Source organism: Triticum dicoccoides, chromosome 4A, assembly GCF_002162155.2.
Source record: "Triticum dicoccoides isolate Atlit2015 ecotype Zavitan chromosome 4A, WEW_v2.0, whole genome shotgun sequence".
In the NCBI taxonomy this organism is placed as follows: Eukaryota; Viridiplantae; Streptophyta; class Magnoliopsida; order Poales; family Poaceae; genus Triticum; species Triticum dicoccoides.
In genome coordinates, this window is record NC_041386.1 from 497796597 (window position 1) to 497940775 (window position 144179).

Genomic DNA, 144179 nt, shown 5'->3' on the forward strand with positions numbered 1-144179 from the left:
CTCCGTAGCCACCGAAAGCCAATCTAGACCCATTCTAGCACCCTGTCGGAGGGGGCAATCCCTCTCCGGTGGCCATCTTCATCATCCCGGTGCTCTCCATGACGAGGAGGGAGTAGTTCTCCCTCGGGGCTAAGGGTATGTACCAGTAGCTATGTGTTTGATCTCTCTCTCTCTCTCTCTCTCTCTCTCTCTCTCTCTCTCTCGTGTTCTTGAGGTGATACGATCTTGATGTATCGCGAGCTTTGCTATTATATTTGGATCCTATGATGTTTCTTCCCCCCTCTACTCTCTTGTAATGGATTGAGTTTCCCTTTGAAGTTATCTTATCAGATTGAGTCTTTAAAGATTTGAGAACACTTGATGTATGTCTTGCCATGCGTATCTGTGGTGACAATGGGATATCATGTGATTCACTTGATGTATGTTTTGGTGATCAACTTGCGGGTTCCGCCCATGAACCTATGCATAGGGATTGGCACACGTTTTCATCGTGATTCTCCGGTAGAAACTTTGGGGCACTCTTTGAGGTCCTATGTGTTGGTTGAATAGATGAATCTGAGATTGTGTGACGCATATCGCATAATCATACCCACGGATACTTGAGGTGACATTGGAGTATCTAGGTGACATTAGGGTTTTGTTTGATTTGTGTCTTAAGGTGTTATTCTAGTACGAACTCTAGAGCTGTTTGTGACACTTATAGGAATAGCCCAACGGATTGATTGGAAAGAATAACTTTGAGGTGGTTTCATACCCTACCATAATCTCTTCGTTCGTTCTCCGCTATTAGTGACTTTGGAGTGACTCTTTGTTGCATGTTGATGGATAGTTATATGATCCAATTATGTTATTATTGTTGAGGGAACTTGCACTAGTTAAAGTATGAACCCTAGGCCTTGTTTCAACGCATTACAATATCGTTTGTGCTCACTTTTATCATTAGTTACCTTGCTGTTTTTATATTTTCAGATTACAAAAACCTTTATCTACCATCCATATACCACTTGTATCACCATCTCTTCGCCGAACTAGTGCACCTATACAATTTACCATTGTATTGGGTGTGTTGGGGACACAAGAGACTCTTTGTTATTTGGTTGCAGGGTTGCTTGAGAGAGACCATCTTCATCCTACGCCTCCTACGGATTGATAAACCTTAGGTCATCCACTTGAGGAAATTTGCTACTGTCCTACAAACCTCTGCACACCCGTTCCAAATTTCATTCCAATCAAATGATCCGTAGCGGCCAATACATCTCGTGGTAACAAGATGAGGAGGGAATTGTTAGAGCAGACGTTCCTTTTAGAAGAGTCCTACCGAGACAGAATTTAGAACTTGCTATCCTCTTGCCTAATAGGCAAAGATTGACCTCCCAACCACGATTTTTTATTCCACTCTGTTCAGTTATTTCTATACGAAATAACAAATTCATTCTAATAATACTAAAAAAAATAGTGGGGGACAAATATTTGAAAGCTCGCTCGGATTAGCAAGAAAATTCCAAAATGGAGAACTAATTAAAAAGATTTTATTTTGATTTTCCCTCGTCTTCTAATTCCTTCCATTCGACCAAAGAATTCTCTATAATAATTCAGGCCCAACAACGTCTACAAGGAGAAGGTTGTGTAGTAGAAATCAAGCTCTTTTCTGGCGCCGTTGCCAGGGAGGTTAGCGCTTGAAGGTATATCTTTATATCTTGCAATCGAGTCTTTTAGTTTCTTGTTTTATCACTAGTTTAGTCTATAAAATAAAATTAAAAAAATAATGGAATTAAGTTTGCCTCATACGCTTCATATTTTTAATATCTTTCGTGAGTATGATGGAAAGGAAAATTGTGCCAAAGTGTTAGAAGAAGAAATCTATAAAATGTTTGGCACTAAATATTTGAATGATGACCATGATTGTAATGTTGTTAGTATGAATTCCTTGAATATCCAAATAGGGAATATAGATATTTCAAGAGGCATAAGTATTTAGAAACTAAATTGTTGCAAGAAAGGCTAGATGATTGTGCTGAAAAATTAAATTTTCTTGGCCATACTTGTGGACTTTGCAATGAATAGGGTCATTTAGCTATCCGATGCAAATTGTTTCATGATCTAATCGTGTCCAAAAATTGTGATGACTTGATTTCCCTTGCACATTATAATGAACTTAGTTTGCTTATGGGCTACGAACAAATGAAACGTATAACTAACTATCTTCCAGAATTTGCCCGTTATAAACTTCTTGGATTTGATCTAGAGGAAATTTTTATGTATTGTGCAGTGAATTGTATTGAACATCCTTATATTGCCAACTACATAAAGAAAAGAAAACAAATAGAATATGAAGAGAATACTAACGAAAGGGAAGAGACTTCCCAATATTCTCCTATTATTTCTTATGATGAATCAGGTAACGAGGAGGAGCCTTCTATTCAACCAATCTCATTAATAAGGAGCTCCAAAAAGAGGATTGAACCCACACATGAGGTGAAGAAGAAGAAAAGAAAAAGGAAGAGAGGTAAAAAGATATCTCTCCCAAATAATGTTGCTCCTATTATTGTTGTGCCTCATGAAAATATAATTGTGGAAGATGATGCACTTGATGATGATCTAGTTATGCATATTGCTTGTTGTGATGATTATGATTGGGAAGATAATGATACTTCTTATGATCTTGAAAATATTTTTGGCACTTGCTTGGAAGAATATTATAATTGTTATACTATTGGTGCTATCCATACTATTAATGATGAGAGTGATTATGCTTATGATATGAAAAGGCCCAAGCTTGGGGATGCTATGTTTGATGAAGATGATGTTTTTGAGAATATATTTGCTGCAATTAATGTTTGTCCCAAGCTTGGGGATGCTATGTTTAATGAATATGATATTTTTAGTCTCCCAAGTTTTGATATGCAAATTTATAATGATGATGGCATGCCTCCTACTTATGATGATTATTGTGATGATACTTATGCTGTAAAAAGTAGTGATTATATTTATAAAACTTGTCATGATTATGGTTACCCCTTTTCTGAACATTACTCTTTTAATGTGGAAACAATTTATAGTATTCGAGTTTCTTATGATACTCCCACTATTCTGAATGAGAAGAATTTTTGCTTATGTGGAGAGTAATAAAATTTCTATGCTTGTAGATCATGAAAAGAATGCTTTAGATGCTGGTTATATTGTTGAATTCATTCATGATGCTACTGAAAATTATTATGAGGGAGTAACATATGCTTGTAGGAATTGCAATAATATCAAGTTTCCCGTCTATGTGCTTAAAATTTTGAAGTTATGCTTGTTTTGCCTTCCTATGCTAGTTGATTCTTGTTCCCATAAGTTGTTTGCTCACAAAATCCCTATGCATATGAAGTGGGTTAGAATTAAATTTGCTAGTCATATTCTTCATGATGCTCTCTTTATGTTACAATTCTTATCTTTTATGTGAGCATCATTGAAATCATCATGCCTAGCTAGGGGCGTTAAACGATAGCGCTTGTTGGGAGGCAACCCAATTTTATTTTTGTTCCTTGCTTTTTGTTTCTGTTTAGCAATAAATAATTTATCTAGCCTCTGTTATGATTGAGTTTTTATGTTTTAGTTAGTGTTTGTACCAAGTAGAACCGTTGGGAAGACTTGGGGAAAGTCTTGTTGATTATGCTGTAAAAAACAGAAACTTTAGCGCTCACGATAATTGCTGACATTTTTATTTGGATAGTGATATTTAGTTAAATATTTTTGCAGATGATTAATAGATAAATTCCTCACGTCCCGAAATTTATTTTAGAATTTTTGGGGTTCCAGAAGTTTGCGTTAGCTACAGATTACTACAGACTGTTCTGTTTTTGACAGATTCTGTTTTTCGTGTGTTGTTTGCTTATTTTGATGAATCTATGGCTAGTAAAATAATTTATAAACCATATAGAAGTTGGAATACAGTAGGTTTAACACCAATATAAATAAATAATGAGTTCATTACAGTACCTTGAAGTGGTGTTTTTTTTTCTTTCGCTAACGGAGCTTACGAGTTTTCTGTTAAGTTTTGTGTTGTGAAGTTTTCAAGTTTTGGGTAAAGATTCGATGGACTATGGAATAAGGAGTGGCAAGAGCCTAAGCTTGGTGATGCCCAAGGCACCCCAAGGCAATATTCAAGGACAACCAAGAGCCTAAGCTTGGGGATGCCCCGGAAGGCATCCCCTCTTTCGTCTTCGTTCATCGGTAACTTTACTTGGAGCTATATTTTTATTCACCCCATGATATGTGTTTTGCTTGGAGCGTCATTTCATTTTATTTAGTTTTGCTTGCTGTTTGAATAAAATACCAAGATATGAAATTATTAAATTTTAGAGAGTCTTCATATAGTTGCATAATTGTTCGACTACTCATTTATCTTCACTTATATCTTTCGGAGTAGTTTGTTGTTGCTCTAGTGCTTCACTTATATATTTTTAGAGCATGGTGGTGGTTTTATTTTGAAGAAATAGATGAACTTTCATGCTTCACTTATATTAGTTTGAGAGTCCTAAACATCATGGTAATTTGCTTTGGTTATGAAACTAGTCCTAATATTATGGGCATCCAAGAGGGATATAATAAAAACTTTCATACAAGTGCATTGAATACTAAGAGAAGTTTTGATACTTGATAATTTTTTGAGATATGGAGATAGTGATATTAAAGTTGTGCTAGTTGAGTAGTTGTGAATTTGAGAAATACTTGTGTTGAAGTTTGCAAGTCCCGTAGCATGCACGTACGGTAAACGTTGTGTAACAAATTTGAAACATGAGGTGTTATTTGATTGTCTTCCTTATGAGTGGCGGTCGGGGACGAGCGATGGTCTTTTCCTACCAATATATCCCCCTAGGAGAATGCACGTAATTCTTGGTTTTTGATGACTTGTAGATTTTTGCAATAAGTATGTGGGTTCTTTATGACTAATGTTGAGTCCATGGATTATACGCACTCTTACCCTTCCATCATTGCTAGCCTCTTCAGTACCGTGCATTGCCCTTTCTCACATTGAGAGTTGGTGCAAACTTCGCCGGTGCATCCAAACCCCGTGATACGATACACTCTGTCACACATAAACCTCCTTATATCTTCCTCAAAACAGCCACCATACCTACCTATTATGGCATTTCCATAGCCATTCCGAGATATATTGCCATGCAATTTTCCAGCATTCCGTTTATCATGACACATTCATCATTGTCATATTGCTTAGCATGATCATGTAGTTGACATAGTATTTGTGGCAAAGCCACCGTTCATAATTATTTCATACATGTCACTCTTGCTTCATTGCATATCCTGGTACACCGCCGGAGGCATTCATATAGAGTCATCTTTTTTTCTAGCATTGAGTTGTAATCATCGAGTTGTAAATAAATAGAAGTGTGATGATCATCATTTTCTAGAGCATTGTCCCAAGTGAGGAAAAAAAAGAGAGGCCATATAAAAAAGAGAAAGGCCCAAATAAAAAAATGAAAGAAAAAGAGAGAGAAGGGACAATGTTACTATCCTTTGCCAAACTTGTGCTTCAAAGTAGCACCATAATCTTCATGATAGAGAGTCTTTTGTTTTGTCACTTTCATATACTAGTGGGAATTTTCATTGTAGAACTTGGCTTGTATATTCCAACAATGGGCCTCGTCAAGTGCCCTAGGTCTTCATGAGCAAGCAAGTTGGATGCACACCCACTTAGTTTCTTTTGTTGAGCTTTCATACAGTTATAGCTCTAGTGCATCCGTTGCATGGCAATCCCTACTCATTGTATTGACATCAATTGATGGGCATCTCCCTAGCCCATTGATTAGCCACGTCGATGTGAGGCTTTCTCCTTTTTGTCTTCTCCACATAACCCCCATCATCATATTCTATTCCACCCATAGTGCTATATCCATGGCTCGCGCTCATGTATTGCGTGAAGGTTTATAAAGTTTGAGATTACTAAAGTATGAAACAATTGCTTGGCTTGTCATCGGGGTTGTGCATGATGAGAGCATTCTTGTGTGACGAAAATGGAGCATGACCAAACTATATGATTTTGTAGGGATGAACTTTCTTTGGCCATGTTATTTTGAGAAGACATGATTGCTTAGTTAGTATGCTTGAAGTATTATTTTTTTATGTCGACATTAAACTTTTGTCTTGAATCTTATGGATCTGAACATTCATGCCAAAATAAAGAGAAATACATAATGAATATGTTAGGTAGCATTCCACATCAAAAATTCTGTTTTTATCATTTACCTACTCGAGGACGAGCAGGAATTAAGCTTGGGGATGCTGATACGTCTCCAACGTATCTATAATTTTTGATTTTTCCATGCTATTATATTATCAACCTTGGATGTTTTATATGCATTTATATGCTATTTTATATGATTTTTGGGACTAACCTATTAACCCAGAGCCGAGTGCCAGTTTCTGTTTTTTTCCTTGTTTTAGAGTATCGAAGAAAAGGAAAATCAAACGGAGTCCAATTGACCTGAAACTTCACGGAACTTATTTTTGGAAGGAAAGCAACCCAGGAGACTTGGAGTTCACGTCAAGAAAGCAACGAGCAAGCCACGAGGCAGGGGGGCGCGCCCACCCCCCTGGGCGCACCCTCCACCCTCGTGGGCCCCTCATGGCTCCCCGACATACTTCTTCCTCCTATATATCTCCATATACCCTAAAACGACCGGGGAGCACAATAGATCGGGAGTTCCGCCGCCAGAAGCCTCCGTAGCCACCGAAAGCCAATCTAGACCCGTTCCGGCACCCTGCCGGAGGGAGAATCCCTCTCCGGTGGCCATCTTCATCATCCCGGTGCTCTCCATGACGAGGAGGGAGTAGTTCTCCCTCGGGGCTGAGGGTATGTACCAGTAGCTATGTGTTTGATCTCTCTCTCTCTCTCTCATGTTCTTGATTTGGCACGATCTTGATGTATCGCGAGCTTTGCTATTATAGTTGGATCTTATATTTCTCCTCCCCCTCTACTCTCTTGTAATGGATTGAGTTTCCCCTTTGGAGTTATCTTATCGGATTGAGTCTTTAAAGATTTGAGAACACTTGATGTACGTCTTGCCATGCGTATCTGTGGTGACAATGGGATATCACCTGATTCACTTGATGTATGTTTTGGTGACCAACTTGCGGGTTCCACCCATGAACTTATGCATAGGGATGGGCACATGTTTTCATCGTGATTCTCCGGTAGAAACTTATGGGCACTCTTTGAGGTTCTATGTGTTGGTTGAATAGATGAATCTGAGATTGTGTGATGCATATCGTATAATCATACCCACGGATACTTGAGGTGACATTGGAGTATCTAGGTGACATTAGGGATTTGGTTGATTTGTGTCTTAAGGTGTTATTCTAGTACGAACTCTAGGGTTGTTTGTGACACTTATAGGAATATCCCAACGGATTGATTGGAAAGAATAACTTTGAGGTGGTTTCGTACCCTACCATAATCTCTTTGTTTGTTGCTATTAGTGACTTTGGAGTGACTCTTTGTTGCATGTTGATGGATAGTTATATGATCCAATTATGTTATTATTGTTGAAGGAACTTGCACTAGTTAAAGTATGAACCCTAGGCCTTGTTTCAACGCATTACAATATCGTTTGTGCTCACTTTTATCATTAGTTACCTTGCTGTTTTTATATTTTCAGATTACAAAAACCTTTATCTACCATCCATATACCACTTGTATCACCATCTCTTCGCCAAACTAGTGCACCTATACAATTTACCATTGTATTGGGTGTGTTGGGGACACAAGAGAATCTTTGTTATTTGGTTGCAGGGTTGCTTGAGAGAGACCATCTTCATCCTACGCCTCCTACGGATTGATAAACCTTAGGTCATCCACTTGAGGGAAATTTGCTACTGTCCTACAAACCGCTGCACTTGGAGGCCCAACAACGTCTACAAGAAGAAGGTTGTGTAGTAGACATCAGAAAGTGTCCCCACGTTACGCCGTCTGGGAATAGTGCTGCACTTAGAAATTATAGAACCGTTTGTAAATTTTGAGCCTACGTCATGTCACATTCCAAATTGCAAACCTATTCACACCGATCAAAACCTAAACGGTTTCCCACTTAGGAGCATATTAGTACTCGGTTATAAATACTACTACTCCAAGATGACTGCACATTCCTCCTCAACTCCGCATCCACAAAAACAAACAAGTCATTCATCATCATTCCCTTGCGTTTGCCATGGCAAGTTTGAGTTATGGGTCGAGAGATTGCCACCAGGGAGAGGCAAGCATGGAAGCGGAAGCACGAGAGATGTCCCGCCTCGCGGCCGTAGCAGCACAGAGGTCTCGCCGCGCTGCCGAAGCAGCACTGAGGTCCTGCCGTGCCATCGATGCAGCTGACTGGTGCGGCCGCGCCGCGGAAGTAGCAGAGATGTTCGGTCACGCCGTGGAAGCAGCAGAGATGTCCTCCCGCGCCGCGGCGGCCTGGGAAAATGTCTCGCGGGCAAGCGAGGACTCTTACAGGCGCATGCATACGATCATCCATAGCCAGATGGATTAGATCTCCGGCTGGGCGTGGCTGCAGGACGACATGAAAGCCTCGTTTGAACAGGCTACCGGCGTCATCCGACAACTAAGGGAGAGCAATGCAAAGCTCCAGGCCGAGCATGACCTGCTGAGGGTGAAGATCGTCGGAAGTGCGGAGCAGCAGGAGGAGACCACTGCCTTGTTGAAGAGGACCAGCGTCATCGTCAAGAAACTTATGGACGAGAATGTCGTGCTGCACATGAAGCGCAAAAGGTTGGTGGAGGAATCCGTGGATGCTCTCAAGCAGCATATTGAGGACAGGAAAGAGCTCATCGCTGCTCGCCGCGGAGACTAGTTCCCGCGGCCTACAACAACGCATCAAGAAAGTAGAGATCAGCGAGCCAGATTGTTGTCTTCCTTCTTCTTTTGCCCTTGTGTATTTCGGGCGTTGCCGCATGTGGATTTTTTAAATTATGTTCCTAAATATGTAAGACAATTATTATCCACTGTCACCGTCCCTATATTCATCATGCTTGCTATAAGTCGCAATCAGTGATATATAGGTCCATCGAATCTTACATCAAGATCCGTGCAAAACTTTCTTTTTAGATTTTCATTTTTTCTCTCTTAAATCTCAGTCCAGTGAAACATAGCCACACCATGAAACAGGGGCTCGGGCGCCATTAATACAGACGTTGGGAGGGAGGTGCGCAACGGATAGAGGTCAAAGGGCTCTCCTCCCAATGAGCACGCGCAGGGGTCTGATTGCATGCCTCCCGTACTCAAATAGTTACCCCACGCGACACCTCCTAGCCAATAAAAAAAGGGACCTGTGGCGGCACGTAATTGGTAAGTAGAACGCCCACGGTTTCAATAATAGTTGTGTTTCTGATTTGTAAGGTGACAACACTTGTTCCAAAATGACTTTGTTGATTGTTAATGTCTGCGCCTTCGCAAATCGGACAGAAAAATTATCACAACATGTTTTTTTTACCTTGAAGACTGAGGGCTTACACCCCACAACATTTTATTAAAACCTCATCAACAAAGAATACAAGAGGTTCCTCAAGAGGAGGAACAGAAAAAAGAAAGAAAAGAAAACTATACAGGGCAGGCTACAGTAAAACAGACCTGGAAAGAAAGAAAAAATACATCTACAAGTACATCAAGGAGGAACGAAATCAATCCACTTGAGCAGAGCCTCCTTATATCTCCTTTTAATCCTGTGAGAGAGGAGGGTAATACCATGTATGAATCCATTTCTCCATTGCCTAAAAGAAGGCTTAATGTGCCTAAAAGCCTTATCATTCCCGACTTTCCAAATGTTCCACCATGCAAGAAAGACCACCTCAGAAAAAAAGGTTTATTAAATTCCTTCCTAGCATGAAGGGCAATTTCCACCATGTCATCACTATTTAGCCAAGTGATTTGAAGGTAATTCCAAATACGTATACTAAAGTGGCATTGGAAAAGGAGGTGATATCTATCTTCCAACACTCTAGTCAAACATAGAACACACTCCGGCCCCTCATTAATTTTCCAATGTCTGTGCTGAATCATATGCTTGGTGTTAACTCTGTCCATTATGACTGGCCAGGCAAACATTTTAATGGACATGGTGCAACAAATCCTCCATACCCAATTGAGTATAGGGTTAGCCATGACTGGTTGGTGCACAAAGTCATAGAACCTCTTGGCTGAATATTCATATTTCTTCCCATGTCTCCAAGTCCAGGTATCCTTGCCATCATTATCCAAAGAGATCTCTCTTAGCATAGATGAAAGCTGGTTGAGATCATGAAAGGCCAATTCAGACAGGGGCAAGGAAAACATATGCTGCAAGTTATCTGCCTGAAACATTTCCATGACTGAAAGATTCTTCTGCAAGCAGTAAGAAAACAACCTTGGAAACCTATCTTGAAGAGGGGCACAAGAGTTGTTAATCATCCAGTGATCTGACCAGAAAAGTACCGTGTCTCCTCTTTTGACGGTGACAAAGGTAAGAGCCCTGAATTTGTCCATTAACTTACAAATGTCTCTCCACCAAAAAGAAACACAGACTATGGTGTCATGAGGGAGCCTCTCAAAGTAATAAGAGTCCCAAACCAAGTGTACCCATGGAACATCTGCTCTGCTATAGAATATGTTTAGATGCTTGAGAAGCAGAGCCTCATTTTGCAACCCCAGATTCAAAATTCCAAGTCCTCTCTTCAGTTTTGGCCTGCAAACTAGGGGCCAAGCAGCCAATGAATGGCCCTTCTCCTGACCATAATTCCTCCATAGGCACTGTCTCTGAATTCTTTCCAATTGCTTCAGAATGCCCTGTGGTATGGACAGGCTATAGAGGAAGAAAATTGGCAGGGATGATATCAGAGTTAACCAGCTGCAACCTACTGCCTTGAGGCAGAAACCAAGAACTAGCAGTAAGTCTTCTCTCCATGCAACCACTAAAGGTAGCAGATAAATGATTTTAGGCCTAGTGGTTCCAACAGGTAAACCCAGATATGTGAAAGGCATTGTGCCTATCTGACAACTAAAAAGAGCAGCAAGATCTGAAGCAACAGTGGCCTCCACATTTATTGGGCACATTGAGGACTTGTGGAAGTTAATCTGCAAACCAGTAGCCAATGAGAAGGAATGCAATACTGATTTAAGAACCTCCAACTGAGAACTGTTAGCATTCACAAAAAGCAATGTATCATCAACATATTGCACCACTGGATAATTAGGATCATGTGTTGGCAGAGGCAATGTAAGTAATCCCTGTCTCAGGAGATTATTAATCATGGTTTGCAAGAGATTAGCAGCAATCACAAATAGCAAGGGAGAAATAGGGTCTCCTTGCTTTACACCACACTTGCACTTAAAATGTTTACCAGGGACTCCATTTAGCAGAATAGAAGAAGTGCCAGAAGATAGCAGCTGCTGAATCCAGATGATCCATTTCCTATCAAAACCTTTTGCTCGAAGGATTTTTATGAATGCCTCATGCTGAATAGAATCAAAAGCTTTCTCAAAATAAAGCTTCCGCAACATGATTGGTTTCTTTGATTGATTGCACTGGTGAATGTATTCAAAAGTCCAAGCAAGGCAATCTTGATTTGTTCTTGACTTAATAAACCCATATTGATCCTTATGAACACATTTGGTGATTTCATCTTGAAACCTATTAGCTGCAAGTTTGGTGAGAAAATTAAGACCCACACTGGTGAGAGATATTGGCCTGAAATCTCCCACAGTTATAGGAGTTTGCTTTTTAGGAATCAATGTAATGAATGCATCATTGAGGTTCTCTAGCTGAGCTATCCCTGCATGAAATTCCTTCACCAGCTTAATGAAATCACTGGAAATGATGTGCCAACATCTCTTCATAAAAAGCCCATTAAAACCATCAAGCCCAGGTGCCTTATCAATGGGCAATTCTTTAATCACTTTCTCAATTTCTTTCTCCTCAAATTGCTTTGTGAGAACCTCCAGCCCCTGTATTTTAGGAATCAAAGAAATAATGTCCTCCCCCAACTAAATTGGTTTTATAGTTCCCATTCTACTCTTGAAAGCGCTCAAGAATTCCTGAGCCATTTTCTCATGATCTGAAGATATTGTACCATCAGACAGAACTAAACTAGCAATGGAATTCCTTCTGTACCTCTCTGTTGCCATTGCCTGGAAAAACTAGGAATTTTCGTCACCTACTTTGATATATATAATGGTACATCTCTTCTTCCAGTATAGAAACTAGAGATGCAAAAGATGTTCATGATGAAACTTCACTAGTTTCCTGAAGTTGAATTCAGTTTTGCACAAAGGCCTCATATCCTCCAAGTTATCTAACCACAGAATTACCCAATTACACTTTTCAATCAATCCTTTAATGTGAGAGAGCCCTTTCTACCATTTCTTGAGAGCAAACCTCAAAGCTTTGAATTTGTCCACAATAATAGCTGAAATGTGGGTTTTATGAGAAGGTTTAGCCCAAACCTCTTGCACATAGTCCATGAAACCAGGCTGATGCACCCAATAGTTTTCAAATCTGAAGATATGTGCTTTAGGAATAGAGGTACTGATAGAGATTAAACAAGGTACATGATCAGAAGCAGTTTTTGCAAGAGGTGTGACTTGGGTCATGGGATATTGATTGATCCAGCTAGCAGATGTAAAAACCCAATCGAGTTGTTCAAGGAGTGGCAAGTCTTGCATGTTCGACCAGGTGAATCTTCTGCCTTTTAGTGGAATTTCTAACAGTCCCAAATGACCAATGATCTCATTGAAAATGGAAATATCATTAATATCTCCACCAGGAAGATTTCTGTTTTCCATGGATCTAATGACCAATTATCACAACATGTTGGTGCCATGTCATGACACCATGCCAAGTTTCAAAATTTCAGGCGTGTTTTGGATTTACAGGAATTAAAAAACCAAGTTTCTCAATCTTTCCGGCCGAGCCACGATGCCCAGATGTTTGAATTTCATTCCCATTTCTTGCATGGGACCTATAAATTCACCCAAGGACACACATGTGATTTTTCAACCAACTTCGGTGCACTGGCGCATGTGCTTGTAGTTCAAATTTCAATTATGCACATTAAATGCCCACAAATTCAATTAGTGTATAAAAAAGGCTAAACGAACCCAGAATAATTACAAAATTTAGCGTGATACTTCTATTTGGTCTAATCTGCATGTGTAAAAAAATTAAGGCAGGAGAAGGCAGTGTACGTATGTCCTTTCGCACACGGAGGTGACACGTTCCCTCTCGGAACCACAAGCCGTCTTGAGAGAAGCTCTGGTTTGCAGGAAGCTTATACCAAAGCTTGTCCCAATTCGGCCAAAAACATTACCATAGCATGTTGGTGCCATGTCATGACACCATGCCAAGTTTCATGATTTTCAGGCGTATTTTGGATTTACATGAATTAAAAAACCAAGTTTCTCAATCTTTCTGGCCGAGCCACGGCGCCAAGATGTTTGAATTTCATTCCCATTTCTTGCATGGGACCTAGAAATTCACCCAAGGACACACATGTGATTTTTCAATCAACTTTGGTGCGCTGGAGCATGTGCTTGTAGTTCAAATTTAAATTATGCACATTAAATGCCCAGAAATTCAATTAATGTATAAAAAGGCCAAACAAACCTAGAATAATTCCAAATTTTAGCACAATACTTCTATTTGGTCTAATCTGCCTGTGACAAAAATTTACCACGACATGTGGATGCCGCTCCATGATAGGATGTCAAGTTTCATGAATTTCAGGCGAGTTTTGGATTTACTAGAATTTCAAAACAAGGTATCTCAACATTTTTCCGGCAACCAACAGTGCCCTGGTGTTTGAAATTCATTCTCATTTCTTGTGTGGGACCTAAGCATGCACCCAAGGACACATATTTGATTTTTCAACCAATTTGTATGCACTGCAGCATGTGCATGTATTTCAAATTTGAATTATGCACATAAAATGCCTAAAAACCCAGTTAATGTATAAAAATGTCCGAACGAACCCCGAAAAATTCCAAAAGTTAACACAACACTCCTGATGTTCTATGTTGACACTAGAAATTTTTTGAAATCAATAAGAGGCAATGGATATCATTTCGTCCCCAGAGGTAGCACGTTCCCTACCGAAACCATCAGGCTTGTTGTGAGAAGCTCTGGTTTGTGAGAAACTTATACCCAAACCTGCCACAAATGGGACAAAAAATTTACCACAGCATGTTGATGCCGCTCCATGATACCATGCCAAGTTTCATGAATTTTAGACGAGTTTTGGATTTACTAGAATTTAAAAACCAGGTATCTCAACGTTTTGCCAGCAATCAACAGTGCCCTGCTGTTTGAAATTCATTCCCATTTCTTGCATGGGACCTAAGCATGCACCCAAGGACACATATTTGATTTTTCAACCAATTTATATGCACTGTAGCATGTGCATGTATTTAAAATTTGAATTATGCACATAAAATGCCTAGAAAACCCAGTTAAGGTATAAAAATGTCCAAATGAACCCTGAAAAATTCCAAAACTTAACACAACACTCCTGTTGTTCTATGTTGACACTAGAATTTTTATGAAAGCAATAAGAGGCAACAGATATCATTTCATCCCCAAAGGTGGCACATTCTCTACCGAAACCATCAAGCTAGTTGTGAGAAGCTTATACCCAAACCTGCCCCAAATGGGACAAATTTTTTACCATAGCATGTTGATGCCGCTCCTTGATACCATGTCAAGTTTCATGATTTTTAGACGAGTTTTGTATTTATTAGAATTTAAAAACCAGGTATCTCAATGTTTGCGGCCAAGTGACAGTGGCAGGGTGTTTGACATTCATTCCCATTTCTTGAACGGGACCTAAGCATGCAACCAAGGTCACAGATTTGAATTTTCAAACAATTTATATGCATTAGAGCATGTGCATGTAGTTAAAATTTGAATTATGCACATACATGCATTGAAAACTCAATTAATGTATAAAAATGTCCAAACAAACCCCGAAAAATTCCAAAAATTAACACAACACTCCTGTTGTTCTATGTTGACACTAGGAAAATAATTGAAATCAAGAAGAGGCAACGGATATCGTTTCATCTAGAAAGGTGAAACGTTTCCTAGCGAAACCATCACACTTGTTGTGAGAAGCTCTGATTTGTGAGAAGCTTATACCCAAACTTGCCCTAGATGGGACAAAAAATTTACCACGGCATGTTGATGCCGCTCCATGATAGCATGCCAAGTTTCATGAATTTTGGAAGACTTTTGTATTTACAAGAATTACAAAAGCAAGTACGTCGACGTTTGCTGGAGAGCCATGATGCCGTGGTGTTCGAAATTCATCCCCATTTCTTGCATGGGACATAAGCATAAACCCATGGACACATATATGATTTTACAACCCATGTTGGTGCACCATAGGATGTGCATGTAGTTTAATTTTGAATTGTGCACCTGAAATGGCTAGAAAACCAATTTAATGTATAAAATGTCCAAACGAACCCTGAATAATTCCAATTCTTTTATGACACACATACGGTTGCACGTTCACTGCAGATAAAAGGTCTAGCAATTCAAACACTGTCCATTGCCGTTGTGACCCCATTATGTAATTCAAATCAAGATGAAAAATCAAGTAGATCCCACATAGTTTATTATCACCAACCATGTGAGATGCAGTACAAAATATCCTGGAGCACCGTCGGTGTATAGTACGCCTATGGCTTACGCGAGAAGGTGCGTCGGTTACAGTCCACAGCTGGCGTGTCAAGCACACTAGCTCGCTCCTGAAATACTCCCGCCTCTGCATCCCTCGCAATCTCAAAAATATTACTTCCTCATAATCTCGAAAATATCTACCGCCTGGAAGGTTTTAATGTTTGATAGCACACGATTAGTATGTGCGGACCGTGTGCGATGTTTGTTACTCATGCTCTGCTTTAGTCCCATGATTCAAATTTTCAGTAGCCCCGACATTTTACTCCTGCCTATGCATCCCTCGCAATCTCGAAAAATATATGCTCGCCCTTGATCCAAATTTTCAGTAGCCCCGCCTAGTCAAATTTTCAGTTGCCGCAGTATTTCCTCAAACACCACCTTGCTCCCCTCCACACACACCACACACTCCCCAAAACTTCCGCTCACACAGACACACACCACCCCCAAAACCATCGGTAGGTCGCCGCCATCGTCGCGGCCTCCATCCTCAACCTCTGCCTGTGTGACGGGGAGCTCGAGGAGCCAATGGCCAAAAAGAGGTTTATCGCGGCCTTTTCGCCCGACACCGGTGAGGTGTCTCCGTTGTCCTCCGCGGTCTCGATCTGCCGTCGTCGGTCTCCCAATCCGCCCGCGGCCGCACCCTAGGCCGGTTCGAGGACTTCCCCATCCTCCCTCGGACCCGGCAGCCGACGAGGTCCTACCTCGGGTTCCGGCAGCGGCGGTGGGGAACGTGGGTCACCGAGTTTACAGATCGGGAGATCCACACCCACCGGTGGCTCGGTAGCTTCCACACGGCCGGCCATGGAGTACGACCGCTGGCAGGTCTACTACCACGGTGCGGCGGCTAGGCTCAATTTCCCCTTTGGCACACGTCCGGTCGACCTCGTTCCACCGGAGCCAGGGGTGGTGAGCTTGGCTATGGCGCGGGAGGACCGTGAGGCGTGGGAGCGCCTCAAGGCCGAGGCCACTGCTGAAGCCTACATGCAAGAGCTGTGCCAGCAGCACCCGAAGCTCGTGGAGGCGGAGTGGGCGATCTTTGCCGGCGCGGAGGGCGGCAGGGTTATCGCGCTCTCCTCCGATGACGAGGTTGAAGGCGGCGAGGACGACGGTGCGGAGGGCTGTGAGGTTATCGCACACTCCTTCAATGACGAGGTCGAAGGCGGCGAGGACGACGGCACGAAGGGCATCAAGGTGGGCCCCGAGGACGAGGTGATCGACGTCGATGAGTGGAGCAGTGCCTTCCCCAACGACCCTGATGACGGCATTGGCCCGGACATGGCCCGCGACACACCGTACATGACAAGGAAGGATTGGCTCGACCTCTACTCCGACCGAAAGTAGTTTATCTTAGTTTAAATTTATGTTTTATGTTCGGTTATGCAAAACTATCTATGTTTATGTTTGAATGCATGCTACTTTCGGTTGTACCTACTTTGAACTTGATCAAATTGAAGTTTACAAAGTTAAGTTTAGGGGATCGACTAGAAAAGGCTAAAAATTACTGTATATATATATCCACTAAGGATTTTAGCCCTTTAACTTTTAAAGGATCAGCTAGAGATGGCCTTATGACTTGTTTATTTCAGTTCTTCACAATGTGATGATCTATATGTGCAACTATTTGTCGTGTAGTTCAATTTCATCAATAACAGTTTCAACAATACCACTATGAATTACGATATTTGGTTGTTGTTAAGGATATTGCAGTTAACATGCCTTTTCGTTTTTTAACAATAACTAGTGTACTTTAGACCTGCACAATACCAGTTTGAATGACTATTTGCTTGTTTTTAAATGCTATGCCTGATGTAGTTAACACACCTTTCCACTTCTTGTTTTGCTGAACTAGTGTGCTTAAGCCTGCACACTGAAGCTACATAGCAACATGAATTGTACCGAATGACTAAATATGCAATCCTAGGCTACATAGCAATAGGGAAGAGTGTTACCTTAATGTTCTGATGATGTCTAGATATACATGTAACAGAATCTTATATAATGGGATGGAGGGAGTGTTGTACTACATCATTTTGCAATTGTTGTTTAACTTCTAATATTAAATTGGCGCTTTTAGGTACATATGTCATTGCCAAAGATCCACACTTCGACTCTTTCTGCATATGGGGCAATGAGATATTCATGAACCAGCATCAAGTGAGGAAACAGATAAAGATTATTATTAAAATGGGTCAAAAGATGTCAATCGAACTATTTGTTTACACTTTATGCAAGACATCAGTGAACTGCAAGATGGTAAGTAAGAACCTTGTAGCCTTCTTTTTACTGCCCGTAATGAGTTGTGTTAGATGACAATGTCTGAATCTTTTTTCCTTTGCAGTGGATCCTGAAGCAGTTTACTCAAGATTACCTCTCAAAATACATGATTGGCGTCCCACCATCACAAGGGGTTGGACTAGAGTCGTGCGTGCCTTCTACATCCAGGAGAGCACAATAGGGCCATTCCGCTTCACCTTGTTCAACAACCAGAATGTGTGTTGCCTCTTTCTTTTTCATCTGTAATAGTATAAGTATAGAACCTTGGTTCATCATTCTTTATTTGGTGCTTATGTAATTCTTAAACAAATGTACCTTTGAACCGAATAATGCATTGCTTGTTTCAACCTGATGGATATGAATAAAGCTATAGCCTACTTTCAAGTTTAAATTAGGTACAATTTTAAATAGCAGCAATTACATTAGGGTGAAATTACGGTGTGAAGGTCATTACGGCGCACACAGTTAATAAAGCACAGCGTGTGTGATATACATCATAATCCGACATGGTTCACGGAGAGGAAACATGTGTAACAATGCACACAGTTGCCGTTTGCAAAGTGTGTGTGATGTCAGACACTATCACATACGGTGCGGGAAAACTAAATGTGTGTGATTGTCTACCTATCGTACACGGTTTATAATCATGAACTGTTTGTGATGTGCTAGGCATCGTAAACGTAGAGCTTGTTTGGTACGTGCCTGGAAAACTCCCGTGCCTGGAATCTACCGGGTTTTAGGTAAAACCACAAAACTCTGACTATGATGGCAATGCGAGCACAAACGAGCAGCAAGGATGAAGCGTTTAGGATATTCAAGATATCGAAAATGGCTATATAGGGACAACTGTATGCATCAAGGCACCCTATCCCTGGCGGTTTCTGGGTTGTGTGGGAAGGACCCCCGTATCTCCCACACTCACTTGGCGACGGTTCCAAATGTCATCGCAGAAAGGGGTTAAAAACCGTTTGTATAGCAACGACGCGTACCAATGCAAGTAAGGACAATACCCAAGCACTGGTCCACCCACATATCAAATTATCAAAGTAACGGATGTGAATCATGTGAGCATGATAAAAACTAGCTTGATAGTAATTCTCATGTGTCCTCGGGAGCACTTTGCTTTATATAAAAGTTCGTCCAGGCTTGTCCTTTGCTACAAAAAGGATTGGGCCACCTTGCTACACCTTTGTTACTTTTGTTACTTGCTACCTGTTACGAATTATCTTATCACAAAACTATCTGTTACCGATAATTTCAGTGCTTGCAGAGAATACCTTGCTGAAAACCGCTTGTCATTTCCTTCTGCTCCTCGTTGGGTTCGACACTCTTACTTATCGAAAGGACTACAATAGACCCCCTATACTTGTGGGTCATCAAGACTCTTTTCTGGCGCCGGTGCCGGGGAGTGAAGTGCCTTTGGTAAGGAAACATTTATATAGTGTGCTAAAATTTACCGTCACTTGTTGCTATGGAAAATAATCCTTTGAGGGGTTTGTTCGAGGTATCTTCACCCCGACCAGAAGAACAAAGAGTTTCCCCTCAACCTGCCGCACCTACTGAAAATATTTATTATAATATTCCTTCGGGTATGATAGAGAAACTGCTAGCTAATCCCTATGCAGGAGATGGAACATTACATCCTGATATGCATCTAATCTATGTGGATGAAGTTCAAATTTATATGCACAACTTGTGCATGTAGTTCAAATTTGAATTATGCACATAAAATGCCTAGAAAACCCAGTTAATGTATAAAAATGTCCAAACGAACCCCTAAAAATTTCAAAATTTAACACAACACTGCTGTTGTTCTATGTTGACACTAGAATTTTTTGAAAGCAATAAGAGGCAACTGATACGTCTCCGTCGTATCTACTTTTCCAAACACTTTTGCCCTTGTTTTGGACTCTAACTTGCATGGCTGTTTTCAACAGAATTGCCATGGTGTTATTTTTGTGCAAAAATAAAAGTTCTCGGAATGACCTGAAAATCAACGGAGAATTATTTTGGAATATATAAAAAATACTAGAAGAAAGATCCACATCAGGGGGGCCTCCACCTGTCCACGAGGGTGAGGGGCGCGCCCTACCCCCTGGGAACGCCCCCTGCCTCGTGGGCCCCCTGACGCTCCACCGACCTCAACCTTGACTCCATATATTCACTTTCAGGGAGAAAAAACCAGAGAGAATGATTCATCACGTTTTACGTTACGGAGCCGCCGCCAAGCCCTAAACTCTCTCGGGAGAGCTGATCTCAAGTCCGTTCGGGGCTCCGGAGAGGGGAATACGTCGTCATCGTCATCATCAACCTTCCTCCATCACCAATTTCATGATGCTCACCGCCGTGCGTGAGTAATTCCATCATAGGCTTGCTAGACGATGATGGGTTGGATGAGATTTATCATGTAATCGAGTTAGTTTTGTTAGGGTTTGATCCCTAGTATCCACTATGTTCTGAGATTGATGTTGCTATGACTTTGCTATGCTTAATGCTTGTCACTAGGGCCCGAGTGCCATGATTTCAGATCTGAACCTATTATGTTTTCACGAATATATGAGAGTTCTTGATCCTATCTTGCAAGTCTATAGTCACCTACTATGTGTTATGATCCGGCAACCCCGAAGTGACAATAATCGGGACCACTCTCGGTGATGACCGTAGTTTGAGGAGTTCATGTATTCACTATGTGTTAATGCTTTGGTCTGGTACTCTATTAAAAGGAGGCCTTAATATCCCTTAGTTTCCAATAGGACCCCACTGCCATGGGAGGGTAGGACAAAAGATGTCATGCAAGTTCTTTTCCATAAGCATGTATGACTATATTCGGAATACATGCCTACACTACATTGATGAACTGGAGCTAGTTCTATGTTACCCTAGGTTATGACCGTTACATGATCGATCGCATCCGGCATAATTCTCCATCACCGATCCAATGCCTACGAGCTTTTCCTATATTGTTCTTCGTTTATTTACTTTTCTGCTGCTACTGTTACAATAACTACAAACCCAAAAATATTACTTTTGCTACCGTTACCTTCTGCCACTGTTACCACTACTATGATATTACTTTGCTACTAAAAACTTTGCTATAGATATTAAGTTATCCAGGTGCGGTTGAATTGAAAACTCAGCTACTAATACTTGAGAATATTCTTTGGCTCGCCTTGTGTCGAATCCATAAATTTGGGTTGAATACTCTACCCTCGAAAACTGTTGCAATCCCCTATACTTGTGGGTTATCAAGAACATTTTCTGGCGCCGTTGCCGGGGAGCATAGCTCTATTCTTTGAGTCACTTGGGATTTATATCTGCTTATCATTATGAAGAATTTGAAAGATCCAAGAACCAAGATCTATCCCTCAACTAGGAGGGGAGGTAAGGAACTGCCATCTAGCTCTGCACTTGATTCACCTTCTGTTTTGAGTAAACTTGCGACACCTAAACCTGCTTCTGCTATTAATTCTGATATGTCGCATGTTATTGATGATGCCACTTCTGCTATGCATGATACTTATGATGAAACTACTTCTATGCTTGATACCACTGTGCCACTTGGTGAATTTCTGGATGAACAACTTGCTAGGGCTAGGGAGAATGAAATTATTGAAACTGATAATATTGATGAAAGTGATGATGAAGATTCTCCCCCTAGATATGAATTGCCTGTTGTTCCTGAGGGTTATGTTATGGATGAAGAAACTGCTAGAGACTTTCTTGCCTGCAATGATAGAAGTGATCTTAAGAAGTTATTAGCTAAGCTTAAAGGAAAAAACTCTGAATGCTAGAATGAAATATGATCCTGCTTATGCTACTTCACCTATCTTTATTACTGATAAGGATTATGATTTCTCTGTTGATCCTGATATAATTACTTTGGTTGAATCTGATCCTTTTTATGGCTATGAATCTGAAACTGTTGTGGCACATCTTACTAAATTACATGATATAGCCACCCTGTTCACTAATGATGAGAAAACTCGCTACTGCTATATCCTTAAAATATTTCCGTTCTCATTAAAGGGTGATGCTAAGATATGGTTTAATTCTCTTGATCCTGGTTGTGTGTGTAGTCCCAAGGATATGATTTACTACTTCTCTGCTAAATATTTACCTGCTCATAAGAAACAAGCTGCTTTAAGGGAAATATATAATTTTGTGCAAATTGAGGAAGAGAGTCTCCCACAAGATTGGGGGAGGCTTCTCCAATTACTTAATGCTTTGCCTGATCATCCTCTCAAGAAAAATGAAATACTTGATATCTTTTATAATGGACTAACCGGTGCTTCCAGAGATTACCTGGATAGTTGTGCTGGTTGTGTTTTCAGGGAAAGAACTGTTGATCAAGCTGAAATTCTATTGAATAATATGTTGACCAATGAAAATAATTGGACACTTCCTGAACCAACTCCTAAGCCAACTGTGAAGAAAAGGGGTATTCTATTTCTCAGTCCTGAAGATATGCAAGAGGCAAATAAGTCTATGAAATAAAAAGGTATTAAAGCTGAAGATGTTAAGAATTTACCCCCTATTGAAGAAATACATGGTCTTAATTTGCCGCCTGTTGAAGAAACACATGGTCTCGATAACCCGACACAGGTAGTGAAGGTAATTTCTCTCTATAGATATGATAAAGTTGAAATCCCTCCTGCTAAATTTGCTAGCCAATGTTTGGATGAATTTGACAACTTTATGGTTAAGCAAGAAGATTTTAATGCTTATGCTGGTAGACAATTGAAACATAATGCTTACATGATTGAACACTTGAGTGATTATATGGCTAATGTTAAAGGCGAACTTAAACTTATTAGTAAACATGCTTCTATGGTTACCACTCAAGTAGAACAAGTACTTAAATCTCAGAATGATTTGCTCAATGAATTAAATAATAAGAATGATAATGTTGTTAGAGTTATGACTAGAGGTGGTAAAATGACTCAAGAGCCTTTGTATCCCGAGGGCCACCCTAAGAGAATTGAGCAAGATTCTCAAAGAACTACTATAGATGCACCTAGTCCTTCTAAAAGGAAGAAAAAGAAAAATGACAGGACTTTGCATGCTTCTAGTAAACCTGTTATTGACACACCTGAGAATCCCAATGATATTTCTATCTCTGATGCTGAAGCACAATCTGGTAATGAACATGAACCTAGTGATAATGTTAATGATGATGTTCATGTTGATGCTCAACCTAGTAATGATAATGATGTAGAGATTGAACCTGCTGTTGATCTTGATAACCCACAATCAAAGAATCAACGCTATGATAAGAGAGACTTTGTTGCTAGGAAGTATGGTAAAGAAAGAGAACCATGGGTTCAAAAACCCATGCCCTTTCCTCCTAAACCATCCAAGAAAAAGGATGATGAGGATTTTGAGCGCTTTGCTGAAATGATTAGACCTATCTTTTTGCGTATGCGTTTGACTGATATGCTTAAAATGAATCCTTATGCTAAATATATGAAAGATATAGTTACTAATAAGAGAAAGATACCGAAAGCTGAAATCTCCACCATGCTTGCTAATTACACTTTTAAGGGTGGAATACCAAAGAAACTTGGAGATCCAGGAGTACCAACTATACCATGCTCCATTAAAAGAAACTATGTTAAAACTGCTTTATGTGATCTTGGAGCCGGTGTTAGTGTTATGCCTCTCTCTTTATATCGTAGACTCGATTTGAATAAGTTGACACCTACTAAAATATCTTTGCAAATGGCTGATAAATCAACTGCTATACCTGTCGGTATTTGTGAGGATGTGCCTATTGTGGTTGCAAACGTTACTATTTTAACGGACTTTGTTATTCTTGATATTCCCGAGGACGATAGTATGTCTATTATTCTTGGAAGACCCTTTTTGAATACTGCAGGGGCTGTTATTGATTGCACCAAAGGCAATTCCACTTTTCATGTTAATGGTAATGAGCATACGGTACACTTTCCGAGGAAACAACCTCAAGTCCACAGTATCAATTCTATTGGAAAAATTTCAACAATTACTATTGGAGGTTTTGAATTTCCTCTTCCTAGTGTCAAGAAGAAATATGATATTCTTATTATTGGGGACATGCATATCCCCATTGAGGTAACCTAGTGTTATTCGAAAATTCTCCGGTTTCATCTTATTCGAAATGAGTTTGTTAATAAGACCTGATCAACCTTGTTAGTGGATTATTTTTGATGAGCATGAGATGGATGAATTTAGAAAACACAACTCTGTGTACCCTCTTTTTAGTTTCTGCTATTTATATTAAATAAAGCAAGAATAGTATTTTTTCTGTCTGTTTTCTGAACTATCCATGCAATAAAAAATACCCCAAAAATAAAAGTTCTCCAAATGCCCTAAAATTTAAATATGAATTTTTGCGGAATATTTGAGAATATCTGGCACTGAGAACACAGCAGGGGGAGCAAGCACCTGGCCACGAGGGTGGAGGGCGCGCCCTACCCCGTGGGCGCCCCCTGCCTCGTGGGCCCATGGTGGCTCCCCTCCACTTATTCCAGCTACCACACACTCCTTCCTCCTCCCCAAAACATCACTAGCTAGCTCAAGCCCGAGTCCAAGCTCATCTTGCTGCCATTTTCGATCTCCTTGCTCAAAGCTCCATTCACAAAACTGCTTTGGGGGATTGTTCTTTGGTATGTGACTCCTCCAATGGTCCAATTAGTTTTTGTTCTAGTGCTTTATTCATTGCAAATTTTTGCTGCTTAGGTGACCCTGTTCTTGAGCTTGCATGTTAAATTTATGTGGTCAAAAGTAGTTTTGATGCATGATATTGCCTCTAGGCACTTGTAGGAGTAGTTGCTATCAATTTTGTTGAGTGTGGTTCACTTTTATTTTGAATTTGCTAAAAATTTCAAAAAATTTCAGAAAAAGATGAGGAGATTTTTGAGGGGCTCATCGAGCCGAAGCTCGAAGGATAAACAAAGTGAAGAGAACAAGAAGCCCAAGTATAATCTCCCTCACACCACGGAGGTCCGGCCGTGTGAATGGCCTTGTGATGATTTCTTGAGAGTAGCCGGGATTTATGATGATTTCTATGAGTTGGCTTAGAATGTAGTGTAACGCCCTCGATGCGGCTATATCTCCCACGTGTCGAAGCACGACTTAGAGGCATAACCGCATTGAAAGCAATGTCGCAAGTGAGGTAATCTTCACACAACCCATGTAATACATAAGGGAAAGAGATACATAGTTGGCTTACAATCGCCACTTCACACAATTACATGAATAAAGCATTACATCATCCAGATACAATCAAGGTCCGACTACGGAACCAAAATAAAAGAAGAACCCCAAATGCGACAAAGGTCCCCGATCGACCCCAACTGGGCTCCACTACTGATCAACTAGAATGAAACAACACAATGGGCAAGATCTTCATCGAGCTCCTCCTAGAGCTTGGTTGCGTCACCTGCACGGTAACATAGGCACCTGCAAACTAGTTTTGGAAGTATCTGGTGAGCCACGGGGACTCAGCAATCTCGCACCCGCGAGATCAAGACTATTTAAGCTTATAGGAAGGATGGAGTAATGAGGTGGAGCTGCAGCAAGCGACTAGCATATATGGTGGCTAACATACGCAAATGAGAGCGAGAAGAGAAGGCAAAGCACGGTCGATAAAAGTATGATCAAGAAGTGATCCTATAGCAACCTACGTCAAGCATAACTCCAACACCGTGTTCACTTCCCGGACTCCGCCGGAAAGAGACCATCACGGTTACACACACGGTTGATGTATTTTAATTAAGGTCAACTTCGGGTTTTCTACAACCGGACGTTAACAAATTCCCATCTGCCCATAACCGCGGGCATGGCTTTCGAAAGTTCAAATCCCTGCAGGGGTGTCCCAACTTAGCCCATGACAAGCTCTCACGGTCAACGAAGGAATAGACCTCCACCCGAGACGTTCCGATCAGACTCGGTATCCCGGTACAACAAGACATTTCGACAGGGTAAAACTAAACCAGCAACACCGCCCGAATGTGCCGACAAATCCCGATAGGAGCTGCACATATCTCTTTCTCAGGGCACACTCAGATGAGCAATTCGTACAACTAAAACCAAACCTCGAGTTTCCCCGAGGGGGCGCTGCACAGGGCTCTAGTTCGGACCAACACTTAGAGGAGCACTGGCCCGGGGGGGTTAAAAAAATGATGACCCTTGAGTCTGCAGAACCCAAGGGAAAGAAAAGGCTAGGTGGCAAATGGTAAAACCAATGTTGGGCATTGCTGGAGAAGCTTTACTTAAGGCGAACTGTCAAGGGGTTCCCATTATAGCCCAACCGTGTAAGGAACGCAAAATCCGGGAACATAACACCGATATGACGGAAACTAGGGCGGCAAGAGTGGAACAAAACACCAGGCATAAGGCCGAGCCTTCCACCCTTTACCAAGTATATAGATGCATTAATTAAATAAGATATATTGTGATATCCCAACAAGTAAACATGTTCCAACAAGGAACAACATCTCCATGTTCCAACAAGGAACAAACTTCAATCTTCACCTGCAACTAACAACGCTATAAGAGGGGCTGAGCAAAGCGGTAACATAGCCAATCAACGGTTTGCTAGGACATGGTGGGTTAGAGGTTGACATGGCAATTTGGGAGGCTGACAAGCAAATGGTAGGCATCGTAGCATTGGCATAGCAAAAGAGCGAGCAAACTAGCATAGCAAAGATAGTAGTGATTTCGAGGGTATGATCATCTTGCCTGAGATCCCGCAAGGAAGAAGAACGAGTCCAAGAAGAAGACAAACGGTCGTAGATGAACAAATCCTCACAACTCCGGAACGAAACCGAAGCTAACGAGAGAAGCAACCCGGAAAGAAACAAACAACATAGTAAACACACAAGCATAAACAAGTCATGATGCGCAAACAAGTATGATGCATGTCCGGTTTAATGAGGCATGGCATGGCAAAGTGCAACAAACAATACTACAAGTTAAGTGGAGCTCAATATGCAACGAGGTGCATGTTGACGGAACACCACATCAATTATTTAGTTATCTCTCGTTTAAGCTACCCAACAATATTAACTGTTGTTAAACATGGCAAGAGGTGAAGCATAATATAAACTATACCATCTAAACAATTTAAATGGGGCCGGATATAAAAACAACAAATCCGGTAAATCCCCATATGCATTTAGCAATTTAATGCAACAACAAGTTTAAACATTTTAAATGTTGTTATCATGATGCGGATGACATATACAAGTTTTATGCAATTTTATGAAAATGTTGACATGAGCATGTTATGAAGCATTTGTCACCATGGCGGAACGAAAAGGGTGCCACGGCGGCGAAACAAAAATGGTGCCACGGCAACATATCCGAAAATGATGCCACGGCAACATATCGGTTCCGGTAGCTCACGGAGATACCGGTGCAAAAGGAGGCGTGCGGATGTGCGGAACATGCTAGAGATGGTGGGGTGATCCCGGTTACCGGGTTCCCACGGTTCATCGGCATGGCGAACAAGGAGGAACGTGCATGAAGCAAACGGGCACGGTGCAAACATAGGGTGCATCTCATACAACACATGCATTCGGTCCACGGACGGCGGTTATACCTTCGAAGCGTGCGTTTTCGGAGCGGTTCGAGTCGTCGAGGGAAGTAGTTGTTCACGGCGACGGTAGAGGTACTCGCGATCTTGGCAACGGTAGTCGTACATGTCCGGAGAGGAACTTGTCGCATCCACGGTATTCGGGCGTAGTGGAAGTAGTTGTTCAATTGTTGTCGTGGGAAGTAGTCGTACACGGCGTCGGTAGTGGTACACGGGTCTTCGGGCGACGGTAGATGGTACATGTTTTCGTAGATGAACTTGGCGATCCGAAGGGGTACTTGACGAAATCCACCTCGGATGTAGTCGTACCCGTGTAGTCGGACTTGACAAAAAAAAGGCACACCGGTTGCAGTCACGGACTTGGTGAAAATCTAAAGATGGCCTTGGCGGATGCAAGCAGCAGCACAGGGCTGGCAGAGGCAACGCGGGACAAGGGCGAGGCGACGCCGCGGGGTTGCGGGAGGCGAAGCTACAGGGCGGCGCAGCTGCTGGGGCTCCGACGAACTCCGGCCAAACGGAGGGAACGAGCGGCGCGGGGCTCCTGCTGGGCACAGAGGACGACGGTCGCAGGCGCAGGTGCTCGAGGAGCTCCTCTCCTCGAGCGCTCGGGCGACGGGGACTGATGGCGCCGGTGGAGATGCAGGCAGGCAGGCAGCGCAGCTGCACAGGGCTCCGGCGACGCGGAGGCTGGGCACGGGACTCGGCGAGGGACTTGCAGAGGAGGTCGAGGCAGGGACCGAGGCGCGGCAGGGGAGGACCCTGGCGAGGCACAACCAGATCCGGCGGCGGCGGCTCCGGTGGCTGGCTGGTGGCGCGGAGGCGACGAGGAGGAGGCCGCAGGTGAGGGAGGAGGCGGCTCTGGTCGGTGGGTCGAGGGACTCCGGGACGACGCGGAGGTCGAGGAACTTGGCCGGTGGCGCGGTTTGGAGCAGATCGGGCGCGAGGAAGGTCGGAGGAGCCCGAGGCGAACGACAGAGGGGCGCGAAGGGGCGGCGCTCGGCGCGAGGGTGCAGCAGCTGCTGCTATCGGCGGCGAGGTCAAGGAGGGGCACGTGGCCGCCGGAGTTGAGGACGCGGGGCGGCGTCGGGCGCGCAGGGCGAGGAGGAAGACAGGGCGCGGGGGCGGCGTCTCCCTGGTTCGGCGCGACGAGGAATAAAAGAGGAGGGGGATCGAGGGAGAGAGATGAGTGCGGCGGCCAGAGGAAGAGATGGGGATCGATGGGAGGGAGAGTGGTTCGGGCTAGGGTTACGGGGAAAGGTGGGGGCGGCTGGGCCTTGGGCTGGCTTAGGTTGGCCGGGCCTAAGAGGCCGGCTGGGCTGCAAGGCTCTCTTCTCCCTCTCTCTAATGAAAAAAAAACAGAACAGAGAAAAGAAAGAAAGAAAGAGAGGGTTAGGGAAAAGGATTTGCGCATGGAGACAATTTTCCCGGACTCACAAAAATGAGCTCGATCCAGGAAAAATAGAAGTGGGCATGATCGAAAGATTTAAATTCAAACTCATTTGAAATTCAAATGGGTTTGAACTAGGACTTGATGAAAGGAAGGTCAAAAAATGTTTGGATCTTTGGTGGAGCTCCGGAAAATGATGAAATAATTTATGGGCAGAGTTGGAGACCAAGAAGTGAGATAACAAAGGCATGGAGAATTATTTGCAAGTGTGTTATGGTGATTTCCGAAACAATGGAATATTTTATAATATAGCTCCCTAAATATCGGGAGGGTATGTTATAAAGAGAAGTCACCATGTGAGTTCCCTCGGTTTAAATAGATCAAAAGATCTATGCAATTTATTTAGTTGAGGTTTTTAAAAAATTAATGATATGATGGCATGATGACATGATGCAATGCACATGATGCAAGGATGAATGCAACAAATAAAACAAATCACACGACGAAACTCGGAATAGCTGGAAGTCTTCTGGAGCGTCGGTCTCGGGGCGTTACAACACTCCACCACTACAAGAGGATCTCGTCCCGAGATCTAGGATGGCACCGGAGAGAAATGGAAGAGGAAGAGAAGAGGTAAAACTAAGTTGCTTCTTCGACCAATGAGTGAAACCAAAGAACCTTGAGAGGTTGAACAAATTGAAAGAAAGAATACAAAGGAGATGAACGAGATTGCAAACAATCCGTTAGAAAGAGGAACAAGGAACATTACAAACTTGAAGGTTGCAAAGACATGAATCAAGAGTTTAATGGACAAGATAGAATTCGAAACCACTCCGGTTAAAACAAGATGAGAGGGGAAGAATTCGGGCAGTACTCCGGTTGAACATGGAAGGAATAGAACATGAACTTGAGAAGATGGGATGTTACTTGATGAAATCAACAACACACCGCCTCCGGAACTATTGAAAGAATGGCACAATGGGTAAGAAGGATTTCAGACAGCTCTCCAGTTGAGGAAGGAGGGAAAACTTGATAAGATTAGAGAACTCGAATGAAAACACGACACTCCGGTTAAATGGATAAGCAAGAAAAGAACACGATCCTCACGAATCGAGATGGTGAGTGAAAAGAGCAACGTCACAATGCCTCCGAAAGAAATAATAGAAGATATATCATTGGAATAACAGAATGGAGAAGAAAATGCCAACTTCTGCCACAAATGAGTTTGGAAAGCATCCTTGCAAAGAAGAATTGAACAGAGTTGTTGGAAAATCAACAACGAAAAGCACAAGCTTGTAGTGGGCTTATGGAAAACATCTCAAAATTATGAGGTGACAATCGGCCACTAACGGAAACAATTGCTTGCTTGAGATCAACGAAGAGATGAAAACTTCTTCCACCAAGATGATAAAGAGATAACTTGGATCATTGGCAAGCACCACAAATAGCAACATTCCCAATGGAAGGCTTTTAGGTGAAATATGACACAAGATAACTCCAACAACGAGGTTGATGGATTTAAAAATAACTCATTCTTAACAACATGTGAATCATGGAACATGAACTCAAATTATCAAGAATGACATAATACCACCTCCAAAATATGGTAGAAAGAATTGCACTCCGGATTATCATATGAAGAAAGCTTGAGCTCCTTAGGAAAGAATCTCGATGAAAACTTCGAGAAAGAAATAAATCCTTGATGAACCATCATGTAGAACCTCCATGAAGAACTCCGGTAAACAAAAGGAATGAAAAGAAAGAGAAATTGAAAACACAAGGTGAATCCTTGCAATGATTTAGATGGATCTCCGTGATAATTAGAGCTTGGAACTCCGGGAAAAAGAGAAGATGGAACAAATGAAACCGAGAATTTTAAGGGCCTCCGGAATAAAGAATTAATCACTTGGATGAACAAGAATAAGAATTATGTTATGCTTATCCTTCACCAATTAAATTGACGACAATCAACGGATTTGGCATACTACTTATTCTCGTAGAAAGGATTAAAAGAGATATAGCGTAAACTTGAGAAGGTCTTCAACGAACCACCGGTAGGATTGGAACAACAAATGAATTGATATGATGAACAAGGAAGAGAGATCTTGAAAGAAGCACCGTAAGAATTGAAAATGATCGAAGTAGGGGTGCATCACCGGTAAGAATTAGCAAATGAACGAAGGTGCTTGAGACAAACTAGATACATGAGAACAAAGAGATCAAGAACTGATTAGAGGATATTCGATAGATGCACCGGCAAGATAGGAGAATGATAACTGACGGCTGAGAATGAATAAACCTGAATTGATGGACTCCGGATGACAAACTGAGAAGACTCTTGAATATCTCCTGATGGGTGAAAAAGATTCTCACAATCGAAAACAATTATGAGAGGATGGCAACAAGCTAGCACCATGAATCTTGAAGAGAATAGAGCAAGATTAAAGAGAAACTCTTCTTCGGTCTTCAAATGATGAGAATGACAACGAGAAACACCACCAATAATTATTGAGGCACACCGGAAGAATCAAAAGCGAAGAGGTTGAGCCAACTATGAAAAGAATTTGAAAGATCTTGGAGAAAAGCATTTGACTAATGATAACTCATTCTTACGTCAAACTTGGAGAAGAATTTAGGATAGCTCTGGGAAAATAGAAGAGTCAGGTAAGATCCTGGGAAAAGACCTGTGGTTAGGGCCCACTCAAAAGAACACCGTTGAAAAGATTTAAAAGAGATGTTGCATCGGTTGAATTAAATGACTTGAATGAGATAATAATCTCCAAATAGCTTGAACGGATTGAGAATGGAAACACGAATCTTCTGAGATATCTTGAGCACTCCGAATAAGAATAGAGAGAGATGAACAATTATGAGAGGCACCGGCATGGGATAGCATTTGAACGAGGATAAGGATATGATCAACACCGAAAGCTTGAGGTAAATCCACCGGAGAAGAAAACGAGAATGAAGAGCGATGAACTTGGAGCTCCGTTAGTATCTTCTTGAGAATCACCGGATAAGAACATTGACGGAAAAGAATGGAGAGACTTCCCATCAATAAAAGGATACATGAAGAAGAAATCTTAGTCCTTGAAGAAAAACAAAAGGGAGGGAGGGTGGGAAAAACAAAGGCAACTTGGAGACGGATGAAACAAACACCGTTGAGAAGAAGTGATAAATGATCTTGCAAATGTTGACGTGAACGGATCCACTTGAGGAGAGACACACCGGTTAAAAAAAAGGATTGACAAGACAGACTCGATGATCAAGAAGGATTAGTATTTACATAGGAATATGAGAACACCATTTGGAAAAGGTATGGAATCAACATTTGACTTCGAAGCAACTCGAATACCACAACTCAAAACAAAACAAAGGATTGGCTTGCAAAATAAGCCAGAACAAACATATGATAGAGATTTCGTCCGAAGTTTTCGTGGTGGGGCCTACACGGGCTCGAGTGTACAGCACCATCATGTACAAGGCAGTGCACATGACATACGAAGCGTCCCCGAGTCGGCATAGCCAAGGACTCTTTAAGACACAACGAGACCACTGTAAAATCGACCGTGAATAGGCGGACCACTAGACGTCGAACCCCAATTTCATATCATACATCCGTCCGAAAGATATCCTAAGAGCTACTTGAATTCCCACCTATGAAACTCCCTAAATTTTCAAGTTATGCAATCAGGTGTTGGGGATACAGGGGAAGCATAATATCTCACCCAAAACTAACAAATCCTACATCCAGCTGTATCCATCCTTCAACACATAACCAAGAAACCTTCGGAAACCATCTACCTCAACCTTCGAAAAGCATCCGTTATACAAGTCATGGCAATACTCCCGTACTCACCTCAGTACTGGGTTATCGGGGTTATCTCACCAACAACTGCATAAAAGAGATTTTCGATGTCGGCGTACTAAACTCAGGTATTCCAGAACTGCAACGATAAAATTATGATGACAACACCTCAGAGCTCAACTCCCCGGGACACTTCCACAAAACCCCTGATAGGAGGCACCAAGACAATGTTCTCATCATAAAACCATCGGAACGATTCCAAGATACCCGCGTGATCCTAAATTTTTTTTTAGTGAAATTTGAGAAGAGAAGAGTCAAAACTCTACGTCAGGATTCCTTACCAGAGCGATGAAGAGACTGGGGAGTAAAAAGAATTCCTAACTCTCCGATATATAATTCCTAAATGACTCAAAACATTTTTCTAGACACAACTCGGCCGCTAAAAACGATCAAGCAGTGGGGCTCCTAAGGTCGGGGAAGGCTCTGATTACCAACTTGTAACGCCCTCGATGCGGCTATATCTCCCACGTGTCGAAGCACGACTTAGAGGCATAACCGCATTGAAAGCAATGTCGCAAGTGAGGTAATCTTCACACAACCCATGTAATACATAAGGGAAAGAGATACATAGTTGGCTTACAATCGCCACTTCACACAATTACATGAATAAAGCATTACATCATCCAGATACAATCAAGGTCCGACTACGGAACCAAAATAAAAGAAGAACCCCAAATGCGACAAAGGTCCCCGATCGACCCCAACTGGGCTCCACTACTGATCAACTAGAACGAAACAACACAAAGGGCAAGATCTTCATCGAGCTCCTCCTAGAGCTTGGTTGCGTCACCTGCACGGTAACATAGGCACCTGCAAACTAGTTTTGGAAGTATCTGGTGAGCCACGGGGACTCAGCAATCTCGCACCCGCGAGATCAAGACTATTTAAGCTTATAGGAAGGATGGAGTAATGAGGTGGAGCTGCAGCAAGCGACTAGCATATATGGTGGCTAACATACGCAAATGAGAGCGAGAAGAGAAGGCAAAGCACGGTCGATAAAAGTATGATCAAGAAGTGATCCTATAGCAACCTACGTCAAGCATAACTCCAACACCGTGTTCACTTCCCGGACTCCGCCGGAAAGAGACCATCACGGTTACACACACGGTTGATGTATTTTAATTAAGGTCAACTTCGGGTTTTCTACAACCGGACGTTAACAAATTCCCATCTGCCCATAACCGCGGGCATGGCTTTCGAAAGTTCAAATCCCTGCAGGGGTGTCCCAACTTAGCCCATGACAAGCTCTCACGGTCAACGAAGGAATAGACCTCCACCCGAGACGTTCCGATCAGACTCGGTATCCCGGTACAACAAGACATTTCGACAGGGTAAAACTAAACCAGCAACACCGCCCGAATGTGCCGACAAATCCCGATAGGAGCTGCACATATCTCTTTCTCAGGGCACACTCAGATGAGCAATTCGTACAACTAAAACCAAACCTCGAGTTTCCCCGAGGGGGCGCTGCACAGGGCTCTAGTTCGGACCAACACTTAGAGGAGCACTGGCCCGGGGGGGTTAAAAAAATGATGACCCTTGAGTCTGCAGAACCCAAGGGAAAGAAAAGGCTAGGTGGCAAATGGTAAAACCAATGTTGGGCATTGCTGGAGAAGCTTTACTTAAGGCGAACTGTCAAGGGGTTCCCATTATAGCCCAACCGTGTAAGGAACGCAAAATCCGGGAACATAACACCGATATGACGGAAACTAGGGCGGCAAGAGTGGAACAAAACACCAGGCATAAGGCCGAGCCTTCCACCCTTTACCAAGTATATAGATGCATTAATTAAATAAGATATATTGTGATATCCCAACAAGTAAACATGTTCCAACAAGGAACAACATCTCCATGTTCCAACAAGGAACAAACTTCAATCTTCACCTGCAACTAACAACGCTATAAGAGGGGCTGAGCAAAGCGGTAACATAGCCAATCAACGGTTTGCTAGGACATGGTGGGTTAGAGGTTGACATGGCAATTTGGGAGGCTGACAAGCAAATGGTAGGCATCGTAGCATTGGCATAGCAAAAGAGCGAGCAAACTAGCATAGCAAAGATAGTAGTGATTTCGAGGGTATGATCATCTTGCCTGAGATCCCGCAAGGAAGAAGAACGAGTCCAAGAAGAAGACAAACGGTCGTAGACGAACAAATCCTCACAACTCCGGAACGAAACCGAAGCTAACGAGAGAAGCAACCCGGAAAGAAACAAACAACATAGTAAACACACAAGCATAAACAAGTCATGATGCGCAAACAAGTATGATGCATGTCCGGTTTAATGAGGCATGGCATGGCAAAGTGCAACAAACAATACTACAAGTTAAGTGGAGCTCAATATGCAACGAGGTGCATGTTGACGGAACACCACATCAATTATTTAGTTATCTCTCGTTTAAGCTACCCAACAATATTAACTGTTGTTAAACATGGCAAGAGGTGAAGCATAATATAAACTATAGCATCTAAACAATTTAAATGGGGCCGGATATAAAAACAACAAATCCGGTAAATCCCCATATGCATTTAGCAATTTAATGCAACAACAAGTTTAAACATTTTAAATGTTGTTATCATGATGCGGATGACATATACAAGTTTTATGCAATTTTATGAAAATGTTGACATGAGCATGTTATGAAGCATTTGTCACCATGGCGGAACGAAAAGGGTGCCACGGCGGCGAAACAAAAATGGTGCCATGGCAACATATCCGAAAATGATGCCACGGCAACATATCGGTTCCGGTAGCTCACGGAGATACCGGTGCAAAAGGAGGCGTGCGGATGTGCGGAACATGCTAGAGATGGTGGGGGTGATCCCGGTTACCGGGTTCCCACGGTTCATCGGCATGGCGAACAAGGAGGAACGTGCATGAAGCAAACGGGCACGGTGCAAACATAGGGTGCATCTCATACAACACATGCATTCGGTCCACGGACGGTGGTTATACCTTCGAAGCGTGCGTTTTCGGAGCGGTTCGAGTCGTCGAGGGAAGTAGTTGTTCACGGCGACGGTAGAGGTACTCGCGATCTTGGCAACGGTAGTCGTACATGTCCGGAGAGGAACTTGTCGCATCCACGGTATTCGGGCGTAGTGGAAGTAGTTGTTCAATTGTTGTCGTGGGAAGTAGTCGTAAACGGCGTCGGTAGTGGTACACGGGTCTTCGGGCGACGGTAGATGGTACATGTTTTCGTAGATGAACTTGGCGATCCGAAGGGGTACTTGACGAAATCCACCTCGGATGTAGTCGTACCCGTGTAGTCGGACTTGACAAAAAAAAGGCACACCGGATGCAGTCACGGACTTGGTGAAAATCTGAAGATGGCCTTGGCGGATGCAAGCAGCAGCACAGGGCTGGCAGAGGCAACGCGGGACAAGGGCGAGGCGACGCCGTGGGGTTGCGGGAGGCGAAGCTACAGGGCGGCGCAGCTGCTGGGGCTCCGACGAACTCCGGCCAAACGGAGGGAACGAGCGGCGCGGGGCTCCTGCTGGGCACAGAGGACGACGGTCGCAGGCGCAGGTGCTCGAGGAGCTCCTCTCCTCGAGCGCTCGGGCGACGGGGACTGATGGCGCCGGTGGAGATGCAGGCAGGCAGGCAGCGCAGCTGCACAGGGCTCCGGCGACGCGGAGGCTGGGCACGGGACTCGGCGAGGGACTTGCAGAGGAGGTCGAGGCAGGGACCGAGGCGCGGCAGGGGAGGACCCTGGCGAGGCACAGCCAGATCCGGCGGCGGCGGCTCCGGTGGCTGGCTGGTGGCGCGGAGGCGACGAGGAGGAGGCCGCAGGTGAGGGAGGAGGCGGCTCTGGTCGGTGGGTCGAGGGACTCCGGGACGACGCGGAGGTCGAGGAACTTGGCCGGTGGCGCGGTTTGGAGCAGATCGGGCGCGAGGAAGGTCGGAGGAGCCCGAGGCGAACGACAGAGGGGCGCGAAGGGGCGGCGCTCGGCGCGAGGGTGCAGCAGCTGCTGCTGTCGGCGGCGAGGTCGAGGAGGGGCACGTGGCCGCCGGAGTTGAGGACGCGGGGCGGCGTCGGGCGCGCAGGGCGAGGAGGAAGACAGGTCGCGGGGGCGGCGTCTCCCTGGTTCGGCGCGACGAGGAAGAAAAGAGGAGGGGGATCGAGGGAGAGAGATGAGTGCGGCGGCCAGAGGAAGAGATGGGGATCGATGGGAGGGAGAGTGGTTCGGGCTAGGGTTATGGGGAAAGGTGGGGGCGGCTGGGCCTTGGGCTGGCTTAGGTTGGCCGGGCCTAAGAGGCCGGCTGGGCTGCAAGGCTCTCTTCTCCCTCTCTCTAATGAAAAAAAAAACAGAACAGAGAAAAGAAAGAAAGAAAGAGAGGGTTAGGGAAAAGGATTTGCGCATGGAGACAATTTTCCCGGACTCACAAAAATGAGCTCGATCTAGGAAAAATAGAAGTGGGCATGATCGAAAGATTTAAATTCAAACTCATTTGAAATTCAAATGGGTTTGAACTAGGACTTGATGAAAGGAAGGTCAAAAAATGTTTGGATCTTTGGTGGAGCTCCGAAAAATGATGAAATAATTTATGGGCAGAGTTGGAGACCAAGAAGTGAGATAACAAAGGCATGGAGAATTATTTGCAAGTGTGTTATGGTGATTTCCGAAACAATGGAATATTTTATAATATAGCTCCCTAAATATCGGGAGGGTATGTTATAAAGAGAAGTCACCATGTGAGTTCCCTCGGTTTAAATAGATCAAAAGATCTATGCAATTTATTTAGTTGAGGTTTTTAAAAAATTAATGATATGATGGCATGATGACATGATGCAATGCACATGATGCAAGGATGAATGCAACAAATAAAACAAATCACACGACGAAACTCGGAATAGCTGGAAGTCTTCTGGAGCGTCGGTCTCGGGGCGTTACAACACTCCACCACTACAAGAGGATCTCGTCCCGAGATCTAGGATGGCACCGGAGAGAAATGGAAGAGGAAGAGAAGAGGTAAAACTAAGTTGCTTCTTCGACCAATGAGTGAAACCAAAGAACCTTGAGAGGTTGAACAAATTGAAAGAAAGAATACAAAGGAGATGAACGAGATTGCAAACAATCCGTTAGAAAGAGGAACAAGGAACATTACAAGAACTTGAAGGTTGCAAAGACATGAATCAAGAGTTTAATGGACAAGATAGAATTCGAAACCACTCCGGTTAAAACAAGATGAGAGGGGAAGAATTCGGGCAGTACTCCGGTTGAACATGGAAGGAATAGAACATGAACTTGAGAAGATGGGATGTTACTTGATGAAATCAACAACACACCGCCTCCGGAACTATTGAAAGAATGGCACAATGGGTAAGAAGGATTTCAGACAGCTCTCCAGTTGAGGAAGGAGGGAAAACTTGATAAGATTAGAGAACTCGAATGAAAACACGACACTCCGGTTAAATGGATAAGCAAGAAAAGAACACGATCCTCACGAATCGAGATGGTGAGTGAAAAGAGCAACGTCACAATGCCTCCGAAAGAAATAATAGAAGATATATCATTGGAATAACAGAATGGAGAAGAAAATGCCAACTTCTGCCACAAATGAGTTTGGAAAGCATCCTTGCAAAGAAGAATTGAACAGAGTTGTTGGAAAATCAACAACGAAAAGCACAAGCTTGTAGTGGGCTTATGGAAAACATCTCAAAATTATGAGGTGACAATCGGCCACTAACGGAAACAATTGCTTGCTTGAGATCAACGAAGAGATGAAAACTTCTTCCACCAAGATGATAAAGAGATAACTTGGATCATTGGCAAGCACCACAAATAGCAACATTCCCAATGGAAGGCTTTTAGGTGAAATATGACACAAGATAACTCCAACAACGAGGTTGATGGATTTAAAAATAACTCATTCTTAACAACATGTGAATCATGGAACATGAACTCAAATTATCAAGAATGACATAATACCACCTCCAAAATATGGTAGAAAGAATTGCACTCCGGATTATCATATGAAGAAAGCTTGAGCTCCTTAGGAAAGAATCTCGATGAAAACTTTGAGAAGGGAATTAAATCCTTGATGAACCATCATGTAGAACCTCCATGAAGAACTCCGGTAAACAAAAGGAATGAAAAGAAAGAGAAATTGAAAACACAAGGTGAATCCTTGCAATGATTTAGATGGATCTCCGTGATAATTAGAGCTTGGAACTCCGGGAAAAAGAGAAGATGAAACAAATGAAACCGAGAATTTTAAGGGCCTCCGGAATAAAGAATTAATCACTTGGATGAACAAGAATAAGAATTATGTTATGCTTATCCTTCACCAATTAAATTGATGACAATCAACGGATTTGGCATACTACATATTCTCGTAGAAAGGATTAAGAGATATATCAAAACTTGAGAAGGTCTTCAACGAACCACCGGTAGGATTGGAACAACAAATGAATTGATATGATGAACAAGGAAGAGATATCTTGAAAGAACCACCGTAAGAATTGAAAATGATCGAAGTAGGGGTGCATCACCGGTAAGAATTAGCAAATGAACGAAGGTGCTTGAGACAAACTAGATACATGAGAACAAAGAGATCAAGAACTGATTAGAGGATATTCGATAGATGCACCGGCAAGATAGGAGAATGATAACTGACGGCTGAGAATGAATAAACCTGAATTGATGGACTCCGGATGACAAACTGAGAAGACTCTTGAATATCTCCTGATGGGTGAAAAAGATTCTCACAATCGAAAACAATTATGAGAGGATGGCAACAAGCTAGCACCACGAATCTTGAAGAGAATAGAGCAAGATTAAAGAGAAACTCTTCTTCGGTCTTCAAATGATGAGAATGACAACGAGAAACACCACCAAGAATTATTGAGGCACACCGGAAGAATCAAAAGCGAAGAGGTTGAGCCAACTATGAAAAGAATTTGAAAGATCTTGGAGAAAAGCATTTGACTAATGATAACTCATTCTTACGTCAAACTTGGAGAAGAATTTAGGATAGCTCTGGGAAAATAGAAGAGTCAGGTAAGATCCTGGGAAAAGACCTGTGGTTAGGGCCCACTCAAAAGAACACCGTTGAAAAGATTTAAAAGAGATGTTGCATCGGTTGAATTAAATGACTTGAATGAGATAATAATCTCCAAATAGCTTGAACGGATTGAGAATGGAAACACGAATCTTCTGAGATATCTTGAGCACTCCGAATAAGAATAGAGAGAGATGAACAATTATGAGAGGCACCGGCATGGGATAGCATTTGAACGAGGATAAGGATATGATCAACACCGAAAGCTTGAGGTAAATCCACCGGAGAAGAAAACGAGAATGAAGAGCGATGAACTTGGAGCTCCGTTAGTATCTTCTTGAGAATCACCGGATAAGAACATTAACGGAAAAGAATGGAGAGACTTCCCATCAATAAAAGGATACATGAAGAAGAAATCTTAGTCCTTGAAGAAAAACAAAAGGGAGGGAGGGTGGGAAAAACAAAGGCAACTTGGAGACGGATGAAACAAACACCGTTGAGAAGAAGTGATAAATGATCTTGCAAATGTTGACGTGAACGGATCCACTTGAGGAGAGACACACCGGTTAAAAAAAAGGATTGACAAGACAGACTCGATGATCAAGAAGGATTAGTATTCACATAGGAATATGAGAACACCATTTGGAAAAGGTATGGAATCAACATTTGACTTCGAAGCAACTCGAATACCACAACTCAAAACAAAACAAAGGATTGGCTTGCAAAATAAGCCAGAACAAACATATGATAGAGATTTCGTCCGAAGTTTTCGTGGTGGGGCCTACACGGGCTCGAGTGTACAGCACCATCATGTACAAGGCAGTGCACATGACATACGAAGCGTCCCCGAGTCGGCATAGCCAAGGACTCTTTAAGACACAACGAGACCACTGTAAAATCGACCGTGAATAGGCGGACCACTAGACGTCGAACCCCAATTTCATATCATACATCCGTCGGAAAGATATCCTAAGAGCTACTTGAATTCCCACCTATGAAACTCCCTAAATTTTCAAGTTATGCAATCAGGTGTTGGGGATACAGGGGAAGCATAATATCTCACCCAAAACTAACAAATCCTACATCCAGCTATATCCATCCTTCAACACATAACCAAGAAACCTTCGGAAACCATCTACCTCAACCTTCGAAAAGCATCCGTTATACAAGTCATGGCAATACTCCCGTACTCACCTCAGTACTGGGTTATCGGGGTTATCTCACCAACAACTGCATAAAAGAGATTTTCGATGTCGGCGTACTAAACTCAGGTATTCCAGAACTGCAACGATAAAATTATGATGACAACACCTCAGAGCTCAACTCCCCGGGACACTTCCACAAAACCCCTGATAGGAGGCACCAAGACAATGTTCTCATCATAAAACCATCGGAACGATTCCAAGATACCCGCGTGATCCTAAATTTTTTTTAGTGAAATTTGAGAAGAGAAGAGTCAAAACTCTACGTCAGGATTCCTTACCAGAGCGATGAAGAGACTGGGGAGTAAAAAGAATTCCTAACTCTCCGATATATAATTCCTAAATGACTCAAAACATTTTTCTAGACACAACTCGGCCGCTAAAAACGATCAAGCAGTGGGGCTCCTAAGGTCGGGGAAGGCTCTGATTACCAACTTGTAACGCCCTCGATGCGGCTATATCTCCCACGTGTCGAAGCACGACTTAGAGGCATAACCGCATTGAAAGCAATGTCGCAAGTGAGGTAATCTTCACACAACCCATGTAATACATAAGTGAAAGAGATACATAGTTGGCTTACAATCGCCACTTCACACAATTACATGAATAAAGCATTACATCATCCAGATACAATCAAGGTCCGACTACGGAACCAAAATAAAAGAAGAACCCCAAATGCGACAAAGGTCCCCGATCGACCCCAACTGGGCTCCACTACTGATCAACTAGAACGAAACAACACAAAGGGCAAGATCTTCATCGAGCTCCTCCTAGAGCTTGGTTGCGTCACCTGCACGGTAACATAGGCACCTGCAAACTGGTTTTGGAAGTATCTGGTGAGCCACGGGGACTCAGCAATCTCGCACCCGCGAGATCAAGACTATTTAAGCTTATAGGAAGGATGGAGTAATGAGGTGGAGCTGCAGCAAGCGACTAGCATATATGGTGGCTAACATACGCAAATGAGAGCGAGAAGAGAAGGCAAAGCACGGTCGATAAAAGTATGATCAAGAAGTGATCCTATAGCAACCTACGTCAAGCATAACTCCAACACCGTGTTCACTTCCCGGACTCCGCCGGAAAGAGACCATCACGGTTACACACACGGTTGATGTATTTTAATTAAGGTCAACTTCGGGTTTTCTACAACCGGACGTTAACAAATTCCCATCTGCCCATAACCGCGGGCACGGCTTTCGAAAGTTCAAATCCCTGCAGGGGTGTCCCAACTTAGCCCATCACAAGCTCTCACGGTCAACGAAGGAATAGACCTCCACCCGAGACGTTCCGATCAGACTCGGTATCCCGGTACAACAAGACATTTCGACAGGGTAAAACTAAACCAGCAACACCGCCCGAATGTGCCGACAAATCCCGATAGGAGCTGCACATATCTCTTTCTCAGGGCACACTCAGATGAGACTAGCTACGAGTAAAACCAACCCTCAAGTTTCCCCGAGGTGGCCCCGCAGGCAGCTCAGTTCGGACCAACACTCAGAGGAGCACTGCCCCGGGGGGGTTAGAATAAAGATGACCCTTGAGTCTGCAGAACCCAAGGGAAGGTGGTAGGTTGTTAGTGCAAATGGTAAAACCAATGTTGGGCATTGCTGGAGGAGCTTTACTTAAGGCGAACTGTCAAGGGGTTCCCATTATAGCCCAACCGTGTAAGGAACGCAAAATCCGGGAACATAACACCGATATGACGGAAACTAGGGCGGCAAGAGTGGAACAAAACACCAGGCATAAGGCCGAGCCTTCCACCCTTTACCAAGTATATAGATGCATTAATTAAATAAGATATATTGTGATATCCCAACAAGTAAACATGTTCCAACAAGGAACAACATCTCCATGTTCCAACAAGGAACAAACTTCAATCTTCACCTGCAACTAACAACGCTATAAGAGGGGCTGAGCAAAGCGGTAACATAGCCAATCAACGGTTTGCTAGGACATGGTGGGTTAGAGGTTGACATGGCAATTTGGGAGGCTGACAAGCAAATGGTAGGCATCGTAGCATTGGCATAGCAAAAGAGCGAGCAAACTAGCATAGCAAAGATAGTAGTGATTTCGAGGGTATGATCATCTTGCCTGAGATCCCGCAAGGAAGAAGAACGAGTCCAAGAAGAAGACAAACGGTCGTAGACGAACAAATCCTCACAACTCCGGAACGAAACCGAAGCTAACGAGAGAAGCAACCCGGAAAGAAACAAACAACATAGTAAACACACAAGCATAAACAAGTCATGATGCGCAAACAAGTATGATGCATGTCCGGTTTAATGAGGCATGGCATGGCAAAGTGCAACAAACAATACTACAAGTTAAGTGGAGCTCAATATGCAATGAGGTGCATGTTGACGGAACACCACATCAATTATTTAGTTATCTCTCGTTTAAGCTACCCAACAATATTAACTGTTGTTAAACATGGCAAGAGGTGAAGCATAATATAAACTATACCATCTAAACAATTTAAATGGGGCCGGATATAAAAACAACAAATCCGGTAAATCCCCATATGCATTTAGCAATTTAATGCAACAACAAGTTTAAACATTTTAAATGTTGTTATCATGATGCGGATGACATATACAAGTTTTATGCAATTTTATGAAAATGTTGACATGAGCATGTTATGAAGCATTTGTCACCATGGCGGAACGAAAAGGGTGCCACGGCGGCGAAACAAAAATGGTGCCACGGCAACATATCCGAAAATGATGCCACGGCAACATATCGGTTCCGGTAGCTCACGGAGATACCGGTGCAAAAGGAGGCGTGCGGATGTGCGGAACATGCTAGAGATGGTGGGGTGATCCCGGTTACCGGGTTCCCACGGTTCATCGGCATGGCGAACAAGGAGGAACGTGCATGAAGCAAACGGGCACGGTGCAAACATAGGGTGCATCTCATACAACACATGCATTCGGTCCACGGACGGCGGTTATACCTTCGAAGCGTGCGTTTTCGGAGCGGTTCGAGTCGTCGAGGGAAGTAGTTGTTCACGGCGACGGTAGAGGTACTCGCGATCTTGGCAACGGTAGTCGTACATGTCCGGAGAGGAACTTGTCGCATCCACGGTATTCGGGCGTAGTGGAAGTAGTTGTTCAATTGTTGTCGTGGGAAGTAGTCGTACACGGCGTCGGTAGTGGTACACGGGTCTTCGGGCGACGGTAGATGGTACATGTTTTCGTAGATGAACTTGGCGATCCGAAGGGGTACTTGACGAAATCCACCTCGGATGTAGTCGTACCCGTGTAGTCGGACTTGACAAAAAAAAGGCACACCGGTTGCAGTCACGGACTTGGTGAAAATCTGAAGATGGCCTTGGCGGATGCAAGCAGCAGCACAGGGCTGGCAGAGGCAACGCGGGACAAGGGCGAGGCGACGCCGCGGGGTTGCGGGAGGCGAAGCTACAGGGCGGCGCAGCTGCTGGGGCTCCGACGAACTCCGGCCAAACGGAGGGAACGAGCGGCGCGGGGCTCCTGCTGGGCACAGAGGACGACGGTCGCAGGCGCAGGTGCTCGAGGAGCTCCTCTCCTCGAGCGCTCGGGCGACGGGGACTGATGGCGCCGGTGGAGATGCAGGCAGGCAGGCAGCGCAGCTGCACAGGGCTCCGGCGACGCGGAGGCTGGGCACGGGACTCGGCGAGGGACTTGCAGAGGAGGTCGAGGCAGGGACCGAGGCGCGGCAGGGGAGGACCCTGGCGAGGCACAGCCAGATCCGGCGGCGGCGGCTCCGGTGGCTGGCTGGTGGCGCGGAGGCGACGAGGAGGAGGCCGCAGGTGAGGGAGGAGGCGGCTTTGGTCGGTGGGTCGAGGGACTCCGGGACGACGCGGAGGTCGAGGAACTTGGCCGGTGGCGCGGTTTGGAGCAGATCGGGCGCGAGGAAGGTCGGAGGAGCCCGAGGCGAACGACAGAGGGGCGCAAAGGGGCGGCGCTCGGCGCGAGGGTGCAGCAGCAGCTGCTGTCGGCGGCGAGGTCGAGGAGGGGCACGTGGCCGCCGGAGTTGAGGACGCGGGGCGGCGTCGGGCGCGCAGGGCGAGGAGGAAGACAGGGCGCGGGGGCGGCGTCTCCCTGGTTCGGCGCGACGAGGAAGAAAAGAGGAGGGGGATCGAGGGAGAGAGATGAGTGCGGCGGCCAGAGGAAGAGATGGGGATCGATGGGAGGGAGAGTGGTTCGGGCTAGGGTTACGGGGAAAGGTGGGGGTGGCTGGGCCTTGGGCTGGCTTAGGTTGGCCGGGCCTAAGAGGCCGGCTGGGCTGCAAGGCTCTCTTCTCCCTCTCTCTAATGAAAAAAAAAACAGAACAGAGAAAAGAAAGAAAGAAAGAGAGGGTTAGGGAAAAGGATTTGCGCATGGAGACAATTTTCCCGGACTCACAAAAATGAGCTCGATCCAGGAAAAATAGAAGTGGGCATGATCGAAAGATTTAAATTCAAACTCATTTGAAATTCAAATGGGTTTGAACTAGGACTTGATGAAAGGAAGGTCCAAAAATGTTTGGATCTTTGGTGGAGCTCCGGAAAATGATGAAATAATTTATGGGCAGAGTTGGAGACCAAGAAGTGAGATAACAAAGGCATGGAGAATTATTTGCAAGTGTGTTATGGTGATTTCCGAAACAATGGAATATTTTATAATATAGCTCCCTAAATATCGGGAGGGTATGTTATAAAGAGAAGTCACCATGTGAGTTCCCTCGGTTTAAATAGATCAAAAGATCTATGCAATTTATTTAGTTGAGGTTTTTAAAAAAATTAATGATATGATGGCATGATGACATGATGCAATGCACATGATGCAAGGATGAATGCAACAAATAAAACAAATCACACGACGAAACTCGGAATAGCTGGAAGTCTTCTGGAGGGTCGGTCTCGGGGCGTTACATGTAGGCCTCACCGCCTTCCTCCATGACCAACGCGAACAGTATCTCTTACTCACCAATATCTTTGTGCAAAACTTTCATTTCCATGCTAGGAGCTCACCACATACGGTGGAATTTTATTTATATGATGAGCATAAGGAGATGTCACTTCGTGATTTTTGCCGGGTTTGTTTGATACCTTTTGAGGGCAGCGTAGAGGAACCGCATCGTGACGATGTGGAAGGGTTTATTGATACAATTGCTGTAGGGGAAACGAGGAAAGTTTCTGATGCAAGAATCACTAGCATACATTTTCCTGTTTTACGTTACTTTGCAATATTTGCTAGTAGATGCTTAATTGGTCGCGGAAATTGTGGCAACCTTAGTGCCCCTGCTTTTGTTATTTTGTGCCATGCCTTGTTCCGTGATGACACATTTAGTATGGGCGCTATTGTTGCAAAGCGGTTAAATCTTAACCGTACTAAGGGCCCCATCTTGGGAGGTATTTTTGCCTCACGCCTCGCTGCACATTTTAACATACCTATTAGACATTATGAGAAGGAAGAAAAGTTGCTGCCTCCTGTTTTTCTAGACTATAAGAGTATGGTAGCACATGATTTTATCATTAAGAATAAGGAAAAGATGCTTAAGTACAAGCTGATATTTGATAAAAATCACCCTAAGACTATTTTTTTGCCCGCTCCTTCCTTGTTTGACTTATCTGCAGGCAAGTACCTTGTTCCGCCGCAAGCCATTCATGCCTACCGAAACCCCACATCAGATACAGAGCCAGAGACGGAACCATAATTTGATCCTCACCGGCAGTCTATTTATCAATGGAATCCGGAAGAGATCGCCAACCAGTGGGACCAGAGGGATTCTTCTCAGTACGACCCCAACTATTACTTTGGATATCCGCCATGCCAGCCATGGCCATAGACCAACTTAGGCCAAAAGCGTAAGCTTGGGGGAGTACGTATTTCTCACCGACATTACATTTATGTTCACACACCCATGCTAGTTGTCGATGCTCACACTTTTTCACTGTAATATCCATGCTAGTTTATTTCCCCTTTTTATGCTTTCTTCTTGTGTGTTTGATAAACCTTAGAAAAAAAGAAATTAGTAATAGCTTTTTAGTTAGTTTACCTTTCATGTTGTAGTAGTAGTAATTAAAAATAAAACCTAAAAGATTTCTCATTCTTCTTTTGCTTGTTGGGAGCTTTCCCGTGTAAATAGTTTTATTTCTTTTCTTATTCTTTGGGGGTCAAGAGGAGAAGACCATATTGAAAATGTTGAGTGGCTCTTATATGCATTATTGTTGATCTAACAAAGAGCCCATATTACCTTGTCTTCTCTCTTGAATTAAATGCTTGCAGATTCCAGCTTAGTCCAATGCATGTGCACTATTATTATTATCCACACTATTCGGTCGTGCAAGTGAAAGGAAATAATGATGATTATATGATGAACTTATTGAGATGAGAAAAGTTGGTATGAACTCGAACTCTCTTGTTTTTTTAAATATGATTAGTTCATCATTCCTGATTCAACCTATTATGAATAAACATGTTTGCAATGACAATTAGAGATTATAGTTGCTTATGCCATGCTTAATTAGCTAGGAGCTTATAATGGTTTACCTTGCGTGCCAACATGCTATTAAAATGGTTGTGATGTGGTATGATAGGGTGGTATCCTCTTTTGAACGATTCGAGTGGCTTGACTTGGCACATGTTCACGCATGTAGTTGAAACAAAATCAACATAGCCTCTACGATATTTATGTTCATGGTGCATTATATCCTACTCATGCTTGCATTCGGTGTTGATTAATTTTAATGCATGTTCATGACTGTTGTCGCTCTCTAACTGGTCGCTTCCTAGTCTTTTTATAGCCTTCACTTGTACTAAGCAGGAATACTGCTTGTGCATCCAATTCCATAAACCCCAAAGTTATTCCATATGAGTCCACCATATCTACCTATACAGGGTACCTAGCTGCCGTTCCAAGTAAATTTGTATGTGCCAAACTCTAAACCTTCAAATAAACATTCTGTTTTGTATGCTCGAATAGCTCATGTATCAACTAGGGTTGTCTGTATCTTCCATGCTAGGTGGGTTATTCTCAAGAGGAGTGGACTCCACTCCTCACTCACGAGAAAATGGCTGGTTATCGGGATGCCCAGTCCCATGATTTATGCAAATCAAATCAAAATAACTGCAAACAAAACTCCCCCGGGACTCTTGTTAGTTGGAGGCACTCGTTGTTTCGAGCAAGCCATGGATTGATGCTTGTTGGTGGAGGGGGAGTATAAACTTTACCATTCTGTTTGGGAACCGCCTATAATGTGTGTAGCATGGAAGATATCGAGATCTCTCGGTTGTTATGTTGACAGTGAAAGTATACCGCTCAAAATATTATTCATGTCTATTTCAAAACTGAGCTCTGGCACCTCTACAAATCCCTGCTTCCCTCTACGAAGGGCCTATCCATTTACTTTTATGTTGAGTCATCATTCTCTTATTAAAAAGCACCAGTTGGAGAGCACCGCTGTCATTTGCATCCATTACTGTTTGTTTACATTGAGTATGACTTGACTGGATCTCTTTTACCATGAATTACAATGTCTAGTCAGTCCTTGATCTTTAAAGGTGCTCTGGATTTATGTTTTGCGGTCTCAGAAAGGGCTAGCGAGATACCATCTTGTCATATCATATCATGATTATTTTGAGAAAGTGTTGCCATCCGAGATTTATTATTATTGCTCGCTAGTTGATTATGTCATTGATATGAGTAAACATGAGACCTAAGTGTTATTGTGAATATGGTTAGTTCATAATCTTTGCTGAAAACTTGAATGCTGACTTTACATATTTACAACAACAAGAGCAAACAGAGTTTGTAAAAGTTTTTCTTTATCACTTTCAGTTTATCAACTGAATTGCTTGAGGACAAGCAAAGGTTTAAGCTTGGGGGAGTTGATACGTCTCTGTCGTATCTACTTTTCCAAACACTTTTGCCCATGTTTTGGAATCTAACTTGCATGATTTGAATGGAACTAACCCGGACTGACGCTATTTTCAGCAGAATTGCCATGGTGTTATTTTTGTGCAGAAATAAAAGTTCTCGGAATGACCTGAAAATCAATGGAGAATTATTTTGGAATATATAAAAAATACTGGAAGAAAGATCCACGTCAGGGGGCCTCCACCTGTCCACGAGGGTGGGGGCGCGCCCTACCCCCTGGGCGCGCCCCTTGCCTCGTGGGCCCCCTGACGCTCCACCGACCTCAACCTTGACTCCATATATTCACTTTTGGGGAGAAAAAACCAGAGAGAAGGATTCATCGCGTTTTACGATACGGAGCCGCCGCCAAGCCCTAAACTCTCTCGGGAGGGCTGATTTGGAGTCCGTTCGGGGCTCCGAAGAGGGGAATCCGCCGCCATCGTCATCATCAACCTTCCTCCATCACCAATTTCATGATGCTCACCGCCGTGCGTGAGTAATTCCATCATAGGCTTGCTAGACGATGATGGGTTGGATGAGATTTATCATGTAATCGAGTTAGTTTTGTTAGGGTTTGATCCCTAGTATCCACTATGTTCTAAGATTGATGTTGCTATGACTTTGCTATGCTTAATGCTTGTCACTAGGGCCCGAGTGCCATGATTTCAGATCTGAACCTATTATGTTTTCACAAATATATGAGAGTTCTTGATCCTATCTTGCAAGTCTATAGTCACCTACTATGTGTTATGATCCGGCAACCCCGAAGTGATAATAATCGGGACCACTCCCGGTGATGACCATAGTTTGAGGCGTTCATGTATTCACTATGTGTAAATGCTTTGGTCCGGTACTCTATTAAAAGGAGGCCTTAATATCCCATAGTTTCCAATAGGACCCCACTGCCATGGGAGGGTAGGACAAAAGATGTCATGCAAGTTCTTTTGCATAAGCACGTATGACTATATTCGGAATACATGCCTACACTACATTGATGAACTGGAGCTAGTTCTGTGTTACCCTAGGTTATGACTGTTACATGATCAATCGCATCCGCCATAATTCTCCATCACCGATCGAATGCCTACGGGTTTTTCATATATTGTTCTTTGTTTATTTACTTTTCCACTGCTACTGTTACAATCACTACAAAACCCAAAAATATTACTTTTGCTACCGTTACCTTTTACCACCGTTACCACTACTATCATATTACTTTGCTACTAAACACTATGCTGCAGATATTAAGTTATCCAGGTGCGGTTGAATTGACAACTCAACTGCTAATACTTGAGAATATTATTTGGCTCCCCTTGTGTCGAATCAATAAATTTGCGTTGAATACTCTACCCTTGAAAACTATTGCGACCCCCTATACTTCTGGGTTATCAGCAACTGATATCGTTTCATCCCCAAAGGTGGCATGTTCCCTACTGAAACCATCAGGCTTGTTGTGAGAAGCTCTTGTTTGTGAGAAGCCTATACCCAAACCTGCCCCAAATGAGACAAAAATTTTACCATGACATGCTGATGCCGCTCCATGATAGCATGCCAAGTTCCATGAATTTCAGACGAGTTTTGGATTTACTAGAATTTAAGAACCATGTATCTCAATGTTTGCGGCCGAGTGACGGTGGCACGGTGTTTGACATTCATTCCCATTTCTTGCATGGGACCTAAGCATGCAACCACAGACACGAATTTGAATTTTCAACCAATTTATATGTATTAGAGCATGTGCATGTAGTTCAAATTTGAATTATGCACATAAATGCATAGAAAACTTAGTTAATGTATAAAAATGTCCAAACGAGCCCCAAAAAATGCATAAAATTAACACAACACTCATGTTGTTCTATGTTTACATTAGAAAAAAATTGAAATCAAGAAGAGGCAACGGATATCGTTTTGTCCAGAAAGGTGAAACGTTCCCTATTGTAACCATGAGGCTTGTTGTGAGAAGCTCTGGTTTGTGAGAAGCTTATATACCCCAACCTGCCCCAAATGGGACAATATTTCTACCACTACATGTTGATGCCGTTCCATGTTAGCATGTCAAGTTTCATAAATTTCAGACGCGTTTTCGATTTACTAGAATTTAAAAACCATGTATCTCAATGTTAGCGGCCGAGCGACGGTGGCAAGGTGTTTGACATTCATTCTCATTTCTTGCATGTGAGTTCAACATGTAACCAAGGACACACATTCCAATTTTGAACCAATTTATATGCATTGGAGAATTTGCATGTAATTCAAATTTGAATTATGCACATGGATGCATAAAAACTCAGTTAATGTATAAAAATGTCCAAGCGAACCCCGAAAAATCCCAAAAATTGACACAACACTCGTGTTGCTCTATGTTGACACAAGAAAAAAAATTGAAAGTAAGAAGAAGCAACATATATTGTTTCATCCCCCAAGGTGGCATGTTCCCTACGGAAACCATCAGGCTTGTTGTGAGAGAAGCTCTGGTTTGCGAGAAGCTTATATCCAAACCTGCCCCAAATGGGACAATATTTTTACCACGGCATGTCGATGCCGTTCCATGATATCCTGTCAAGTTTCATGAATTTCAGACGAGTTTTTGATTTACTAGAATTTTAAAACCATGTATCTCAATTTTAGGGGCCTAACGATAGTGTCAAGGTGTTTGACATTCATTCTCATTTCTTGCATGTGACCTAAGCTTGCAACCAAGGACAAACATTTGATTTTGCAACCCATTTTTATGGAGTGGAGCATGTGCATGTAGTTCAATTTTGAATTATGCACATAAATTCCTAGAAAAGTCAGTTAACATATAAAAATGTCCAAACGATCACCGAAAAAATCCAAAATTTAACACGACACTCCTATTGTTCTATGTTGACACCAGGAAAAAAATTGAAAGGAAGAAGAGGACACGAATATCGTTTTGTCCACAAAGGTGACACATTCCCCTATCGAAACAATGAGGCTTCTTCTAAGAAACTCTGGTTTGTGAGAATCTTATACCATAACCTGCGCCAAATTGGACAATAATTTTTACCCCAGCATGTTGATGCCATTCCATGATAGCATGCCAAAGTTCATGAATTTCAGACGTCTTTTGGATGTACTAGAATTACAAAAGCAAGTACCTCAACGTTTGCCGGAGAGCCACGGTTCCGTGGCGTTCGAAATTCATCCCCATTTCTTGCATGAGACATAAGCATAAACCCATGGACACATATATGATTTCACAACCCATGTTGGTGCACCGGAGCATCTGCATGTAGTTTAATTTTGAATTGTGCACCTGAAATGGCTAGAAACCAATTTAATGTGTAAAATGTCCAAACGAACCCTGAATAATTCTAATTCTTTTATGACACACATACGGTTGCATGTTCACTGCAGATAAAAGGTCCAGCAATTCAAACACTGTCCATTGCCGCTGTTACCCCATTATGTAATTCAAATCAAGATGAAAAATCAAGTAGATCCCACATAGTTTATTATCGCCAACCGTGTGAGATGCAGTACAAAATATCCTGGAGCACCGTCTAATGACACTTTGCACGCCAGTTTTTTCGCTAAAGCGATTCAAAATTTTCGGCTTCCATGGAAATATCTACCTCCCCGCCCCTCCCCTTACCAAAAGCCACATTTCCCCTGTTTCTGCCTTCCTTTCCAAGTTGAAACCTTCACCCCTTGCTTGAAGTGCCGCCTCCTCGCCGGCGACCCTCCTTCACGCTGCTCGACCTCGTCTATCCAGGCAGGTAATCGACACGCGACCCCCATCCTCCTCCTCCTTCCGCATCCCACATGCCCCGACCGCCGGCATGACACCTTCCGCCAAAATCACCGTCCCCTCCACCAAATAAGCGCCGCCCTAAGCCATGGTGCATGCAGTATAGCCAGGAGCTCAAGGAGCATTTGGCAGCAGAGAAACAAATTGCAGCCACACACACGGATGAGGTCGCGATGGCTGCCATTCTTGCCGACCCCTAGATCTTGGAGGAGCACCTCACCGTCGAGGCCACCCTCGACGGCTCGCACACCGACACCACGACGCGATTGGCTGCTTTAAACAACAATTCGTGGCATTTTCTCGAGGCCACTCTCGGTGCCTTCGATGAAGACTACGAGGTCTTTTCTCAGCGTGAATGTGCTTACCACAACTAGAGAGCCAACAGGTTGGTGCCTGGAGCGGCTCAGGCAACACACCACTACGACGAGGGCACCCACGATGCGAAGGCCTCGCCCGCTTCCATGTCCAAGGAGCCAATCATCATCGATATCTCCGATAATGAGGAGTAGCTTGTCTTACTAGCTCACTATAAGGACCCATGTTCAGTTTGCTAGCTACTGCCTTTCCTTAACAAATTCTAGTGAATTGTGCTATCTACTTTTACCATGCAATTTATTGCTCTAGTGTATATGTTCTATATGTCGTGCAATGTGGTGCTCACTTATTAACTATTTGGTTAATTAGTTGTCGTGTTTAGTTAACTGTTTGGTTCTATTCTGCAAATATCATGTTCAATTCTTTAGTGTGCAATTTTGTATTGTCGTCCATGTGAAAAATAAATCGATTTTTTCTTTAAAAAATACATGAGAAACAAATACAATTGCTATATTTCCAAGTTGTTAAGCATGCTTGGTTTGGTTAACTGTCTAATCTTCTATTAGGAGTATGTTATATTGTGCAATGTGGTGCTCAGTTAATATTTGGTTCATTTGTTGTGGTGTTTAGTTAACTATTTGGTTCAATTCTGCAATGCGATGTTCAATTGTTGTGGGTGCATTCTACTATTGTATACCATGTGAGGAATAAATTGAATTTGGTCGTACTAAATACATCAGAACAAAAATACAATTGCTATATTTCCAAGTTGTTAAGCATGCTTGGTTTGGTTATCTGTCTGATATTCTATTAGGAGTATTTAATAATGTGCAATGTGATGCTCAGTTAACGTTTGGTTCATTTGTTGTGGTGTTTAGTTAACTGTTTGGTTCAATTCTGCAATGCGATGTTCAATTGTTGTGGGTGCATTCTATTATTGTATACCATGTGAGGAATAAATTGAATTTGGTTGTACTAAATACATGAGAAACAAATACAATTGCTATATTTCCAAGTTGTTAAGCATGCTTGGTTTGGTTAACTATCTGATCTTCTATTAGGAGTATGTTATATTATGCAATGTGGTGCTCAGTTAATGTTTGGTTCATTTGTTGTGGTGTTTAGTTAACTGCTTGGTTTAGTTCTGCAATGCGATGTCCAATTTTTGTGTGTAGAATTTTGTATTGTTGTGCATGTGAGGAATAATTCGAATTTGGCTGCAGTTATTACATGAGAAACATAGACACGTGCTATATTTCCTAGTTCTTAATCATGCTTGGTTTGGATAAATGGGTTTTCCATGTGGCTTGAATTAATCCGATGAATCAGCAATGTGCTTGTTTTTCATCAACATATTTTACTGATATCATGCGAACCCTTACTTAACCTGATGACTAACTACCTTATATGTGTTGCAGGGAAACAATGGGAAGCACCAAGGTTTACAATCGAGGTTAGCATGTTCATGGTCCGTTATCTAATAGCACATTATTGTGCAATTGCAGGAACCATTCTAACATTATCGTGCAATTGCAGGAACCCACTGTTCGACCCTTTTTGCATATGGGGAAATGAGTTGTCCATGAATATCAATCAAGTCAAGAAACTCAGAAAGATTGTTTGGATAAATAAATTAGCGACAAAAAAACAACAAGATCTTTGTCTGCACAATGAAGAAGACATCAGTTCACTACAGTATGGTACTAGCTATTTTACCTTGCCTTTTTATTCCTTTGCCCCATTTCCAATATAGAGAAGATATTTATGCACATCCTTGTTTTCAGGCCTTTCCAAAGCAGTTCACTGATGATTACCTCTCAAAACCATCTCTATGGTCAGGAGGCGAGGAAGGTTTTCATACAACACCCACGGTTCAATATTGAAGTGTTCCTGAAGAGGACGAAGGATAGACGGTCAATCATCCACATGCACTGGCCTAAAGTTGCAAAGACCTTGAACATCAATGAAGGCTCAATATTCGTCTTCCGCTTCAGCAGTTTTCTAGATGAGATGCATCTGTCTATGTACCATCTATGATACTAATTTCGAAAGGTTCTAGATGTTGCATGTGAAACTTGGTGCTCGTGCAGTTGTGTAATGAGGTAGCTGAGTGTTGAAGCTATATCATGTTGTACTCTGATGTATTTCAATTATGAAATCCTGCTTCCTTAATATGGAAATGAAATATGTTATGTGCTTAATATGAATGTCAATTAGATTAAGAAATGGATTATTAATAATAGGGCAATTAGCCTGCTAATTGGGTTTTCTATTGCAAATGGTTATTGAGAAAACACCGTGGACGATGACCTCAAGCAACGCACACTGTTTCTAGGAATAAACCGTGTTGGATCAATGAAGAATCACACACGACATTATCTTGAAAACTGTTTGCGTTGGCCCACCTTGCGCAACGTTTTCCTTGGAGCGACTGTGTGGGATGTATATACGAATGGAGACGTTTAGCGGGGACTGACTGTGTGGGATGTACTTATGACCGGAAACGATTTCGCCTGTATAATTGTATTTTTTAGCACTATTGTATGTATAACTATATTTGATCCCTTGTCGGTCGCACACGACCTCATTTTGCCGTGCGTGTGTGCCAGGAGGGCATATCCGTGACGGTTTTTGGGTCGTGTGGGAAGGACCCCCCATATTGCAGTCACTCACTAGGTGATGGTTCAGAGCACCATCGCGGAAAGGGGTTAAAAACCGTTTGTATAGCACCTCACTGTACCAGTGATTGAGTTACTCAATTTCTTGTAAACTTAATATTTTGAAATGCATGCTGGATAGCATTCTTGGGGTGGAGTAATAGTAGTAGACGTCAGTAAGTTTAATGGTCTACTTATCACAGATGTAATGCCTATGCGAGATTATGCCATGAATGATCATAGTTATAATGTGTTCTTGTCAATTTCCTAACGACAATTTTTCTAGCATGCCACTACATGCTTTTGAGAGAGATGCCACTTGTGAACCTATGCCCCCGACTCTAGTTTCCATCAATACAAAAACTTATACAGGTGCTCTTTTTGCTCTTTTACTTTCTTGATATTTTGCTCACTTTTTGCTTTTAATCTTGTAACCAGCAAGAACAAAGGGATTGGCAATCCCTTGCCTTTGTTGGGTGCAAGCAATTTATTTATCTATGTGCGGGTACTGCTAACGTTGTTAGCTTGGTGCCTCCTTCTTGTTTCATAACCTTGGTTCTTAACCGAGGGAAATACTTTCTGTTATTGTGCTACATCACCCTTCCTCTTAGGGGAAATCCAAAAACTCAATCGTGAGTAGCAGAACCTTGCATACTTCAACATTGCTTGACTGCTTGAGCACAACCTTGGAGTAAGCATCCTCTGCCGCCTTTCTAGTCTTAAACCCTTTGAAGGAGTTGTATGTGTAACCGCTCACTTCTGTTGGCATGCTTGTCATGAACTGTAAACCCCTAGAACCCTCCCTCTATACACCACACACCACTCCTCCTAGCATGACAAAAGAGCAATAATTCAAGCAACAAGCAAAGGAGCACACTACACATTGAGTAGAAGAAACTTATGCATGCATGATCACAAGGCAGAGCAAGTTCATCCTATCTACTATGGTGTCATCCTACCACCATATCCAAAAGGAGGGTGTAATCCTACCACTGTAACTTCTCCATTAACGTGAGGGTTTAGTATATACTCCCTCCATCCCAAAATAAGTGACTCGACTTTGTACTGACTTTGTACTGAGTCACTTATTTTGGGGTGGAGGGAGTACTATATACCACCTCATTAAAATATATAGACCAACAAAAATTTGGAAGCCCTAGCTACCACAAAATGTACATTGTCATCGCCATCGTCTTCGAGGATCATGCACACCATCACCACCACCACCAGAAACAACACTGGTAGTAGTGTTTGCCCAGCCAGGACCTAAGCTATAGCATCTTATGGGTGTTCCCCATGGAAACGAACCCAACACCCTGAGCCTTGTTGCCTAGGAAGTGGCTCAGAGCAGCTATCAGAGCCTTTGGACTGAAGCCACCTTGGTCCATGATAGTGTTGTATAGGTCAGGGTGGACGTCAACTGGCTTTCTCTCCCTAATAATGATTGACATCTCCTTGACGGCATCAGTCATGCTGCTAAAGACGCCCAACTCATCCTCCATCAAGCCGCCCCTCTTCTTCTTCCTATCAAGCACAAGAATGTGATCATCACCCTTAAACCATCAAGGATGATGATATTTGACTGTTGGGTGTCTGGATAGTCAGGCATAGGCGAACCGAGTGGCTCATTGGAGCCCATGGCATGTTGCCGGTCGCCAGCTCAAAGGAGAAGATTTGTTGCATCTGGTAGTAGTTTTGGATGGGTATGTTGAGGAACTCTGCGTCCTTGGCGTGGTCCTAAGAGAGAAACATGGCATGGTTAGTTGTGATTGGCATGTTAGAGATGCTGAAAAAAGTGGTATATGATCTAACCATGGTGTGGCTTTGGTAATGCTCTGCCTCCAAAAGGATTGTGCATGTGTCTTGATCCCATGAAGCGCCGCTAAGTTCTCTAAACTTCGACACTTCGGTCCATCTCGCTCTCCACTTCCCGAGGTGGTTGCAGACCGGGGTCGAGGTGACCTCTTGGCCACATAATTCAAACACGTGCTTGGCAATAGATTTCAAGTGCACCTCCTTGAAACCCTTGTGAGTCCTCACTTTACTGTTTATGATATCACACATCTTGTTAAGCACAAACATGGACAGGAACGACTATAATTTCATCAATTCCCCCATCCCATCCTTCTTTCCTTTGCAACCTTGATGGGTGCCTTTTGTGTAGCAACAACACTGGGCACAACCAGCACAAATGATGGAGGCACAACAGACCCCTCGAAGATATTCGAGTCCAGAGGCATCTGCTCCTTGATGATAGGCTGGGAGTCCTCAACATAGTACGGCTAGAACTGGCTGTCAAACAGGACAATGGTTTAACTAAACTATTGCGTGCCCATGTCCTACAGGCATTAACATCAGGAAGAGTCGAACACACTATACATGGAGAATATGAACGAGACTAAACATGAATAATATGAACGAGCACTAAACATGGACAGTAACAATAGTACACAAGGGTCACCAAGTTCAACGCACCATCCGATGACTATTCTTCAATCTCATAGTGTATCATGGGTTTCAACACACAACCATACCTCTACATACTTGCAAACTAGCATACCCCACATACTTTGATTCACAGGGTAGTACCATATCTACCATAGCATCATCTTTGACGACATGGAAACAACATCTAGCATGCCACCAATCCATCACCACTAGCTACCACAACATCACATTCTCACAGATCAAAAGTGTACACTGCTACTGAGGGAGTCCTGGATTAGGGGGACCCCGGGCGTCTGGGCTATGTAACATGGGTCGGACTGGTGGGCCGTGAAGATACAAGATAGAAGGCTTGCCCCCATGTCCGGATGGGACTCTCCTTGGTGTGGAAGGCAAGCTTGGCGTTCGGATATGAAGATTCCTTTCTCTGTAAACCGACTCTGTACAAACCCTACCCCCTCCAGTATCTATATAAACCAGAGGGTTTAGTCCGTAGAGGTAGTCATAATCATACATGCTAGACATCTAGGGTTTAGCCATTACGATCTTGTGGTAGATCAACTCTTGTAACCCCTATACTCATCAAAGTCAATCAAGTAGGATGTAGGCTTTTGCCTCCATCAAGAGGGCCCGAACCTGGGTAAACATCGTGTACCCTGCCTCCTATTACCTTCGATCCTTAGACGCATAGTTCGGGACCCCCTACCCGAGATCTGCCGGTTTTGACACCGACATTGGTGCTTTCATTGAGAGTCCCTCTGTGCTATCGACAAAGGATTCGATGGCTCGTTCGATCATCCACAATGATGCTGTTTCAGGGAAGATTTTTTCCCCAGGCCAAATTTTCATATTCGACGGATTCATGCTGTGTGCCAATTCGATTGGCCACCTTGAGCAGATTGACAGCTATGCCCCTGGTCATCAGATCAATTTCGGGAACCTAAACTATGTCACTGATATCCGAGGAGATTTGATCTTCGAAGGGTACACGGCCCCGATCACCGCTCTGGCCTTAGATCCGGAGCATGCTGTCAGGTCCGAAGACGGTTGCTTAGAGCTCGCCGGACTCTCTACAATTATGGAACTTGTTACCGGAGATCTGGAGGGGGCGACATCATTAGCTAACCCTAAGACAAACCGAACTCCTCTTGTCAATCAACCACCGGATACTCCGCCGGACCCTAAGTCCAAACTCTCGAAGCCCGTGTCAAGCGGGCGCCGCCAGGAGACTCTAGCTCCGGACAGCCCCACGGATTCTCGTTTCTTTGTCCAACCCTCGCCTTTAAACGAGGCCCTGGGCTTAACGCGATCACTCGCCATTACGGAAGGATTGCTTCCGAATTATGCCCAGCCTGGACTAGGGGCCGCGAGCGGAAAATTTTATGTCCCACCCACCACCCACTTCATAGCCACTGTCGAAGATTTAACCAACATGCTGGACTACGCCTCCGAAGACATCAACGATATGGACGACGATGCCGGAGACGAACAAGGCCAAAACCCTCCGTTTACCAGACAATGGATGGCCACCTCCACGTATGATGTGTACATGGTGGACACACCCAAAGAGGATGGCGACGGCGGCAAGAAGGATCCGGTTGAGGACAAGCCTGCCGAAGCCCCTCTGAAGCGTCAACGTCAGCGGCACCGCTCAAAATCGCATCGCGACAAAGACGGCAATACCGGCACCGAGGAAAATAATACTCCGGAGAATGCCGAAGACCCTGAAGCCCCTATAGAGCCAACATCCGAACATGATGATTGGGAGGATGGGGAAATAAACCCCAATGAACCAGTCGAGAACGAGGGCTCGGAGGATAGTAACTACCTACCGACCTCTGAAGAAGATGTGAACCTCGGTGACGAAGATTTCATCATGCCAGAGGAACCCCTCGAACAAGAGCGCTTTAAGAGTCGGCTAATCACCACTGCAAGAAGCCTGAAAAAGAAGCAGCAACAGCTTCAGGCTGATCAGGATTTGCTCAATGACAGATGGACTAACGTCCTTGCAGCCGTGGAATACGGCCTCGAACGCCCAACAAAGAGCTACCCGAAGCGCAAGATGCTACCCCAATTCGACGATGCGGTGCTGGAGCCCATACCGCCAACGCGTGACGCTGCTGACAGACCTAACTGACCACCGCGTGGCCGGGACAGAGCAGCAACTCAAGCCGAGCACCATCTCGCACCAACTCGCCACAAAAGCAGAGGAACTGCGGCTCCAGAATATACATATGACCTACGACAGGACCTGGACAATAGAGCCGGTCAAACCAGATCAATCTATGGATCAAGGGGATGTGCCCCAGCGCGAGAGGACAGTCGTCAGACCTGGTGCGACAAACACAACCTCACTCGGGCCGAAAATCGCATACAGACTTCATCCGAACTGCGTTGCGACATGACCCGATACAGAGGCACCGCACACCCTCTATGCTTCACCGATGAAGTAATGGAGCACCAATTCCTAGAAGGGTTTAAACCCGTGAACATCGACTCATACGACGGCACGACGGACCCCGTAGTCTGGATTGAAGATTTTTTTTCTCCACATACACATGGCTCGTGGTGACGACCTCCATGCCATCAAATATCTCCCCTTGAAACTTAAGGGGCCAGCACGACATTGGCTAAATAGCGTCCCAGAAAATTCTATTGGCAGCTGGGAAGATTTGGAAGATGCCTTTAGAGACAACTTCCAAGGTACCTATGTACAGCCCCCAGACGCACATGACCTCAGTCACATAGTCCAGCGACCCGAAGAGTCAGCCCGGAAACTCAGGACAAGGTTCTTAATTAAAAAGAACCAAATTGTTGACTGTCCAGATGTCGAAGCCCTCTCGGCCTTTAAACACAGCGTCCATGATGAATGGCTCGCCGACACCTCGGCCAAGAAAAACCAAAGTCCATGGAGGCCCTTACCACACTAATGACCCGCTTTTGCGCGGGAGAAGACAGTTGGCTAGGCCGCAGAAGCAATAGCACTAGCGACCCTGGCACCTCTAAAGCCTGGGATGGCAATGGCAAACCACGACGCAACAAGCACAAGCGTCGAATCAATAACGAAAATACCGAAGGCATAGCGGTCAACGCTGGATTTAGTGGCTCCAAATCCGGTCAACGGAAGAAGCCATTTAAAAGAAATAAAGAGGGTTCATCCAGCCTGGACCAAATACTCGATCGACCTTGCCAAATTCATGGCATCCCCGACAAGCCTGCCAACCGTACCAATAGAAGTTGTTGGGTCTTTAAACAAGCCGGTAAGCTAAACACCGAACATAAGGAGAAGGGGTCGCCCAGTGAGGACAACGACGACGAGCCTCACCCACCGAACACCGTGGGACAGAAGAAATTTCCCCCGAAGTCAAAATGGCGAATATGATATACGTTACTCATATCCCCAAACGGGAGCGCAAGCGCGCTCTGAGGGACCTCTACGCGATACAGCCAATCGCCCCAAAATTCAACCCATGGTCAGCCTGCCCGATCACTTCCGATCGCAGAGACCATCTGACTAGTATTCGTCACAGAGGCTCAGCCGCATTGGTCCTCGACCCAATTATCGATGGATTCCACCTTACACGAGTCCTCATGGACGGCGGTAGCAGTCTTAACTTGCTCTATCAGGACACGGTCCGTAAAATGGGCATTGATTCGTCAAGAATTAAACCCACCTAAACTACCTTTTAAAGAGTAATACCTGGAGTAGAGGCTCGTTGCACGGGCTCAATCACGTTGGAAGTCGTCTTCGGCTCGCCAGACAACTTCCAAAGCGAAGACTTGATCTTCGACATCGTCCCCTTCCGCAGTGGCTATCATGCACTGCTCGGACGAACCACGTTCACTCGCTTCAATGTGATCCCGCACTATGCCTACCTCAAACTCAAGATGCCCGGACCCCGCGGTGTCATTACAGTCAATGGAAACACGGAGCGCTCCCTTCGTACTGAGGAGCACACCACGGCCCTCACAGCGGAAGTGCAGAATGGCCTTATCAGGCCAAATACTACATCGGCAGTCAGGCCCCCGGACACTGTGAAACACGTTCGGACTACCCTCTAGAGTGACGATCAAGTCCGTCAGGAGCTCGACCAATAGTTCGGCCTCCGTCTCAGCCCTAACCGCATCGCGGCATATGTACCACGCGTACATAACTATGCACCAAAGATACCTTGGGCAAAGACGGAGGCATATTAAAAATAAAATCCACAATACGGCTCGACCCTATGTGGACCCCCATGATAACCCACAAGTATAGGGGATCACACCAGTTTTCGATAAGTAAGAGTGTCGAACCCAACGAGGAGCTAAAGGTAGAACAAATATTCCCTCAAGTTCTATCGACCACTGATACAACTCTACGCACGCTTGACGTTCGCTTTACCTAGAACAAGTATGAAACTAGAAGTACTTTATAGGTGTTGTTGGATAGGTTTGCAAGATAATAAAGAGTACGTAAATAAAAAGTAGGGGCTGTTTAGATAAATAAACAATAAAGTAAATATAGCGAGTGTGGAAAAGTGGTGGTAGGAGTTGCGAAATTGCCCCTAAGCAATTTACTACTTTACTAGACCGATAGCAAGCATTATGTGGGAGAGGCCACTGCTAGCATGTCATCCCTAACTTGGAATTCTATGCACTTATGATTGGAACTATTAGCAAGCATCCACAACTACTAATGTTCATTAAGGTAAAACCCAACCATAGCATTAAGGTATATTGGTCCCCTTCAATCCCATATGTATCAATTTCTATGCTAGCTTGAAGCTTCTGTCACTCTTGCCCTCCAATACATAGTCCTATCAACATACAACTAACCCTAGGGTGTGATCCACGCGCGCAATCATATGATGGGCACCAAAGGCCGGCAACATAACCACAAGCAAATTAAATCAATCATAGCAATTCATCAACCATCGATAGGACAACGAAAATCTACTCAGACATCATAGGATGGCAACACATCATTGGATAATAATATGAAGCATAAAGCACCATGTTCAAGTAGAGGGTACAGCGGGTTGCGGGAGAGTGGACCTCTGTAGATAGAGGGGGGAAGGTGATGGAGATGTTGGTGAAGATGGCGGAGGTGTTGGTGTAGATCGCGGTGATGATGATGGCCCCCGATGGCACTCCGGTGCCACCGAAAGCGAGGGGGAGAGAGCCCCCCTCCTTCTTCTTGTTCCTTGACCTCCTCCCTAGATGGGAGAAGGGTTTCCCCTATGGTCCATGGCCTCCATGGTGTGGGAGGGGCGAGAGCCCCTCCGAGATTGGATCTGTCTCTCTGTCTCTCTCTGTTTCTGCATTCTCCCCTGGCTCTGTTTCACTGTTTCGTGTATATATATATGGAGATCCGTAACTCCGATTGGCCTGAAACCTTCGCCGTGATTTTTTCCGAAAATTAGCTTTCTTGCGGCAAAAGAAGAGCGTCAACCGCCTTACAGGTGGCTCACGAGGGTAGGGGGCGCGCCCAGGGGGGCAGGCGCCCCCCCTGCCTCGTGGCCACCTCGGGCATCGTCTCGCGTGGGTTTTTCTTCCGGAATTTTCCAAATATTCCAAAAAGTATCTCCGTCCGTTTTTATCCCGTTTGGACTCTGTTTGATATGGAAATTTTGCGAAACCAAAAACATGCAACAGACAGGAACTGGCACTGGGCACTGGATCAATATGTTAGTCCCAAAAATAGTATATAAAGTTGCCAAAAAGTATATGGAAGTTGTAGAATATTGGCATGGAACAATAAAAAATTATAGATACGACGGAGACGTATCAGCATCCCCAAGCTTAATTCCTGCTCGTCCTCGAGTAGGTAAATGATAAAAAAGATAATTTTTGATGTGGAATGCTACCTAGCATGATCTTGATCAGATATCTAATCATGGCATGAATATTAAGACACGAGTGATTCAAAGTAATAGTCTATCATTTGACATAAAATCAATAATACTTCAAGCCCACTAATAAAGCAATCATGTCTTTTCAAAATAAGAAGGCCAAAGAAAGTTATCCCTACAAAATCATATAGTCTGGCTATGCTCCATCTTCACCACACAAAATACTCACATCATGCACAACCCCGATGACAAGCCAAGCAATTGTTTCATACTTTTGATGTTCTCAAACCTTTTCAACTTTCACGCAATACATGAGCGTGAGCCATGGACATAGCACTATAGGTGGAATAGAATGGTGGTTGTGGAGAAGACAAAAAGGAGAAGATAGTCTCACATCAACTAGGCGTATCAACGGGCTATGGAGATGCCCATCAATAGATATCAATGTGAGTGAGTAGGGATTGCCATGCAACGGATGCACTAGAGCTATAAGTATATGAAAGCTCAAACTGAAACTAAGTGGGTGTGCATCCAACCTGCTTTCTCATGAAGACCTAGGGCATTTGAGGAAGCCCATCGTTGGAATCTACAAGCCAAGTTCTATAATGAAAATTCCCACTAGTATATGGAAGTGATAACTCAAGAGACTCTCTATATGAAGAACAGGGTGCTACTTTGAAGCACAAGTGTGGTAAAAGGATAGTAACATTGCCCCTTATCTCTTTTTCTCTCATTTTTTTCTCTTTTCTTTTTCTTTTTTTGTAGGCTTCTTTGGCCTCTCTCTTTTTTTGGGGGGGGGGCTTCTTTGGCCACTTTTATTTTGATAACCTCACAGGGGACAATGTTCTAATAATGATGATCTTCACACTTTTATTTACTTACAACTCAATATTACAACTCGATATCTAGAACAAAGATATGATTCTATATGAATGCCTCCGACGGTGTACCGGGATGTGCAATGATCTAGCGTAGCAATGACATCAAAAAACGGACAAGCCATGAAAACATCATGCTAGCTATCTTACGATCATGCAAAGCAATATGACAATGAATGCTCAAGTCATGTATATGATGATGATGAAAGTTGCATGGCAATATACTCAGAATGGCTATGGAGATGCCATAACAGGTTGGTATGATGGCTGTTTTGAGGAAGGTATATGGTGGGTTTATGGTACCGGCGAAAGTTGCGCGGTACTAGAGAGGCTAGCAATGATGGAAGGGTGAGAGTGTGTATAATCCATGGACTCAACATTAGTCATAAAGAACTCACATACTTATTGCAAAAGTTTATTAGCCCTCGAAGCAAAGTACTACTACGCATGACCCTAGGGGGATAGATTGGTAGGAAAAGACCATCGCTCGTCCCGGACCGCCACTCATAAGGAAGACAATCAATAAATACCTCATGCTCCAACTTCATTACATAACGGTTCACCATACGTGCATGCTACGGGAATCACAAAACTCAACACAAGTATTTCTACAATCGACAACTACCCACTAGCATGACTCTAATATCACCATCTTTATATCGCAAAACTATTGCAAGGAATCAAACATATCATATTCAGTGATCTACAAGTTTTATGTAGGATTTTATGACTAACCATGTGAACGACCAGTTCCTCTCATCTCTCTAAATAGATATAAGTGAAGCAAGAGAGTTTAATTCTTTCTACAAAAGATATGCCCGTGCTCTAACAAATCCAAGTGAAGCAAAAGAGGATTCTAGAAATGGTGGTTGTCTAAGTAAAGAGAAACAGGCAATCCAAACTTCAAATGATATAAGTGAAGCACATGAAGCATTCTATAAAGCCATACTCAAAATATATAAGTGAAGTGCAAAGAGCATTATATAAATCAACGAAGGACTATATCATACTAGTATGGTGCATAAAATAAAAATGAAAACTAAATGCAAAAGACGCTCCAAGATTACACATATCGCATGAACGAAACAAATCCGAAAACATACCGATACTTGTTGAAGAAAGAGGGGATGCCTTCCGGGGCATCCCCAAGCTTAGACGCTTGAGTCTCCTTGAATATTTACTTGGGGTGCCTCGAGCATCCCCAAGCTTGAGCTCTTGCCTCTCTTCCTTCTTCTCACATCGAGACCTTCTCGATCATCGAACACTTCATCCACACAAAACTTCAACATAAAACTCGGTAAGATCCGTTAGTATAATAAAGAAAATCACTACTCTAAGTACTGTTGCAAACCAATTCATATTTTGTTTTTGCATTGTGTCTACTGTAACATATCTTTTCCATGGCTTAATCCACTGATACAAATCGATAGTTTCATCAAAACAAGTAAACTATGCATCAAAAACAGAATCTGTCTAAAACAGAACAGTCTGTAATAATCTGAACATTCACCATAATTATGATACTTGAAAAATTCTACCAAAATTAGGAAAAATAAACAATTTGTATAGGAAGACAGTGCAAAAAGAATCAGAACCATTTGATGTTCTAGATAAAATTGTAAAATCGTGCACTACAGCCAAAGTTTCTGTCCTGCACCGTACAAACCATCAAGCAAATGTAAACATCCTAAAGGCAAACCTTGGCACATTATTTTTATATTTAAAATTTATAAAGGCACACAACAGGAATAAATGACTCTCTAAAACTTCCGGGTTGTCTCCCTAGCAGCGCATTCTTTAAAGCCATTAAGCTAGGCATATAGTGCTCAAGTAATGGATCCACCCGGATCCCAAGGTATATCAAAGCCAATTTTAATTAACAATGATTTGTAATTTAGTGGTGAGCACAAGTTAACATATATCATGTAATGACGAAGTCTAACTCTCTTCCTATGCATCGTCATGTCATAAAAGAACAATTCATGCACACAAAGTAAAGGCCAATGCATAGTATAAACGGTTTCTTGCAATTTTATCATATTTGAAACATAGAGAGGTGGAGATATAGTTCCTCTCTCATAATAATTGCAAGTATGAGCAGCAAGAACATGCATATTATATTCATCAAAATCATCATGTGCAACGGTAAAAGGCAACCCATCAATATAATCCTTAATAAGAGCAAACTTCTGTAGTCAGGAGAATTCAAAAAGATAATAGGAATATCATGCGTGTGTGTAATAGCAACAATTTCATGTTTAACATAAGGAACTATATCAAGTTCATCTCCATAAGCATAATTCATATTGGCATCTTGGCCAAAAACATCATCAAAAAGGGATATTTCAAGAGAATCAACGGGGTCATAACAATCATCATAGCAATCATCCTTCGGTAAGCACGAAGGGAAATTAAACAATGTATGATTTGAAGAGTTACTCTCATTAGAAGGTGGGCACGGGTAGCTAATCCGCTCTTCCTCCTTTTGTTCTTCGCTCTCCTCATCATCTTTTTCATCTAATGAGCTCACAGTTTCATCAATTTCTTCTTCCATAAACTCCTGCAAAATATTAGTCTGCTCTTGGACAGGGAGACTTTCTTAATAAGCGCATTAATTTCATAATTGTATTCATAATTCACATAAAAATATTTCAGGATAGCTAAATTTTCAGGTCTATAAACAACATCATCAAAATCTTCAAACTCTTTAAGCATAGATTCAATTTCATAAGCACCTTTAAAAGCAACAAATTCTTCTATTTGTTCCACATCATAGTAATCATATATACCATTAGCATAAGAAGCTAAGGTTTCATTATCGTTAAATTCACATGAAAAGGGAAGGTGTGGAGCCTTCATCTTAGAGCAACAAGTATAATCATATCTCAAGCGTAGTTGCCTAGCATACCAATTCAATATATGAATTTGATCCCATAATAGTTTTCCTTTTTGTGTCAAGTGGTAATCCCTAAAGTATTCACGTTGATCCAAGGTTACTCCCATTACATAATTGAATGGGGTTTTCTCAGGATTATTAAAGTAGTACATAATATCTTTCACATAACCAGCATCGAGGGTTTTAGGAGGTTCCCCATCTCCATGAGCAGAAAGTACACCTAATTTTTTTGGTATTTCGTGTTCCATATCCATAACTAAAGATAGAAAACAACTAAGAACAACAAATAAAAATTACTTAGTGCTAAAACAAACAAGTACACACGAGAATATCCACCCCACGCTATTGCTCCCCGGCAACGGCGCCAGAAAAAGGTCTTGATAACCCACAAGTATAGGGGATCACAATAGTTTTCTATAATAAGAGTGTCGAACCCAACGAGGAACTAAAGGTAGAACAAATATTCCCTCAAGTTCTATCGACCACCGATACAACTCTACGCATGCTTGACGTTCGCTTTACCTAGAACAAGTATGAAACTAGAAGTACTTTGTAGGTGTTGTTGGATAGGTTTGCAAGATAATAAAGAGTACTAAATAAAAAGTAGGGGCTGTTTAGATAAAGAAACAATAAAGTAAATATAGCGAGTGTGGAAAAGTGGTGGTAGGAGTTGCGAAATTGCCCCTAAACAATTGACTACCTTACTAGACCGATAGCAAGTATTATGTGGGAGAGGCCACTGCTAGCATGTCATCCCTGACTTGGAATTCTATGCACTTATGATTGGAACTATTAGCAAGCATCCGCAACCACTAATGTTCATTAAGGTAAAACCCAACCATAGCATTAAGGTAAAACCCAAACATACATAATACCTGGAGTAGAGGCTCGTTGCACGGGCTCAATCACATTGGAAGTCGTCTTCGGCTCGCCAGACAACTTCCAAAGCGAAGACTTGATCTTCGACATCGTCCCCTTCCGCAGTGGCTATCATGCACTGCTCGGACGAACCACGTTCACTCGCTTCAATGTGATCCCGCACTATGCCTACCTCAAACTCAAGATGCCCGGACCCCGCGGTGTCATTACAGTCAATGGAAACACGGAGTGCTCCCACCGTATTGAGGAGCACACCACGGCCCTCACAGCGGAAGTCCAGAATGGCCTTATCAGGCCAAATACTACATCGGCAGCCAGGCCCCCGGACACTGTGAAACACATTCGGACTACCCTCTAGAGCGACGATCAAGTCCGTCAGGAGCTCGACTAATAGTTCGGCCTCCGTCTCAGCCCTAACCGCATCGCGGCATATGTACCACTCGTACATAACTATGCACTAAAGATACCTTGGGCAAAGACGGAGGCATATTAAAAATAAAATCCACAATACGGCTCGACCCTATGTGGACCCCCGTGATAACCCACAAGTATAGGGGATCGCACCAGTTTTCGATAAGTAAGAGTGTCGAACCCAACGAGGAGATAAAGGTAGAACAAATATTCCCTCAAGTTCTATCGACCACTGATACAACTCGACGCACGCTTGACGTTCGCTTTACCTAGAACAAGTATGAAACTAGAAGTACTTTATAGGTGTTGTTGGATAGGTTTGCAAGATAATAAAGAGTACGTAAATAAAAAGTAGGGGCTGTTTAGATAAAGAAACAATAAAGTAAATATAGCGAGTGTGGAAAAGTGGTGGTAGGAGTTGCAAAATTGCCCCTAAGCAATTGACTACTTTACTAGACCGATAGCAAGTATTATGTGGGAGAGGCCACTGCTAGCATGTCATCCCTAACTTGGAATTCTATGCACTTATGATTGGAACTATTAGCCAGCATCCACAACTACTAATGTTCATTAAGGTAAAACCCAACCATAGCATTAAGGTATATTGGTCCCCCTTCAATCCCATATGCATCAATTTCTATGCTAGCTTGAAGCTTCTGTCACTCTTGCCCTCTAATACATAGTCCTATCAACATACAACTAACCCTAGGGTGTGATCCACGCGCGCAATCATATGATGGGCACCAAAGGCCGGCACCATAACCACAAGCAAATTAAATCAATCATAGCAATTCACCAACCACCGATAGGACAACGAAAATCTACTCAGACATCACAGGATGGCAACACATCATTGGATAATAATATGAAGCATAAAGTACCATGTTCAAGTAGAGGGTACAGCGGGTTGCGGGAGAGTGGACCGCTGTAGATAGAGGGGGGAAGGTGATGGAGATGTTGGTGAAGATGGCGGAGGTGTTGGTGTAGATCGCGGTGATGATGATGGCCCCCGGTGGCACTCCGGTGCCACCGGAAGCGACGGGGAGAGAGCCCCCTCCTTCTTATTCCTTGACCTCCTCACTAGATGGGAGAAGGGTTTCCCCTCTGGTCCATGGCCTCCATGGCGTGGGAGGGGCGAGAGCCCCTCCGAGATTGGATCTGTCTTTCTGTCTCTCTCTGTTTCTGCATTCTCCCCTAGCTCTGTTTCACCGTTTTGTGTATATATGGAGATCCGTAACTCCGATTGGCCTGAAACCTTCACCGTGATTTTTCCCTGAAAATTAGCTTTCTTGCGGCAAAAGAAGAGCGTCAACCACTTTACGGGTGGCTCACGAGGGTAGGGGGCGCGCCCAAGGGGGCAGGCGCGCCCCCTGCCCCGTGGCCACCTCGGGCACTGTCTCGCGTGGATTTTTCTTCTGAAATTTTCCAAATATTCCAAAAAGTATCTCCGTCCATTTTTATCCCGTTTGGAGTCCATTTGATATGGATATTCTGCGAAACCAAAAACATGCAATAGACAGGAACTGGCACTGGCACTGGATCAATATGTTAGTCCCAAAAATAGTATATAAAGTTGCCAAAAAGTATATGGAAGTTGTAGAATATTGGCATGGAACAATAAAAAATTATAGATACGACGGAGACGTATCACCCCGTACCATTTATTTTCTATTTCCCTTGTTTTTCCTTTTTTAGGGTCCTTAAACCCACGTCAACTTTTGATGGTACCAACGGCACCGTTTCTGGTCCCTTTACGAAAAACCGATCGTTGATCCTCTTGAAGGATCACACACCAAGGAGCAATGCGGCGCAGACGTGCGGCAGAGTATCTAAAGGATCTTTAAAGATCGCCTCTTCCTCTTTAGGACCTGTACATAGCTTTCCCTGGTATTCAACATGTAAAATAGCCTCGATGCTTGTCACATCATTTGTAAAAATACGTTTTGATGTATCAATTAGACCATAATGGAAACAGTCTTTCGCCCAACGTACTCGATACTGGCTTATTTCCTAATCTGTATTCCTTCTTTTTTTTCTCGTCTGATTGCCATGTACACCTTGGTGCAATCTAAATCGCCAGGGGCTTCATTCGGCCATGTACATGTCTTAAAAATAAAATAAGTCTGAAAGACTTTTACAGTGCAAATTCGGCATCACGAATATAGCATTATATGCATCGGCTCCGAATTATGTCTTTGGTCAATAATTGGGTTGCCCGGCTCCTGTGGTTATTGCCTTACGTTCCACTTGTTCGGCTAAGGCAGTAAAGGGAGAACTACTGCGATTGTGTTTCTGGCTCATCCGAATAAACACCTTAGTAGAGAAAGCCGAAAACTGACTGTCATGGTGCGGTGAGAGCTGGTCAGCTATTCGGCGACGAACTACAAATGTCTTGCGATTTTGCCCGCATTATGCGAAGGACCAGTCTATGCCCGGTCAGGCGTCTATAGCACCCAAGTTCAGAAATCGAGCAACACCAAGGGCTGCACCTATAACCTCGTTGTCAAACTCCTTCGGCTAAGTGAGAGCGATAAAGCCACATAGTCTGATTACCTGGTTCGCCGCACTGCCAGCTTCTTCAAGGACCACGCTGGTTGGGTCAAGTGTGTCTAGGTGTCATTCCGAACACCCCCGTACTACCTACGTGGGGGCTGAAGCTGACGACTGGCCAACTCTCAGATACCGTAAACGGCCACACAGGAGGAATGGATTTCAAAGTAAAATAGGCAACACATTATACATAAGCCTTGTTTTATAATACAAAGTACGGGTGTCGGTGTCAAAACCGGCGGATCTCGGGTAGGGGGTCCCGAACTGTGCATCTAGGCCGGATGGTAACAGGAGACAGGGGACACTTTGTTTTACCCAGGTTCGGGCCCTCTCGATGGAGGTAAAACCCTACTCCTGCTTGATTAATATTGATGATATGGGTAGTACAAGAGTAGATCTACCACGATATCAAGGAGGCTAAACCCTAGAAGCTAGCCTATGGTATGGTTGTGTATGGAGTTGATTCTCTCCTACGGACTACAACCCTCCGGTTTATATAGACACCAAATAGGGTTAGGGTTACACAGAGTCGGTTACAATGGTAGGAGATCTTGAATATCGCATCGCCAAGCTTGCCTTCCACGCCAAGGAAAGTCCCATCCGGACACGGGACGAAGTCTTCAATCTTGTATCTTCATAGTCCTGGAGTCCGGCTGAAGGTATAGTCCGGCTATCCGAGCACCCCCTAATCCAGGACTCCCTCAGTAGCCCCTGAACCAGGCTTCAATGATGACGAGTCTGGCGCGCAAATTGTCTTCGGCATTGCAGGGCGGGTTCCTCCTCCAAGTCCTTCATAGAAGATTGTAATCACCAAGAGTAGTGTCCGGCTCTGTAAAATAAGTTTCCACATATTGCTATAGAGAGAATAATATTAACACAAATCAAATCTGCTGACGTATTCTGCAGTGCGCCATCACACTACAACCAAGTCCTTTACTTGAATCGTTTTCACTTTTCCACCTCAGTATGTTTTGCGAGGCGGTTTCCTTGGCACGTCTTGTCAAAGCAGAGATCGTGTACCCTTTTTACGGGATTCTCATTAATACTGATGTGGGTAACCCAATCGTGCCCTTTAGCATGTTCTCTTGATTAAAGGCGAGTCCCAAACGGTTACGGGGAGGGCTCCTGGTATTCTACCTCTTATAAAGAGACCAAGGCCTTACTCCTTTTTACAATCTCAATCGAGTTCGCCCGTCGCCTCGAGTTCCAACACCCTAGGCTTCAGATTCCTGGCGCTTCGAACCTTCGACAATGTCCGGTTCCGACCTTCAAGGCCGATGGATGCCCTCCTCTGTCACGGAGGAGGATGTGCTAAAGTTGAGAGAGGCTAAGTTCCTGACCGCCGAAATTCCGCATAGGTTGCCTGCTCAAGGGCAAGCTATTCCCAATCCCCAGCCCGGTGAGAGCGTAGTGTTCATGTCTCACTTCCTTCGGGGGTTAGGCTTCCCGATGGATCCCTTCGTGAGGGGGCTGCTGTTCTATTACGGGCTGGAATTTCATGACTTAGCTCCGAAGTCCATCCTCCATATTTCCTCATTCATTGTTGTGTGCGAAGCGTTCCTCCGCGTTACCCCTCACTTCGGTTTATGGCTCAAGACTTTTGGAGTGGAGCCGAAGATGATCGAGGTACAGCACGCAAAGTGCGGAGGTGCTGTCATCAGTAAGAATGCCGATGCTCCATGGCCCGAGGGCTCCTTTCAAGAAGAGCTCGGCTTGTGGCAACGAGAATGGTTCTATATTACCGCTCCCAGGAGCGCCAAGTGGGCGGCGCCTCCTGCCTTTCGCTCGGGTCCCCCATCACGGCTAGCGTCATGGGTCAATAAAGGATTAGATTGGGGTTTTCCCAAAGACGTGCCCCTGTTACAGGGCCGAATTAAGGACCCCTTGGAAGGAGACCTTAATTTGGTCAAGGTGACGCAGGTCATGTTGATTCGCCAAACATTGCCCGGCAAACGTCGCCCCCTTCGTCTGTGGGAGTTTAATCCGGAGGGACCGCGAGCTCTTCAGAATTTTATGGGCACAACGCCCGCGGAGATGTATAAACTGTTCTTCGGATCACAAGAGATGTGTCCGGATTCAACCGAGGACGCAGGCTTAAGCTGCAATCGCCCAGATACTCAAGTAAGCAACCTTGTGCCCGGACCTTCTATCCGTATAATCGTCATAAACTTGCCCCTAAAAGAGCCGTCCTTTTAAACATGAGTGGACAGCGAAGGCGAAGCTGATCAGGTGTCCGGCTCCCCTTCCTGAAACCAGGCTGGATCCTGTGCTAGTCAGGATGCTGGAGATAATGCCTTTGGAGGGGGAGGACAAGGAAGCTACGGCCTCCTCGAAGGAGGCTGCTCCGAAGGGAGGAACCGACAATTCCTCTCCTAAAGGGAAGAAGAGAGCCGCCTCTGACGACCCAGAAACCATGGCCTCAAAACAGGGGAGAAAATCCTCGTCAGAGGGTCCGATGCCAGGGAGTTCTTTGGCCGGACTACGCCCTCAAGGGGATCAGCCCTCCAGCGAGCTGTAAGTGGAGAAAAGATTTAACTTTTGAGGGATGAGAGAAATCCTTGATTTTGCATCTGAGAAGATTTAACCGAAATTTTACCTTGTAGCTCGGACCTCAGCCCCTCGCAGCAGAGCTCGTCTTCGGGGGATCTTCTTCCGGAGATGATGGAGAGCGGAACACCTCCCCCTGCCGTGCCGCCCAGCGAGGCAGGCGACCCAGAGGTGTCGTCGCGGAGGGTTTCTCCGAATCCGGCAGGGATGGGAGGTGGCAGTGCGGCCCCCCGAAGTCCTCCGCGTCCGGCCTTCGAAAGAGGCCATAGGACAAGTCCGGCACCGTCTGGTGCTCGGCGGGAAGAACTAAAGATTCTGCTGGGGCGAGCTTCTATCTGAGAAGAGAACCGTTCCTTGATGGGCATGGTGATTGAAAGGATTTCATCCGCGGAAAGCGGATTGCATGAGGTCATCAAAAGTTTACTAAGGAGTTTTGAGGTACGTTAGATAATGTACACTTTTGTCAGTTGCGCATAAATAAGATGCGCCCTGTGTAGATAGTAGCCCCTGAGACTCTGCGTGTTGTCAAGAAATGACGGCACATAGAGGATCATAATCCCAGGTTTAAGATGTCGCCTTTGAATGTAGGTGGCGAGGTGTACGGAATCAAGTTGGACTAATGATTTGGCAGAACTAAAGCGGCAATTGGACATGGCAGATGCCGACATCGTGCTTGTCAACAAGCGGCTTGATGAGGCTCAAGGTATGTAATTCTCCGGGCGGCATTAGGTAAGAGGAGCTTCATGCCAGTGTCTTACAACATGTGTGCTTGACGCAGATGGTACGGCCGCCGTGGAGAATCTTAGGGCAGAACTTGCCCGAGCTAAGGAGCAAGCCAGAAAAAGCGATGTGGCTGCCAAGAAGGCCCTTGAAGAGCTAAGAGCCGAACAGGCTGCTCACTGCCGAAGCAAAGAGGAGGTGGCCGAGATGGCCGAGAAGTTAAAGAGCGCTGCAGACCGTTGCGAACTTCTCGAGAAAGAAGACCGGGTGAAACAGACGGACTTAGAGAAGGCTGTTGCCGATGCCAAAGACGCTCGCTCTGCGATGAGAGCTGCGAAAGAGGAGCTGCGTCAGGTCGAACAGATTGCGGCTGGAAAGCCCTTTATGCTGCGGAGGAAGTTTTGTGATCCGAAGTTTGCTCCGTTGGATCGGATGTGGAGTGTGAAGGACACCTATCTGGACTTGGCAACAAGTGCCGCTGATGCGACCGAACACTTTCGAGATCAGAAAGATTGCGAAGTGGAAAAGCTTTTCTAGTCGCAGTTTCATAATCTAGAGCATCCACTGGCAGTGGATGATCGTTTGGCTCAATGGGCCGAACTGAATAGGTTGTCCGGACTCGCCATGAAGTACGTCACGGATCATCTGTGGCCGGGGAGATCGGAGCCGAAGAGTTATTTCAGCTTGGTGCAGCAATTCCTTGACGCGGTGCCGCGTATAAATGCAATTAAGAGGTCAGCATGCATATAGGGCGCTAGGATGGCTCTAGCCCGTGTTAAGACATACTGGGCAGAGATGGAGACCACCGTTGTTGCATCCCGAGATTCGGACCAAAGCCGAGTACCTTCCGAGAACTATTTTCAGGAAGTTCTTGAAGGCGCTCGTGTAATAGAGACGCAGTGCCCGAAAGATGCTATGTTATGATAGCATATGTAATTATAAAGTAATATTTTGATAAACTGTAGTGGCTTATTTTATACTTGTGCCTCCAAGTATTGTAAACACCTTCTAATCGGCCGTTTATATATATATATATATATATATATATATATATATATATATATATATATATATATATATATATATATATATATGTATGTATGTATGTATGTATGTATAGAATCTGAAAGATGGCAGTCGTTGGCTTCATCCCCCACGCACATAGTGCGGGGGTGCTCGCGGAAGACGCATTCTCACACTTAACCCAACGTCTTGGTCCTACAAAGGAGGTGATAGCGCAGCGGGCCAGGCAACCGGACTATAATGCTTTAACACTTTCACTTAGCCATAGGAGTTTGAAAATGAGACTCTTTAGGTAGCTCCTTGGTGGCCACTGCGCTCTTTCGAATTCGGGGTGCGTATGTGCCTGACCGGGAAGCGGTCCTTCGTCAAAGCGGAGGAATCCAATAGATTCCGATCGGTCATCGAGTGGCTGACCAGTCTCACGCTACATCATGACAGTCAGTTTTCGGCTTTCTCTACTGAGGTGCTCGCCCTGGCCGAACCGGGGGCACAGTCGCAGTAGTTCTCCTGGTGCTACCTTAGCCGATAGAGCGGAACGTAAGGTAGCCGAACTCAGGACAACCCAACATTTGACCAAAGACATGATTCGGATCTGATGCATATAATGCCAAAACTCGCGACGCCGAACACTCCCTAAGGTGTTCGGTCTTGATGAGTGCGGGCCAAACAACACTCTTTATTGAAAAAGCCCCTAGTGTCCAGGTACGTGCAAAAATTCTGACGTGGCCACATGCCAAGACGCCAGCCTCCTCCTTGGTTATATTAGAAAGGAAAACCAGGGGATGTGTAGCAACAAGAGACAGTAAAAAAGGTTTACGTAGGGTCTTAATCTGAAAAGAATCCTTTAGGACGGGTCCCTACTGCACGTCTGCGCCTGTGTCTCCGTTGTGCCGTATCCTGGACGGGCGCCGCACGACGTTCATGTGTAAAAGAGAGGAACTGAGTTCAAAACGAGTCATGCCAAAAAAGTTTAAAATAAGTAAAGTATAAAGTAAGATATGTAAGTTTGAGCTTTATTGTCTCTTATTGTATATGCGTGGAGCCCCTTGTGCGGGGGTATATGGATTCTAGGCCTGCATCAGTGATGATTTTGCACCGAACTCGTCTATCCGCGTTCGTGGTCTTTAAATGACCTGTTTTGAAGTTTCATGGCAGGTGAGGCTATTTTGCTGTGGGGCTGTTAAAGCGGCCGCACTATCCTCCGCTTGGAGAGGCGCACTTTAATGCTTCCCCAACAAATAGATAATGCCTCGTGGACCAGGCATCTTAAGCGTAAGAGATGCATAATGTGGTACTGCGTTAAATCGAGCGAAAGCTTTACGTCCCAGAAGTGCTTGATAGCGACTTGAGAACGGGACGACGTGGAAGGTCAGCTTTTCGCGGCGGAGGTTATCGGTAGAGCCGAATGTGACTGAGAGCCGGAGAAAACCCGTGCAATGGGTGTCTGGACCAGGTATTACCCCTTGAAAGGAGGTTTTACTACGGCGGATTCTTGCTGGGTTTATCCCCATGTGCTGTATTGTATCCTGATATATCAGGTTTAGTCCGCTGCCGCCGTCCATAAGGACATTTGAAAACTTGAGTCCGCCAATTATTGGATTGAGTATCAAGGCGGTCCATCCTACATTTTTGATATTCCTAGAATAATCTAGCTGATCGAAGGTGATCGGTTTTGACAACCAGTGGCAGGATCCTTTGGGGATGGGCCGTGTGGTGCGTACCATTACGGGCACCGCACGTTTTGTTATGTGAAGTGAGTTCACTGTTTTTACTTCTTGTGGGAAGTTCTTTTGTTTCCTGGTGCTCTGCTTTTGGGGTTCGTCCTCGTCTTCGCTTGGTGTGTCGAGCCCCTTGTGTTCGGCATTGAGTCTGCCGGATTGTTTGAAGACCCAATAGTCTCTGTGGGTAAGGTTGGCGGGCTTCCCAGGAGTACTGTGTATCTGACATATCCTGTCCAGGATTTTATTTAAGTTGGATGGATCGTCCCTGTTATCCTGGGGGGGGGGGGCGATTTTTCCTGATTTTGTCGTGAGCCTTTGAATCCGGCGTTGACTGCCGTGCTCTTCGGACTTTTGTCCTTAGTCCGGCGACGGTCCTTGTTGCGTCGCGGTCTTCCGTTTCCATCCCTGGTTTCGGATGTACTTGGGTCGCTGGGGCTGCACCTTGCCAACCAACTGTCCTCCCTTGCACAAAAGCGGGTCATGAGGCTTGTTAGTGCGGCCATTGTTCTTGGTTTTTCTTGGCTGAGGTGTCTGGCGAGCCATTCGTCTCGGACATTCTGTCTGAAAGCTGCTAAGGCTTCGGTGTCCGGACAGTCGACTATCTAATTCTTTTTAGTGAGGAATCTATTCCAGAACTGCCGAGCTGATTCTCCGGGTTGTTGAGTTATGTGACTAAGATCGTCTGCATCCGGAGGGCGGACATAGGTCCCTTGAAAGTTTGCTCGGAAAGCATCCTCGAGCTCTTCCCAGCTTCCAATTGAGTTTTCAGGAAGGATTTTAAGCCAATGTCGGGCTGGCCCTTTAAGCTTAAGGGGTAGATATTTTATGGCGTGGAGATCATCTCCTCTAGCCATGTGTATGTGGAGGATATAATCCTCGATCCAGACTCCAAGGTCTGTTGTTCCATCGTATGCCTCTATGTTTACGGGTTTGAATCCCTCGGGGAATTCATAGTCCAGGACCTCATCGGTGAAACATAGGGGGTGTGCGCACCCCTGTATTTGGGTATGCCGGATTCTGATGATGGCTTCGTAGCGTTGCTTACGAGGGCTTGCTTTCTTGGCCCATAAATGGACCTGACTGGGCCATGATGCGAATCCTTAAGAGGGTCGCATGCCGATTTAGGTGTGGTGCCGCTTGTCGCTTTATGGGGTCATCTATCCGACCGTGCGGCTTTTTCATTTTTTTAATGTGAGGGCCCTGAGGCCTCCTCGTCGAATTCAGGCAGTAGCTTTCTTTTCGGATAGCTTTTAGTGCGGCGACTATCGCCGTACTTATCTGTGGCATTGATTACCTTGCTCCATCTGATCCGGAGTGCATCTTCCGCTGTTTTTAGCTTCCGCTTCTGCTTTTTTAGGCTGCGTGCAGTTGCAACGAGCCTCTCATGGAGATTGTTCTGTTCCATAGGTTTATTTGGCGTGAGGTTGTTCGAATGCCGTTTTCGCCGGGGGGGGAGGGGATGTTCGGTTTCTCTATCTGTGTTGTCCTGTTCGGACGGTTGCTCTAAGGCCTGTTCATCGTCGACCGGCTCGTCGTGCTCTATGGCTGGGTTTTTGTCGAGGCGGGGCTTGGGCCGGCGTTTGCGCCGACGCCTTGATTGCTTCTCGGGGGGTTGATTTCTTGTCCTATCCCCTTTTTAATCGTTGTCGCTTCCCTTAGGGGTGTCCACCATGTACACATCGTGAGATGGGGTGGCTGTCGAATGCCCTATGGGTGTTGGTTCGTCGATATCTCCTCCATCGTCATCCATGCTGTCGATGTCTTCGGAGCCGAAGTCAGGCATGTCGGTTAGATCGTCGACAGTGGCTACGAAGTGGGTGGTGGGTGGGTTTTGAATTTCCTCACCGTCCGTATCCCACCCTTGCTGATCGTAGTCCGGCCAGGGCTCTCCTGATAAAGAGAGAGACTTAAGAGAATTCAGGATGTCGCCAAAAGGCGAATGCTGAAAGATGTCCGCTGCGGTGACTTCCATTACAGGCGCCCAATCGGATTCGATTGGCAGGGGCGCGGGGGGCTCGGAGTTCGGAGAGGAATCCGGCTCCTCGGAGTCACGGGTCATGCGGAGTACGGGGCTAGAGTTCGGCTTGATCGCCTTTGAGATTGCAGCCCCTGAGGCAGCGTCCAACCTCTGATCCTCAATCGGCGCAGTATGTTCCGAATCAATGGTCGAAACTGGTGCGTGTGCGGCCTCCAATGCGCTGTTCGGTGGCAGAGCTATATCATGCCCATCGAGACAGTGCGGCACGCTTGGCTGTGGCTCGAATCCGTCGAAGATCAAGTCTCCGCGGATGTCGGCCGTGTAGTTTAGGCTTCCAAACCTGACTGATGGCCAGGGGCGTAGCTTCCGATCTGCTCAAGGTGGCCAAGCGAATTGGTCCGCAGTGCGAAGCCGCCGAAGACGAAGATCTATCCGGGGAGAAAAGTCTCACCCTGGACGCATCGTTGTTGAAGATCGAAGGAGCCATCGGGCCTGAAGGCGACGACACAGAGGAACTCTCAATGAAAGCACCAATGTCGGTTTCAAAACTGGCGGATCTCGGGTAGGGGGTCCCGAACTGTGCGTCTAGGCCGGATGGTAACAGGAGACAGGGGACACTTTGTTTTACCCAGGTTCGGGCCCTCTCGATGGAGGTAAAACCCTACTCCTGCTTGATTAATATTGATGATATGGGTAGTACAAGAGTAGATCTACCACGAGATCAAGGAGGCTAAACCCTAGAAGCTACCCTATGGTATGATTGTGTATGGAGTTGATTCTCTCCTACAGACTACAACCCTCCGGTTTATATAGACACCGGATAGGGTTAGGGTTACACAGAGTCGGTTACAATGGTAGGAGATCTTGAATATCCGCACCGCCAAGCTTGCCTTCCACGCCAAGGAAAGTCCCATCCGGACACGGGACGAAGTCTTCAATCTTGTATCTTCATAGTCCAGGAGTCCGGCTGAAGGTATAGTCCGGCTAGCCTATGGTATGATTGTGTATGGAGTTGATTCTCTCCTACAGACTACAACCCTCTGGTTTATATAGACACCGGATAGGGTTAGGGTTACACAGAGTCGGTTACAATGGTAGGAGATCTTGAATATTGCATCACCAAGCTTGCCTTCCACGCCAAGGAATGTCCCATCCGGACACGGGACGAAGTCTTCAATCTTGTATCTTCATAGTCCTGGAGTCCGGCTGAAGGTATAGTCCGGCTATCCGAACACCCCCTAATCCAGGACTCCCTCAACGGGCATTACAGGTACATTCATTCAAAAATAGTGTCCTTAGAACACTGGCCCTCTACAATGCGGGAACCCTCCAAGACTTCATCGAAATACCGCTCCGGTGTGTGATGCTCTTTGCCCTCGGGCGGTCCCTCGGTTGCCAGCTTGATGGCGTTCATCTTTGCCCACTGCACCTTGACACGGGCGAAGGCCATCCGGGCACCTTCAATACAGGCCGACCGCTTTATGGCATCAAGCCGGGGGCAGGCGCTGACGAGCCGCTTCACGAGCCCAAAGTAACTGCTGGGTATGGGTTCGGTTGGCCAAAGTCGGACTATAACATCCTTCATGGCCAGTTCAGCCACCCTATGCAGCTCGGCCAGCTGCTTCAGCTGATCGCTGAAGGGCACCAGATCCTCTGGTGCAAGGTACTGCAACTAGAACAGCTTCTCCGTTGAACTCCGCTCTTCTGCTCGGAAGAACTCTGCATCATCAGCAATACTCCAGGGTAGATCCACAAACGCCCCTGGAGAACTCCAAGCGCGGGTTAGTAATATATACCTTGTTGTAGGGTGGAACCCTAAGTGGATATCTTTCACGAATTGGAGGGGGAATCCCCAAGAACAAGAAGAACACACGAGAGAGGAAACACTCAAATTGACTAGATCCAATCACACATAAGCTAGATCCAAGAACATGCAATAGTTCACAATGATTCAAGAACAACAAAGGAAAGACACAAGGTACTAGTTCATCCCAATCCTGTGAGGAGAGATGTCTTGATGATCCTATGATGGGGATCCTTCCCAAGATGGGGGCTTGATATCCACTAGGGATCTTCTCCTAGGAGGTCTTGATCTCCTAGAGGAGTGGGTACAAGGAGTGAGGGAGTCCTGGATTAGGGGGTTTTCAGGTAGCCGGACTATACCTTCAGCCGGACTCCTGGACTATGAAGATACAAGATTGAAGACTTTGTTCCGTGTCCGGATGGGACTTTCCTTGGCGTGGAAGGCAAGCTTGGCGGTGCGGATATTCAAGATCTCCTACCATTGTAACCGACTCTGTGTAAGCCTAACCCTATTCAGTGTCTATATAAACCGGAGGGTTGTAGTCCGTAGGACAGAATCAACTCCATATACAACAATCATACCATAGGCTAGCTTCTAGGGTTTAGCCTCCTTGATCTCGTGGTAGATCTACTCTTGTACTACCCATATCATCAATATTAATCAAGCAGGAGTAGGGTATTACCTCCATCGAGAGGTCCCGAACCTGGGTAAAACAAAGTGTTCCCTATCTCCTGTTACCATCCGGCCTAGACGCACAGTTCGGGACCCCCTACCCGAGATCCGCCGGTTTTGACACCGACATTGGTGCTTTCATTGAGAGTTCGTCTGTGTCGTCGCCTTTAGGACCGATGGCTCCTCTGATCATCAACAACGATGCAGTCCAGGGTGAGACTTTTCTCCCCGAACAGATCTTCGTCTTCGGCGGCTTCGCACTGCGGGTCAATTCGTTTGGCCACCTGGGGCAGATCGAAAGCTACTCCCCTGGCCATCAGGTCAGGTTTGGAAGCCTAAACTATAAGGCCGATATCCGTGGGAACTTGATCTTCGATGGATTCGAGCCACAGCCAAGCGTGCCGCACTATCTCGAGGGGCATGATATAGCTCTGCCGCCGAACAGTGCCTTGGAGGCCGCACATGCATCGGTTCCGACCATTGATTCGGAGCCTACTGCGCCAATCGAGGATGAGCGGTTGGACGTCACCTCAGGGGCTGCGATCCCAAAAGCGATCGAGCCGAACGCTAGCCCCGCACTCTACACAACCCGTGACTCCAAGGTCCGGACTCCACCCCGGACTCCGAACCCCCCGCACCCCTGCCAATCGAATCCGACTGGGCGCCGATAATGGAGTTCACGGCCGCAGACATCTTTCAGCACTCGCCTTTTGGCGACATCCTGAATTCTCTTAAGTCTCTCTCTTTATCAGGAGAGCCCTGGCCAGACTACGGTCAGCGAGGATGGGATACGGACGTTGAGGAAATTCAAAGCCCACCCACCACCCACTTTGTAGCCACTATCGATGATTTAACCGACATGCTTGACTTCGGCTCCGAAGACATCAACGGCATGGACGACGATATAGGAGACGAACAGGAACCAGCACCTGTAGGGCGCTGGAAGGCCACCTCGTCATATGACATATACATGGTGGATACTCCAAAAGATGGAGATGGCGATGGAACAGTGGGGGATGATGCCCCCAAGAAACAGCCAAAGCGCCGGCGTCAGCGGCGCCGCTCTAAATCCCGCCAAAGCAAAAACGGTGATTCCAGCACGAGAGATAATACTACCCCGGATAGCACCGAAGAACACCCACCTCAGCAAGATTCGGCACAGGAAGATGGAGAAGCCAGCCCTCATGAGAGAGCGGCAGACCGAGAGGTCGAGGATGATAACTATACGCCTCCCTCCGAAGATGAGGCAAGCCTCGATGATGACGAATTCGTCATACCATCGGACCCCGCCGAACAAGAACGTTTTAAACATAGGCATTTAGCCAAGGCAAGCAGCCTCAAGAAAAAGCAGCAACAACTTAGAGCTGCCCAAGAATTACTAGCTAATAGATGGACTAAAGACCTTGCGGCCGAAGAGTATGAACTCGAAGGCCCCTCCAAGAGTTACCAGAAGCGCAGGCCGCTACCCCGATCAGAGGAGGAAGCACCTACATCACCAGCGCATGACATGGCAGACCGGCCATCTCGCGACCGCGACAGAGAGGCCTGTCGGCCCTCAACCCAAGCCATGCCCCGACGCCGCTCAACTAAGGCACGGGAAAATGCGCCCGACCTGCGAGACATACTGGAGAATAAGGCAAGACAAACAAGATCGATCTACGGATTGCACAGGCGCCCTACGACACGTGACAATGATCTTCACTCCGGATACAACAAATCCGGCCGGGCCCAACACAACAGACATAGCTCTTCCGAGCTGCGTCGTGATATAGCCCAGTACAGAGGCGCCGCACACCCGCTATGCTTCACGAATGAAGTAATGGATCATAAAATCCCAGAGGGTTTCAAACCCGTAAACATCAAATCATACGATGGCATAACAGACCCGACAGTATGGATCGAGGATTATCTCCTTCACATCCACATGGCACGCGGCGATGATCTACACGCCATCAAATACCTCCCGCTCAAACTTAAAGGACCGGCCCGGCATTGGCTTAACAGCTTGCCAGCAGACTCAATCGGTTCTTGGGAGGACCTGGAAGTCGCATTCCTCGACAACTTCCAGGGCACTTACGTGCGACCGCCGGATGCCGACGACTTAAGCCACATAATTCAGCAGCCAGAAGAATCGGCCAGACAATTCTAGACACTGTTCCTAACAAAGAAAAACCAGATAGTCGACTGTCCGGACGCAGAGGCCCTAGCAGCCTTCAAGCATAACATCCGCGATGAGTGGCTTGCCCGGCACCTGGGACAGGAAAAACCAAAATCCATGGCAGCCCTCACGACACTCATGACCCGCTTTTGCGCGGGAGAAGACAACTGGCTAGCTCGCAGTAACAACTTATCAAAGAACCCTGGTAATTCGGATACCAAGGACAAAAGTGGCAGGACACGTTGGAATAAGCAAAAACTCCGTGTTAACAGCGACAGCAATGAAGACACGGCAGTCAATGCCGGATTCAAAGGCTATAAATCCGGTCAGCGGAAAAAGCCATTCAAAAAGAATACTCAGGGCCCGTCCAGTTTGGACCGAATACTCGATCCCTTGTGCCAGATACATGGCACCCCCGAAAGGCCAGCCAATCAAACTAACAGGGATTGTTGGGTGTTCAAGCAGGCAGGCAAGTTAAGGGCCGAAAACAGAGACAAGGGGCTGCACAGCAACGACGAGGAGCCCAAGCCGCCGAACAACAATGGACAGAAGGGCTTTCCCCCACAAGTGCGGACGGTTAACATGATATACGCAACCCACATTCCCAAGTGGGAGCGGAAGCGTGCGCTACGGGACGTATACGCGATGGAGCCCGTAGCCCCAAAGTTCAACCCATGGTCCTCCTGCCCGATCACTTTTGATCGAAGGGACCATCCCACTAGCATCCGTCATGGCGGCTTCGCCGCATTGGTTCTCGAACCAATCATCAACGGATTTCACCTCACAAGAGTCCTCATGGACGGCGGCAGTAGCCTGAACATGCTTTATCAGGATACAGTGCGGAAAATGGGCATAGATCCCTCAAGGATTAAGCCCACAAGAATGACCTTTAAAGGCGTTATAACAGGTGTAGAAGCCAACTATACAGGCTCAGTAACACTTGACGTGGTCTTCGGATCCCCAGACAATTTCTGAAGCGAAGAGTTAATCTTCGATATAGTCCCGTTTCGCAGTGGCTATCACGCCCTGCTCGAACGAACCGCATTCACAAAGTTCAATGCGGTGCCGCACTACGCATATCTCAAGCTCAAGATGCCAGGCCCTCGAGGAGTAATTATGGTCAACGGAAACACCGAACGCTCCCCCCGTACGGAGGAGCATATGGCGGCTCTCGCAGCGGAGGTACAAAGCAGCCTTCTCAGGCAATTCTCCAGTCCGGCCATTAAAAAGCCAGACACTGCCAAGCGCGCCCAGAGTAATCCACAGCAGGACCGCCTGGCACACTCTGAGCAAGTGTAGCAATGCGGCCCCAACCCCAGCTCTCGCGACATAGCAAAACCAGTACCTCGCGTACATAACTATGCCCTTGAAATACCATGGGCACAGGGGAAGGGGCACAATAACGGCATGCCCAAAATACGGCTTAAAATGTACCAGGGGCTGCCAGATTCTTTTTTTAATTTTTCTTACTTTCAGGACTCCATACTTCGGACGACCTGCTCGGCAATTCAACTGCCGCACAAACGATGCAAGATCCAGGGAGGCAGACAAGCCATGCCGCATTATGGAACTCCTAGGTGGTCTCTGTTACGAGCGGTATACCTGTTTTAAATACAATTCCGCGGCCTGCCCCTGGTCAGGACATACTGAATAGTCCAATATCTTTTTGCTTATCGCACTACTTGTATCGTTCGGCTTTGATAAACAGCCCTATAAACAATGCATAGCTTTTGTCTATTTTCTGCATTAGTCTTTTTTATATATGTTCATTAATGACATGTTGCACCCGTACACTATGGTATGGCAAGTACGCCAGGGGCTTTTGTACCCTTTAATATGGTGTGAGAAGTCCGTACACTTTCACAAGTGCGGCACCCCGAACTTATAGCACTATATGCATCGGCTCCGAATCATGATTTGGGTCAATAGTTGGGTTTGCCTGGCTCCTATGTTTTGGTGCCTTACGTTCCGCTATATCGGCTAAGGTAGCACTAGGAGAACCACTACGATTGTGCCCCGGTTGAGCTGGGATTAAGCACCTCAGTGGAGAAAGCTAAAACTAATTGTCATGATGAGGCGAGAGACCGGTCGCTGTTCGAGAGGTTTTTTCGAGTCCCTAAAGACTTATGCCGCTTCGAGCGAGGAGCTGGATGACCCCAGCCAAGGCGTGGATAGCGCCCCAAACTCGGTCTTCCGAACTAGGGGCTTCACCGAAATTTAAAATTATAAAGTTCTATGGCTAAGTGAGAGTGTTCAAGCATTATAGTCCGATTGCCTGGTTCGTCGTGCTGAGCGCCTCCCTCGAAGGACCCAACCATGGGAAAAGAGCGCTCAGGTTTATCACCGAACACCCCAGCACTAGTGGCATGGGGGCAGAAGCCGACGACTGGCCATCTCTCAATTTTTGATAAACGGCCGCACAGAAAATAATATTTTAAATTCAATAAGCATTGCTTAGCGCATATGAACAAGTTTTCAGCGCACAGGATAAACACGAGCGAGTTCATTCAAAAATTACATCCTTGGTACACTCATCCACTACAAGGCGGGCACCCGCAAGAACATCCTTATAGTAGTTCTCGGGCTTGCGATGCTCCTTCCCCGGCGGCGGCCCGTCCCTAACAAGCTTCTCACCGTCCAGCTTACCCCAGTGCACCTTTGCACGGGCAAGGGCCCTACGGGCACCTTCGATGCAGACGGAGCGCTTGATGACCTCGAGCCTTGGACAGGCCTCCATCAGCCATCGCACCAGCCCGAAGTAGCTCCCAGGCAGGGCCTCTCCGGGCCACAGCCGAACTATGAAGCCCTTCATGGCCTGTTCGGCCGCCTTGTGGAGCTCGACCAGCTGTTTCAGCTAGTCGCTCAAGGGCACAGGGTGTCCAGCCTCAGCATACTGAGACCAGAACACCTTCTCCGTCGAGCTGCCCTCTTCAGCTCAGTAGAATGCGGCAGCGTCGAATACGCTACGGGGAAGATCTGCGAATGCCCCAGGAGAGCTCCGGATTCGGGTAAGTAACAAGTATTTTACTTTCATATTTCTGCTTTGCATAAAGAATGCCTTACCCGCTGCTATCTTCTTCACCTCCTCCAACTCTTGGAGGGCCTTTTGGGCTTCGGCCTTGGCAGACTTGGCAGTCTCAAGGGCCGTTGCGAGCTCGGACGCTTTGGTCTTTGACTCAAGCTCCAAACTCTCATGTTTTTTCATGAGAGCCTGAAGCTCTTGCTGCACCTCGCCGACCTGAGCCCCAAGTTTCTCTCGCTCGGTGCGCTCCGCGGCCGTTTTCTTTTCGGCCTCAGATAGCGCCTGCTTGAGGGTCGCCACTTCAGTCGTGGCCCCTACAATAAGCAGTACAATCCTGTTATTTTTTGCAATCAAGCCTCTCTATAGGCACCCTTTTCAGTAAGGTATTTCTTACCTTCTTTCTCCTCGAGCTGCCGCTTGGCAAGGCCGAGCTCTTGCTCGGTCCGCCCGAGGTCCTGTTTCAGGACACCCACCTCCGCAATCAGTGCGGCGGTGGATAGAAGCGAAGCCTGCATACGCATATTGACTCTTTATTGTTAGACTCCTGCGAAATTTAGTAGATACTCTATTCGGCTTTAGTTTCCGAACGCCAAACAGAGCATCAGGGGCTACTGTCTATGCGGTAATATTTTTACATATTTTTTACTTACCTCGAAGCCTGTTAGGAGGCTAGCGCAAGCTTCACTCAGTCCGCTCTTGGCGGACTGAACCTTCTGGATCACCTTACTCATAATAGTACGATGCTCCTCGTCGATGGAGGCGCCTTCAAGCACCTCCAGCAGATTGTCCGGCACCTCCGGTTGGACGGAGGCTGCCGGCTCAGAAGGCTTGCTCCTCTTGGAAGGAGTTCGCCTGCCGCGGTCCGAAATCGTTGAAGATTCCGGCACGGTGTCCGGCTCAAAGCCAGACTTGGAGCCCTGGGAGGTCTTGTCCCCTTTACTCCTGGAGTCCGGGAGGTCGCCTTGCGGCCCCTCCAGGACCATCTCCTCCTGCCCCGGAGCTCGTTGCGACGCCACTTCAGCGTCGTCCGTGGTGCGGGGGGAGACAGCGGGCGGAACTGAGTTCACGTCCGATGAATCCAGGGAGTCGCTCGATGACTCGTTGAGTTTAGCCCAGGGCGGGCTGCATGATTATATTCGACATTAGGGAAAGCTGTGCAACAAAAGGAATATCATGAGTTACTCTGATATCCGAACACTTACGATTTCACTGGACGCCTGGCCCTGTCCGGCCACTCGTCTTCGTCCTCGTCGGCGTCGGGGGCGTAGTCCAGTGGAGGGGTTTTCCTCTTCTTGGACCCTTCGCCCCCCCTACTGGGGCGGCCTTCCTCTTCTTTCCTCCCCCCGCTGGAGGGGGAGAGGTTTCTTCTTCCGCCTCCTCGTTTTCATGGGAGGAGGGCGTCTCGGACTCGTCGGATGACGAGTCCGACAGCACCACATTACAGGTACTCTTTCGAGTCCCCGTGGCCTTCTTCTTCTTGGCCTTCTTCTCCGGCACCACATAAGGTGCCGGAGCCAGCAGCTTCACTAGTAGAGCTGGGGCTGGGTCTTCGGGCAACGGAGCCGGACAGTTAATCAGTTCGGCTATCACCCGCCAAGCCTGTCAAAGGTAAGGGAGTTTAGATCCTGCATAGAGTCAAACTATGAAAAAAGCTGAACATCCTGTAAAAGGTGAAGATAGCTTACCTCGCTAGCGTGACGCCACGAGCTGTATCCGCGGTCCTCAGAAGCGGATGTGAGAGCCGTGGCACCTTTGATTAGCACCTTCCAGACGTCTTCATACGTCATGTCGAAGAGCCTGTTAAGGGTTCGGTGCTGTGACGGGTCGAACTCCCACAGAGTAAAGTACCGTTGTTGACACGGGAGGATCCGGCGAACGAGCATGACCTGGACTACATTTACAAGCCTGATTAGCTTGTTTACCAGGGACTGGATGCATGTCTTCAGTCCGGTCACCTCTTCCTCGTTACCCCATGATAGGCCCGTCTCTTTCCAGGACATGAGCCGTGTGCGGGGTCCGGATCGGAACTCGGGGGCTGCGGTCCATTTAGGATCGTGTGGCTCGGTGATGTAAAACCACCCAGCTTGCCACCCCTTTAGGGTCTCTACAAAGGAGCCCTCGAACCATAGGACGTTGGCAATCTTGCCCGCCATGGCGCCTCCGCACTCCTCCTGGCTGCCGCTCACCACCTTGGGCTTGACGTTGAAAGTCTTGAGCCAGAGGCCCAAATGGGGGCGGACGCGGAGGAAGGCGTCGCACACAACGATAAACGCCGAGATGTTGAGGATGAAGTTCGGGGCCAGATCGTGGAAATCCATGCCGTAGTAGAACATGAGCCCCCGGACAAATGGGTGAAGTGGAAAACCCAGTCCGCGGAGGAAGTGGGGAAGGAATACTACCCTCTCATGGGGCCTTGGGGTGGGGAGAAGCTGTCCGTCCTTGGGAAGCCGGTGCGCAATGTCTCTGGACAAGTATCCGGCCTTCCTTAGCTTTTTTACGTCGCCCTCCGTGACGGAGGAGACCTTCCATTTGCTTCCCGCTCCGGACATCGCTGGAGAAGGTCGAGGTGGGAAGTGCGGGCTTGGGCGCTGGGGATCGAGTGCGCAGGAGATGGATAGGAAAAGGAGGAAGAAGGTGTAGGTAAAAAGGTGGACCCTTATCCCCTTATATGGGCGGATGCGGTTGTGCGTCCCCACCTGCCTAATATAACTCGCTTGCCTCCCAAGCGCCATGGTAAATGGCGCGGTTAGGTTTACCCACGTCCGTATTGATGAGAATCCCGTAAAAAGGGCACACGATCTCTGCTTTGACAAGACGTGCCAAGGAAACCGCCTCGCAAAACATGCTCAGGTAGAAAAGTTAAAATGATTCGAGTAAAGGACTTGGCCGTAGTGTGATAGCGCACTGCAGAATGCGTCAGCAGATTTGATTTGTGTTAATATTGTTCTCTCTATGGCAATACGTGGAAGCTTATTTTGCAGAACCGGACACTACTCTTGGTGTTTACAATCTTCTATGAAGAACTTGGAGGAGGAACCCACCTTGCAATGCCGAAGACAATTTGCGCGCCGGACTCATCGTCATTGAAGCCTGGTTCAGGGGCTACTGAGGGAGTCCTGGATTAGGGGGTGTTCGGGTAGCCTGATTATACCTTCAGCCGGACTCCTGGACTATGAAGATACAAGATTGAAGACTTCGTCTCGTGTCCGGATGGGACTTTCCTTGGCGTGGAAGGCAAGCTTGGCGGTGCGGATATTCAAGATCTCCTACCATTGTAACCGACTCTGTGTAACCCTAACCCTATCCGTGTCTATATAAACCAGAGGGTTGTAGTCCGTAGGACAGAATCAACTCCATATACAACAATCATACCATAGGCTAGCTTCTAGGGTTTAGCCTCCTTGATCTCGTGGTAGATCTACTCTTGTACTACCCATATCATCAATATTAATCAAGCAGGAGTAGGGTATTACCTCCATCAAGAGGTCCCGAACCTGGGTAAAACAAAGTGTTCCCTGTTTCCTGTTACCATCTGGCCTAGACGCACAGTTCGGGACCCCCTACCCGAGATCCGCCGGTTTTGAACCGACAAGGAGCAAAGCTCACATAATCATCTCATATACTTTGCTATCCCTAACATATGGTCTAGGTACGGAATATATAGGTAGGTGGATGGAGGGGACGAAGAGGAGGCCCAACAGTAGCTCACAACTGTCCATCCCGATGGTCCCGTGCGCACGGGGTAATTTGGGCCCATGTGCACGGGGGTCCCGTGGGAAGTGACAAGCCCATGTGCACGGGGTGCTCCAGCGCTAGCTCTTTGAGTAGTCCGTGCGCACGGGGTCGCCTGGGAGGTGCAGATTTGATCTTGTTGCACTCCTTCTTCCTCCTTGTGGCCTTGGGGTCCTTCTCCTTGGCCTCCGGGATGCTCCCCAACTGCTTGGTGGCGGTCGTGCTCGTACCTAGTGATGCACAATGATCCATGGTGAGGTAGCAACCAAGTCCTATGGATATTCATGTAAATCTTGAAGAGGAGCGGGTTCACCTTAAGTTCTGTAGGTCCACTTGGGGCTTGATGTGCTATAAAGGTGTACATGGAGATGACCATGGGATGCTCCGCATCATCCCCTCCCCCTTGGGAAAGATCCAACATCGGATCGTAAACCATATCGACATGTACATGGTAGGAATTGATGCCTTGTCGCTCGATGAGGTGCTCTAAGATGGTGCCGTGAAATGTGTATGCCTTCCCATGACGAATATAGCTCATGATGGTACCACCTTGAAAGACCTTCAAAATGAAAGAACATGACAAGCACTTGAAAAAACCCATGAGGTTAGCCTGGACGCAAAGCCTATCATTCGGGAAGGGAAATGCCCAACGAGTGAATTTATCATGTGTATCATAAGGAAGTGCAAGGTAGGGTGACATGTCATGGAGGCATATGATGCGAGTACAACCAACTATAATAAACTCACCCAAACAAACATGCTTCACAAGTAATATGTCATGTGTGTAAAAGGTGGGCATATATGATGCACAATACATATCACAAGCATGAAAACGAGATATGAGCAAAGCATCATCAATGTATTGGTGATAGGCCATATGTAGATAGCAATGGAACATCATGACTATCCCAACACAATAGGCGTCAATAGCATGGGGCACAAAGAAATCATGGCAATAGCTACTAGGATCTCCACCAAGCATGCAAATACACAAAGAAGTAGTATAATGGTGAATCATATGTAAGTGCAAGCAAGGGTCACAATTGCATGGCCAGGTCATCTAAAGAGGCATAACATGCAAAGTGAACAAGATACAATGGGCATAAAGTAACAAGTGATATATAGCCCAAAGCCGTGTGAGAGCCAAGTAAACGGAATGCGCAAAGTCGTTGCACGAAGAGAATGGTGGTAAGGATAGTCCACGAGATCCCAAATCATCTTTGCTCTCAAGAGCTCGTTTCATCAACTCTTGGGATTGAGAGGTTGACGTGTATCCATGAGTACCTACACAAAACAAAGGCAAAGGAAAAATTGTGTGTGCGTGGTAGATGTACACATCATCCATCATGATGCGCACATGCTTGTGTTGGTTAGCACAAAATAGCCAATGCTCAAATAAATGGGTTGCATGATATAGAAACATGTCATCCATCATGAGAGGTTTGTTGTTATGTATAGCATAATGGAGACTCAAAGGATGTAATGCATCATGAGAAATATGTAGATCATTGTTATTCATGAAATGCATAGTAGATGAATTGCGCAAATCATGTAAAGGAAGCATGGCAATATCATCACAAGAGAAGCAAAAACCAATGACCATCATCTCGTCATCTACGCCATAAGTGCAAATGGGATTTATTTTAATGGGGCAAGCATAGTTACTATGTTGAGATTGGAAAGATGCAATATGGGATATCTCACTCATAGCATATGACAAGTTCAATGGATTATCAAACATGATGTGACCAAAAGAATTTTCACATGATATCCTATGGAGCATGGCATCACAACTAGGCAATTCAACATGCTCATCATCATATTCATCATAAATAGGTGGCACATCTAAGAATGTAGAAGACATAGTATGTGTTGAGTCCATAAGGTGATCATCATCATGCAAGCAATCAATGTGAAGATAGTCCACTAGTGGGACAAGAGAAGCACCATCACCTATGTTACCTTTGGAGCTCCACTCTTGTGGTGTAGGTGAGGTGTCGAAGACCAAGTCGTGGTCATCTTCATCGTGATGGAACCATGTGCGGGGTGCATCGTATTCCACCATGGCCATCATCTTGTCCATAGGAAGGACGAAGTCGTCGAGGATCGGCGCGTCATCATAAATGGGACCTAGCACCAAATGAGAAGACACAATAGAGGTAGAGGTCAAGTCGTTAGAGTTGAAAGTGGCCTCACATGACCTATCAACTATCTCTCTCTCTATGTGGTGGTTCACTTACTCCCTCAATGTAGGTGCACTCAAACTCACATGTGGTGGAGTCACTCATCTCACTCAAGTGGTGGGGGTTGTGGCTCTCCTCACATGGGAGTTGTGGCAACTCGTCATATATGGGGCTAGTGGTAAAGTCACTCTCACTCTCAATATGGTGGCACAAGTCACTCAAGTCATCATATGTCTCCGTGGTCGAAGGGAAAATCCCATGCTAAACCATCTCCCTTGAGGGGCTTCCGAAGATGGAAGTGTCGCTCTCGCTCGTAGGTGATCGCGTTGGACTTGATGATGTCGAAGTAGGCATACTTGTTGGAAGTAGTCGAAGATGACATACGTCTGAAGGCGAAGATGCCTTGATAGCACTTGGCGAAGATGCTGAAGTGGTGGTAGTAGTCATAGCTCCGTCTTGGTGGTGCTCGTCTCTCGGTCTTCTCTTGTACTCATGAAGGTTTTCTTGACGGTGCCGCATGGTACTTGCATCTTGTTGCTGCTCCGAAGACTTGCGACTCGAGCGTCTCCGTCTTGAAGATGACAAAGAGGAAGAAGCCTTGTAGTTGGCCCACACGTGTCGGATGTCATCCAATTGTGCGTCCAACTTGGTGTCGATGTAGTCCCTTGTCAGTGCTTCACGTTGGTGAATGTCGACGATGAGTCGCTCAATGCCTCACATTGCTCGTTGTAGTCCGAAGATGGGTGTTTTGGTGATGTAGTTGTTCACGCTGTCGTTGTCATTGGAAGACCGAATATGAAATGCCTTGCCTATCCATCACAAGACTCGAGCAAATGTGAGTGGAAGAAAGGAAAGAACTAGACCAATGTACCTTATCCAATGTTGAAGTTGGATCAATGATCACTCAATAATGTAACAAGGAAATAACACAATTGGTACCGGATCTTGTCAATTCTCACACCTACACCCAGTAAGGCTTATGGTGGAGCTCGGTGAGGGTAGTGGCACAAAAAATTGATGCAAATTGTTAGCAAGAGTCAATAATGTTGGAAAAGATTCACAAATTTGGAAGTGAAACAAGTAGACCAATAGAAATATGTGGCACACGGAAACACACACATGGATAGATAAATGGGGTCATGCAACCAACGAATGAGCCCAAAATGTGGAATCCACGGGAAACGCTCGTGTTGCACAACTCAAGAGAGACGCTAGCACGATTGCTCAAAACGCGGATACGACACTTGTGCACAACCTATAAGATGCAAAATGTACGAGCTTTCTATCCCAAGTATGCTATGCGTATGATGTTCCGGTGTTTCGCATACGATGATCCAAGATGATTAATATGGTAGTATGGTATGCAATGTGGCGATGCTATGGCTCTTGCTTACAAGCTTTTTTGCTCTCTTTTTGCTTAAAAGCTCATTCTCTTTTTTTGATATGGCCACTATGTGAAATGCACAAACCAAGATAGCGATTTTGTATATTCGCGAACAATCTTGTGACACAAGAGATGATATGATACCAAGATGATACCAATATGATATGTTATGTATGCAATGGAAGGTACGGATCACTAGTGTGCACAAGTAACGTTGCTGGCAATACTCAAATGGCTAATCTCGATAGGAAAGTGACGCAAAATGGGCTAAGGGGTTAACAGTGTAAAGGCAAGAAAGTATAATGATGGGATACCACAATACCAAGATGATATAGAGGTTACCGTTCTTGCTTATGGTTAGGGTGTCAAAATGGTGAAGTGGTCGATGTCGATGACGACCTTGTGGTGATGATGAGTGGCAGTGGTCTTGATGTAGATACCAAGATGATGTAGACCCGTCCTAAGTAGCTGAAACACCTTAGGAAACGGTAAAACCCGCAAACTCAAAATCTCATACGAAAAATGTCAAATGATGGAAGCGGAGATGGCAATGCGGAAGTGGTGGTGGTGGTTGATGAAGAAGCAACCATCCCTAAGTAGCCAAAATACCATAGGAGACTCAAGTCACTACTCAAACAACCACAAATGGTATAAGGATCAAAATCGGGTTAGGTTGCGGAAAGCGATGGTGCTTTTGCGGATGATATGGTGGAGGGCCTAGGCAAATATGCCCAATTGTCAAAACATATTATGGAGTCAAATTATGTTGGAACATATCTAGATGGATGGTGGGTGTCAATAGCTACTCAACGAGCTAAAGAATGCGAAAACCGGACTCCGGATGTGGAAGTTATGGCCGAAACGGTGAAGTGCACGCGGCTGCTGTAGGGGGGCCATGTGCACGGGGGTAGGAGCCCGTGGGAACGGGTTCACGTGCGCATGGTACAGTTCCATGTGCACGGGGTGTCCAGAGACTTTTCGGGGGGCCCGTGCGCATGGGGTCTGGGGTTTAGCTGGGGGGTATGGGGGTATGGGAGGGTGGGGTGGGTGGAAACCAAGTGGCCGAAGCGCACTGGAAGGTCTGTGCGCACGGGGTCTGCCTGTCTCGTGTGCACGGGGTCCTAATGGCCCGTGTGCACGGGTTGCTTTGTGAGCGGACAAACTGCTCCGTATCCGTGGGTAATCTCGAATCTGAGTTCAAAATCGAAGGATGGAAGGTAGGGGAAGGTGGAGGAAAGCTAGATCCACTTGAAACCAAGCAAATCCATGGATCAAATCCAACAAAACCTCATCAAACCAACAAATCACAAAAAAAATTGGGGCTATTTTTGGTGGCGAATTTTTGAAATTGGGACAAAAACAACAAAACTAGGCTAGAAAAAAAGAGTGGGGCTCCAATTTCGTGATCAACGTGGCTCTGTTACCAAGATGTTGTAGGGTGGAACCCTAAGTTGAGATCTTTCATGAATTGGAGGGGGAATCCCCAAGAATAAGAAGAACACAAGAGAGAGAGAAAACACTCAAATTAACTAGATCCAATAACACATATGCTAGATCCAAGAACATGCAAGAGTTCACAATGATTCAAGAACAACAAAGGAAAGATACAAGGTACTAGTTCATCCCAATCCTGTGAGGAGAGAGGTCTTGATGATCCTATGATGGGGATCCTTCCCTAGATGGGGGCTTGATATCCACTAGGGATCTTCTCCTAGGAGGTCTTGATCTCCTAGAGGAGTGGGTACAAGGAGCAAAGCTCACATAATCATCTCATATACTTTGCTATCCCTAACATATGGTCTAGGTAAGGAATATATTGGTAGGTGGATGGAGGGGACGAAGAGGAGGCCCAACAGCAACTCACAACCGTCCATCCTGATGGGCCCGTGCGCACGGGGGTCCCGTGGGCACGGTACAAGCCCGTGCGCACGGGGTGCTCCAGTGCCAGCTCTCTGAGTAGTCCATGCGCACGAGGTCTTCGAGGCCCGTGGGCACGGGGTCGACTGGGAGGTGCAGAGTTGATCTTGTTGCACTCCTTCTTCCTCCTTGTGGCCTTGGGGTCCTTCTCCTTGGCCTCTAGGATGCTCCCCAACTACTTGGTGGCGATCGTCCTCGTACCTAGTGATGCACAATGATCCATGGTGAGATAGCAACCAAGTCCTATGGATATTCATGTAAATCTTGAAGAGGAGCGGGTTCACCTTAAGTCCGGTAGATCAACTTGGGGCTTGATGTGCTATGAAGGTGTACATGGAGATGACCATGTGATGCTCCACACCGTACCTCCTCCTTACAAATTTGCTTTGCATGTTAAAGGCCTTACCCGTCGCGATCTGCTTTGCTTCTTGGATATCCCGACAGGCGCCTTGGGCTTCAACCCATGCTGCCTTCACGCTTTGGAGGGCCTCAGCAAGTTCAGAATCTCGATCCAAAAGTTTGCGCTCTACGTCTCACATTTGCTTATGGCATCCTTGAGCTCTTGCTGGACTTCCTACACTCGTGACTCATGCTTTCGGCGGGCGGCTCGTTCCTCCTCCGACTCCTTCTTGGCATCAGCCAGCGCGTTCCCGAGGGTTTCGACCTCAGACGCGTCAGCTGTGAGCATGATTATAAAACTCAGCAAGATAACACAACAACAAGTAAATATCATGTCATATGCGAATAGTTATCGCATACCTTGCTTCTCCTCCAACCATTTGTTGGTGCGGATAAGCTCTTCATCGGCCCGCTTCAGCCACCGCTTTAGTTCGGACACTTCATCGGCAAGGGCGGTTGCCGCTAACTTCAAAGCCTGTTTTGTTCAAATACACATGTATGTTAATCTCCTGCGAAGACTATTTGATCCTCTATTTGGCCTTTCTTAAACGAACGCCGAACAGAGTCTCATGGGCTACTGACTATACACAGGCATTCTTTTTATAGTTAAATCACGTACCTCAAAGACTGTCAGAAGGCTAGTATAGGCCTCATTCAATCCGCTTTTAGCGGACCAAACCTTTTCAACCACCGTACCCATAAGGTGACGATGTTCCTCAACAATGGAGACGCTCTGAAGCGTTTCCATCAGAGTGTCCGGCACCTCTAGATTGACAGAGGTCGCCGGTGGAGTCGATGCACCCCCTTCTTTCGAAGGAGGCTGCTCGCCTAATTCCGGAGCCGTATCGGCCTCCGGAATGATATTCGGTTGGGGGCCGAATTGGGCATGGCCCCCGTCGCTGGCCTCTATGGGGGGCGGTTCCCCCATGTTTTCGGCAGCAGAGGTATTACCCTCCGGTGCCACCTTGACGGCCTCTTGTACCTCTCCATGGCCTGGTAAGGTCCCTCGAGACAACACCTTGGTGTTGTCCATAGCAGTAGGTGGGGACGCCGGCGAAGGCGACTCGCTCTCCATCCTGTGTGAGCCCAGCGAATTCCCAGAAGACGATGATGGCCGGGGGAGATCACGGGCCAGACTACAATACATGATTCTATGTGTCAGGATCACAAGGCATAAAGCCGGATACATACATTATCCTTAAATACTTATGATTCGGCCGAAGGCTTCAGCCTGGGGTTCCATTCGAGGACGGCTTCGGCGTCCGATTCTGAATCATCTGAACGGGAGAGTTTCCCCTTCTTGGACGCTTCCGCCTCTAGATCTGCGGAAGCTCCCCTTTTCTTCTTTATCCCCTTAGGGGGATAATTGTGCTCCTCCTCTTCCTCCTCGTCTTCATCATGGGAGGAGAGAGCTTTGGTATCTTCGGATGATATGTCCGTAGCACCTTTGCGGCGAAGGCCACTTCGGACCTCCTTGCTCTTCTTCTTGGACTTCTTTTCCGGTGCCTGGTACGGCACCGGAACCAGCATCTTCGTCAGAAGAGGAATAGCTGGGTCTTCGGGCAGGGGAGCCAGACACTTGATCCACTCTGCCTTCTTCGTCCAGCCCTGGGGGACAAGTGGAAGGTTTAAACTTACTCCTTGGATCTGCAAATCAAGGACATGGTTAGAAAGCTGAAGAACTCACTGGAGTGGCTGGATGAGTGCACTCGTGGCCGAGGTCTTCGATCGTCGGCGGCCATGTCTTTCGGGTCTTAAAAAGCAGCTTCCATATATCTTCGTGCTTCATGCCAAAGAACCGCTGCAAGGTCCGGGGACTTGCCGGATCAAACTCCCACATATGGAGAGTCCGGCGTTGGCAAGGGAGAATCCGGCGAAACAACATCACCTGGATCACGCTGGCAAGGCTGGTGTTCCTGTCCACCATGCTCTTAAGGCACTTTTGAAGCATCATCACCTTGTCGGATGACGCCCAATCTAGGCCCTTCTTGAGCCATGATGTGAGCCGCATCGGTGGACCGGTTTTGAACTCAGGAGTGGCGGCCCATGAGGCGTCGCGAGGTTCCGTAACATAGAATCACTCCTGTTGCCAGCCCTTCACGGTCTCCACAAATGTCCCCTTGGGCCCGGTGACGTTAGGGAGCTTGCTCACCATAGCGCCGCCGCACTCCGCGTGTTGGCCCTCGACCACCTTCGGCTTCACGTTGAAGACCTTGAGCCATAGGCCGAAGTGGAGGGGGATGCTGAAGAATGCCTCGCACACGACGATGAACACCGAGATGTTGAGGAATGAATTTGGGGCTAGGTCATGGAAATCTAGCCCGTAATAGTACATGAGTCCGTGGATGAAAGGGAAGAGGAAACCCTAACCCACGAAGGAAGTGAGGGATGAATACTACCCTCTCATTGGGCTCTGGGTGGGAATGATCTGCTTGTCGGCAGGGAGCCGATGGGCGATTTCTTTGGATAAATACCCGGCCTCCCAGAGTTCTTTGATGTGCTTCTCCGTGATGGAGGAGGCCATCCACTTGCCCTGTGCTCCGAATCCGGACATGGTTGGAGCATTTGCTGGGGACGGAAAGGGTTGAAGCTTGGGCGCTGGAGCTTGAGAGCAGATGGGCTGAGGAGGAAGAAGGCATGGGGTAAATAGGTGGATCATTGTCTCCTTATAATGGCAGTGAATATCAAGCGCCCCCCCCCACGAGCCTTAAAACTCGCCTACTCCCCAGGAGTCGTGCGAGTGGCACAGTTAGATTACCCAAATCCATATTGACGAGGATCCCGCAATATGGGGACATGATCTCTGCTTTGACAAGATGTGTCAACGAATACCGCATCTCGAACCACGAAACGAGAGGTTGAAAACAGTTTGAAATAATAATAAGGCCGGAACACAATACCTCACCGAAAAAGTTGTCAGGAGACATAACCTTTTTTTGTTTAAAGTGTTTTGCCCTCGTGGCCCAGGGTTGTAACTATTGTACAGAGCCAGATATAGTTCTTTTGATCAACTACTTTGGAGTATTCGGAGGACGAACCCGCCTTGCAACGCCGAAGACAATCTGCGCGCCGGACACATCGTCATTGAAGCCTGGTTTAGGGGCTACTAAAGGAGTCCTGGATTAGGGTGTCCCCGGTCGCCCGGGCTATGTAGTGTGGGCCGGACTGGTGGGCCGTGAAGATACAATATAGAAGGCTTCCCCCCGTGTCCAGACGGGACTCTCCTTGGCGTGGAATGCAAGCTTGGTGGTCGGATATGAAGATTTCTTTCTCTGTAAACCAACTCTGTACAAACCCTAGCCCCCTCCAGTATCCATATAAAACAGAGGGTTTAGTCCGTAGAGGTAGTCATAATCATACAGGCTAGACATCTAGAGTTTAGCCATTACGATCTCGTGGTAGATCAACTCTTGTAACCCCTACACTCATCAAAGTCAATCAAGCAGGACATAGGGTTTTACCTCCATCAAGAGGGCCCGAACCTGGGTAAACATCGTGTCCCCTGCCTCCTATTACCTTTGATCCTTAGACGCACAGTTCGGGACCCCCTACCCGAGCTCTGCCGATTTTGACACCGACAGCTACCACATGGTCACATATCTAATCCTATCACATGCTCACATATCTAGAGAGAACGAGTAGAGAGGAGGGAGTGATCGACCTCACAGCCATCGGTGCAGCTAGAAGGAGGCAAGGAACTGTTGGGAAACGTAGCATGCAATTTGAAAAATTTCCTACGCTCACGCAAGATCTATCTAAGAGATGCATAGCAACGAGAGGAGAGGAGTGTGTCTACGTACCCTCGTAGACCGAAAGCGGAAGCGTTTGACAACGTAGTTGATGTAGTCAAACTTCTTCTATCTTCGACCGATCAAGCACCGAACGTACGTCACCTCCAAGTTCTGCACACGTTTAGCGCGATGACGTCCCTTGCCTTCTTGATCCATCAAGGTGTCGAGGAAGTAGATGAGTTTCGTCAACACGACAGCATGGTGACGGTGATGGTGAAGTGATTCTTGCAGGGCTTTGCCTAAGCGCCGCAAAAGTATGCACTACAAAAAAATACACTTCCGTGATGATAAGTGTTTGTCACGGTAGGTCACGTTTTCTGTCATGCATGTACATCCATGACGATTTTATGACAAAATCAAGATAATCATACCTGTGTTGTCGTAGAAGTGTTCCATGACACTACCAAAATTATCAACACAGAAGTGTCCACTTCCATGACTATAAATCGCACGTCATAGAAGTGCTTTCGTCAAGGGTAACCGACAGGTGGCATCAACCGTAATGGGTCGCCGTTAAGCTATTGGGTTCTGGTTTGGATCCGATAACCCGTTAATAGCCCGGACCAATGGGGATTTTGCACGTGTAAAATTCTCATTCGCCAGCAGATCCACGTGTTGGCCCAGTGTTCAGACAGTTGTCATCCAGCGAATGGAGGGAATGCGCCAATGATACATCAACACGTGTCTAGGCCCAACAGTGGCCCATTCAGGTTAAAAGGTCGGGCCTGTCAAAATAAGCAGGCCGGCACATTAGCGGCCTACTTGAGTCAGACCCATTCACAAGCACGACCCATACAAGTTACACAGAATCGGCCCATCAATGGCCCATTCTAGATTTGACAATTTCCAGCCCATCATCAGTTTCAGCCTGTTAATGGCCCACTACGTCTTTGGGCCCAATTACGGATCGAGCTTCTTTTGGCCTATTAGCAGCCCATCATCAGCTCCAGCCCGTTAACGGCCAGGAACGTCTTTTGGCCTTTTCTCGGCCCATTCTGCAGTTGGGCCAATTCTAGCGCGTTGTGACTTTAGGCCTGTCCTAGGCCCATTCGGTAAATGGGCCAATTCCTAGTACATTTTGTCTTTCAGCCTGTTAACGGCCCGCACAACGATTGGGCCTTTGACTTTGGGTCCATTAGGGGGCCATGTTTCGCAGGGCAAAATTTCAGCCCGATGCGACTTTCGGCCTGTTAAAAGCCTACTTTGCAAATTGGGCCTCCTTTGGCCCATAACACTTTCGCCCTATTACTGGCCTGTAAAGTAGAAGGGTCGAGACAAAATTGACATATACTTCAGTCTGCTAGAGGCCCACGGGCCATTTCCAATTATACGGCCCTATCGAGCTTTTGGCCTATTAACGGCCTCCTAAGAGCCGTTGTTACGGTGGGCCACATCATTTGGGATCCACTAAATATTATTTTGACCAGCCCAGTTAAGGCCTACTTTGACTACACATGTTTGTTCGTTTGTATGGCATCCAGGAAATGTTTGGGTGTTTTGGCCCCGTTTCAACGATATAGCATATTCAAGAATTATCCTACTCTATACTATGGCGTATAAAAACATACACTGTACAATAAAAAGACTAAGGCATAGAAAGTAGAATAATCCTACACTATACACTAAAGAAATTACAGCCGAATATACCCACTGGGCATTATAGTTCGACACCAGTGATAATAAAGCGTACACAAACAGCAAATTACATACACTGGACAAATAAAGCTCATACATCATTCGAACTATAATCTCTTCAGAAAATAGGATTGGGCGGATTCAGATAGCACAAATTTTAGTATGCAAAATATCTAATTCCTTCATGGTTACCTTAGTGTCTATTTCATTTTTTGACTCTTGCATCTAATACAGGCAAGTCTAGTCTCAACTTGTTGATTGTACGTTGAGAATCATGTACATGTTGTCTTACCACCTCTAGTTGATGCTCGAGAACATTAGCACATTCCAGTTCCAATCCATAATCATTTGGTAATGGCCATGCCGCACTGCTCGCAGATCTTTGTGTTAATGTCACTTCATCCTGAAATGTTTCTGTAAGTACACATGACTAGGGCAAAAATATAGTTACAACAGTGAAGCGAGCAAGACAGACTATTTTGTACATGGCAAAACAGGACTAACAATAATGTTACACGTCATGAAGCATAAGCAGGTGATATTTTAAAAATTATAAAAATGGTAGTCTGTGCAGCCCGCATATAGAAATCTCTCTTAGCTCACTAGAGGAGCATGATGCTGGGGCCAAATCCAAAACACAGACATGTTACAAATTTAGACAGCACGCTGCGTATAAGTAAGCAAGCAGTTGGCCATTCTCTAGCTCATATAAAGTCTTAGGGAGCATAATGAACAGCAGAGGGATTCATACAAACCTACTATAGCAAGCAAAACTATGCAATCATTAGCCTAGTATAAACTAGATTGTGAGCCTCATGCAGTAATAGTTGGTTAATAGACTTCAAAGCTTCAGGCACACTTCGCCAGAGTAATTAAATGGTAATGCCCTTAATTAGGTCAACTAATAGTTATACAAGTACCCAACATCAGGCATCATTGTTTGGGCATCTCATTAACTGAGGACAAATAAAGCAATTGAAAAGAGCAATTTAACTATGCCTGGAACAAACAAGCAATTGAACTGTTGAGCTGGATATAGTGACTTACCTTAACTGGTTGAACAGGCTTAGCGCTGCTCCTCCTTCTCTTGCAAGGCTCCTTCCTAACATCTTGTACTTGGAAATCCTCAATCTTATCTTCATTGCACCCCCTCTGCAAGGTGACACAAACTAGTTACTCGTCTCCTTGGAAGATAAATATGCATACTTTCTAGTGTGTGAACAACACAAAAGGATGAGATTATAACAAAACAACACCACATAATGAAACATGCCACATCTCTTGCACACAATGAAATGAGCATTTACTATGTGTGCACTATGTAAAAACTAGGCATGCCTTCGAACTGGATCTCCAGGTACTCTTGGAGAGCCTACTTTAGTGTACAACCAAACCTTTATGTCACCTATGAGTTAGACAAGCCCCCACTACAGCAACCCTTAGTGTTTAAATCATTGACAAGATCTGTTAGAGTGTTAGGTCAAGAACAACAAGTAATCAAAGCAAACAATCCTAGTATGGTTGGCTGATACAAACAAGCAACTAAACAGATGTGTGAGCAAATCTTACATATCAAGAAAAGAAGCAAAGAAGGAGGCTTAAAGACCATCACTTGACTGACCAGATTTAAGGGGCATTTAAACATCATGTGCAACGTATGAACTAACAAAAACATTGCATATTCCAGATTCTACAATGGAATGCACATGTATTAGGTTATGCCATGTATGATGATGCCGAAATGTACACTATAGCAGGCAGGAGTGATTCATCATTGCACGCACAATTGAATTGCAGGTGAAGGGCCAGTTCTATTCTGCCTTTTCACAGCTTATTGTCAAAATAAGCCATGAAAGATGTAAAGAAGTCATTTTTGAGTTATGGGCTTGGGCTTAACTGATTTCGCTTTGGAGGGGGGTGTTTCGGGTAGAAGCTCACTAAAAATTGAAGGGAAGGGGAATAGTGAAATGACTCTGTTGTCTGCCTATATTACACTCAAAATGCCACTGCTCACGCCCGTGTCACACCTGACCCTCAAGTAAAAACAAACACACAAGCGTTCATTGCCATGCCCGCTTGCATCTCCTCTCCCCTTTCCCTCTACCTCGAGCCACTGCCTGCAGCGCTAGGGTTCCTCCAGCGAGCCGTCGCTACTGGTCCCATCTAGCCTAGTCCTCGACGATGCTCTGTCCAGCTAGGCTACATGGTCGGCGGGTGATACGTCTCCAACATATCTATAATTTATGAAGTATTCATGCTGTTTTATTATCATTCTTGGATATTTTACAATCATTTTATAACAACTTTATATCATTTTTTTGGGACTAATTAACCTATTGACCCAGTGCCTAGTGCCAGTTGTTGTTTTTTGCTTGTTTTTTACATCGCAGGAAATCAATATCAAACGGAGTCCAAACACCGCGAAACTTTTTATGGATTTTTTATGGACTAGAAGACTCCCGATGGACCAGAGCAACACCTGGGGGTGCCCCGAGGGGGGCACAACCCACTAGGGCGCGTCTAGGGGCCCGGGCGCGCCCAGGTGGGTTGTGCCCACCTCGGTGGCCTCCTGCACCCCCTCTTTGCCTATAAAATTCCAAATATTCCAAAAACCCTCGGATAACCCTAGATTAGAAGTTCCGCTGCCGCAAGGCTCTGTAGCCACCGAACACCAATCTAGACCCCATTCTGGCACTCCGTCGGAGGGGGGAATCATCACCGGTGGCCATCTTCATCATCCCGGCAGCCACCACGATAAGGAGGGAGTAGTCCACCCTCGGGGATGAGGGTTTGTACCAGTAGCTATGTGTTTAATCTCTCTCTCTCTCTCTCTTTCTTTCTCTCATGTTCTTGAGATGTCGCGATCTTGATGTATCGCATGCTTTGTTGATATAGTTTTATGGTGTTTTCCCCTCTCTATCTTGTTGTGATGAATTGAGTTTTCCCTTTGAGATTTCGTTTTATCGGATTTAATACTTTTATGGATTTGAGAGCACTTGATATATGTCTTGCATATGAATACTCGTGGTGACAATGGGGTATCATATTGATTCACTTGATATGTGTTTTGGCACTCAACTCGTGGATTCCCGCGATGACATTGGGGTAATCTATGCATAGGGGTTGATGCGTGTTCTCGTCTTTTGTTTCTCCGGTAGAAATCTTGGAGCACTCTTTGAAGTTCTTTGTGTTGGATTGAGTATTATGAATCTGAAATTATTTGGTGTTATTTTAGTACGAACTCTTGGATAGATCAATCGGAAAGAATAGCTTTGAGGTGGTTTCATACCCTACAAACGATTTCTTTTTATGTTCTCCGCTAGACAGGAACTTTGGAGTGTTTCTTCATCGCACTTTGGGGGGTGGTTATACGATCCAATTATATTAACGTTGTTGAGAGATTGCACTAGCGAACGTATGGACCCTAGGTCGCATTTTCAAGCATTGCAATACCGCTTTTGTGCCCTTTACTATTTTATACCTTGTTGTTTTTATTTATTCAGATTATAAAAATATATTTCTACCATCAATATTACACTTTTATCACCATCTCTTTGCCAAACTAGTGCACCTATACAATTTACCATTGTATTTGGTGTGTTGGGGATGCAAGAGACTTTTTATTATTTGGTTGCGGGGTTGTTTGAGAGAGACCATCTTCATCCTACGCCTCCCACGAATTGATAAACCTTAGGTCATCCACTTGCGGGAAAATTGCTACTTGATACGTCTCCAACGTATCTATAAATTTTTATTGTTCCATACTGTTATATTATCAATCTTGGATGTTTTATAATCATTTTATAGTGATTTTATATCATTTTTTGGTACTAACCTATTGACATAGTGCCAAGTGCGAGTTGATGTTTTTTGCATGTTTTTTACATCACAGAAAATCAATACCAAACGGAGTCCAAATGCAACGAAACTTTACGGAGATTTTTTATGGACCATAAGACACCTAATGGTCCAAGGCTGCGCCTAGGGGTGCTCCGAGGAGAGCACAGCCCACCAGGGCGCGCCAGGAGGCCTGGGCGCGCCCTCGTAGGTTGTGCCCACCTCGGGTGCCCCCCGGACCGCCTCTTTGCTCTATAAATACCACAATATTCCAGAAACCCCAGGATAGTTGATGAAAATTAATTCCAGCCGCCGCAGAGTCCAGAACCAGCAGATCCAATCTAGACACCATCACGGATGGGGTTCACCACCTCCACTGGTGCCTCTCTGATGATGCGTGAGCAGTTCTTTGTAGACCTTCGGGTCCGTAGTTAGTAGCTAGATGGCTTCCTCTCTCTCGTTTGATTCTCAATACAATGGTCTCTTGGAGATCCATATGATGTAACTCTTTTTTGCGGTGTGTTTGTTGGGATCGGATGAACTTTGAGTTTATGATCAGATCTATCTTTTTATATCCATGAAAGTATTTGAGTTTCGTTGATATCTTTTATGCATGATTGCTTATAGCCTTGTATTCTTCGCCGATATTTGGGTTTTGTTTGGCCAACTTGATCTATTTATCTTGCAATGGGAAGAAGTGCTTTGTAGTGGGTTCGATCTTACGGTGCTTGATCCGAGTGACAGAAGGGGAACCGACACATATGTATTGTTGCTACTAAGGATAAAACGATTGGGTCTATCTATACATAGATAGACCTTGTCTACATCATGTCATCATTCTTATTGCATTAATCCATTTCTCCATGAACTTAATACACTAGATGCATGTTGGATAGCTTGTCGATGTGTGGAGTAATAGTAGTAGAAGCAGGCATGAGTCGGTGTACTAATCTTGGACGTGATGCCTATATAATGATCATTGCCTGGATATCGTCATGATTATTTGAAGTTCTATCAATTTCCCAACAGTAATCTGTTTACCCACCGATTGCTATTTTTCTCGAGAGAAGCCACTAGTGAAACCTACGGGCCCCGTGTCTCTTTCTCATATTATTTGCCTTTGCAATCTACTTCTATTTGCCTTTTATTTTCAAATCTACTAAACCAAAAACACAAAATACCATGCTGCAATTTATTCTTATTTATTTTATTTGGCGTTCGATCTATCAATATTTACAACTTTCTCCCATCAACACACCAATTTCTGGCACTGTTACCCGAAAGGGATTGAGAACCCCTTTAACACGTGGGTTGCGAGTATTTCTTATTTGTGTGCAGGGGCTATTTACATTGTGTTGCTTGGTTCTCCTACTGGGTCGATAACCTTGGTTTCATATCTGAGGGAAATACCTACCGCCGTTGTGCTATATCATCCCTTCCTCTTTGGGAAAATACCGACGTAGCTTCAAGCGACATCAAAAGGAATTTCTGGCGCCGTTGCTGGGGAGGATCTTCAACATATACCAGGTTCCTAATCACAAATCTCATCTCCTCACAACTTACATTATTTGCCATTTGCCTCTTGTTTTCCTCTCCCCCACTTCACAAAACTTTGTCGTTTTATTTGCCCCTCTTTTCCATTCGTTGTTTTCTTGCCGGATCTGTTTTTGCATGCGCTCTTGATTGCGTTTTCATGATGGCTCAAAGAAAATATTATGATGTTCCTTACCACAATATTTTGCTTGAAATTGAGAAAAGTACTAAGGAATATATGACTACACAATTTGAGCATAATAAGTATTTTACCGAAGAACTTAAGGAACACTCCATTGTGCTAGATGCTATTACAAAACAACTTGATGATATTAGTAGAGAAGTTTGCAATCTCCAATCTAACTATGCTTTTGCTAAAAGTTTGCTAGGAAAAATCCGATGCACAAGCTACCTTAGTAAATCAAATGGCCGCTAAACAAACCTCGCTAGAAGGTAAAAGTGATGAAGATCTTAAAATGATGGGTGTTTCTTCTATTGATTCCTTATTTAGTAAAGTTAAGATTGATGAAAAAAGGACTGGAGAAGAGTCAACTTTAGTTAGAAGGTGTCCCGATATTTTGGAGGGTGAAAATCTTGTTGAGAAAATTGATAAAAGTGGGTTTGAAGAGGTCAAAACTTTAAATAGTGATGTGCCCACTCTTTTGGATTACAAAGACTTTAATTATGATAGTTGCTCTTTGATTTATTGTATTTATTTGTTGCAATCCATGATAAATTCACCCCATGCTTATGAACAAAATAAAGCTTTTACTAAACATATTGTTGATGCTATGATGAAAGCTTTAGAAGAAAAGTTGGAATTATAAGTTTCAATTCCTATAAAATTGCATGATGAATGGGAACCTACTATCAAAGTCATGATTAAAAATTATGAGTTCTTTGCTTTGTGTGACTTGGGAGCTAGTGTTTCTATAATTCCGAAATCTTTATGTGATGTGCTTGGTCTTACCGATATTGAATCATGTTCTTTAAATTTGCACTTGGCGGATTCTACTATTAAAAAGCATATGGGAAGAATTAATGATGTTCTTATTTTTGCAAATAGGAATTATGTGCCCATAGATTTCATTGTTCTTGATATTGATTGCAATCCGTCTTGTCCAATTATTCTTGGTAGACCGTTTTTACACACTATCGGTGCCATGATTGATATGAAAGAAGGAAATATTAAGTTCCAATTTCCTTTGAGGAAGGTATGGAACACTTCCCTTGAACAAGAATTAGGCCACCATATGAATCAATCATGAGGGCATCTTATGGATCTCGAACCGGAGATGACAAAATGTAGATCCTTGCTTTATGCCTAGCTAAGAGCATAAAACTATAGCGCTTGTTGGGAGGCAACCCAATGAATAAAATTAATTTTTGCTTTTTGCTTCTTGTTTTTGAGTTTTAGAACAATTATGCTACTGTTATGATTGTTTTTTATGTTTTAATTAGTGTTTGTGCCAAGTAAAGCCTTTAGGATCTTCTTGGGTGATAGTTGTTTGATCTTGCTAAAAAAACAGAAACTTTTGCACTCACGAAAATAATTTTCATTTTTAACCAGAGAGAGATAAAATACCCATTACTTTTGCAGTAGATTAATATACAAATTTCCCAGGTCTTCCTAATTTTTCAGAGTTTTAGGAGTTACAGAAGTATTCGAATTACCCAGACTGCTACACACTGTTCTGTTTTTGACAGATTTGGTTTTATTTGCGTTGTGTGCTTGTTTTGGTGGCTCTATGGTTTCTTTGATGAGTTTTTGCCATAGAAAAGTTGGAATACAGTAGATATAATGCAAGAACAAAATATTAATTGGTTTGATACAACACTTATAGTAGTGATTTGTTTTCTTATACTAACGGATCTCACGAAGGCTTTTGTTGAGTTCTGTGTGATTGAAGTTTTCAAGTTTTGAGTTATCTTACGATGGATGAAGGAATAAAGAGTAAGAAGAGCCTAAGCTTGGGGATGCCCCGACATCCCAAGCTATTATCCAAAAGAGAGCAAGCAACTAAGCTTGGGGATGCCCCCGAGTGGCATCCCCTCTTTCTTCTAACGACATCAGTATTTTACTCGAAGCTATATTTTTATTGTCACATACTATGTGTTTTGCTTGGAGTGTCTTGTATGATATGAGTCTTCGCTTGTTTTATTTTGTGTTTTAAGTCTTGATTCATTGCTGGACACACCTATTTGAGAGAGCCAAAATTATGTCATGACTTGTTAGAATTGCGCTCTATGCTTCACTTAATTTTTTTATGAGCTATGGACTTGCTCTAGTGGTTCACTTATATATTTTTGAGCATGGTGTGCTTTAGTATTTTTGAACAAATGCTCTCTTTCTTCACTTAGATTTATTTGAGAGTTAGTAAAATTTTCAAGAAATTCTCTCTTGCTTCACTTAAATTAATTTGAGAGAAAGAAAAATTATGCTCATGATCTTCACTTATATTTGTTTGAGCTTATCAAAAGCAACACATGAAAATTAGTCCCAAAGTGATAGATATCCAAGAAGGATATAATAAAAACTTTCATGAAGATCGTTGGACAAAATAAATGTGATTCTTAGTAATAGTCTTGAGATATGATGATGTGATATGTGAGTCATCTTGATGAGTAATTATGCTTTAGTAAGAATGTTGGTGTTAAGGTTCGTGATTCCCTATGCAAGCACGGAAGTCAATAATTATGCAATGAAATTATATCCTACTTGTGGTGCATTATTCGGTGTTAATTATGCTTAATGCTCGCTTATGAGATTATTCGTTTCTTGGTTGGTCGCGTCTCAATCTTTTGCTAGCCTTCATTTTGCACTAAGTATGATCTCTACTTGTGCATCCAAAAACCTTTAAACCATTTTTGCCACATGAGTCCACCATATCTACCTATATGCGGTATTATTTTTCCGTTCTAAGCAAATTTGTATGTGCCATCTCTAATTTTCAAAATAAACTTCTCTTTTGTGTGTTCGTTTCGCTCGCGGACCGGTAAGGGGTGGCTAATATTTTCCATGCTAGATGTGTTATTCTCACGATGAGTGTTTGTTCACTTGTCATTGCACGAGAGTAAGGCAAAGGTATTAGGGATGCCCAGTCCCGAAATGAAAAATGAATTTACTTTATGTTGTCAAATAATAAATTCCTTGGAAAGTGTTGGTATGGAGGGCACCCGTGGATACGGCTAGCCATGGAAAGTGAAAGTATGGTGGAAAAAGGAATAAACTTTATTTTTTGTTTGGGAACCGCCTATGATATATCTAGCATGGAAAGTGTTGGGGAACTCTAAGTTGTTTTTGTTAGTGGGAAGGACACACCTCCCAAAATGTTATTATCTCTAAGTTTTTCACTTTGAGCTCTGGCACCTTGATGACCCACAAGTATAGGGGATCAATTTTAGCTCTTTTTGATAAGTAAGAGTGTCGAACCCAACGAGGAGCAGAAGGAAATGACAAGTAGTTTTCAGTAAGGTAATGTTTGCAAGTACTGAAATTGTAAGTAACGGAGTAGCTTGATAGCAAGATAATTTGTAATGAGCATGTAACAATAGTAGTAACAAAAGTGCAGCAAGGTAGCCCAATCCTTTTGATGCAAAGGACAGGCCAAAATAGTCTCTTATGATAAGCAAAGCGTTCTTGAGGGTACACGAGAATTTCATCTAGTCACTTTCATCATGTTGGTTTGATTTGTGTTCGCTAGTTTGATAATTTGATATGTGGGTGCACCGGTGCTTAGGTGTTGTTCTTGCATGAACAAACCTCCTACTTATGATTAACCCTCCCGCAAGTATCCGCAACTATGAGAAAAGTATTAAGAATAAATTCTAACCATAGCATTAAACTTTTGGATCCAATCGGTCCCTTATGAAATAGCGCACAAACTAGGGTTTAAGCTTCTATCACTCTCGCAACCCACCATCTAATTGCTACTCCACAATGCATTCCCTTAGGCCCAAATATGGTGAAGTGTCATGTAGTCGACGTTCACATGACACCACTAAGGGAATAACAACATACATACTATCAAAATATCAAACACATATCATGTTCACATGATTACTTGCAACATGGTTTCTCCCGTGACCTCAAGAACAAAAGTAACTACTCACAAATGATAAAAATGTTCATGATCAGAGGTGTATTAAATATCATAATGGATATGAATATATAATCTTCCACCAAATAAACCATACAATAATCAACTACAAGATGTAATCAACACTACTAGTCACCCAGAAGCACCTATCTATAGTTCCGGTAACAAGATTGAACACAAGAGATGAACTAAGGTTTGAGAGGAGATGGTGTTGTTGAAGATGTTCATGGATATTGCCCTCTCCAAGACGGGAGATTTTTCGGTGATGATGATGACGATGATTTCCCCCTCCGGGAGGGACGTTCCCCCGGTGGAATCGCTCTGCCAGAGGGCAAAATTGCTCCTGCCCAAGTTCCGCCTCGAGGCGGCGGCACTTCGTCCCGAAAGTCTCCTCCTTATTTTTTCTAGATCAAAATGACTTACATACCAGAAGATGGGCACCGGAGGTGGGCCGAGGAGGCCACAACCCACCAGGGCGCTCCTGGGGGGCCTGGCGCGCCCAGGTGGGTTGTGCCCACCTGGTGGCCCCCCTCTGGTGATTATTGGCTCCATTATTTCTTAAATAATCCATAAAAAATCTCTGTGAAGTTTCAGCTCATTTGGAGTTGTGCAGAATAGGTGGCCTAGCGTAGCTTTCCCAGGTCCAGATTTCCAGCTGCTGGAATTCTCCTTCTTCGTGTGTTCCTTGCAAATTATGAGAGAAAAGGCATTAGAATTACTCCAAAAAGCATTATTATGGATAAAAACATTACAAATAACAATAAGAAAATATGATGCAAAATGGACGTATAAACTCCCCCAAGCTTAGACCACGTTTGTCCTCAAGCGAAAACCGAAGTCGAGAAACATGTCCACATGCTTTGAGAGAGAGGTGTCGATAAAAACAAAATACGGACATAGAAGCATCATGTTAATTATTATAACAGCAACAACATTAAACATAGGACTTTTATCATAGAACTTTTATCATATACTTCTCATGAATAAGTAATAGTTCATCACATAGTCGAAGCCTAAAGCAAAAACACTATTAGAAACCAACAAACTATGTGCTCAGTCAATTTTGCAATTACAATTCATCATATTTTCAGGAAGGGTCGCGTGTCGGAGCCTTTAGGCAAGTCCACATACTAAACCATCATATACTCTTCTATGATTGCTAACAATCACCTCGTACCCATGAGCAAAACATTTCAACCGGACACATAGAAAGATAGGGGCTTATAGTTTCGCCTCCGAACATACTCACCTCAAGGGTGATTTCAACAATAATAACTCATGCCATCTATATTCAACTGGACATATGTGCCTAGATATTTCCTCACCACATGATGCTTGCCAAAGGAGAAAATTAAAAGGAATAGAGGTAAAACTTTGACTCTTTGCATAAAAGTAAGTGCATAAAAATAAAGGATAGGCCCTTCGTAGAGGGAAGCAGAGGTTTCCATGCGCTTATTTGTTTGTATGCTCAATCCCTTAGTGCAAGAGAACGTCACGTTGTATTGCCCCTTAAGATGACAACCTTTATTATGCAGTCTGTCGCTTTTATTCTTTGTCATCCAGTTCGTACAACGCTCAATTTTCTCTTACACTAAATGATCTCACACTTTTAGAAGCAATTTTTATTGCCTTTTTGCACCGAGGACAACTTACTCGAGGGATCTGGCTCAATCCCTAGGTAGGTATGGTGGACACTTGACAAAAGATTTGGGTTTAAGGGTTGTTGGATGCACAAGTAGTATATCTACTTAGTGCGGAATTTTTGGCTAGAAAAGATAGGAGGCAAGCACCACATGTTAAAGTATCTATGGCAATATGACTTTTATGTGAATATAAACAAACATAAACCATTAAGTTGTCTTCCTTCTCCACTGTCAACAATTTTGGCATATAATATTTTGATGAGGGCTCACAATCACAAAAGATTTCTAGGATAGTATATCTATATGTGAATCTTCTCTTCCCTTATTAGTTCTTTCATGAGTTCCATCATTGACTAATGCTATGTTTGTCAATCTCTAATAAAATTTTCTACTTATAATTTTCCTTATGTGGTGCCATCACCTACCATAGGATTAGTATATAATATTATTGATTTATTTCCTTTCTCTTTTTCTTTCTTTCTTATTTCTTTTCTTTATTTGCAACATGAAAGTAAAGAAAGCAGAAACTCAAACTATCTTTATTATATAACTTGCACACGATTACAAGGATAGATCACTAAGCAAACTCTCAAATAAGAAAGGATCGAACTAAACTTTATTTCATTTAAAAGCAAATGATCGAACTAGGATAAGTAAAAGCAAAAAGATAGTGGGATGATACGATACCGGGGCACCTCCCCCAAGCTTGGCGGAAGCGAAGGGGAGTGCCCATACCCGATACTCAATTCTCCTTTGGTGGTGAAGAAGGTGATGGTGGTGATGAAGGAGAAATCTTGTCCACGGATTTCCATGGTAGTGGCCCACCATCATAAGAGGAGGAGTGAGTCTCACGAGTCCTGCAACCAGCAGCCAAACTCATACCTTTAAACCTCGCCTCTTATTCAAAGACTTGGTTTTGAAGATCATAGATCTGGCTTTGGAGAAAGTTGATTTGCTCGTTGAGGGTAAAGATGATGTCCTTCATGGGCTTGAAATCCACCTTGAGATCACGGGAAAGGTCTATGATCGTGAGGTGATTGGCATTGAGCCCATGCTCCACCATCCCCTTGCACCAGAAGATGTCTTGCTCCACAGCTTCAAGCCTGGCCTCCACGGTTCCCGTCCCCTTGGGACACGACACATCGTGGAGGTGAAGCACCCCCTCATGCATCTGGATGACCTGAGGGTGCTGCACCACTTCCCGCAAATATGGGTAGACGACGTTCTTGAAGAACTTGTGCTTGGAGGAGCTTGAAGAGGCCATGGTAGATGGGATCGGACAGAAAACAGCAAGGAAAAAGAGAACAGAGGATTTCTCCGTGATACGATGATCAAAAGGTTCGGGAAGTATATATAGATTATTTATCTTGGAGGACAAGTATACAGAAGAAAAATGGAGTACGGGAGGTGTCCCAGGTGGGCACAACCCACCTGGGCATGCTAGGCAAGCCTAGAGCACCCTTGTGTCTTGTGCCCACCAGGGGACGCTTCCTGGAAGTGTATACTGTTTGGGTTGAACGAATTTTTTCTATCATAGTTATGACACTTCTATGACGATAATTGTGACAAAATCCGGTATCATCATAGATGTGGTGGGGTCCTACTTCTATGCCAAAAAATCATGACAGAAAAAAGGGATTTTCGTCCTGGGCGGGCCGGAGATGCAGCTGCATGACATTCTTTGGGCTGTCCATGACGGAAAAACCATGGTAGAAGCGAGGGCGAGGAAAATATCGGGGAGTTACCGGTTACGGTGGATGGTCGGGGGCCGAGCGATGCGCGTTTCTCTCATACGTACGTGCGTGTGTGCGAGGCGTTGCGCTCTAACTGAACCCGAGCGAGGCGTTGGGCTCTAACTGAACCAGAGCGATTACACTACAGGCTACGCGTTACTAAACCCGAGCGATCGATCGATCCCTTGCTGTTAACTGAACTCGAGTGATTCCTTCGCTACTTCTCCTAACTAAAGCTGATCGAACACTGGTGCCTCCTTCCCTTGATGAACAGTGAGCATTGTTGGGGATTTGGATGAACAGTTCCCGGTGGGGGTTGGATGAACAGGACCCCGTGGAGGGGTGGATGAACAGGAACCCATGGAGGGCTGGATGAATAGGAACCCGTGGATGGCTGGTTGAATAGTAGCCGGTGGAGGGCTGGTTGAACAGTAGCCCGTGGAGGGCTGGAGGAAGACTAGCCCGTGGAAAGGGTTGGTTGAATAGTAGCCGGTGGAGGAGCGCGGTGGAGGCTGGATGAACAGGAGTGCGTGGATGAACAGTCGCAGGTGGAGGCTGGAGGAGGTCGATGGTGCATGAACAGGAGCCCGTGGAGGCTGCAGGAGGACGATGGTGGAGATGAACAGTATCCTGTGGAGTCCAGTTTTGCGGTACGCCACACCCCTACCGACGAACAGGACCCCCGTTTTGATCATAGCGCTCCAACACAAGTCCGTTTCCTCCGTTTTGTGGTACGCCACACCCCTCCCGATCAACAGGACCCCGTTTCGACTGTAGGAGGTCCAAGAGAACTTCGTTTCCTCCGTTTTGCGGTATGCCAGACCCCCCCCCCCAATGAATAGGATCCTATTTCGACCGTGGTCGGTCGAACACAAGGACGTTTCCTCCGTTCTGCAGTACACCATGCCTCGTTTCCATCGGCTGTTTCGTCCAAGCCGGTTGGCTCCCAATGAACACGACGACACATTCCGTAGCGACCCAGCCAGTGGCCTCCTGATACGTCTCCAACGTATCTATAATTTTTGATTACTCCATGCTATATTATCTACTGTTTTGGACATTATTGGGCTTTATTATCCACTTTTATATTATTTTTGGGACTAACCTATTAACCGGAGGCCCAGCCCAGAATTGTTGTTGTTGCCTGTTTTAGGGTTTTGAAGAAAAGGAATACCAAACGGAGTCCAAACGGAATGAAACCTTCGGGAACGTGATTTTCTCACCGAATACAACTTAGGATACTTGGACCCTACGTCAAGCCAATTAACAGGAGGCCACGAGGTAGGGGGGCGCGTCTGCCCCCCCCCCCCAGGCGCGCCCTCCACCCTCATGGGCCACCTGTTGCTCCACCGACATACTTCTTCCTCCTATATATATCCACGTACCCCCAAACGATCAGATACGGAGCCAAAATCATAATTCCACCACCGCAACTTTCTATATCCATGAGATCCCATCTTGGGGCCTGTTCCGGAGCTCTGCCGGAGGGGGCATCGATCACAGAGGGCTTCTACATCATCATCCAAGCCCCTCCGATGAAGTGTGAGTAGTTTACTTCAGACCTACGGGTCCATAGTTAGTAGCTAGATGGCTTCTTCTCTCTTTTTGGATCTCAATACAATGTTCTCCCCCTCTCTCATGGAGATCTATTCGATGTAATCTTATTTTTGCGATGTGTTTGTTGAGACCGACGAATTGTGGGTTTATGATCAAGTCTATCTATGAATAATATTTGAATCTTCTCTGAATCCTTTTATGTATGATTGGTTATCTTTGCAAGTCTCTTTGAATTATCAGTTTGGTTTGGCCTACTAGATTGGTCGTTCTTGCCATGGGAGAAGTGCTTAGCTTTGGGTTCGATCTTGCGGTGTCCTTTCCCAGTGACAGTAGGGGCAGCAAGGCACGTATTGTATCGTTGCCATCGAGGATAACAAGATGGGTTTTTTATCATATTGCATGAAACTATCCCTCTACATCATGTCATCTTGCTTAAGGCGTTACTCTGTTTTTAACTTAATACTCTAGATGCATGCTGGATAGCGGTCGATGAGTGGAGTAATAGTAGTAGATGTAGGCAGGAGTCGATCTACTTGTCTTGGACGTGATGCCTATATACATGATCATACCTAGATATTCTCACAACTATGCTCAATTCTGTCAATTGCTCAACAGTAATTTGTTCACCCACCGTAGAATACTTATGCTCTTGAGAGAAGCCACTAGTGAAACCTATGCCCCCCGGGTCTCTTTCCCATCATATCAATCTCCATCACTTTATTATTGCTTTGCTTTTACTTTGCCTTTTACTTTTCACTTTGCATCTCTATACCAAAAATACCAAAAATATTATTTCTCATCTCTATTAGATCTCACTTTCGTAAGTGACCGTGAAGGGATTGACAACCCCTAAGCGCGTTGGTTGCGTTGAGCTATTGCTTTTGTGTAGGTACGAGGGACTCGCGCGTAGCCTCCTACTGGATTGATACCTTGTTTCTCAAAAACTGAGGGACATACTCATGCTACTTTGCTGCATCATCCTCTCCTCTTCGGGGAAATCCAACACAGTGCTCAAGAGGTAGCAAGAAGAATTTTTGGCGCCGTTGCCGGGGAGTCTGCGCAAAAGTCAACATACCAAGTACCCATCACAATCCCTGTCGGTGTCAAAACCGGCGGATCTCGGGTAGGGGGTCCCGAACTATGCGTCAAGGCCGGATGGTAACAGGAGACAAGGGACACGATGTTTTTTACCCAGGTTCGGGCCCTCTCGATGGAGGTAATACCCTACTCCTGCTTGATTAATATTGATGATATGGGTAGTACAATAGTAGATCTACCATGAGATCAAGGAGGCTAAACCCTAGAAGCTAGCCTATGGTATGATTGTTGTATATGGAGTTGATTGCCTACGGACTACAACCCTCCGGTTTATATAGACACCGGATAGGGTTAGGGTTACATGGAGTCGGTTACAATGGTAGGAGATCTTGAATATCCGCATCGCCAAGGAAAGTCCCATCCGGACACGGGACGAAGTCTTCAATCTTGTATCTTCATAGTCCAGGAGTCCGGCTGAAGGTATAGTCCGGCTACCCGAACACCCCCTAATCCAGGACTCCCTCAGTAGCCCCTGAACCAGGCTTCAATGACGACGAGTCCGGCGCGCAAATTGTCTTCGACATTGCAAGGTGGGTTCCACCTCCAAATCCTTCATAGAAGATTGTAAAACACCAAGAGTAGTGTCCGGCTCTGCAAAATAAGCTTCCACATATTGCCATAGAGAGAATAATATTAACACAAATCAAATCTGCTGACGTATTCCGCAGTGTGTCATCACACTACGGCCAAGTCCTTTACTCGAATCGTTTTTACTTTTCCACCTCAGCATGTTTTGCGAGGCGGTTTCCTTGGCACATCTTGTCAAAGCAGAGATCGTGTACCCCTTTTACGGGATTCTCATCAATACGGACGTGGGTAACCCAACCACGCCATTTATCACGGCGCTTGGGAGACAAGTGAGTTTTACTAGGCTGGTGGGGACGCACAACCGCATCCGCCCATATAAGGGGATAAGGATCCACCTTTTTACCTATGCCTTCTTCCTCCTTTGCCTATCCATCTCCTGCGCACTCGAGCTCCAGCGCCCAAGCCCGCACTTCCCACCTCAACCTTCTCCAGCAATGTCCGGAGCGGGAGGCAAGTGGATGGTCTCCTTCGTCACGGAGGGCCATGTCAAAAAGTTAAGGAAGGCAGGATACTTGTCCAAAGACATCGCGCACCGGCTTCCCGAGAAGGGGCAGCTTCTCCCCACCCCAAGACCCCATGAGAGGGTAGTATTTCTCCCCCACTTCCTCCGCGGACTGGGTTTTCCACTCCACCCATTTGTTCGGGGGATCATGTTCTACTATGGCCTGGATTTCCATGATCTGGCCCCGAACTTCATCCTCAACATCTCGGTGTTTATCGTCGTGTGCGAGGCTTTCCTCCGCATCCGCCCCCATTTCGGCCTCTGGCTCAAGACCTTCAACGTCAAGCCCAAGGTGGTGCACGACAGCCAGGCGGAGTGCGGAGGCGCCATGGCGGGCAAGATGGCCAGCGTCCTATGGCTCGAGGGCTCCTTCGTGGAGACCCTGAAGGGGTGGCAATCATGGTGGTTTTACATCACCGAGCCGCGCGATCCGAAATGGATCGCAACCCCCGAGTTCCGATCCGGACCCCCCATGCGGATTATGTCCTGGAAAGAGACGGGCCTGTCGTGGGGCGACGAAAAAGAGGTGACCGGACTGCAGACATGCATCCCGTCCCTGGTGAGTAAGCCGATCAAGCTCGTCAATGTAGTCCAGGTTATGCTCGTCCGCCGGATCCTCCCGTGTCAACAACGGGACTTTAATCTGTGGGAATTTGACCCGGCGCAGCACCAAACCCTTAACAGGCTCTTCGACACGACGTATGAAGACGTCTGGAAGGTGCTAACCAAAAGCGCCGAGGCTCCCACATCCGCTTCCGAGGACCGCGGATACAGCTCGCAATGTCACGCTAGCGAGTTAAGCTATTTTCACCTTTTACATGATGTTAAGTTTTTTCATAGTTTGACTCTATGCGGGATCTAAACTCCCTTACCTTTGATAGGCTTGGCGGGCGAAGTCCGGATTGATTAACTGTCCGGCTCCCTTGCCCGAAGACCCATCCCCTGCTCTCCTAGTGAAGCTGCTGGTTCCGGCGCCTTATGTGGTGCCGGAGAAGAAGGCCAAGAAGAAGAAGGCCACGGGGACTCGAAAGAGTGCCCGTAATGTGGTGGTGTCGGACTCGTCATCTGACGAGTCCGAGACGCCCTCCTCCCGCGAGAACGAGGAGGAGGAAGAAGGAATCTCTCCACCCCCCAGCGGAGGGAGGAGAGAAGAGGAAGGCCGCCCCAACGGGGGAGGCCGAGGGGTCTAGGAAAAGGAAGACCCCTCCGCCGGACTACGCCCCCAACACCGAAGAGGGCAAAGAGGAGTGGCCAAACAGGGCCAAGCGTCCGGCAAAATCGTAAGTTCGGATATCAGAATAACTCATGATGTTCCTTTGTTGCACAACTTTCCCTAATGTCGAACATAATTATGCAGCCCGCCTCGGGCCGAACTCAAAGAGTCGTCGAGCGGCTCCCTGGATTCATCGGACGTGAACTCAGTTCCGCCCGCTGTCTCCCCCCGCACTGCGGACGACGCCGAAGTGGCATCGCAACTAGCTCCGGGGCAGGAGGAGGTGGCCCTGGAGTAGCCGCAAGGCGACCTCCCGGACCCCAGGAGTAGAGGGGACAAGACCCCCCAGGGCTCCAAGTCCGGCTTTGTGCCGGACACCGCGCCGGAATTTCCCACAGTTGCGGACCGCGGTAGGCGAACTCCTTCCAAGAGGAGCAAGCCTTCTGAGCCGGTGGCCTCCGTCCAACCGGAGGTGCCGGACAATCTGCTCGAGGTGCTTGAAGGCGCCTCCATCGGCGAGGAGCACCGTACTATTATGAGTACGGTGATCCAGAAGGTTCAATCCGCCAAGAGCGGACTGAGTGAAGCTTGCGCTAGCCTCCTAACAGGCTTCGAGATAAGTAAAAATATGTAAAAATATTACCGCATAGACAGTAGCCCCTGATGCTCTGTTTGGCGTTCGGAAGGAGAAGCCGAATAGAGGATCTACTAAATTTCGCAGGAGTCTAACAATAAAGAGTCAATATGCGTATGCAGGCTTCGCTGCTATCCACCGCCACACTGACTGCGGAGGTGGGTGCCCTGAAATAGGGCCTCGAGCAGACCAAGCAAGAGCTCGGCCTTGCCAAGCGGCAGCTCGAGGAGAAAGAAGGTAAGAAAATACCTTACAGAAAAGGTGCCTATAAAAAGACGTGATTGCAAAAAATAACAGGATTGTACTGCTTATTGTAGGGGCCACGACTGAGGTGGCGACCCTTAAGCAGGCGTTGTCTGAGGCCGAAAAGAAAACGGCCGCGGAGCGCACCAAGCGAGACAGACTTGGGGCTCAGGTCGGCGAGGTGCAGCAAGAGCTTCAGGGTCTCATGAAAAAACATGAGAGTTTGGAGCTTGAGTCAAAGGCGCAAGCATCCGAGCTCGCGACGGCCCTTGAGACTGCCAAGTCTGCCAAGGCCGAAGCCCAAAAGGCCCTCCAAGAGTTGGAGGAGATGAGGAAGATAGCAGCGGGTAAGGCATTCTTTATGCAAAGCAGAAATATAAAAGTAAACTACTTGTTACTTACCCAAATCCGGAGCTCTCCAGGGGCGTTCGCAGATCTTCCCCGCAGCGTATCTGCCGCTGCCGCATTCTACCGAGATGAAGAGGGTAGCTCGACGGAGAAGGTGTTCTGGTCTCAGTATTCTGAGGCCGGACACCCTGTGCCTTTGAGCGACCAGCTGAAACAGTTGGTCGAGCTCCACAAGGTGGCCGAACAGGCCATGAAGGGCTTCATAGTTCGGCTGTGGCCCGGAGAGGCCCTGCCTAGGAGCTATTTCGGGCTGGTGCGACGGCTGGTGGAGGCCTGTCCGAGGCTCGAGGTCATCAAGCGCTCCGTCTGCATCGAAGGTGCTCGTCTGGCCCTTCCCCGTGCAAAGGTGCACTGGGGTAAGCTAGACGGTGAAAAGCTTGTGAGGGACGGGCCGCCGCCGGGGAAGGAGCATCGCAAGCTCGAGAACTACTATAAGGATGTTCTTGCGGGTGCCCGCCTTGTGGTGGATGAATGTACCAAGGATGTAATTTTTGAATGAACTCGCTCGTGTTTATCCTGTGCGCTGAAAACTTGTTCATATGCGCTAAGCAATGCTTATTGAATTTAAAATAGTATTTTCTGTGCGGCCATTTATCAAAAATTGAGAGATGGCCAGTCGTCGGCTTCTGCTCCCATGCCACTAGTGCTGGGGTGTTCGGGATAAACCTGAGCGCTCTTTTTCCCATAGTTGGGTCCTTCGAGGGAGGCGCTCAGCACAACGAACCAGGCAATCGGACTATAATGCTTGAACACTCTCACTTAGCCATAGAACTTTATAATTTTAAATTTCGGCGAAGCCCCTAGTTCGGAAGACCGAGTTCGGGGCGCTATCCACGCCTTGGCCGGATAAAGCTAGCTCCTCGCTCGAAGCGGCATAAGTCTTTAGGGACTCAAAAAACCTCTCGAACAGCGACCGGTCTCTCGCCTCATCATGACAATCAGTTTTAGCTTTCTCCACTGAGGTGCTTAACCCAGCTCAACCGGGGCACAATCGAAGTGGTTCTCCTAGTGCTACCTTAGCCGATATAGCGGAACGTAAGGCATCAAAACATAGGAGCTGGGCAAACCCAACTATTGACCCAAATCATGATTCGGAGCCGATGCATATAGTGCTATAAGTTCGGGGTGCTGCACTTGTGGAAGTGTACGGACTTCTCACACCATAATGAGGGGTACTGAAGCCCCTGGCGTGCTTGTCGCACCATGATGTACGGGTGCAATCATGTCATTTAATAAACATATATGTGAAAAGAGGATAATGCGAAAAATAGACAAAAAGCTATGCATTGTTTATAGAGAGGCTATTTATCAAAGCGGAACGATACAAATAGTGCGGTAAGCAAAAGATATTGGACTATTCAGTATGTCCTGACCAGGGGTAGGCCGCGGAATTGTATTTAAAACGGGTATGCCGCTCGTAATAGAGACCACTTGGGAGTTCCATAATGCGGCATGGCTTGTCTGCCTCCCTGGATCTTGCATCGTTTGTGCGGCAGTTGAATTGCCGAACAGGTCGTCCAAAGTATGGAGTCCTGAAAGTAAGAAAAAATTAAAAAAGAATCCGGCAGCCCCTAGTACGTTTTAAGCCGTATTTTGGGCGTGCCGTTATTGTGCCCCTTCCCCTGTGCCCATGGTATTTCAAGGGTGTAGTTATGTACGCGAGGTACTGGTTTCGCTATGTCGCGAAAGCTGGGGTTGGGGCCGCATTGCTACGCTTGCTCAGAGTGTGCCAGGCGGTCCTGTTGTGGGTTACTCCGGGCGCGCTTGGCAGTGTCTGGCTTTTTAATGGCCGGACTGGAGAATTGCCTGAGAAGGCTACTTTGTACCTCCGCTGCGAGAGCCGCCGTATGCTCCTCCGTACGGAGGGAGCGTTCGGTGTTTCCGTTGACCGTAATTACTCCTTGAGGGCCTGGCATCTTGAGCTTGAGATATGCATAGTGCGGCACCGCATTGAACTTTTCGAATGCGGTTCGTCCGAGCAAGGCGTGATAGCCACTGCGAAACGGGACTATATCGAAGATTAACTCTTCGCTTTGGAAATTGTCCGGGGATCCGAAGACCACGTCAAGTGTTACTGAGCCTGTACAGTTGGCTTCTACACCTGGTATAACGCCTTTAAAGGTCATTCTTGTGGCTTAATCCTTGAGGGATCTATGCCCATTTTCCGCACTGTATCCTGATAAAGCAGGTTTAGGCTACTGCCGCCGTCCATGAGGACTCTTGTGAGATGAAATCCGTCGATGATTGGGTCGAGAACCAATGCGGCGAAGCCGCGATGACGGATGCTAGTAGGATGGTCCCTTCGATCAAAAGTGAACGGGCAGGAGGACCATGGGTTGAACTTTGGGGCGACTGGCTCTATCGCGTATACGTCCCGTAGCGCACGCTTCCGCTCCCGCTTGGGAATGTGGGTTGCGTATATCATGTTCACCGTCCGCACTTGTGGGGGAAAGCCCTTCTGTCCATTGTTGTTCGGCGGCTTGGGCTCCTCGTCGTCGCTGTGCAGCCCCTTGTCTCTGTTTTCGGCCCTTAACTTGCCTGCCTGCTTGAACACCCAACAATCCCTGTTAGTGCGATTGGCTGGCCTTTCGGGGGTGCCATGTATCTGGCACAAGCGATCGAGTATTCGGTCCAAACTGGACGGGCCGTGAGTATTCTTTTTGAATGGCTTTTTCTGCTGACCGGATTTATAGCCTTTGAATCCGGCATTGACTGCCGTGTCTTCATTGTTGTCACTATTAATGCAGCGTTTTTGCTTATTCTGACGTGTCCTGCTAATTTTGTCCTTGGTATCCGAATTACCAGGGTTCTTTGATAAGTTGTTACTGCGAGCTAGCCAGCTGTCTTCTCCCGCGCAAAAGCGGGTCATGAGTGTCGTGAGGGCTGCCATGGATTTCGGCTTTTCCTGTCCCAGGTGCCGGGCAAGCCACTCGTCGCGGATGTTATGCTTGAAGGCTGCTAGGGCCTCTGCGTCCGGACAGACGACTATCTGGTTTTTCTTTGTTAGGAACCGTGTCCAGAATTGTCTGGCCGATTCCTCTGGCTGCTGAATTATGTGGCTTAAGTCGTCGGCATCCGGCGGTCGTACATAAGTGCCCTGGAAGTTGTCGAGGAATGCGCCTTCCAGGTCCTCCCAAGAACCGATTGAGTCTGCTGGCAAGCTGTTAAGCCAATGCCGGGCCGGTCCTTTAAGTTTGAGCGGGAGGTATTTGATGGCGTGTAGATCATCGCCGCGTGCCATGTGGATGTGAAGGAGATAATCCTCGATCCATACCGCCGGATCTGTTGTGCCATCGTATGATTCGATGTTTACGGGTTTGAAACCCTTTGGGATTTTATGATCCATTACTTCATTCGTGAAGCATAGCGGGTGTGCGGCACCTCTGTACTGGGCTATATTACGACGCATCTTGGAAGAGCTATGTCTGTTGTGTTCGGCCCGGCCGGATTTTCTGTATCCGGAGTGAAGATCATTGTCACATGCCGTAGGGCGCCTGCGCGATCCATAGATCGATCTTGTTTGTCTTGCCTTATCCTCCAGTATGTCTCGCAGGTCGGGCGCATTTTCCCGTGCCTTAGTTGAGCGGCGTCGGGGCATGGCTTGGGTGGAGGGCCGAGAGGCCTCTCTGTCGCAGCCGCGAGGTGGCCGGTCTGCCATGTCATGTGCTGGTGATGTAGGTGCTTCCTCCTCTGATCGGGGTAGCGGCCTGCGCTTCGGGTAACTCTTGGAGGGGCGTTCGAGTTCATACTCTTCGGCCGCAAGGACTTTAGTCCATCTGTCAGCTAGCAAATCTTGGGCAGCTCTAAGCTGTTGCTGCTTTTTCTTTTGCTGCTTACCGTGGCTAAAAGCCTACGTTTAAAACACTCTTGTTCGGCGGGGTCTGATGGTATGACGAATTCGTCGTCATCGAGGCTTGCCTCGTCTTCGGAGGGAGGCGTGTAGTTATCATCCTCGACCTCTCGGTCTGCCGCTCTCTCATGAGGGCTGGCTTCTCCATCTTCCTGTGCCGAATCTTGCTGAGGTGGGTGTTCTTCGGCACTATCCAGGGTAGTATTATCTCCCGTGCCGGAATCACCGTTTTTGCTTTGGCGGGATTTAGAGCGGCGCCGCTGACGCTGGCACTTTGGCTGTTTCTTGGGGGCTTCATCCCCCACTGTTCCATCGCCAGTATCCACCATATATATGTCATATGACGAGGTGGCCTTCCAGCGCCCTACAGGTGCTGGTTCCTGTTCGTCTCCTACATCGTTGTCCATGCCGTCGATGTCTTCGGAGCTGAAGTCAAGCATGTCGGTTAGATTGTCGATAGTGGCTACAAAGTGGGTGGTGGGTGGGCTTTTCAATTTCCTCATCATCCGTATCCCACCCTCGCTGATCGTAGTCCGGCCAGGGCTCTCCTGATAAAGAGAGAGACTTAAGAGAATTCAGGATGTCGCCAAAAGGCGAATGCTGAAAGATGTCTGCGGCGGTGAACTCCATTATCGGCGCCCAATCGGATTCGATTGGCATGGGCGCGGGGGGTTCGGAGTCCGGGGAGGAGTCCGGATCCTTGGAGTCACAGGTCGTGCAGAGTGCGGGGCTAGCGTTCGGCTCGATCGCTTTTGGGATCACAGCCCCCAAGGTGACGTCAAACCGCTCATCCTCGATTGGCGCAATAGGCTCCGAGTTAGGGGTCGGAACCGATGCGTGTGCGGCCTCCAGGACACTGTCCGGGAGCAGAGCTAGATCATGCCCCTCGAGATAGTGTGGCGCGCTTGGCCGTGGCTCGAGCCCGTCGAAGATCAAGTCTCCGCGGATGTCAGCCGTGTAGTTTAAGCTTCCAAACCTGACTTGATGGCCAGGGGCGTAGCTTTCGATCTGCTCAAGGTGGCCGAGCGAATTGGCCCGCAGAGCGAAGCCGCCGAAGACGAAGATCTGTCCGGGGAGAAAACTCTCACCCTGGACCGTATCGTTGTTGATGATCAAAGGAGCCATCGGGCCTAAAGGCGACGACACAGAGGAACTCTCAATGAAAGCACCAATGTCGGTGTCAAAACCGGCGGATCTCGAGTAGGGGGTCCTGAACTGTGCGTCAAGGCCGGATGGTAACAGGAGACAAGGGACACGATGTTTTTTACCCAGGTTCGGGCCCTCTCGATGGAGGTAATACCCTACTCTTGCTTGATTAATATTGATGATATGGGTAGTACAAGAGTAGATCTACCACGAAATCAAGGAGGCTAAACCCTAGAAGCTAGCCTATGGTATGATTGTTGTATATGGAGTTGATTGCCTACGGACTACAACCCTCCGGTTTATATAGACACCGGATAGGGTTAGGGTTACATGGAGTCGGTTACAATGGTAGGAGATCTTGAATATCCGCATCGCCACGCTTGCCTTCCACGCCAAGGAAAGTCCCATCCGGACACGGGATGAAGTCTTCAATCTTGTATCTTCATAGTCCAGGAGTCCGGCTGAAGGTATAGTCCGGCTACCTGAACACCCCTAATCTAGGACTCCCTCAATCCCTATCTCCCGCATTACATTATTTGCCATTTGCCTCTTGTTTTCCTCTCCCCCCAATTCACCCTTGTCGTTTTATTCGCCCTCTCTCTCTATCCTCCCTCTCTTTCTCTATTTGCCTCTTTCTACCCGTTTGCCTTTTTGTTTGCTTGTGTGTTAGTTTGCTCGCTTGTTGTCATGGCTAGTCTCGTATCTTCTCCATTGTCTCCCGAGAATGAAGTTCTAAATTTTAAACAAAGGGAGGGAGAAAATCTAAAAGATGCTTGGTATAGAATTTGCAATGCTCAAAATAGATCTACCAGGAAGCAATCTACTTCAATTCTTCTCCGCAATTTTTATGTAGGTGCTAGTCCTTGGTATAGATATATCCTTGATACCATTACCAGAGGGAATTTCTTGGGTAGCCATACTTTTGATTCTTATAATGCTATGTTAGATTTATTTGGCTCACCACCTCTTTTGGTTAATGGAACTATGTTAACTTTGGAGCATGTTATGAAAAGACTTGAAATTATTGAAAATAAAGTTGCTACTGTTGAATTAATTGAAAATCTAGATAAAAAAATCCACAATCAAATTACCCAATATGGATCTAAGGTAGGAATGACTTTGAAAAATATTAAGGAAAAGGAACCCGTAGTTAATGGGAAAATAAATCTAGATTCCACTAGAATCGATAAACTTGAGGGTATCATTACGAACTTGGGGACCGCTTTTTCTCCCGTAAAGAATACTCCAAGTCCTCCTACTAAAATTTCCATGCTTATGTATGTTCCTGAAAATAAGGGTGAATCATCTAGTAAGGAAACTGCGGATCTTAAATCTATAAGTATTCATCCCAGTCTTTTTACTATCATTAAGGAACCAATTGCTACAAAAGAATTTTTCAATCTTGTGCCTAAGAGTTTGATAATAACTAGAAAGAAAGAAATTCCTAAGGGAGATAGATGCCTCATTGAAGAATTGCCTACCAAAGATGGCAATACCTAGATCTATTCTTGTTTGTTATGTCTAGCTAGGGGCGTTAAACGATAGCGCTTGTTGGGAGGCAAACCAATTTTATTTTTATTCATTGCTTTTTGATCCTGTTTATTAATAAATAAATTATTTAGCCTCTGTTTTGGTTGTGTTTTTTGTGTTTAATTAGTGTTTGTGCCAAGTAGAACCGTTGGGAAGACTTGGGGAAAGTCTTGTTGAACTTGCTGTAAAAAACAGAAACTTTAGCGCTCACGAGAACTGCTGTCATTTTTATTTGGAGAGTGCTATTTAGTTAATTCTTTTTTAAGATGATTAGTAGATAAATTCCTCACGTCCAGCAAGTTATTTTAGAACTTTTTGGGGTTCCAGATCTTGCGCTAGCTACAGATTACTACAGACTGTTCTGTTTTTGACAGATTCTATTTTTCGTGTGTTGTTTGCTTATTTTGATGAATCTATGGCTAGTAAAATAGTTTATAATCCATAGAGAAGTTGGAATACAGTAGTTATAACACCCATATAAATAAAGAATGAGTTCATTACAGTACCTTGAAGTGGTCTTTTGTTTTCTTTTGCTAACGGAGCTCACGAGATTTTCTACTTTAAGTTTTGTGTTGTGAAGTTTTCAAGTTTTGGGTAAAGATTTGATGGATTATGGAACAAGGAGTGGCAAGAGCCTAAGCTTGGGGATGCCCATGGAACCCCCAAGATAATCTAAGGACACCTAAAAGCCAAAGCTTGGGGATGACCCGGAAGGCATCCCCTCTTTCGTCTACTTCTATCGGTAACTTTACTTGGAGCTATATTTTTATTCACCACATGATATGTGTTTTGCTTGGAGCGTCTTTTATGATTTGGGTCTTTGCTTATTAGTCTACCACAAGCATCCTTGTTGTACACACCTTTTGAGAGAGCCATACATAATTTGGAATTTGATAGAATATTCTATATGCTTCACTTATATCTTTTCAGTTATATAATTTTGCTCTAGTGCTTCACTTATATCTTTTAGAGCACGGTGGTGGATTTGTTTTATAGAAACTATTGATCTCTCATGCTTAACTTAGATTATTTTGAGAGTCTTAATAGCATGGTAATTTGCTTAATAATAATATGCTTGGTATTGAAGATTTGTAAAACTTTCTTTTGAGTGCGTTGAATACTAAGAAAAAAATTGATGCTTGATAATTGTTTTGAGATATGAGGATGGTGATACTAGAGTCATGCTAGTTGAGTAGTTTTGAATTTGAGAAATGCTTGTGTTAAATTTTGTGATTCCCGTAGCATGCACGTATGGTGAACCGTTATGTGATGAAGTCGGAGCATGATTTATTTATTGATTGTCTTCCTTATGAGTGGCGGTCGGGGACGAGCGATGGTCTTTTCCTACCAATATATCCCCCTAGGAGCATGCGCGTAATACTTTGCTTTGATAACTTCTAGATTTTTGCAATAAGTATATGAGTTCTTTATGACTAATGTTGAGTCCATGGATTATACGCACTTTCCTTCCTTCCACCATTGCTAGCCTCTCTAATACCGTGCACTTTTCGCAGGTATCATACGCCCACCAAATACCTTCCTCAAAACAACCACCATACCTACCTATCATGGCATTTCCATAGCCATTCCGAGATATATTGCCATGCAACTTTCCACCGTTCCGTTCATTATGGCACACTCCATCATTGTCATATTGCTAGCATGATCATGTAGTTGACATTGTATTTGTGGCAAAGCCACCGTTCATAATTCTTTCATACATGTCACTCTTGATTCATTGCATATCCCGGTACACCACCGGAGGCATTCATATAGAGTCATATTTTGTTCTAAGTATTGAGTTGTAATTGTTGAGTTGTAAGAAAAATAAAAAGTGTGATGATCATCATTTTTAGAGCATTATCCCAAGTGAGGAAAGGATGATGGAGATTATGATTCCCCCACAAGTCGGGATGAGACTCCGGACGAAAAATAAAAAAAAGAGGCCATAAAAAGGAGAAGGCCCAAAAAAATGAGAGAAAAAGAGAGAAGGGACAATGTTACTATCCTTTTACCACACTTGTGCTTCAAAGTAGCACCATGATCTTCATGATAGAGAGTCTCTCATTCTGTCACTTTCATATACTAGTGGGAATTTTTCATTATAGAACTTGGCTTGTATATTCCAATGATGGGCTTCCTCAAAATGCCCTAGGTCTTCGTGAGCAAGCGAGTTGGATGCACGCCCACTTAGTTTCTTTTGTTGAGCTTTCATATACTTATAGCTCTAGTGCATCCGTTGCATGGCAATCCCTACTCACTCACATTGATACTTATTGATGGGCATGTCCATAGCCCGTTGATACGCCTAGTTGATGTGAGACTATCTTCTACCTTTTTGTCTTCTCCACAACCACCATTCTATCCCACCTATAGTGCTATATCCATGCCCCACGCTCATGTATTGCATGAAGATCGATTTTTTTTTGAAAATGTCGAAAGTATGAAACAATTGCTTGGCTTGTCATCGGGGTTGTGCATGATTTAAATACTTTGTGTGGTGAAGATAGAGCATAGCCAGACTATATGATTTTGTAGGGATAGCTTTCTTTGGCCATGTTATTTTGAGAAGACATAATTGCTTTGTTAGTATGCTTGAAGTATTATTTTTTTTTGTCAACATGAACTTTTGTCTTGAATCTTTTGAATCGGAATATTCATACCACAATTAAGAAGATTTACATTGAAATTATGCCAAGTAGCACTCCGCATCAAAAATTCTGTTTTTATCGTTTACCTACTCGAGGACGAGGAGGAATTAAACTTGGGGATGCTTGATACGTCTCCAACGTATCTATAATTTTTTATTGCTCCATGCTATATTATCTACTGTTTTGGACATTATTGGGCTTTATTATCTACTTTTATATTATTTTGGGGACTAACCTATTAACCGGAGGCCCAGCCCGAATTGCTATTTTTTGCCTGTTTTAGGGTTTCGAAGAAAAGGAATATCAAACGGAGTCCAAACGGAATGAAACCTCCGGGAACGTGATTTTCTCACCGAATACAACTCAGGAACTTGGCCCTACGTCAAGCCAATTAACAGGAGGCCACGAGGTAGGGGGGCGCGTCTGCCCCCCCCCCCCCAGGCGCGCCCTCCACCCTCGTGGGCCCCCTGTTGCTCCACCAACGTACTTCTTCCTCCTATATATATCCACGTACCCCCAAACGATCAGATACGGAGCCAAAAACCTAATTCCACCGTCGCAACTTTCTGTATCCACGAGATCCCATCTTGGGGCCTGTTTCGGAGCTCCGCCGGAGGGGGCATCGATCACGGAGGGCTTCTACATCATCATCCAAGCCCCTCCAATGAAGTGTGAGTAGTTTACTTCAGACCTACGGGTCCATAGTTAGTAGCTAGATGGCTTCTTCTCTCTTTTTGGATCTCAATACAATGTTCTCCCCCTCTCTCATGGAGATCTATTCAATGTAATCTTCTTTTTGCGGTGTGTTTGTTGAGATCGATGAATTGTGGGTTTATGATCAAGTCTATCTATGAATGATATTTAATATTCTCTGAATTCTTTTATGTATGACTGGTTATCTTTGCAAGTCTCTTCGAATTATTAGTTAGGTTTGGCCTACTAGATTGGTTGTTCTTGCCATGGGAGAACTGCTTAGCTTTGGGTTCGATCTTGCGTTGTCCTTTCCCAGTGACAGAAGGGGCAACAAGGCACGTATTGTATCGTTGCCATGGAGGATAACAAGATGGTTTTTTTTATCATATTGCATGAAACTATCCCTCTACATCATGTCATCTTGCTTAAGGCATTACTCTGTTTTTAACTTAATACTCTAGATGCATGCTGGATAGCGGTCGATGAGCGGAGTAATAGTAGTAGATGCAGGCAGGAGTCGGTCTACTTGACTCGGACGTGATGCCTATATACATGATCATACCTAGATATTCTCATAACTATGCTCAATTCTATCAATTGCTCAACAGTAATTTGTTCACCCACCGTACAATACTTATGCTCTTGAGAGAAGCCACTTGTGAAACCTATGGCCCCCGGGTCTCTTTCTCATCATATCAATCTCCATCACTTTATTATTGCTTTGCTTTTACTTTGCCTTTTACTTTTCACTTTGCATCTCTATACCAAAAATACCAAAAATATTATTTATCATCTCTATTAGATCTCACTTTCGTAAGTGATCGTGAAGGGATTGACAACCCCTAAGCGTGTTGGTTGCATTGAGCTATTGTTTTTGTGTAGGTATGAGGGACTCGCGCGTAGCCTCCTACTGGATTGATACCTTGGTTCTAAAAAACTGAGGGAAATACTTACGCTAATTTGCTGCATCATCCTCTCCTCTTCGGGGAAATCCAACGCAGTGCTCAAGAGGTAGCACCTCCCCATGAACATGACGACGGTGGAACTTCTCCGTTCCGACCCAGCCATGTACACGAGCCCTGGCCGTACGTATGCGCGAGTAGGCGTTCGAGACCCCGCCCGTGTGTATGTATGTAGTCGTATTTTCTTTCTTGCACCCTGGCCGCTATACGTATGTGTACATGCTACATGCGCGCCTCTACTACGACACATGTGCGCCTCTACATCGACCAATATGTACGTACACGTTCGTGACCAGAATGACAACGCTACGTACGCTTCGACCAGGTGGGTCCCGACTGTCAGGCACTTCATTGCGTGCGAAGATGTAGCTGGTGGGTCCCAGCAGTCAGGGGGAACGTTTTTTTGTGAAATACGGTGGCCCATCCGGCGGGTCCCTGCTGTCAGGTGGAGGAATCATTATTTTCTGCGTAATAAGGAGGCACTTCCTTGCCGTGGCCGTGGACCCAACTGTTAGCCTCTCCACATACAGTACTCTTCCGATGGAAGTCATTCCTTGACCACGTTGACCACGCCGTGCTGAGAGCACCAGGGCGGTGGACGGCGGCGAGGCCTAGGAAGGGGACAATGCGGACTGGGGAAGACGCGACAATGGTTGCCCACGCGGAGAGGAGTACGAGGGTTCACTGGTTCGGCTGCCGTCGCCATAGTATAACAGGGGGTGTGGGTGAGTAGAGGGATGGCCAGGCCAGCGGAATAGTAGGGGCGGTGAGGCCTCCGTGGCATCACAACCGGCCACTGGAGGCAGGCGCACGCGACACGACCGGCGCTGGTTTGGGCAGCTGGAGCAAGAAGACTAGAGGTCGAAGAAGCACTAGGGCCATTGGATGGACATCGTAAGGTCACTGGAGCTAGAATCGTTCATATTGACTAAGTTGACAAAGCCCTCCGTCCCCGTCAACTTAGTAGGCCCACAAGTCAGCCTCCCACTATGGTGGGTCCCAGCTAGGAGGGGGGTATTCATTTTTTGTGCGTAATAAGGAGGCACTTCCTTGCATGCGAAGATATAGCTGGTGGGTCCGACCTGTCAGCGGGGGGAACGTTTTTTCCGCGAAATATAGAGACCCTTCTGATGGGTCCCACCTGTCAGGTGGAGGAATCGTTATTTTGCGCGTAATAAGGAGGCATTTCCTTGCGTGCAGCCATGGACCCAGCTGTCAGCCTCTCGACGCATAGTCTACTTCCGATGGATGTCGTTCATTGACCACATTGACCACTCCGCGCCGAGCACATCCAAGGTGGTGGACGACGACGAGGCCTCGGACAGCAACGAGCCGGAGATGGGAAGACACGGGAGTAGAGTCGCAGACGGAGAGGTGTACGAGGGTTAACTAGTTCTTGTGCGGTGTGGTTTGATAGTCGGTGGAGAAGAACAGGAGGTGTGGAGGGGTGGAGAGATGGCCCGGCGAATGGTGGGGTAGCGCTTCACAGCGAAGCGTGCTAAGCGGAGCTGCTAGCAGCAGGAGGCGGGAGCCGGTGGTCCCGGCGGTGCTGGAGGAAGAAAACGAGAGACTGAAGATGGATGTCGGTCGTTGGATGTAAATCCAACAGCTAACGATGTCAGAATCATTTGTTGACTAAGTTGACAATGACGTGTGTTGGCTTCGACCTATCGGCCAACATTTTAGCCTCCAAAAATGTGGCACGTATTCAACCCATTTTTTCAGAATTTACAGTCAATTTGATCTTTTTTTAGAATTACATTCCATTTGCTGGGCTGGGTGAACAAATAATGTAGCGTCCATACGGTACCATTTGTTTTTTTCCTAAAAATTTACAGGTCATTTGCACTTTCTCGAAATACATGATTTTGCTGGGCTGATTCTAATTATAATGTTGGGTTGGGCATAGCAATGTTATCAAAAATTAAACAGGGGTTGATCATTTTATTATAAATATATTTAAATAATAAGTGATTTATTATTACATTGGTCCTTAAATCTTACCAAGCTTTTGTACACAATCACCAGGATTTTCGTTGCCAAAAAATCCAGGATTTTATTGTTAAAAAAATATTTTTATAAGTTAACAAGATGTGGGATACTGTTTTCTTACATATGCAAGTATCTGTTAAATATATGATGATAATAACAATAATATGTAATAACATATAAAATAATTTAAATATATATAATATAGTTAGAAGGGAAACATAAGTTGGACCACGCGTTCCTATTCTTATATAGAAAAAAAGAACAGACCTCTGTGATTTCTTCAAAAAATATATAAATTGGGTTGCCGATGTTTTAGGAAAAATAAATCTCAGATGGGAGGTCCATAGGCCGGTCGATACATGACGGCCCTTAAAAAAATACAAATCGGCATGTCGTGGGCTGTGCATGTTAAAAAAGAAAGCCTAGACGGGGTAGCCCAAAACCCAGCTGATACTTGCTGCCCCAGTGATAATAAATGATACCTGCCAGTGCCCCGGCTTCATTGTGAATTTATCTCCTATAGTAACTACATTGAAGCACCTAAAAATGTAACTATGTTGACAAACCCGTGGGCCCCAACATCAGTATAGCATTAGGAGGAAGTCTTTTTCGGTGAGGCACTTGCTTGCGTACGGCCATAGACCTGGGTTCGATAGCCAGAAGGATCGAGCACAAAGGCGTAGGAGGAGATCGGACCACCTAAGGCAGTGCCTTATTTTTAACGAAAGTGCTAAACTAGCCCAGTGGCCAGGTGACACTACCCGACAACTGTTACGCCTGGGTTCGATTCCACCTGATGCAGGGAAAATATCTCCAAATTTTTTGCCTCTGCCATTATTGACATGTGGGTCCCCATTGTTATCTACGCACACCACATCCAACACTTGCCAAAACTTCATCCCTCGTTTTCTCTGTTTTTCGCACACTCGACATTGTGTGGGCATTTTGAAAATAGCATACCTTTTTGACTGTGCATCATATGAAGATGTGTTATGCATGAATGTTGATCAACATGATGTTAACTGGCTGGTAGTTCTGTTTTCGACCATGAATAAAACTTCCAACATGATGTTAAACCTGTTTGAAAAGGCCATGTTAATATAAATGCTCTACTTCTGAAAGTTGCAGTTTCTTATCTGAAACTGAACTTGCAGTTTCTTATCTGAAACTGAAACTTGAAGTTTCTTCTCTGAGAATCACATTGTATGCACTTTTATACTCCTATCAAACTACATTTTTAAGTGCTAAAAATAGATCTATAGAATTCATAAAATACTTCATATGCTCAATACTGCAAATCTGAAATTCAAAAGACATTCATATTTGAAAGTACTCTCAAAATACACAACACAAAACACAATTCGCAACCTGCAAATACTAACAACCCAAAGCTCCTCCTGATAATTCACAACCTGCCTAAGTATTGGGCTGGGGGGCAGTCCCCTCCTATTCCTCGGTGGCAGACAGTCACCTCATGAGACGATGTGAACGATGACGGAGAGGATGGCGGGGAAGCGTCGTCGGGCCAACTGCTTTTCTCCTCTTGCAGTTGGGTTCGGTCCATGAAGACTCCACCGGCTCGCTCTGGCACGACACCCTCACAAACGGCACCCTGTAGATGCTTGATCCTTCAATCTTTGGTGGATGATCCATCTAGGATCGATACTCCCACCACCGCTCCCTCATGATCGGATTCGGTGAATCTGTTTGCTCCATGGCCCAGAGGAGCAGCTCTATGTACTCCCGCGCGACTCCATTCGGGAGTATTGCCACATTTTCGCTCTATTGCAGATATTTGGCCATGGATGTCGCCATCGCCACTAGTTGGTCCTTGTTGTCAAACCAAGACTGTATCTCCAACATCCTAGCTAGCTTCACAAGGTCGCCATCTGCGATCCTCACGTATCGATTGTACTCCTCCATCGATCTACTTCTCCACAACACTGATACATCTCCAACGTATCTATAATTTTTGATTGCTCCATGCTATATTATCTACTGTTTTGGACATTATTGGGCTTTATTATCCACTTTTATGTTATTTTTGGGACTAACCTATTAACCGGAGGCCCAACCCAGAATTGTTGTTTTTTTGCTTATTTTAGGATTTCGAAGAAAAGGAATATCAAACGGTGTCCAAACGGAATGAAACCTTCGGGAATGTGATTTTCTCCCATTAGCTTGGGTGCCTTGGGTGCTGGTGCAGCTACCTCTTCTTCTTCTTCCTCTTCCATGATGGAAGCTTTGCCAAGCACTCTAGCCACAGTCTTCTTCACTCTTTCCTTTCTTTTCTTGCTCTCAGCTGCAACTGGCTCTATGGGCTTCTCAGTTGACATTCTGGCCTTTGACATTGGCTGCCTGCCTGCTGGCCTTTTGATTTTCAGGCCTGGCTTAGTGCCTTGAGCTGGCTCAACTCTCTTGGAAGTGGCCTCTTCCTCTGCCACATAGTCTTCATCTTCGAAATCTGAAGTCCTCTTCTTCCTCTGTCTCGTGGCAGCCTTTGGCAAGTTGCTAGGGGTGCTCCTGCTGCCCTCATCTGAAGAACTTGAGGGACTAGTGCCCTCACTCATCACCACTTGCTGTTCTGACACATTCTGGCTATCACTTTGGTCTGACATGCTGCAAGCTCTGACTGCTGACCCTGTGAACAGATTATAGATGAGGTAGAAAGGATGAGCATCACAAAATGCAGAGATTTTTGCAAAAAGAATGATCCAAAAACTTAGTTTTAGTTTCCCACTGAAATCATCTCGGATCTACCGATTTTCAAACTCGGTGATACCGAAGCAGTTTTGGAACCTAAACTAGTGAACTCGGTTGGACCGAGTCACAGTTCGGTGGCACCGAGACTGCTAGGGTTTCACAGAGTTCTAGAATCGGTCACACCGATAAGTAATTCTCGATCAGACCGAGTCTCACTTGTGCAATGGCATAAGCCAAATCGGTGGGACCGAGTTTTTCAACTCGGTGGGTCCGAGATGGTTTCGGCGGAAACCTAAACCTAGAATTTTCGAATCAAACCTAATCTATGAGCGTTTTGACTGGATAGGAGTGTTTCAATCATGGCAAGAATCATGAAGAACACAATGTGCTAGGAATCAGATTGGAGAATAGCACAAAGATCAAGTCCATACCCTAGTTCGGCGGGGACTTGCTACGGCGGCAACGGCGGGGCAGAATTCCCGTTGACGGCGACGGGGACCAGCGACTGGAGGCGGCTGGCGGCAAGAAGACGATCTGGAGACCACGTTGGCAGAGCAGGCTATCGCGCGGGCGAAGGGGTTTGGAGAAATTTCCAAAATTTTGCCCGTGACTATATATAGCCCGACCCTGTCGGTGTGACCGAGTAGAACAACTCGGTGGCACTGAGATTCATAACTGCGTGCAGTTACTGAAACTCGGTGTGACCGAAATGTTCAAATCGGTTACACCGAGATCGAAAACCTAGATCAACTTAATGATCTCGGTAGGACCGAAAGTGGAGTATCGGTCAGACCGAGAATCATAAAGAGGTTTTCGAAGTTTAAGTCTATGACGAATCGGGGACTCCGAGCGCTCCTCACACAGAGTGGTTCGAATCTGACTTGATCAAATTTTGTGATGCAGCATGAATAGAGTTTGAGACGAGAAAAGCATAGATAGCTAGAGGAGGTTCTTAGGCATTCTTGTCCATCCACTTGGCAAAAGAAGATAAAACAAAACAATCAAAACAACAAGTGGATGTCCTTGAATGAGTAAAATATGCAACCGGCATGCTCACACAATAAGATGGCAAATGAAATATGTGACAAGGCATGCACAACCAATTCTAGCATCTATCAAGCAATTTGCGATGACTAGGTCATCTATATATGAGTATATTGACTTAGGAGTCAAGTGAGAACACTTGATCATAGGTCATACTCATCGTTTAAGCTCAAGTGGGGTTACCACTTTTACATAAAGCATTGTTTTGTTCACATCTTTAGAGTTGCTTTAGCTCAAGTCTTAGAGTAAAGCTCCCCCTAGATGTGATATCCCCCCTAAGAGGGATGAACTAACCTTGGGTTTTGTCGATGATGACTTCATGTAGATGTTGAAGATGTGGATGCTCAATGTTGATGTAGATCACTTGGAGCTATCCGTTTGAGTGAATTGCACTTTCAATACCTACATGGGTTAGTCCCACAAGGAACAAACAAGGATATCCATAGACATAGAGTGATGCACACAAAAGATGATGTCCATGAAAACTTTTAGGTTACCTTGTCCCTTCTCATACCAACAAGAGGGTTTGTGACTCCTTGAACTAGTGCACGATGTGGAAGTTGATTGCACTTGTTCTTGCCAAAATGATAAGAGTGAAGTATGTTGGCGGAGTCACCCTCAAGAACTCTCTAGTTCTTCTTCTTTTGGATCCACATCAACTTGATGGGAATCCTTGGAGTTGTAGTCGTACTTGATGAAGTGGAACTTGAAGTAGTCTTGGGAATCCACTTGACTAAGGTCTTAGGAGCTTCTTCAAATGCATCAATTTCCTCTTGAAGCTTGTCCTTGCCTTTTTGCTTGTAGTCTTGTGGTGGAAGATCATCTTGAGCTTGTGTCCCCTTGAAAGAAGCATCATAATTCTCTTGTTGAGGGACAAACTTTGTCTTGGGGTATTGATCTTCTTCCCACTCAACTCCATTGGCATTGAACTTTTGTTCAAAACCAACACCTTGATTCTTCCGGTGCATTCCTTGCTTGCGCACAATTTCGTCGAATTGCTTACTCCCCGCAAGGCTTTTGTACACTCCTTTCTCTATAATTCCCTTCCATAAACTATTTTCTTGCTCAAGTGTAAATTGGCTAAGAGAATCATTAGTGGAATCAAGAGAACTACTAGAAGCAACATTATTGGATTTAACATGATCATTGTTACTGCTAGAGGAAGAATCTTTCTTGTTACTAGACTTGACTTGAGGCATGTAAGTAGATAAGAGTAAACGCTTGGCAATGTAAGAAGAACTTTTCTTGCGGAGATCATCATTGATTGCCTTTAAGAACTCATGCTCTTGCTCAAGATTGAGCTTTTCAAAGCGTAATTTCTCATGAGCTCTTAAAAGTTCTCGATGATCTTCGAAGATAGTTTCATGAGCTAACTTAAGAGTGTTTAGTTCTTTAGTTAGAGCCTCAATCTTCTCCTTATCATTGTCATTCGTTTTATCTTGATTAGCATGATTAATTGGTCTTTCATCATAATATTCATCACTAGAGTTGTCACCAAGCAAATCATCACCTAACAAGTCATCTTCATCACTATTGAAATCAACATACTCGGGGTGTGTTACCTTAGGACCTTTGGCCATGAAGCATCTTCCAATTCCTTCATTTGGTGAGTCAAATATGTCGTAGGAGTTGGTTGACACAAGTGCTAGACCGGCAACACCTTCATCTTGAGTATCTTCGGAGTCGGAGTGATAACTTCTCTCGGAGTGGCTGTCGGAGTCGGAGCCGGATACCCATTCACCAACATGAGCTTGATGTCTTCGTCTTGTGTAGCTCCTTGATGATTTTTCCTTCCTTTCCGAATCCTTGCTTCTTCGTGAGTATCTTCGTTCATAACGATCATCTCTACTCCTTCTCTCTCTTGGTGGTGATCCTTTGCTTCTTCTTTTTGGAGAATCTTCTCTTCTCTTGTAGGGAGCCGTACACTCATTGGAATAGTGTCCGGGTCTTCCACAATTGTAGCAGTTTCGCTCTCGACTAGAAGATCTTTTGTCATTGTAGGACCTTGACTTGAAGCTTCTATCTTTGCTTCTACTCTTGTAGAACTTGTTGAAGTTCTTCACCATTAAGCTCAATTCTTCATTGAAGTCTTGTTTCTCACTTGATGATGTAGGGGCTTCACATGAGGCTTTATAGGCACCACTTGATTTGTTGTGAAGTTCCTCTTTATCCTTAAGTGACATCTCATGAGCAACAATTCTTCCAATCACCTCCGTTGGCTTGAGATCTTTGTAATTGGGCATCATTTGGATCAATGTGCACACGGTATCATATTTTCCATCCAAAGCTCTTAGAATCTTCTTGCTGATGAATCTGTCGGTCATCTCTTCACTTCCTAAGCCGGCAATCTCATTTGTGATGAGAGCAAGCCTAGAGTACATTTCAGCGACACCTTCACCATCCTTCATCTTGAACTTGTCAAGTTGTCTTTGAAGCACATCCAACTTGGATTCCTTGACGGAGTCGGTACCTTCGTGCATATCAATCAAAGTGTCCCAAATTTCCTTTGCATTCTCAAGACGGCTGATTTTGTTGAATTCTTCGGGGCACAATCCGTTGAAGAGAATGTCACAAGCTTGAGCTTTGTATTGCAACATCTTCAACTCATCCGCGGTAGCTTCACGGTTTGGTTCTCTCCCATCAAAGAAGTTACCTTGCAAGCCAACACATACAATAGCCCAAACGGCGGGGTTATGTCCAAGAATATGCATTTTCATTTTATGCTTCCAACTAGCAAAGTTAGTACCATCAAAGTAAGGACCTCTACGGTGATAATTTCCCTCGCTAGACGCCATACTCTCCTAGGTTGTGAAACCAAGGCTATGACCACCAAAAGCTATGGAGATCAAGCAAATGGAGACCAAAGCTCTGATACCACTTGTAGGATCGAAAGTATGTCTAGAGGGGGGTGATTAGACTACTTGACCAAATAAAAACTTAACCTTTTCCCAATTTTAGTTCTTGGCAGATTTTAGCTATTTTAGGACAAGTCAAGCAATCATCACACAATTCAAGCAAGCATGCAAAGAGTATATTGGCAGCGGAAAGTAAAGCATGCAACTTGCAAGAATGTAAAGGGAAGGGTTTGGAGAATTCAAACGCAATTGGAGACACGGATGTTTTTCCCGTGGTTCGGATAGGTGGTGCTATCCTACATCCATGTTGATGGAGACTTCAACCCACGGTTGCGCGAGTCCACACAGGGCTCCACCCAAGGGTAACGGTTGCGCGAGTCCACACAGGGCTCCACCCACAAAGGGTCCATGAAGAAGCAACCACCCACAAAGGGTCCACGAAGAAGCAACCTTGTCTATCCCACCATGGCCATCGCCCACACAGGACTTGCCTCACTAGCGGTAGATCTTCACGAAGTAGGCGATCTCCTTGCCCTTACAAACTCCTTGGTTCAACTCCACAATCTTGTCGGAGGCTCCCAAGTGACACCTAGCCAATCTAGGAGACACCACTCTCCAAGAAGTAACAAATGGTGTGTAGGTAATGAACTCCTTGCTCTTGTGCTTCAAATGATAGTCTCCCCAACACTCAACTCTCTCTCATAGGATTTGGATTTGGTGGAAAGAAGATTTGAGTGGAAAGCAACTTGGGAAGGCTAGAGATCAAGATTCATATGGTAGGAATGGAATATCTTGGTCTTAACACATGAGTAGGTGGTTCTCTCTCAGAACATATGAGTTGGAATGGTGTGTGTGTTCTGATGGCTCTCTCACGGAATGAGAAGGAGGTGGAGGGGTATATATAGCCTCCACACAAAATCCAACCGTTACACATAGTTTTCCAATCTCGGTGGGACCGAATCAATAAACTCAGTCAGACCGAAAATGTAAACCTAGTGACCGTTAGTGATTTTCGGTGGGACTGACATGCAACTCGGTAGGACCGATATGGTTAGGGTTTGGGCATAACGTAATCTCGGTGAGACCGATTACACAAACTCAGTGAGACCGAATTTGGTAATTAGCTAACCAAAGAGTTGGTCAGGCAAACTCGGTGGGACCGATTTGCTCTTTCGGTGAGACCGAGTGGAACTCAGTGAGACCGAAAAGTTACAAAAGGGAAACACTGAGTTTACATTGCAATCTCGGTGGGACCGATTCGCTCTTTCGGTGAGACCAAAAAGTTACGAAAGGGAAACAGAGAGTTTGCGACCCCATCTCGGTGAGACCGAGATCCCTATCGGTAGGACCGAATTGCTAGGGTTTGGCAGTGGCTTATGACAAATGAAACTCGGTGGCGCTGGATAGGAAGAATCGGTAGGACCGAGTTTGGCTTAGGGTTTAGGTCATATGTGGATATGGGAAAATAGTTGAGGGTTTTGGAGCATATCACTAAGCACATGAAGCAAGAGGCTCATTAAGCAACACCTCATCCCTCCTTGATAGTATTGGCTTTTCCTAAAGACTCAATGTGATCTTGGATCACTAAAATATAAAATGAAGAGTCTTGAGCTTTTGAGCTTGAGCCAATCCTTTGTCCTTAGCATTTTGAGGGTTCCACTTTCACATCCATGCCATGCCAATCATTGAGCTTTCCTGAATTAATCATCTTGGAATAGCATTAGCTCAATGAGCTATATGTTGTTATGAATTACCAAAACCACCTAGGGATAGTTGCACTTTCAGGAGGCCACAAGGTAGGGGGCGCGCCTACCCCCCCCCCCCCAGGCGTGCCCTCCACCCTCGTGGGCCCCATGTTGCTCCACCAACGTACTCCTTCCTCCTATATATACCTACGTACCCCCAAACGATTAGATACAGAGCCAAAACCCTAATTCCATCGCCGCAACTTTCTGTATCCACGAGATCCCATCTTGGGGCCTGTTCCGGAGTTCCGCCGGAGGGGGCATCGATCACGGAGGGCTTCTACATCAACACCATAGCCCCTCCGATGAAGTGTGAGTAGTTCACCTCAGACCTACGGGTCCATAGTTATTAGCTAGATGGCTTCTTCTCTCTTTTTGGATCTCAATACAATGTTCTCCCCCTCTCTTGTGGAGATCTATTTGATGTAATCTTCTTTTTGCGGTGTGTTTGTTGACATCGATGAATTGTGGGTTTATGATCAAGTCTATCTATGAATAATATTTGAATCTTCTCTGAATTCTTTTATGTATGATTGGTTATCTTTGCAAGTCTCTTCTAATTATCAGTTTGGTTTGGCCTACTAGATTGATCTTTCTTGCAATGGGAGAAGTGCTTAACTTTGGGTTCAATCTTGCGGTGTCCTTTCCCAGTGACAGTAGGGGCAGCAAGGCACGTATTGTATTGTTGCCATCGAGGATAACAAGATGGGGTTTTCATCATATTGCATGAGTTTATCCCTCTACATCATGTCATCTTGCTTAAGGCGTTACTCTGTTTTCATTAACTTAATACTCTAGATGCATGCTGGATAGCGGTCGATGAGTGGAGTAATAGTAGTAGATGCAGGCAGGAGTCGGTCTACTTGTCTCGGTCGTGATGCCTATATACATGATCATACCTAGATATTCTCATAACTATGCTCATTTATGTCAATTGCTCAACAGTAATTCGTTCACCCACCGTAGAATACCTATGCTCTTGAGAGAAGCCACTAGTGAAACCTATGGCCCCCGGGTGTATCTTCATCATATTAATCTTCCAATACTTAGTTATTTCCTTTGCTTTTTTACTTTGTTTTTATTTTTCTTTGCATCTTTATCATAAAAATACCAAAAATATTATCTTATCATATCTATCAGATCTCACTCTCGTAAGTGGCCGTGTAGGGATTGACAACCCCTTATCGCGTTGGTTGTGAGGATTTATTTGTTTTGTGCAGGTACGAGGGACTCGCGCGTAGCCTCCTACTGGATTGATACCTTGGTTCTAAAAAACTGAGGGAAATACTTATGCTACTTTGCTGCATCATCCCTTCCTCTTCGGGGAAAACCAACGCAGTGCTCAAGAGGTAGCAAGCACCTTCACTCGCTGGCGGTGGTTTTTGAATGGAAGAGGAGAGGAGCAGCGCTGGTTTTCGATTAGAACGGGAGAGGAGCGACGCTGGTTTTGGATTGGAACAGGAGAGGAGGGGCGGTGGTTTTGAAATGGAAGAGGAGAGGAGCGGCAGTGGTTTAAGAGGAGAGGGGCGGTGCTGGTCTTGGAAGTATTTTTTTGTTTTGCGTATTTTGGGTCAAAGTTTACCATGTACTGTATTTGACAAGCAAAATGTGAATGCATGTCACCAAAAATTTGAATCGTTTGGTTCGTATCTGAATGTATTTTCGAATTATATTATTTTTGCAACGTATAACATATATT